Source organism: Cricetulus griseus, assembly GCF_003668045.3.
Source record: "Cricetulus griseus strain 17A/GY chromosome 1 unlocalized genomic scaffold, alternate assembly CriGri-PICRH-1.0 chr1_1, whole genome shotgun sequence".
NCBI lineage: Eukaryota > Metazoa > Chordata > Mammalia > Rodentia > Cricetidae > Cricetulus > Cricetulus griseus.
The window spans coordinates 48,378,653-48,522,831 of NW_023276807.1; the positions used below are offsets into that span (position 1 = coordinate 48,378,653).

General features: G+C 42.5%; 1 protein-coding gene across 1 annotated transcript; it reads left to right on the plus strand.

The window, feature by feature from the left end:
• Positions 1–55,947: 55,947 nt before the first annotated feature.
• On the plus strand, positions 55,948–98,525 carry Dlc1 (DLC1 Rho GTPase activating protein). The gene is made up of 14 exons (XM_027391231.2): positions 55,948–56,311; positions 70,091–70,162; positions 74,184–74,265; positions 81,108–81,171; positions 82,952–84,372; positions 85,008–85,184; positions 88,154–88,313; positions 88,438–88,636; positions 90,527–90,740; positions 92,396–92,510; positions 93,044–93,262; positions 93,927–94,144; positions 94,822–94,995; positions 95,869–98,525. Exons 1-14 carry the CDS (start codon positions 56,275–56,277, stop codon positions 95,987–95,989), a joined length of 3,273 nt encoding a protein of 1,090 aa, XP_027247032.1. The 5' UTR covers positions 55,948–56,274; the 3' UTR covers positions 95,990–98,525.
• Positions 98,526–144,179: the final 45,654 nt, after the last annotated feature.

The following is a 144,179-nucleotide window of genomic DNA, read 5'->3' on the forward strand; positions in this document are numbered from 1 at the left end:
GGCCACCAATATGCCTTCTAGTCAACTACGAAATAGTTAAAAATCAGTCCTATGTTTTCTTTTAAATCACCAGAATAAGGCTCTTGTGCTATTGCCAGAGGCACAGCCTCTGTCTGTGGCCGTGTTCCAGATCAGGTGTGTTGACTCAGTCTCAGAACAACATTTGCAGATACTGCTGGAGCACATCCAACTCCAAGGTACACAGCTCACCAGGGGCTGCTTCTGCTTTTACTCCCAGACAGTCTGATGCCACCGGGAAAAGCATTCCTTACCCAAAAAAAAAAAAAAAAAAATGCGAAGCATGATTTTCATATAATAGTCCAAGGAGATCAGTAACGATGTGCGCAGAGGGTGTGTAGTGACTCATAGCTACCCACTCAGCTCCCAAGGAAATTTCCAAAGCTGATGGTAAATCGTTCCACGCCATTATTGGCATCAGGGCCTTGGAAGCTGTTCTGATTGCAAAAGCAGCCTTGCTCTCCAGAGAAGGGTAGTGGATCTCCCTCATCCCGAAGAGCCTGGCTCTGTGGGACAGTGTAGCATTTGAAAAATAGCTTGAGTACAGGTAGTTTCTCAGTAGGACAATAAGTCTTCATTTCTCATGCAGACTTTTGTGTCATAAGTCTCTAATGAAATACTATCTTTAGTGCATATTTAAGCCTCCATTAAAAATGCTGATGAGGCTGGGATTAAAGGCATGCGCCACTGTGGTGCAAGCATTTAATACCAGCTCTCAGGAGGCAAAGGCAAAGCCAGCCTGGCCTATGTAGCAAGTTCCAGGACAGCCAGGACTACATAGAGAGACTCTGTTTCATTCATATATATATATATATATATATATTATATATATATATATATATATATTATATTATATATACATATACATATACATAATATATATATATATTATATACATAGTTTTATAAACCTTTATATCAGACACTCATTTGGATTTTTAAGGGTGTTAAATATTCCCTAAAAATGGCCAAAATAGACACTCATTTCCTTGGGTGACTCACTTGAAATGAATTGTTGGTTGAAATCCAGTGAGTACTGGCAGATCTCCACCTCCCAGGGAGCACCATGGTAATTACGGCTTGCTGGCATTCTTTTCAATGGTTTCAGAAGGGGTACCAAGACTTCAGCACTCAAAGAGATTGAATCATCCTCTACCCTTGAATGTACTCACTTCCTTTACTTCTGGCCAAAGGGTTTTGGAAGATATTCTTGTGAACTTCCGTTGCTGGCGTAAGCAGTAGAAAAACAGAAGGCAATAACCAGGATTGGGTTGCCACAACAGAAAAGCGATAAGTGAATTAGTGGGAAGTGGTGGGAGGGAGTGGGGGATTTCAGCTTTCACTCCAGTGTAGCCTTTATGTGTTCAGTGCCGACACTGTAATAAACTATCAGGAAGTATAGTGGATTCCATTATCTTTTGATTTCAAAAATAACACATAAAAGGCTTTTTTTAAAAAATTAAATGAGTCCCCAATCCCCCTTTCTCAAAAAGTATTGTTCAAGGTATTTTTCTAACATCTGAATTTGATCTAAGATTTTTGTCCCCGATGGTCTCCTAAATTCTTGCCCAATGAGGAAGAAATTGTAGGCTCTTTTGAAAAGTCAAAGTGGTACAGTAGGATAATAGTGTGAGTGGATACGAGAAAAGATGGCTGCCCTTTGCAAAATGAACAACAGCTGATGGATTGTTAGCATACTCTGAGGTCGGGAGATTTCTCCACAAGGAAAGCTAGGTTAGGTTGGATTAGAACTGCTGGGGAAGGAAGAAGACATGGTTCTGGGCAAAGGCATGAAAGAAGAAAGTCTCTCCCCTAACAGCCATATATCATCAATCACCACTTTACAGATTTTATCTCCAAATAAAGCTGTATTCTGACTATGCAGGCAGCTGGGTGGGACTGGAGGGTAGGACTTCAACACAGGAATTTGGACGTTTCACCCATAATGAATCTTAACACACTAAGACCCTAAAAAGAAATAGACTCTTGAGAGTACTGGGAAGTCTGGTGGGATCAAGAAACACTTCTGTATGGTCATTCCTGGGAGTTGTCAACAAAGATATCAGAAGAAAAAGATTGAAAGTTAATGTATCATTTCATAGGAGTCATTGTCTTGTATTTTGAGACAGTTTCTCACTGGTACCTGGAACTAGTTAATTAGGCAAGCTGCCTTGTCAGTGAGCCCAGGGTTCTGCCCATCTCCACCTCCCAGTGGGTGCTGAAGGTCAAACCCACATCCTTTGCAAGACAAGCATTTACCAGCTGAGCCATCTCCTCATCCCTGTGTAGACTTAAGGAAGGCATTTTCCAGAGTCTGCAGGGCATCTGATTTCCCAAACCTGCTTCTATCCCGATAGAAAGAATAATACAGCTTCCCAGAAGCACAGTGGTCCTCCATTATCTATAGTTTTACTCTCTAAGGTTTTAGTTATGCAGTAGCCAAATGCATTTAGAAAATATTAAATGGGGTTACCCAGAAGCAAACAATTAATCACTTTAAACGGCATGCCTCTCTGAATGGAGAGATAAAAATCTCACAGTGAGGCTCTGTGTCCTTCCTGGGATGTGAATTGACTCTTGTCTAGTATATTCACACTGTGTGTGCTAACCTCTTAGGAACCATCTGGATTTTCAGATTCACTGACAGGGTATTGAGCGCTTATGTTTTAATGATTCTTATTTAATAGTGCCACCCTTAATGTAAGAGTTGTGATTCTCATTTCATTATATTAGAGTGTTATAATTATTCTAGTTTGGCTACTGTTGTTAAACTCTTTCTGTGCATAAATTATAAGTTAAATTAAGTTAAATGTTATCTTAAGTATGCATTAAGGGGGAACTATATATATATATATATATATATATATATATATTTGAGATGTATATGAGCAGGTACTGTCTGTCTGAGATTCCAGCTCTCAGAGCCTAGTCTTCCGTGGATAAGAGAGGATAATTGTAATGAATTTTAGTAAGTCTGGGTAGATCTTATTCAAAATCATGAACATTTATTTTTTTCTTTTTTGATAGTTTTTAAGACATAGTCTCTCTACATACCCCTAGCTGTCCTGTAACTCATTATGTAGACTAGGCTGGGCTGGATCTAATGATTTGCCTGCCACCACCTCCCGAGTGCTGGGATTAAAAGTACAGGTCATACATGTTTAAAGGCAAAGATGACAGTAGGAGTTACTACTGCCAAACTCTTTATTTACACACAAAGAAAGGGATGCTCTGAGGCCATGATGTAACCAAGATCACACAGAGCCCAGACATGAACAAGGACTAGACCCGAGACGTTGAGCTCTCTGTCCTGTGGTTTTCTGAGAGAGTCTGGCTTTGGTGAGTTAAAGAACACAAAAGTGGACTCACCATTCTGACTCATCCTCTGGGCTTCCAGCTGGAAACCTCTGGTGACCAGATGCTTGTGGCATCCTAAAATAGTCTCTGTGGTCCACACCGCCTGGCTCATGCTTTCCTTTCTCCTCCCAGCCCTTCCAGTCTGTAAAAGGCTACGTAGCAATATGTGGTCCTCAATTCATCTCTGCCTTCCTGCAAATCATGTGACTCCAAAGGAGGCCCAGGGATTCCATGGCCTTTCTTCCTACCAAACTGCTAACCCACAGTTTGCTTAAGCAGAACCAATCACTCCTATTTTTTTCACTTTATTTTCGATTCCCATTTCTATATCCACTCCTCACAACCTTCCCCCAACCAGAGTCTGGCGTGGTGAGCGGTCTTAAGGGCTGTCCCACTCCTAAACATCGACCAAGCCAGGAACCGTGAGAAAATTATAGTGGAGAAGAGGCCTGATTCTGCACTGTCTGCATCTGCCCCTGCCATGCCTGGCCTTCAGTTCTTGGCGACTTCAGCATTATCCTGACCCTGCCTGCTTTTTCTCTCAAAGCAGCATTCCACTTACTTCCCATTGCTCACCTCCTCCTCTTCTTCACCAGAGATCTAGAGCTTTCTCTACTCCAATTTCTCACCCTAAACCTTCCCTTAATATAACCAAATCTCAAGACATATTGTTTGCTCTTTCAGAAGGTTTTGTTGTTTTTTTTAATGATTGGTTCTATAGATACAGATGTTACTGTATCTATGTTACTATGTTTACTATGTTACTTAGCCACTGCACAGCCATTCTGGATTCTAAACGGTGATGATGCTGTCCACTAGGACAGGATTTTTTCTGCTGAAGAAGTCCCTTCTGAGATACACAAAAGAGGCAAGAGCGAATTCCTCAGCAGCAATCCAGGCCAGCAGCTATTGATAGGAACAGAGGCCCAGGCCCTGTTTATACCAGTGTTCTCTGTGAACACCTTGTAATCCCAGAGACTGCAAAGTCCAACTTCTCAGGTAGACATCGGCACACATGGCCATGGAGCACTTGAAATGTGGTCAACCTGGATGGGTTAAAGTATACGCTCCATCCCAGGCATTTAATGCTCACTGTGAGGTAAAGCATGTCAAACGCATTGTGAATCAGATGTGGCTTACCTACTGAAATAATGTTTGAAATAGACTGGTCCTGAATCTAGTGCTAAACACTAGTGATAGAATTGATCTTACCTGTTTCTTCTTGTGTTTTGTAAAATGGCTCCTAGAAAATTAGGAAGTTATGAAGTCGGCTTTACAATGTTTGTATTGAGGGCGCTGTTACACCCCCTCCTAGCATGTCTGTTCCAGGCCAAGTGTCATGTCCCACCCAATGGACGCCTAGAGCTTTGTTATAGTAACACAGAAAATTTCATCTTCTACCCCTCTGCTAATCACATTCCTTATTTAGATATGAATTTGTCTTTACTGACTACTTGCTGGTTGGGACTGAATATCAGCACAGAGCATTTTTAGTTGAGCAGACACATCCTCCCTTTCACTGAATCCTAGTAGTGTTAGAAAAAGAACATTTTGAGTCTAAAACAAATGGTTATGAACAGACAAACAAAATGAATCTGTATTTAACTTTGACAGGAAGGAGTTGTTTTGACTTCTATTGTTGTGTGACCTTTACACAGAGCTTTCTACTGAAAGAGCTGAGAGGCTTATAATTATTTTATCATGGAAAACTATTTTTATGCTTATGAAGTGTCTTTGGTGAGTTTAAGTCTAGTGTATATTAAAGGTATCCCCTGTGAGCATCATTCACAGGGCCTGTCCCTGAAGTCTTAAATTCCTAGTCTAGACCTGAGTACTCACTTACTGTCCATACATTAGATTGGGTCATAACTAATGCAAATCCCAGCTACAGTGGGAACTCCAGGCTTCTTGGGGGTTTGAGTGAGAACATCTAAACACTGGTATCAGATCCCCTGGATGCAGATGCTGGGAACTGAACCAGGTCCTGTTATACTGAGTCATCTCCCAACCCCTAGAATCAACATTTAATCATAATGTTAAAAATTAATAATGTTTACATGGCAATTTTGGGTTGCCACATTATCTCTTTAAAGATAAAGTTTTGTTCTCTTGGCCAAAAAAAAAAAAGACTTTTATATGAGAAGAGGCCTACTCCACACATGTAGCTTAGTATAGACCATATTAAAACTAACAAACACTTTTATAATCACCAACTTATTTTTTAAAAAATAGTGTCCACAATATCTAAAAAGGCTCTATTAGTCCACAAGCAACCGGTTAGGCTCAATTTTATACTGACTGTTATTGTTATGTTATGTTTAGTTAAGATTTTGCTCTGGAAGAAATCTTGTAAAAGCTGGTTTAAGAACAAGTGAGATGGCGCAGCAAGCAAAAGTGCCTGCCACCAAGACTGAAGATGTGAGTTCAATCCCCAGGGCTCATAAGGGGTGTGTGTGTGTGTGTGTGTGTGTGTGTGTGTGTGTGTTATGTATTTTTTAAATATTTTTTTATTTTTATTTTTTTAGCATATATATATATATGTATGTATATATTTATATAAAAAGAGCAATAATGGCAATATGTTATGCATCAATAGCAGCAACAGCTTTTCCAGGTTCTGTAGTCCTTTAAACAAAATTGCAGAGACATTTTTAAAAACTTTTTAAAAAAACAAAAAACAAACAAAAACAAAAAAACAAATAAACAAACAACAACAAAAAAGTAAAAAACAAAATCCCAGAAGACAGCACAGTTCTGTTAGTCTTATGGTACTTGGCATCATTTTTTTTTAATTAGTTTCTCAGTCATCATCTGGGAGGAAACCATTCTGAGCAACATCATTAAAAACAGCTCTGATAAAGCATGGTCACTACTTGTGTATCATAAAGCAGGTCCACATATGAGTGAGTACATATCATGTTTGTCTTTTTGTGATTGGGTTACCTCGCTCAGAATGGTTTCTTCGAGTTCCATCCATTTTCCTGCAAATTTCAAGATTCCATTGTTTTTTTCTGCTGAGTAGTACTCCATTGTGTAAATGTACCACAATTTCTCTATCCATTCTTCAGTTGAGGGGCATCTAGGCTGCTTCCAGTTTCTGGCTATTACAAATAATGCTGCTATGAACATGGTTGAACATATGTCCTTGTTATATGAATGTGCTTCTTTTGGGTATATGCCTAGGAGTGGAATTGCTGGATCTTGTGGTAGACTCATTCCCATTTTTTTGAGGAGTCGCCATACTGATTTCCACAGTGGTTGTACAAGTTGGCACTCCCACCAGCAGTGGAGGAGTGTTCCTCTTTCTCTGCATCCTCTCCAGCATAAACTGTCATTGGTATTTTCAATTTTAGCCATTCTGACAGGAATAAGATGGTGTCTCAAAGTTGTTTTGATTTGCATTTCCCTATGACTAAGGATGTTGAAGACTTTCTCATGTGTCTTTCAGCCATTTTAGATTCCTCTATTGAGAATTGTCTATTTAGTTCTGTACCCCACTTTTTAATTGGGTTGTTTGGTGTTTGGGGGACTAGCTTCTTGAGTTCTTTGTATATTTTGGAGATCATCCCTCTGTCAGATTTAGGGTTGGTGAATATCTTTTCCCGGTCTGTGGGTTGCCGTTTTGTCTTGCTGACTGTCTCCTTTGCCTTACAGGAGCTTCTCAGTTTCAGGAGGTCCCATTTATCAATTGTTGACCTCAGTGTCTGTGCTACTGGTGTAATGTTCAGGAAGCAGTCTCCTGTACCAATTTATTCAAGTGTATTTCCCACTTTGTCTTCTAATAGGTTCAGTGTAGCTGGATTTATGTTGAGATCTTTGATCCATTTTGACTTAAGTTTTATGCAAGGAGATAGGCTTGGGTCTAACTGCAGTCTTCTACATGTCTGCACCCAGTTATGCCAACACCATTTGTTGAAGATGTTCTCTTTGTTCCATCATATAAATTTGGATTGTTTGTCAAAAATCAGGTATTCATAGGTGTGTGGGGTAATATCAGGGTTTTCAATTCTATTCCATTGGTCTACCAGTCTATTTTTGTGACAATACCAAGCTGTTTTCAGGACTATAGCTCTGTAATAGAGCTTGAAATCAGGGATGGTGATGCCTTCAGAAGTTCCTTTATTGTATAGGGATGATTTGGCTATCCTGGGTCTTTTGTTTCTCCATATAAAGTTGAGAATTGTTCTTTCAAGGTCTGTGAAGAATTGTGTTGGGATTTTGATGGGGATTGCATTGAATCTGTAGATTGCTTTTGGCAAGATTGCCATTTTTACTATGTTGATCCTACCTATCCAAGAGCATGGGAGATCTTTCCATTTTCTGGTATCTTCTTTAATTTCTTTCTTTAGAGACTCAAAATTCTTACGGTACAGGTCTTTCACTTTTTTGGTTAGTGTTACTCCAAGGTATTTTATGTTGTTTTGGCAATTGTAAAGGGTGATGCTTCTCTGATTTCTTTCTCCACCAATGTGTCATCTGTATATAGTAGGGCTACAGATTTTTTTTGAGTTAATCTTGTATCCTACCACTTTGCTGAAGGTGTTTATCAGCTGTAGGAGTTCCCTTGTTGAGTTTTTCAGGTCACTTATGTAGACTATCATATCATCTGCAAATAGTGAGAGTTTGACTTCTTCCTTTGCGATTTGTATTCCCTTGATCTCCTTTTGTTGTCTTATTGCTCTAGCTAGAACTTCAAGGACAATATTGAAGAGGTATGGAGAGAGTGGACAGCCTTGTCTTGCCCCTGATTTTAGAGGAATAGCATTGAGTTTCTCTCCATTTAATTTGATGCTGGCTGTTGGCTTGCTGTATATTGCTTTTATTATGTTGAGGTATGTTCCTGTTATCCCTGATTTCTCCAGGACCTTTATCATAAGGGATGTTGGATTTTGTCAAAGGCTTTTTTGGCATCTAGTGAGATGATCATGTGATTTTTTTCCTCAGTCTGTTTATATGGTGGATTACATTGATGGATTTTTCATATGTTGAACCATCCTTGCATCCCTGGGATGAAGCCTACTTGATAGGGATGGATGATTTCTCTGATATGTTCTTGGATTCCATTTGCCAATATTTTATTGAGAATTTTTGTGTCAATGTTCATGAGGGATATTGGTCTGTAGTTCTCTTTCTTAGTTGTGTCTTTGTGTAGCTTGGGTATCAAGGTTATTGTGGCCTCATTGAAAGAGTTTGATAATGGACCCTTCTGCTTCTATTGTGTGGAATACTTTGAGGAGAATTGGTATTAGCTGTACTTTGAATTTCTGATAGAATTCTGCGCTGAAGCCATCTGGTCCTGGGCTTTTTATGGTTGGGAGACTTCTAATGACTGCTTCAATTTCATTAGAGGTTATAGGTCTATTTAAGTTGCTTATCTGTTCTTGATTTAATTTTGGAAAGTGAAATCTATCCAGAAAATTGTCCATTTCCTTTAGATTTTCAAATTTTGAGGAATATAGGTTTTCAAAATATGACCTGATGATTCTCTGGATTTCCATTGTGTCTGTTGTTATAACCACCTTTTCATTCCTGATTTTATTAATTTGCATGTTCACTCTTTGTTGTTTGGTAAGTTTGGATAAAGGTTTGTCTATGTTGTTGATTTTCTCGAAGAACCAACATTTTTTATATTGATTCTTTGTATTGTTCTCCTAATTTCCATTTTATTGATTTCAGCCCTCAATTTGATTATTTCCTGGCATCTGCTCCTCCAGGGGTATATTGGCTTCTTTGTTTTCTAAAGCTTTCAGTTGTGCTGTTAATTCTCTAGTGTGATTATTCTCCTGTTTTTTCATATGGGCATTTAGCGCTATGAACTTTCCTCTTAGCACTGCTTTCAGAGTATCCCATAGGTTTGGATATGATGTGTCCTCATTCTCATTGAATTCTAGGAAATCTTTAATTTCTTTTTTTATTTCTTCCTGGACCCATGAATTGTGCAATTGGGTGTTACTAATTTCCATGAGATTGTAGGTTTTCTGTAGTTCTTGTTGCTGTTGAATTCTAATTTTAAAACATGGTGGTCTGATAAGACACAGGGGGTTATTTCAATTTTTTTGTACTTGTTGAGGTTTGCTATGTTGCCAAGTATGTGGTCGATTTTAGAGAATGTTCCATGTGGCGCTGAGAAGAAGGTAAATTGTTTTGTATTTGGGTGGAATTTTCTATAGATATCTGTTAAGTCCAATTGCGCCATAACTTCTATTAGTTCTTTTGTTTCTTTGTTAAGTTTCTGTCTGGTATTCCTGTCCAGTGGTGAGAGTGGGGTGTTGAAATCTCCCACTATAAGTGTGTATGGTTTTTTGTGTGATTTGAGTTTTAGTAATGTTTCTTTTACAAATGTGGATGCCTTTGTATTTGGGGCATAAATGTTCAGAATTGAGACTTCGTCCTGATGGATTTCTCCTGTGATGAGTAGGAAATGACCTTCTTCATCTCTTTTGACTGATTTTAGTTTGAAGTCCAATTTGTTGGATATTAGGTTTGCTACCCCTGCTTGTTTCTTGGGTCCATTTGATTGGAAGATCTTTCCCCAACCTTTAATTATTAGGTACCGTTTGTCTTTGAGGTTGAGGTGAGTTTCTTGTAAGCAGCAGAAGGAAGGATTCTGTCTTCTTATCCGTTCTGCTAATCTGTGTCTTTTTATAGAGGAGTTAAGACCATTAATGTTGATGGATATTAATGACCATTGATGAACATGAATGAACAATAGTTCATTCTTGTTTGTTTTTGATTTGGTGATGGTGGCAAGATTATGTGTGGGATTCTATCCCTTTTTTCTTTTGACTGTTGGAAAATTGGGATTATCTATTGCCTATGTTTTTCTGGTTGTAGTTAACTTCCCTGGGTTGCAGTTTACCTTCCAGTACTTTCTGTAGGGCTGGATTGGTGGATATAAATTGTTTGAATCTGGTTTTATCATGGAATATCTTGTTTTCTCCATCTATAATGATTGAAAGCTTTGCTGGGTATAGTAGTCTGGGCTGGCATCCATGGTCTCTTAGTGTAGGTAGAATATCGATCTAGGACCTTCTGGCTTTCAGAGTTTCCAGGGAAAAGTCAGGGTGATTCTGATAGGTTTGCCTTTATAATTACTTGACCTTTTTCCTTTGCTGCTCTTAATATTTTCTCTTTGCTGTGTATGCTTGGTGTTTTGATTATTATGTGGCGAGGTGACCTTTTTTTTTTTTGGTCCAGTCTATTTGGTGTTCTGTAGGCTTCTTGTATTTTCATTGGCATGTCTTTCTTTAGGTTGGGAAAATTTTCTTCTATGATTTTGTTGTTTTCTGCACCTTTGAGTTGGATTTCTTCACCTTCTTCTATACCTATTATTCTTAGGTTTGGTCTTTTCACAGTATCCCATATTTCCTGGATATTTTGTGTTAGGGATTTGTTGGATTTAAGGTCTTCTTTGGTTGATGAATCTATTTCCACTAGTGTGCCTTCAACTCCTGAGATTCTCTCTTCCATCTCTTGTATTCTGTTGGTTATGCTTACATCTGTAGTTCCTGATCGTTTACCCAGCTTTTCTATTTCCAGCATTGTCTCAGATTGTGCTTTCTTTATTGTCTCTATTTCAGTTTTTAGGTCTTGAACAGTTTCTTGTATTTTTTTTTGGTTTGTTTTGTCTTCAATTTCTTTAAGTGATTTTCTCATGTCCTCTTTGAGTTCCTCTATCATTTTCCTGAAGATGTTTTTAAGGTCATTCTCTTCTTGTTCATCTGCATTGTGATGTTGAGGTCTTACTGGTGTATGGTTCCTAGTCTCCGGTGGTGTCATATTGGGTTTTCTGTTGTTGGATGTGCTTTTACCTTGCCCTCTTCTCATCCTTTCTTCTGGTGGGTGTAGCAAGTGTTTCTTGTTCTCCTGATGGGTGTGGGACCACGTTTCCCTTCTGGTAGATGCAAACAGATCCAATACTCTGATGTCGGTTCTCTTCTCGTGGATGGAGGTGTCACTGTTACCAGGGTGTCGGCAATGTCCGGGTGTGCAGTTGGAGGCAGAGCTGTCACTGGCCTCTGGATGTCGGATCCCGCTGCCGAACTCTGTATGGACACTTGTGTCAGATGACTCTGGGCAGTGACGATGAACCGGAACTGGAAACAGTTCCTGGCCTACCTGGGCCGGCGGATGGAAGCCGGACTGCCTCTGTGTGATCAGAGTTCGGAGCCCACCGCTGCCGCCGAACTAGGTCCGGCAGGCAGGTCGCTTGCCTCAGATGACTCTGAACAGCGATGACGAACCGGAACTGGAAACAGTTCCTGGCCTACCTGGGCCGGCAGATGTAGGCCGGGCTGCTTCTGGGGGCTGCCTCTGGGTGTTCGGTGTTCGTAACCCGCCACCGCTGAACTGGGTCCGGCAGGCAGGTCGCTTGCATCAGATGACTCTCGTGTTATGTATTTTTAAAGAAATACAGCTGGATTGAGTGGGGCAGGATGGTATAACTCTATAATCCAAGTATGAGGGAGTCTGAAGCCGGCCTGGGTTACAAAGCAAAATTCTGTCTTAAAACAAAACAAAACAAAACAAAAAACCCACTGCAATAAATAAACAGCTAATTGAGCCATTTAAAATTGGTTTTAATACTCAGATGCTCTTAAAATAAGAACCCTAGAATCTGTGTAACAGTCAAAACTTAAAAAGCAGCTATTCAATTTGACAGGTATTTTTCCATTACACAGAAAGAAGAGGTGGGAAGGAGAGTAAGAGAAAAAATATGAACTTGAGTGGCTGGCTGCCTTCTTATATCAGAGAGTGATGCCACCCAGGGCAACCCAACTCTTTAGGCTGGAGCCAGAGGATTGAAGGCCAGGCAAGCACAAACGATCAGCCACTAGGAGTCACATTAAAACCAGCCACATAGTGAATACTCTGCCAATGTTAGAGGCTCCCTTGAAGAGGTTGCAGTGTTGAATGCTTCAAATATTCCCAGGTGATTTCTGATGCATTTCCAGATTCCTGCTTTCTTGATAGAAAGCACTCTAGAGTTCTCCGTGTTTCCAAATTCTACCTACATGTTTGTATCATGAAAAATTCAGTAGTTGTTTCCTTTGGGGCTGTTTTCCTCTGTCTTCCTGCTTGCTATGTCTTCTATTTAGCCCTCTGCCATGCTTCTGCCCATCTTGGAATGCACTCAAAGGATCATGGAGTGTTTTTCTTCAAGAGTTTATGTCAGCAAACATTCATAACCGCCTATACTTTGCCAGATACCACGCTGAATTCTGAAGATGAATGCAACAGATCTGTGCTCCAAAGGGACTCGCAGTGTAATAAGAGTATAAGAACAAGAAAAAGAGAGAGGTTTAAAAGACCCTTTCATTAAACAGATGTTTATTAAGCACCTATTGTGTCCCAGATATTCATATGCTCCAGGAAAGCATCAATCATGGAGCAGACAAATGTTTGCTAGTAATGGGAGTGTGCATTCTCCCAGAATGAGCAAACAACAATTGAAAATGAGTGAGTCAATTATACATTGCATATTGTTATTCAGTTGGAAGGTTAGAAATACTATGAGAGGAAAAGTAAAGAAGGAAAGGGACAGTACAGGGTGGGTAGACAGATGATAGGAGTGGTATCTGAAGTGAGGTGCTGAGAATGTACCAGTTGAGATGTGACAGTAAGATAGTATGATGGTTAATTTACTGGTCAGCTTGACACAACCTAGACTCACCTGGGTAGAGTCTCTAAAAGGAACTGTCTACTATGTGTTGACCTGTTGGCCATGGCTGTGAGGGATTGTCTTAGCTAAATTCATTGGTGAGGGAAGACCTAAACCACTGTGGGCAGAACCATTCCCTAGGCAGGGGGTCTTGAACTACTTAAAAGTGGGAAAACTAAGTTGAGCCCAAGAAAGCACCAAGCAAGGAAGCAAGCATTCATGCATCGTCTCTCTTTGCTCTTGACTTGTGGATCTAATGTTTAGCTGCTTCAAACTCCTGTCGTTGTGACCCCCTGCCACACTGTGGACAATAACCTAGAATCGAAAGGTGAAATAAACCCTTTTCCCCCATAAATTGCTTTTTGTCAGGGTATTTTGTCACAGTGAGAGAAATTAAACCAGGACAGGCAGTTTCTTTGAAGCTTTCTGGGCTACGAGTTTCCCAGGAATAGAAGCAGAAAGTGCAATGGCCTTGACATAGAAAGTCTCTAGTCTGTGCTTGTTTATTTGTTTGTTTTGAAACTGTGCCTCTTTTTTTAGCCCAGACTAGTGTCTCATTCATTTTGTAGCCTGCAGTCCTTGAACTCTAGGTCCACCTACTTCAGCCTCCCAAGTGTTGAGATTATGGGTGGCCTTCCAAGTTTCCCTTTTAGAAACATCAAAGGGGCCAATATGGACCTGAGAGACCAAGAAAAGGGTCTCAGGAGAAAAAGTGAGTGAGATACACAAGAAAGGAAATGGTAGGGTACTATTGGGACTTCGAATTTCACTCCCTAGTAAAACCAAAAGCCAGCCATGGGTTAGCAGAGAAGTGATGCTGTTGAAGTTCCAATAGCATCCCTCAGACTGTCAAATCAGTAACAGACTCAAGAGGAAAAAGAATGATCAGTGAAACCAGAAAGCTATTAGAGTAATCCAGGCAAGAGATAATCCCAGCCTGGACCAGGTTGATGTCCCTGGAGATGATGAGAAAGGATCCAGCTGTAGAACTGATCTGAAGGCCGAACCAACAAGCCTAGCTTATGAAGGGTATGTGAGCCATAAGAAAAGGCAAGAGTGATTAGAGGGAGAATAAGCAGAATGGTGCCAGTGTTGCCAGGAACCAAGACAATAAAAACTAAGGAAGAAGCAGGTTATGAGAGGGAGATCTGGAGTTTATTGTTGGTTCAGTAATTAAGTCTTAAATGCCTACTAGACATCTAAGTGTATGTGTAGTTGGGTAATCTGGTCTAGAATTCAGGGGAGAAGTTTAGGCTAGAGATATAAAAGTGGAATTCGTTACCGTATAGATGGTTGTAAAACCGTAACACTGGATGAGCTCATCAAAGGGAGGGTTTAATTAGAAGAGATGTCAAAGGTGTCTGAGCCCAAGGGCATCTGACTTGAAGTGGGGGATGGAAGAACAGAACAAGAGACTACAGTGAGGTAAGAGGAAAGCCAGGAAGGCGCTGGGGTGTGCAGGCCAAGAAAAAAAGAAAGAAAAAGATGATTCTAAGGAGGATGGAAAGTGAATCACTTACTGAAGAATGCTGAGCAGTCAAGAGGGCCTGCGCCCAGAACTGGTCTGCTAATGAGAGTCCGCAATTACTTCCAGGTGAGCAATTTCTGTTGGAGAAACAGAAGCTGCAACAGATTGAGGTGGTTCAAAGAAAGAAGGAGGAAATAAACTTGAAGGCAGTGAGTGTAGACTTTCAAGAATTTTTACAAAAAAAGAAAATGAAGCATGCAGGTAGATTGCAGTATCTGAGCAGAGACAGGAATTCCTGATAGGGATTTCATGCTGTGATGAGGATTTCAGAGAAAGAAACTTGGATGTCCCAAGAGATGGAGAGCAAAGTTGGTGGGTCTTAAACTGTGCAGCTGGGGTGGGAACTATTCCTTGTTTTTATCGTCATGGATATGTGAAGGAGGTTAAGAACAACCTGGGGACATGACTAAAGAGAGCTGGAGACAGGACAGCATCACCTTGTTGACCTGCTTTATCTGTGTCACCAAGAAAGTGAAGACTGGACATAAGTACTAGCTAAAACAGGTCTGCAATTACTGGTAAGTTTGAATATGAATTAATTCTTTCCCAACAACAACATCTATCAGGTGATAAATTGTAATCATAAAATAAGTAAAAAGTAGACATTCTAGACAATAAATATGAAATTTTAACATTTTTAAGTTTTATAGCAGAAGTTTTGGGTTCACACACTTTTGTGGAGCAGATATTTTCTGAACGAACTACTCATGCAATCGCTTTGGTTTTAATGAGATTCTTTTTGGCCATTTTGTTTATTTCATTTACATTCCAACCACATTTCTCCCTACCACACCTCCTCCCACCCCCTTCATTTCTTCCCCCATAGCCCACCCTCAATCTACTCCTCCTCACAGGTAAGGGCTCCCATGAGGAGTCAACATAGTCTGGCACAATAGATTGGGGCAGGGTTAGGCCCCTCTCCCATGCATTAAAGCTGAGCATGGCATCCCACCATAGGGAGTGGGCTCCAGCAAGCTAGCTATGTACCAGGTTCTTATTGAGAGGCTGGGTCATTATACTATAAGCCAATTGAGGACTGAGATGAGGTTTATGATGAATAAAGAAGACAGAGAGGAGCTTGGTCGAGTAGCCTGTTCTAAAGCATTTGTGTTAGGAAATTTGACATCTCTAAGTGAAAGCTGTTTCCAAAATTGAATCATTTCAGTTTGTACGGTAGCTCCTTGAAGTGGTTAGTTTGGGGATCAGAAGTATAATAGTTAACCATTGTTAGTCTTCTCTGTGCTACAGGCCCCTTAGCTGCAGAGTCCATTTTGAAAAGAAAAGATTGGCTTTAGGTAGCCAGCCTCGGCTTATAACTTTGTAGACAGTTCTGGGACCTGGGCCTATAAAACACATGATGTGGCTGTAAAACCAGAAAACTCGGAAATTAAAGTTGACTTCTTCACTTTTAATTCTGAAGGCCGCTTAAGACTCTTACATCTTAAACTGTATTCATTCAAAGGTTATTCATTCTAGAGAACAATTTAAAAAGCCAGCCTATGCTGTTGAAAAGTCTTTGATGGGCAGCAAAACATTTATCTGGTTAATCTTTTTTTCTTTTTTTTTTTTTTTTTTTTTTTGGTTTTTTTTCGAGACAGAGTTTCTCTGTGTTGCTTTGGAGCCTATCCTGGCACTCTCTCTGGAGACCAGGCTGGCCTCGAACTCACAGCGATCTGCCTGCCTCTGCCTCCCAAGTGCTAGGATTAAAGACGTGTGCCACCAACACCCGGCATATCTGGTTAACCTTTAGTCGTCATTCAAAAAAATTCTAGGGCTGGAGAGATGGCTCAGTGGTTAAGAGCAGTGGCTGCTCTTCAAGAAAACCCGGGTTCTATTCCCAGCACCCACATGGCAGCTCACACCTGTCTGTAACTCCAGCACCAAGGGATCTGGTATCCTTACACCAATGCACATAAAATAAAGTTAAATAAAGTATTTTAAAAATTCTAACTTTAGCATGCTAGAGTTAAAACCTTTCCTTTTTATTTAGATAAAAAGGGGAAAATAGGGGATATTGTGTGGCTGTGATTCTTGTAATAAAGAGCTGAATAGCCAGGCAAAGAAGATAGGCAGCATTTCTGGGGGGAGAGAAAAAGAATCTAGTTGCATGAATTACACCAGAGAGATGCCAAAAGGAGACACCAAATAAGGGAGTTGGACATACAGAATGAAAGAAAGGTAAGAAGCCCCAGGTTAAAATGTAGATTAATAGAAGCAGATTAATTTAAGCTATAAGAGCTAGTGGGACAAGCCTAAGCTAAGGCCAAGCTTTCATAATAAAAAAAAAATTCCTATTTCAGTTCAGTGATATTTCTCCTGTAAAATTAAGCAGGGTACATGGAAATAACTTTCCACCAGCTATTAAAGAAAAAAATCTTACATCTGACAATCATTTTAACTAAAGAATTCTATAGGGGACATTGTGTAAAGGAAGAGAGATGAGAATAAGGGCTCTCTTTCAAAATTAATAAACTGCTTCTTCTGGCTCTTTTTATCTGAAATAAATCAAGGATTTTCCTTTTAGCTAGGCCATGTTTGGGAAATAAATACCAGGTGAATAGATAGATGGATGGGTGTGTGTGTGGGTGGGTGGATGGATGGATGGATGGATGGATGGATGGATGGATGCATGGACAGATGGACAGATCTTTAAATAATAGGTAAATCTTTGTATGGATACTTCTTGATATCATTTGAAGAGTAAGCAGACAATTTCCAAAATGAATCAACTGAAGTGCATCCTGCCAAAATCTTCTTTGGGTCAGTCCTTGTCTTTGACTTTATTCCTTCCTTTCTTAGCTGTTCTGAGGCTGTCTCAACTCTGTACCCCTGCCATATGAAAAAGCATGACCTCTCATGCATGACTGAAGCGTGCTCAAAGAGGAAAATGAATCTTGTCCTATGTTCTGTATCTGTGGGTGTATTAAACTCTGCTTCCATCCCTGATTCAATAGACAATGGCATTCTTAAGTTAGTCATAACTTGTTGAGACAATTGGATCGATAAAATGAATCAGAGTGTCTGCCGATTTTTATCAGGAATGCATTACTGGAATCATCTACCAGCCTTTGGCATTGATTTCTGAGTTTCCTAAATGGGCCATCAAGAACACAACTGGAGTAAGTGGCACAAGGTCTGTTCATCTCCTACCCTCTGGCAGTTATTAAGAATCTATGTAAAAAAATATTTTAAAGGATCAGAGAGAGGCCTCTGCCGGTAAAAGCTGATCCCCACGACTCATGTAAAAGTAGGAGAGAATTAATTCCATAAAGTTATTCTCTGACTACAGCACTATGCCATTGCACACATGCCCCCTCCCCACCCATACATGAAAACAATAAATAAATTAAAAACAAAACAAAAAATCAAAAGACTCCATGGGAGCTATTTGTTTATTGGATACATCATTTGTTGAAATTTTATTATGAATATCTTGAATGTGATGTAACAGACTTGGTATTTGGGAATTTGAGTCTGAAGGTTAAAAACTTACAGTACTAAAGATATCAAATACATACTCATGGCTGGAATATCTATATAAACCACTGTGTTCTGGGACACACAACAGGTCCTTCCCATCATGGGCTAGGAATCTACTTAATAAAAAAAGATATTTAAAATAGATCAGCGGTTAAGAGTGTAAGCTGCTCTTGCAGAGGACCCCAGTTTGATTCCCAGCACCCACATCAGGAGCACACAAACTGCCTGTGATTCTAGGTCCAGGGGATCCAACATCCTCTGCTGGCTTCTGTGGGCACTAGTATGTATAAACACACACAGAAACACACAATTAAAAAAAATTAAAATGATGCACAGTAAAAGTTAATAAGTAATTGAGTTGACACCTGGACAGAAATATAAAGTATGAACAATAAAATTCAACAGTTTTGATGAATTAAAGACAATAGGCGGGACTGGAGAGATGGCTCAGAGGTTAAGAGTGCCGACTGCTCTTCCAGAGGTCTTGAGTTCAATTCCCAGCAACCACATGGTGGCTCACAACCATCCATTATGAGATCTGGTGCCCTCTTCTGGTGTGCAGATATACACAGAAGCAGAATGTTGTATACATAATAAATAAATAAAATCTTTTCAAAAAAAAAGACAATAGGTTATATGGTGGCTTGAGTAAGAATGACCCCTCTGAGTTCATATATTTGAATACTTGGTCACCAGCTGGTAGTACAACTTGGGAAGGATTAAGAAATGTCGCCTTGTTGGAGGAGATGTGTTATTGAGGTAGGCATTGAGATTTCAAAAACCCATGTTATTCCCAGTTAGTTCTCTCTGTGCCTTATGCTTGTATATCAAGATGTAAGCTCTCGGCTACTTCTCCAGCACCATGTCTGCCTGCATGATGCTCTGCTCCCCACTATAATGGCCATGGACTCTTGCCCTCTGAAGCTGTATGCCCCAAATAAGCTTTTTCTCCTCTAAGTTGCCTTGGTCATAGGGTCTTACAACAGCAATAGAAAAGTTACTAAGACAGTAGACTTCAGAATGGAAACAATCCATTGAGGGGGTGGGGTAAAACAGGGTTTCTCTGTGTATTCCTGGCTGTCTTAGAACTCTCTCTGTAGTTCAGGCTGGTCTCAAACTTGGAAATCCGCCTGCCTATGCCTCCTGAGTGCTGTGACTAAAGGCATGCACCACCACCCAGCTGATATAATAAAGCAAAATATACATTTGTTAATGACACAGATTGCCAATATTAATAAACACATGAATTCAACACAACTTTATAGAATTTGACATCTTGGTCTCGCTCTGATAATCAGTAGTCCACAGTATCACAAACCCTAGGTTGTGTTCATGTTTTGGGTGAATGATACCAAATTATGCATGAATGCCAAGTAGTTATCTTCTGGTTAACAAGTATAATATGTGTCTAGAAAAGCACATATGTGACTTGATTCATTTGCTAATAAAACTCAACATGTCTGTTCAATCAGAACCTATTTTGTGGAACAAATGTTAGCAGCTCTGTGCAAGACCCTCATGCTTCTGACCCCACTGGCTCACCTCCAAAGTTAGGTTCTTTGTTTAATAGTGGTGGTGAGAGCTGAACCAATGGCCTTCATGCATTCATTCTTCCACTAAATTAAACCTCCATTCCCATAATGTCTGATATCTATAGTAGTGGAGATTCATTTTGATTTTGCTTAAATATAATCACACCCCTGTGACCAAACTGTTTTACAAGCTATACAAATGAACATCTTACTAGTATGACAGTTATTTGCTCTCTACCCAGCCCATTTCTCACCTGCTCTATTTTAGCCACTATAGTAGGTGTGTAGAGGACTGTCTTTCTTTTTCTCACTCATTTGTAGGTGTTCTTTGTATCTTCTAGACATATGCATTGTCAAGGATCTCTCCCATCTTTTGATGCTGTCCTTTGGTGAACAGGAGTTAGCATAGAACACCTTTTATTTTTGTTTCCCCATCAGTTCTTCTGAGGATTACCTCTGAGTTGTGCACGAGTCTTTTCTCATTCCTAGGTGGAAAAGAAATTCTTCTTCTTCCCTAAGAGATGTGCTATTTACATTTTTTCTAATTTATAATGTAAGGTTGACATCAAGATTTTTTCTATGTGGATATTGAAGTGACCAAGAACTATTTTATTTAAAAAGATAATTATTTTAGTTCATTTAATGTTTATAAAGCAAAAAACTATATATATACTATCATCCTAGTAATTTTGCACTGTCTAAAATCTCAATTTATGTCAACTCCTTTTTTTTCTTTTGCAATTCAAATTTTCAGCATAAAAGGAAAGAGTTAGAGAAAGACTGGGTTCATTTTGTTACTGTAAATGACTCAGCAGAAAATAAAACCAAAATGGTTCCACTCTAATTCTCCACTCCATTGTGCCCAGAAATGAGTCTTAAACATCACGTGATTCCCAGTCCAAGAACCAGAAATGTTAGTGGTTACACTAGTGTCTAGAATAGTATGTGAAATGCAAAAGAGCAAAGTGAATCAAAATGCTGTCACTCTAGGGCTATAGGTTACAAATTAGTGGACAGTCCTTGACATCAGCTCTGTGTGTGCTTTGTTCCCTTCACATTCTCCTGCAAAGAATAACTGTTTTCTAGTGTGTACATCCACAAGCCTATACAAATCGAGTGTGTGAGTCTTTTGAGGCAAGAGAGTACCATATTCATAAAATTCTTCTCTTTCTGTTGTTAGTTTTTGTTATTGTTTTGTTGTTTTGTTTTTTGAGAAAAGGTTTGTGTATCCCCAGGCTGGCTTTGAACTCACTACCTAGCTGAGGATGGCATCGAAAGCCAAAGCCTACGAACTCTACACTTGGAAGACTGAGACAGGAGCTTTGGGAATTTGAGGTCATCTTAGGATAGACTCACTAAATTAATAAAAATTCATTACAACTCTTAATTCATTCCAAATCCATAGTCTCATATGTAAATACTTTAAATTCACTGAACTTCTTAATGGTATCTTAATCCAACATCTGAAGTGGGGAAAGGGTAAAAATAAAGGAAAAGAAGAATCATTTGGTTTTTGCAGAAGTTCAAAAGTTAAATCATGTCTCAGTAGATAAAGGCATCCACCACCAGCCCTGGAGATTTGAGTTCAATCCCAGGAAACCACGTGGTAGAAGAAGAAAACTGAGCCCAGCAAGTTGCCCTCTGATTTCCTCATGCACACATGGCTTTCATCTGCACACCCACATAATACAACACACAAAAAAGTAAATGAATGTTAAGTGTTAATAATAATAATAAATGCTTAGAATTAAAAGTTAAGTAATTGATTTGTTCTGCAAAGGGAAAAAAATGAAGAGTTTGAATCTCTACCCTATGTGGACACCCAGAGAGCTGAGGAAATCCAAAAGACAGTGTGTGCCAATCATTTGCAAAAAGACAAGTTTCATAAAAATAGAGCTCCAGTGTGTGCTCTAGGAAGATAGTCAATACAATTCCATAGGACATCTTTGAAAAATATGCTGATTTATGAAAAATGCATGTTCACTTTGAATTCGGGACTTTCTGTGCCTGGAAGAAATGTAGTCTCCCTTGTCATTAAGCATATATGGAAAATAACATCGTATACAGATTGATGACCAGTCAGTTATCCAGTGAGGTTCTGAAATAAAAAATGCAACACTTATTTTTGGAAAGTTAGAGGTGAGGCAGAAATTAATGAGATGTGAGAAGTTCAAAACAAGAGTAATCTAGAGTGGCAATGAATCTTACAGGCTCTGGAAGGTTCTGCAACTTGATCCCCATATTCCCTTCAGACTGGACACCTCAGTAAATTCCTATTTGAGCATCTATGCTATGGAGGAATGGAACTACTGTGTCTGTACTTGAAACAGAAACAACCATACAAAGCTACATCAGAAGTCCGTTTAGGCTGTAAGGCCAACACTTAGGGAGGCTGAGGTGAGTGAGAGGTGGAGGCCAGACTGGATACACAATGAAACCCTGTCGGGGTTGTTAAAAGGGAGCAGAGAGGCGGGAAGTTTGTTCAAAATACAGCACATATTCTTGAAGGACCGATTCTGTCAAGTTGAGCTCCATAGCCTGCCACTGATGATGAGAGCTCCGAGGTCCATAAGATGACCTGAGTCTACATGTGCCATCCGTGAGAAGGAATTATAGCCATGGGTAGTAATTATTGCAGAGTTCCTGTGTTCCAAGGCTGGTTCTAAATTCATTCTGTGCTTGGACTTGCTCTGTTCTACTGTCACAGCAGCCCCTAGAAACCCACTTTTTACCTACTCGGACAGAAGTAGAATGTGAGGGCTGCTGTGTACAGCTGAACCCCTGCTGCCTTGTGTCTGCAGCATGCCGGCCACTACAAGGACTGTTGTGTCCCCTTGATGGGTTCCTGTTACACTAAAGCAGTGGTTTTCAACCTTCCTTATTCTGTGACCCTTTAATGAAGCTCCTCATGTTGTAGTGACCCCCAACCATAAAATTGTTTGCATGGCTACTTCATAACTGTAATGTTGCTACTGTTATGAACCATAAGGTAAATATCTGTATTTTCCGATGGTCTTAGGCAACCCCGGTTGAGAACCACTGCTCTAACGCTTTCCTACCAGTGATTTGTGGTAATGAGGACAAAGCTGGCCACACCCCATAAAGGAGCTGTGAGGCAGGTTGCATGTCTATTACCGAACTGTTTGTGTAGGCACCCTTACAGGGCTGGAACTTAACTCCTAAAATAATTACCACTGTAACTCCTCAGGCTCTATAAATTAGTTATAAAAACGGCTACTCCCAAATGATGCCTATAAAATGCATTATTCCCCAAAGAATGGCGCCGTATAGATGAAGCACAATCCTTATTCAATGGGGGTTGTTGTGTTAAGGTCAGCTTAACAACATGGGCGTAACAGTGTGGAGACATAGTGATCTTCTTAGGCTGAGCTCTGGAACCAAACACTGTGCCTGAACTCTCTCCTTATGTAAGCCTGCTTGCTCCCAGAGATACTGCTACCTTTTCCTGTGGTATTCACTTCAGAAAGAAACATCCCCTCCCTTCCATACAAGTCTTCACCTAGGGGAGGATGGCAGGTTCCATTTCATCTTTAGCTATACCCTCGGCAAAGCCATGATTTGGTATCACTTGTTAGACACAGCTTTCTTCCCCCCCCCCCCAGACAGGGTTTCAAGTTTTGGAACTTGCTCTGTAGACCAGTCTGGCCTGGAACTCAGAGATCTGCCTGCCTCTGCCTCCCTAGTGCTGGGATTAAAGGCATGTGCCACAAATGCCCGGCATAGACATCTGCTTTCTTATGTAGGTAACCTACATTTGAAAGGAAGTAGGGGACTTTCTGGAGCTCAGACAACTTTTTCGATCCCTACTCACTTCCCATCTATTAGACATGTTTTGGAGCTGGAAAGATGGCTCAATGAAGAAAAGCATTGCCCTGCCAGCTTGAGGACCAGAATTCAAATCTCCAACATCCTTCTAAAAAGCTGAGCATGACTTTGCACATCTGTAACTCTAGCACTGGGCCATCATGGAGACAGGGAGATTAAGAGAACTCACTGGTCTACCACAAGATCCAGCAATTCCACTCCTAGGCATATACTCAAAAGAAGCACATTCATATAACAAGGACATATGTTCAACCATGTTCATAGCAGCATTATTTGTAATAGCCAGAAACTGGAAATAGCCTAGATGCCCCTCAACCGAAGAATGGATAGAGAAATTGTGGTACATTTACACAATGGAATACTACTCAGCAGAAAAAAAAATAATGGAATCTTGAAATCTGCAGGAAAATGGATGGAACTCGAAGAAACCATTCTGAGCGAGGTAACCCAATCACAAAAAGACAAACATGATATGTACTCACTCATATGTGGACCTGCTTTATGATACACAGTAGTGACCATGCTTTGTCAGAGCTATTTTTAATGATGTTGCTCAGAATGGTTTCCTCCCAGATGATGACTGAGAAACTAATTAAAAAAAAAAAAAGAGCTTCTGGATTTAGTGAGAGACCCCAAGTCAAAGCAATATGGAAAACACTCAAGTCTTTGGTCTCCACATGTGCTTACATGAGTGCATGCTCATGTGCGCTCGCGTACACACACACACACACACACACACACACACACACACACACACACACACACACACTTTAAAGTCCTGTGACTAAAAAATAAGTATCAGTGTAAGACATAGCATGTTGATGCACACCTTTAAATCCTAGCATTCTCGAGGGAGAGGCAGGCTGATCTCTGTGAATTCCAGGCCCACCAGTCAGGTCTACATAATGAGCAGGAAGACCTATTGCATGTTAAGACTGTACATAAAAACAAAACAAAATAGACAAATGAACAAAAAAATCAATGTAGATAAGTTGTACCTAAATATTATACATCAAACCATCCCTAAAAGTTTTATTGCATTCTAAATAAAAATTTCCTGGAAAAGTGGGTATGATGGCACACACCTTTAATCCCGGCATTCAGGAGGCAGAAGAAAGAGGATCTCTGTGAGTTCAAGGCTAGCCTGATTTACAAAGCAAGCTCCAGAAAAGACAGAACTGTTATATGGAGAAACCCTGTCTCAGAAAGAGAGAGAATATTTATTTAGCTGGGCAGTGATGGTGGCACACACCTTTAATCCAGCACTAGGGAAACAGAGGCAAGTAGATCTATGTGAGTTCAAGGCCACCTTAGTCTACAGACTATTGATATTGAGGGATATTAATGACCATTGAGTGTTAATTCTTGTTTGTTTTGGATTTGGTGGTGGTGGTGGTGGAATTGTGTGTGGTTCCCTCACCCCCCTTTTTTTTTCTTTTGGTGTTTGATAAAGTGGGATTATCTATTGCCTATGTTTTTGTGGATGTAGTTAACTTCCTTGGATTGGAGTTTTCCTTCCAGTACTTTCTGTAGGGCTGGGCTAGTGGATATGTATTGTTTAAATCTGGTTTTGCCATGGAATATTGTTTTCTCCATCTACAGTGAATGAAAGCTTTGCTTAGTATAGTAGTCTGGGTTGGCATCCTTGATGTTCCCTTAGCATTTGTAGGACATCTATCCAGGACCTTCTGGCTTTCAGAGTTTCCATTGACAAGTCAGGTATAATTCTGATAGGTTTGCCTTTATATGTCACTTGGCCTTTTTCCTTTGCTCCTCTTAATATTTTTTCCTTATTCTGTAAGTTTGGTGTTTTGATTACTATGTGGTGAGGGAACTTTTTTTGGTGGCCCAGTCTATTTGGTGTTCTGTAAGCTTCTTGAACTTTCATAGGCATATCCTTCTTTAGGTTGGGAAAGTTTTCTTCTGTGATTTTGTTGAATATGTTTTTTGTACCTTTGAGCTGTATTTCTTCACCTTTCTCTATTCCTATTATTCTTAGGTTTGGCCTTTTCATGGTGTCTTCCTGGATATTTTGTGTTAGGGATTTGTTGGACTTAATATTATCTTTGGCTGGTGACTATTTCTTCTTGTGAGTCTCTAACACCTGAGATTCTCTCTTTCATCTCTTGTATTCTATTGGTTATACTTACATCTGTAGTTCCTGATCATTTACCCCACTTTTCTAGCATTCCCTCATTCTGTGTTTTCTTTATTGTTTCTATTTCAGCTTTCAAGCCTTGAACTGTTTGAGTTGTTTCCTTCATTTGTTTGGTTGTTTTTTCATGACTTCTCTTGCTTTCTTTAAGAGAGTTGTTTGTTTCTTGAATTTTTTGGTTTGTCTTTTCCTCTATTTCCTGCATTTCTTTAAGGGATTTTCTATTTCCTCTTTGAGGGTCTCTAACATCTTCATAAAGTTGTTTTCAAGGTCCTTCTCTTCAGCTTCATCTGCATTGGGATGTCCGGGTCTTGGTGGTGTAGAGTCCATAGACTCTGATAGTGGAGAGGCCACCTTTGAGGCCTTCCCTGATAATGAAATTGATGTCTACCTTAATTGCCATCCTAGAGCCTTCATCTAGTAGCTGACAGAAGCAGAAGCTGGCACCTACAGCTAAGCACTGAGCCATACTCCTGGAATCCAGTTGTAGAGAGGGAGGGGGTATGAGCAAAGAAGTCAAGACCGTGCTGGAGAAACCTACAGAGCCAGCTGACCTGACCTAGTGAGAGCACTCAGACCCCAGTCGTAAAGCTGGGGAACCAGCATTGGACTGAACCAAGCTCTTTGAATGTGGGTGCAATTTAGGAGGCCTGGGAAGTCTATGGGACCTCTAAACAGTGAACCAGTATTTATCCCTAGTGCACAAATGAACATCAGGCGCCCATTCCCTATGGAGGGGTACTTTTTCAGCCCAGATACATGGAGGAGGGCCTAGGCCCTCCCCCAAATGATGTGACAGACTTTGATGATCCACCATAGAAGCTCCTTGGGGAGTGGGTGGGATGGGTTGGGGGGGTTGTTGCTAGGGAACATGGGAGGACAGAAGGGAGAGAGAATGAGGAGATTAATATGTAAAATGATTGTTTCTAAAGAAAAAACAACCTTCAATAAACCTAAAATTAGTTGTCTTTCTGATCTTAAAGATCACAGTACCCTTATTTATGAAGGGTTTCCTCTGAAATTTAATTATTTCAAGCAATATTTTAAGGGTAAGATCGTAAAGCTAAGCCACAGACTGAGACCCTCTCCAGCTAGTGATGTTGTTCCTTCAGCATCAGAACTGTATTAGCTCACTCACTCTGTCACCTCCACAACAAACACACTGTGGGGTGGGCTTGTGGAATGAGCAATGCATGTCCACTTCTAGCTCATTCTCAGATCACATAACTTCCTCACATCCCTAATTGCTACAGATAGCTATTGATAAATTCTCTTTTCAGTGACTGGGTCTGCTTTTCGCCTGCTCCCCTCATCAAACCTGAACCATAAAAATGTGTTTAATCCTCTCAAGAATGTGATGATAAGAGAACAGTAACAGGATGAAAAATAAGATCTCAATTTAGACCATCTTCATTTTTCAGACTGAGAAATTGATCTTTCAAAAATTTGGACTTGGACAAAGCTACAACCTAAGTTCTGGGGCCCTGGAATTGATCTGAACCCTAAATCTGCAGGCACATGGCACACACATTCTTTACTGAATTTCTCCTACAAGCCAGGCAATGTTCCAAGATATTTTATGCATATTAGCTGTTAGTACTTTTTTTAAAAGTAGAAATATAGAAATATGTAGTAGAAATGTACCACATAGGAATTATTTCCTTATTTTTTTTTACAAAATCTGTCTTTTAAAGGATTAATTTCCCCCAAGTTCCCATGGATAATTCAATGACAGAGCTAAGATTTAAATGTGTGTATAATCAAACTCCAAAGCAAAACATAACTACAATTCACCGCCTTTTTCTAGCTCTGAGATATAAGCATTAGGAAATTAGTGGTTCCATGAAGCATATTTGATTTATCTGTGAGAAACAAACAAACAAACCAGTCAAACCTTAAACTTGGGAAGTGTGGCTAGGTCCTAACCTTGAGCTCCAGAGCAGTAAAGCCCCTGGGTTTCCCAGTGCCATGCCTAAGCATCCCCCCAGCTCACAATACAATGACGATGAAGATATCCATATCTGTACTATTTGTAGATGAATAATAAACTTCACAGAAAATTCTAAACTCCATTTCCTATATCCATGACCTCTATGGTGCATACAGGAGTATGCATTGCCTTAACATTATGATAATAAATTAGACTCTCCTATCAACCACCATAACCACAGGGCCACTCTCAGGAAGAACAGAACTCGAAGTCTCTTGAGTTCATTTCCTGAGGACTGTGGGGATTTTGGGCTGCCATCGGAAGCAGATAGATGGCCAAGGAGAAGGTCAGCCATGTGCCTCTCTGACAGGAGAAATGCCCATTCAAGCTGGCTTTGGTGAGGACTTGAGTTAGAATTCTAAGAGCAAATGTGAAACATGCCATTGTTTGTCTGTGCCTCTCCACTGAGGAAGATCAAAAGGAGGCTATCTGGGCTAGAGATAGTTTATTTCCACTTCAGAACAAAAGACAAAAGAGACTGGGGTCTTTTCCTTGCTTTGCAATTCTTGTCCCTTCCCCTCCCTTTCCTGATTGGCAGCGATAGCCTGGCGATTAATCTGTGTATTTTTAAGCATGAAAACCAATTTCTGGAACTTATCTCTCTTATGTCACAACAGGAAAAATGGAAATAGCATCCACTTAGTGCTGAAGGTAAAAACTATTTAAAACAGCCTCTTGGGCTTCCTTTCCTGACCCCTGATGGTCCAGTGAACTGAAGGCATCAGGGTAGGTTCTAGATATGAGCCCAGAGCTCTGAGAACTTCATCTAGGGAAATACCATTGACCACTCCTGATATTAAAATTTAGAAGCCGTTAAGTGCCCTGGGTTGAAGCCATTCTAATCTAAGGCATACTTGTTGGTCCAAACTTGAACAAAGAGGGATTTTATGTCTTACATGTAACTTCATAGAAAAATAAGGGAGTACAGGTAGCATATTTGAAGCCCATAACTCACACTTCTAATCCCAGCCCTGGAGAGTGTGATGTCAAGCTGAGCTGCATACTACTTAGTGTGTCTCAAATAGCCAATGATAAAATTAAGGAAAGAAATAAAACATCCTCACACACACACACACACACACAGTGTGTGAGGTAACAATGTGGCAAGGTTATCAAAGGCAGCACTGTGGTTTGAAGAGACCAGATCTGACAGTCTCTAACCTGATTCTTTCCTTTCGAATATGTAATTTCCCTTAAAACATGAAGAAAAGAAACAGGAAGAATTGTATTTAAAAGAAAATAAAAGCACAAACTAAGTACACAATGTAAGTGGTACCTTACAAGCCTTGTTGGTCATAGGAGGCCTCGGTGTTTGGCTGGAGTAACCTAAAACTGGTTGATTTTTATTTTATATTTTAAAACACAGTTTGGTGAAAGCTATCCTTTACAGTTGGAATTACTTAAGTCTACAATAGTCCATACAGGACTATGAAGTTCACACTAACACTGTTTCTAGGGACTTTCCTAGAGGTAAGTAAGCCACCACCAGTCCAATGCCAACTGCTGTTAGAAATTCATGTTTAAAGCTGGAGAGATGGCTCAGCCATTAAAGACTAGGCTCACAACCAAGAAAGTCACATTTATGTCTGTCCTGGTGGTTCCCAGCTAGGTAAAATTTGGCCATTCTAAGGATCTCTTCTCTGACTCCAAGCATCCTCAGTCAGCCACAGGGAGACTGGAAGATAAAATACCCTGGGTTTCCCCACTGAGAAGCCATTCGGCTGTAATCCAGAGTCCTTGGGGAACTATGTAAAGGGCCTCAGCTAAATCCTTGGGGTCCGGGTCACACACAGAATGTATGGAACACTCCGTAATCAGAATCTCTTACTAAAGAGCCACCCAAAATCCCTCCTATGAGGATTAAATTCCTTTGCAACCTTTCAGGAAAGGTCTTGCCCAATTAGACTTAAGAACATAGGAAATGTTAAGACAAAGGGGGGGCTTTGGCAAAGTCCACTCCGCTGACCATTGTGGCGTTTTTGCCCACTTAGCCTCTTTTGTAACCGTTTTCTCGGCATTATCCTCCTATTGACTATTTGTCCTCAGATGGAGGAGGCTTTCCACTTGGCAAGATCTTTTGTTTGTTTCTTCTGGTTGGGGAATCCTGCTCCTTCCCAACCATCTTCTTATCCACTCAGAATTCATTTCATTTGTCAGAGCTGGGTTTCCCAGAGAGGAGATAACCAAATGTCTCCACCTTGTTCATTTTCATTATAGAAGTAGCTTCATTTCCCTCCATCTACCTGATTCTCTCCTCACTCACACTACAAGCCACCAGGTAGCCAATTCCCAGGAAACCTCTGAGTGCATCTGGCAGGCCTCACCTGGATCTTATTCCTCCCTGAGGGCTGGACATGGTATGAAGGATTTTAAATCACAAAACCTATGATCAATAATACGTTTGAGAGGGAAAAAAGTTCCAGTAGCTTAAGGAACAGAGAAGTATGGTCCAGGATCCCGATGACATGCAGCAAAGGCCTAGAGGGAAACAATGGTGGGGATGCTGAAAGATGCACTGCAAAGGGATGGGGGATATTCTAGGACTCATAACTCACCAGCATTAGGCAAAGATAGTCATCTAGAGGGGCAAAAAGATGCTGAGGTTCTGGGCTAGTGGCTGATTTTGGGATATAAAGGAAAAATGGGAAGGAAGGGTGGTGAGCTTAGTTAAGAGTTTGTTTCACTTTGTTTCATGTTACGTTGGGTGGCAGAAGTGATGGTAGTGGTGGTCGTTTCTTACCAGGTTGTCTGGGATACAAAGATTCGGGTTCCCCCAATCCTGATGGCTCCCTTTCTCACAGTCTTTAAGGAATGGCCCTGACCCGACCAATGGTGTGTGAGTGACACAATATTGGACTGAACCACTGAAGGGAAAGATATCAGTGTACCTAGATTATCCCCCATTTTGTGTTTGCAATTTTTTGGAATCCTCTACCCTGTAAGTGTCATGACCCAGAGAGGTGTTAAAAACACTAGTATGAAGCCGGGCAGTGGTGGTGCACGCCTTTAATCCCAGCACTCGGGAGGCAGAGGCAGGCGGATCTCTGTGAGTTCGAGACCAGCCTGGACTACAAGAACTAGTTCCAGGACAGCCTCCAAAGCCACAGAGAAACCCTGTCTCAAAAAACCAAAAAAAAAAAAAAAAAAAAAAAAAAAAAAAAAAAAAAAAAAAAAAAAACACTAGTATACTAGTATGCAAGGAAATGAACTGAAGAAAATCATGTACTTCCAGCAAGGCCACAAGACTGAGTCAGCCATTACCACTCCAGCTTGGTCAACCATTCTCGAGTAAGTAGTAGAATACAAACTTGTGAAGAAATTACTGTTGCATACAGAACTTTTATAATCATCAGGGACAGGTAGCTATTTAAGGTCTCTAGATGCTGACCAAATCTTTCTCTCAAAAAAGCCATGGTAAAAAGAATCCTGGTGGTGTCGCCACCTTCCCCAATAAGTTTCTCTTAGAAATGGCAATGGAGCATCCAGGTAGAGACCACTCACTGTTTGCTGAAAATTCAGGACTGGCACGTTCGGTAAGAAAGTCGGAATATATTTGGAAATTCAGAAAGATAGCTTCTCAGCCCATATACCACCTGTGCATACTTCCAGCTGCCCTCGTGCAAACCATTTCACATTCTCTCCTTTTCCCCATTATGAATTATAAGGCCTGTCTTTCTCTCATTTGCTTATTTTTATTTTGTTTTTGTTTTTCCACTTTAGCACTTAAACCTATGGTATAAAGTAGGATTGCTAGACTCAGTAATTAAAAATATGGAATACCCTGTTAATTTGAATTCCAGATACATAGTGAAGTGTTGTTTTTTACTCTGACTATATTCTTAGTCATACATAATTGATACTTAAAACTTATTTTCAGTGTATCTGTAACTTAAATGCCATTGTATTTGGCAGCTGTACTAAAAGAGAACTCAATCGGAGAAACACAGACCTGTAATACCAGCACTTGAGTGGCTAAAGTTCTTCCACCACGATAGTTGCAGGCTATTCTAGGGCATTATTAAAACATATAAACAATTTTGACCCTGGTCAATCCAACAGATTACTTTGGGAGCATAACACACACCAAAACTCTAAGGAGATGCCTTTGGGTTGGAAGATAATTATGAAAATAGCTAAGAGCTTTCTCCTGGCTGAGAAGTAAAAATGTCATCCCCTGTTATCCCTTGCCCTCTCTGTGAGGGTAAGTTTGTTTCAACTAAGTCACACACTGATGGATATCCATGAGCCTATATTGCTGTCTTCATCTGAATGAGATCTGATGGGAGTCTGTGCCACAGGAACTTAATTTCCAAAAGGAACGTCAGAAATACACCAGTAAGCCACAGGAAGAGATCCATCATATTACCCAATAGCAGCCCAACTGGCTTAAGTGATAGATGTGATCCGGATACACTGAGCTATACACACTGTCATGACCTTGCTGGCTCTCTCCCAAGACTGCTTCCTCAGAAACAACAGCCACCTTAATCTAAAATGGGTGCATATCTCCTCCTCTGCTTTCCACTAAATCACACACCATAATACATCACTGCTTGTCTCTCCTGCCCTACCGTACCTATCGGGCAGAGCCATCTTGGTAGTCCTCTCCAGGCTTGTGGTTGATCCAGCTGACTTAATGTTTGATCCTAGATTCTCATCCAGCTAAAGACTGGCATCCCTAGCATGCAGAGATTCTCATACATCTCCACAAGTGTCTTTTGGTTCTTGGTGCTTTCTGGAAGATCTCAGAAGCAGTGGCCAACACCATGACAGTTATGTTCTTTTTTTCACATGTTTGGTTGGCTAATTACATGATTCACCAGACAATTTGATGTTAGTTGAATACACGTATGTTGAATACATTATAAGTGTATGGATTAAAATTCTTGGTAATGTTTCAGTTTCAACTTTTGTTGCCAAGTGTGTGGCCATCTTATAGGAGCCTAAGTTCTTGGTGAGACTAAAATCACTAGCCATTCAGCTGTGTGTCAACTTTCTTGAATCTGTTCCTGTAAACTCATCAGAGTCAGACTGGGAGAAGGTACAGAGATCAAAGGTGCTAAGATATACCAGTTTGATAACAACCAGATGCCCCAAAGCCAGCTGTTTAAAACTATAGTCTCCACTACTCAGGGAGCAAGACAATGACTGCTTTTACTTAGATCTTCTTCAAGTTTCAAAATTGCTTCAGCTCCTCTGCCTGAACCATTGACTTGTTTATCTTCTCCTGAATTCCTTGACATTTCTGTTATGTATGAAGTTGTTCCATTACAAACATTGCAGTATTAGTTTGATCAAAGCTCTTCATGTCTATGTAGTCACTCTGGCAGTCATTTCTAGCCTCTTCGACATAAATTATTTAAGCCAGAAACATTTTTAAACTCCCACAGGACCATACCTATATTCTTATTATCCATATTTATTGAAGCATCATACTAAAAAGTTGTTGTAAATTTTATATGCCTTGGAAGTAATGTGTGCCTTCTTCATTGCAGAGCTCCTGCATGTGTCTTATTAACAATGCAAACATCTAAGTGAGATATTTGGTTCCTTCCACCTATAAATGTAATTGGCATTGATTTATGGATCTTTTATAAGAAGCATGAGGCTCCCAACATGGGACCCATTCCCTGAGTTAAGAAGCACGATGTTATTGTGGTGTTCTTGCACCTTAGTTGATAGCTGCCCACAGGAGCTTACTAAGGGATATATAATGTTTCCATATGAAGCATGGCCACATAATCTATTCAACTGCAAGCCAGAATTGCAAGGGTAGGAATGGTGGGGTACTATGAGAATCAAGAACAAGGTGTTGATTCTTTGGAGAAAACCTCACAGGTGCTACAAGTTCTTCCTGACCCTACTCCATTCAGAACAGCTCTTAGAATTCTTGGCTTTACTGTCCTAACAGTCTCTGTGCCAACATTTCAGTAATCATCTAGCTTATCACAGATAGTCAGACAGAGGTTAGGCTAGATAAGGATGCATATAGAATTACCTTTTGTGTAGGACCCATTTCCCCCACCCAACACCCCAGATCCACCACTCTTCTTTCAGATAGTGGTTTCACAAAACATTAAAGATGCTGATGCCAATTACCTACAATTGCTCTTTTTTCCCCAGACGAAAAATCCTCTATTCTAACAGACTTAAGCTTTCTCTGGTTTCAAGTCATTCATTCTGAATGTCTAACTGATGAGAGAGGTGAGGGTAGAGAATGCAGGGAGGAGTCTACAAGGCGTCACTCACCCTCTAAGGTGAGACGAGCTGGAGACAGGTCTGCCCAGCATTCCAGGGTGGCAGCACCCAGAACACCACATGGAGATGATGAGAAACATTTCAAGGCTTTAAATCAAGCTGGGACAGGTACTGGAACACTCTCTGAGTCAAAAGGCATTCGGTCCATGCATCAGAGTGATTCTTTATGACTCAAAGGTTTATGGCTTAAAGTTAGCATTATGGTGTTATGATCGCCTATCTGCCTTTGGGGGGGGTTCCATTCCTTCTTCCTTCCTTTCGTCTTTCATGCCATTTGTCCTTCAGATTCACACACCAGATGGAAGAACTTTGCAAGCCCTGTGTATCAATGAACCCCCCTCGGGGTACCATGGGTGGTATGCCTTGCCCTGGATGTCACTGAGAAAATAGTGGATGTGTGCGTGTGTGGGGTCTGTTGCACAGGATGGGTGCCAGCTCACCCAAGAAAGTTATTATATGATAGAGAGTCGGGGTGTAGGAAGGAAAGCCCCTGTCTGGGTTTATAATTGAGGCACTACACCCTTAGGTTGCATAATAAGTAAACAAAAGAGGGGGGTGTTGAATGAGGTGGTGCCTCAAGCAAGGGAGTTCTTAAACTTCATGTTGAGACACAGAGCACCGTCAGCCAACTAAGTCCCTTTTCCACCCACTGAAAGACCTGAAAGCAAGAACATGTGGCAGTCTGGCCATCTTATAGGAAGACCCACACCATAGCATAGGAAATGTGACCAGTTCTTGAGTCTCTTAAGTAACTAGCCAGTATCACTGCCTCTCAAGTGGACTGCCTGGAATGCCCAGTGGCTCCCACGGCAGAGTTCACTCTGGAGTTTCTGTGGCTTGGTAAGAACTGTAGCACCAAAGTCTGAGGAGATGCACAAGTGAGAAGTTTCTGCTCTGTCCCTTACAGTCTTCTGGGCTCATGCCATGGTACTGGTATTTGATTAAGGGGCCCGGGAGGGAAATCAACCCCACATGGGTAGATCACAAAACACTCTGCACCTTGGAGTCATGGAGTGGAATTCGAATCTGAAGCCAAAAATCCTATCTGTGCCTGCTTTGCTAATTACACAAATTTCCTCGCTACATTCTGCAGCTGTCTACATGAACAGAGCTCTGGCTTTCAGAGAGGTACTTCACAACACAGGTCCAGGCATTTGTGATCTGGGACTCTGACACTTCAGTGTTGGTACCAGTTGTGTAGGCTGGGTACCCTGATTTATTACGCTTTTTCAGAATACGAAGTTAAACAGCTGCTCCATGATCTGAAGTGTCAGAGAAATGAGGGTGACAGAAACACTGAAGGGAGGAATGTGGGTTGGGGGTGGGCACATGCCACATGTTCCCTGTGAGGACTAACACTGGTAGCAAAGGGAACAAGAAACATTAAGAGGATATCAGAAGAAAAGTCATGGTAAAGTTGAAGGCAAAGGCGTACATGTCAAATGCTCCAGCTTTCTCTATAAGAAATATTACTGAATTTCAGATATTTTACCAAAGTATTGTTTGATCTAAAAAAGAACAATTAGATATTATGGGATGCATTTCTCCTTCACTTTTCTCTCCCTCAACTGCCTAATTCCTGCCTGGCCATAACATTAATGGTTTTTAGAGAGAATAAAGGAGGAAGAGATGTGGTTGAATATCTAGCATCCCTCTCCCTACTAAGTGCACAAATTGTTGTAATTGTTCCTCTGCTAAACTGTATGCTGGCTATTCCTGGGAAGGAAATGAATTGGGAACGCAGTGCTTTGTTACTGTCATTACTTTCCTTTTAATAGAAAGATGAATAAGTTTGGCTAAATGTGTCACCCATAAATGCTGAACTTAACAAAAATTAAAACCCCTCTTGATGCTATGGAGAAATTAGAGAACTGTGGAGACCTACTGTAGTTAAAAACATGAAGGATTTTTCACAGGACACATAGATGAACCGATACAAATATGACTTCTTGGCATGTATTGTTTTAAAAAAGATATCTTGGGTTTCTTTCAGTGAAATATTTGAAGGCTCTAAATTTTAAACAAAGCCCAGCTGGTTAGTATGCACAAGTTCTAAGCTCTGACATATTCCCATGATATCTAGTTTCAAAAAATTCTCTGACTGTAAATGGGTAAGTGAACTCTTAGGCCAAGAGGAGATTTCTCTTTTACTATTTATTTTTGTAATAAGGTATATTTTTGGTTTTTAAAAAATGAGAGTAAATAGAAATTTGTCTGGTGGAAAAGGGATATGATTATAACTCCAAATGAAATAAAAAATTATAAAATCTAAATTCCTGTTCAGAGAATTTAAAAAATGCCAGAGAATCTCTAAAATAGAACTTGAACATAGTCATATTTTGGCAGTTATATTTTGGAGCTCAGAATAAGATTACTGAAGAATCCCCTTTTTGTCAAACCTGTAGGTGTATTTATTGTTTTTGTAGGACATAGATGGACAGTTGGACTTTTCTGGGCTCAGTCTTCTTAGATTAGGCTCACTATGATTTGCAAACCAATAAATAGCTGTGCGGTGATTACCCATGCTGTTATCCCTGCTCATCGCTCCTCTCTTCTTAATTAATTGTATTGCCAATTCCTATTGTTCCCTCCAGAGCTATTAGCAGATTCTGTCTTTCAGAAACACATGCTATATGCTCTTCCCTGAGATGAATTTTCTTCTTCTCAAAGACCCCCTGAAAGCTCCACTTCAGTTTCTGTTCTTGCACTTTCCCTAATCCAACCTTTTAAAATTGCATTTAAGGATATTTGTTGCCCCCCCCATGACATTAAAGAGTCTTCTGAGTTCTTAATGTATTAGAGAGTATTTTGTATTTGATAGTTTGTACCAAAAGGGGGAATTATTTCACTGGATAAGTAGTTTTGATCTATATACCACGGTTCAAAGAAGTAAGCATTCAGTCTCCTGTGATATGGATAATTAAGTTTGCAAGATCAATGTGATTCGCATAATTAGTTCCAAGAAGACCCTACTCAAGCATCTTGGGGTTCTGAGTGAAGAAAATCCACATAGTTTATATTTCTTGTCTAGGGATCAGATTCTAAGTTCTGCAGTTAATTTTGGTGTTACACTTATACCAACATACACACACACACTCACGCATACACCTTCCCAAGGACAATAGAAGGCAGCTACCCTTTCTGTCCTTTATGTATTCTCTGAAAACAGACATTGACCTCAATGACCATTGCACTTTCAAAGGAGTGGAATGTAAGATTTCTCCCAGGTAGATTTTAGAGTTACTAAACGCCATCTAAGTACTCCCTAAGGGTGTAGTAAGCAAGCCTGTGGCCTCCAAGTCCCAGACTTCTTAGCTGCAAACATTCTCATGGGCCAAATCAGATACAAAGGACACTTGGACTTTCCATAACCTTTCGTTCTAGAGTTTATAAAAGTGAGAACCCACCCTTTCCTTCTTCTAACCAACAACTCTGAATAAACCCTGGAAGGAAGGGATGGGAAGCGGGTCGATAAAGGGCCACCAATGAATGAAGAGTCGGTATTCCCAAGAGAAAATATTTGGTGGATCTGTGTAGGGCTTGGTGGGAAGGAAGACAGTTCTCTTCACATGGTGGAACAATGTGAGTAAAGTCAGGACGGGTGTATGAAGAGCGCCTGCTTGTCTGGTGCACTCCAACCTTGTAACCTTGTCATTTGGCACAGCAAGAAGAAAGGCAGAGCCTTTCTGTCCTTATATGTCTATAACTCATATCGTTTAGGAGGTCTCTTCAGCATCAGATGGATGGGAGGAAGTTACTGTAAAACACAACTCAGGGTAAGGTTTGGGAGGCATTAAATTTAATGATGTTATTAATCAAAACTAGCTTTCCAATGAAGCTGCACTGTGCTTGGGAGACTATTAATCTTGAATAACATGACACTGTTGCTAGGATGCCATATGCTACTCCTTCCTGGTTGAACAGCAAGAAGATAGACTGCCATGTTTTCCCCAAACTTTGTAGGTTGGAAAAGGAGGATGGTAGCTTCAGAATAAATCTAGAGAGTGTGCTACTTTTTAAGACATGCAAAAATTCGGAACTCAGAATGAAAAGTGAAATAGGACTAGCCTCATGTTGCTTTGTAGGTTGGAGGTTTATAATGAGCAATTTATAATGAACAGGTTTATAATGTAACAGAAAGTTACAAATAACTGCAGCTCTGTGGACTGTTAAGGGATGTCTTCACTACACTTTCATTAGTAATTGATGCCTATAGGGAGACTATAGACCTGGTGGTAATTCAACCTTAGCAAGATTTTAAGCATAATCTGGAGATCTCAAGTAATAAATAATAAAGAAAACTATGATTTCTAAACATACATATGTGTAGAGAACAAACCCTAATTGCTTAAGCTTTATTTAGCTATGAGCAGTTACCTTAAATTTTTATTACTGAACTTCCTAAGATATTGAAAATAATCTATTTTGGTGAACATACTTTTCCTGTAAAAGATAAATAAATTTACATATGTTTTTACCCTAAAAGATTATAAAATGGTATAATCATTAAAACTATAGTGATTAATGTTCAAGACTAAAAATGTTGATGCCTGACTGTAATAGACTCTTTTCCTTTGGGTATTTTGTTTATTTGTTTGTTCGTTTTGGTGGATAGAATTTGATATGCGCTCACTCGTTAAAGCCTGTAGGCACCAGGATATTCATTGCAGTAGGAATATAGTAATAACAAAAACCAAAAGCTGTGACACATAGATGTCCATCAAAAGAATAGTTAAATAAGTATGGTGGAGCCATGTTAACAGAATTCTATACAAACAAAAGAAATTTGGTATATCTCTATGCAGTGACATGAAAACATATAATCATGGTTTTTTTTTAAAAAAAAAAGTTTGTAGAACAGTTTTCTTGGAAATTAGTGAAGAAAAAGTAATGTATATTCATGTGTACATATATATACCTATATATATATTTAGAGAGAGAGAGAGAGAGAGAAACAAAAAATATACATGTACAATTATTTGCAAGGCTGTCATTTCAAAATCTCTTAAGTTACCCCCACAGAATGCTTATGTTTTACCTTTTATTCTTTCAATTCTATATTGATTTTTTTTAAATATATACATTGCATTTATATGATTTTTTGTTTTCAAAAAAGTGATTGATATAGCAGGGTTCCTTCATCTACATGTCGAAGTATTTCTATGTAAAATATTAGAGTGTTTGTCTCCTTGTCTTCCTAAGTCATGTCTACTAGCTGGCAATACCAAATGTGTGTGAGTTTGCAGTAAATAATGCATTTCAAAGTTTTACGGTGAAGAATAGAGCCCTCTCGGGAGAGGGAAAGTGCTAGGAAAGCAAGCATGCCTCTTGGGGTGTGCTGGTGAAAGCAGTTACCAAGCTTGAGTGAGTCATAAACTCAGGGCGAATAGCTTACTTTAGCAACTGATTCCCCACAACTAAAGAAAAAAGAAAAAGAAAAAAAGAAAAAAAGAAAAATGGACACCAATTTTCAGGTCATTAATAAGACAATAAAACATTCTGGGTGGCTAGATGGTAGGTAATAATGATAAAGCAGTGGTTCATATTAATGCTTACAATCAGATTTTAAAGGACAAGTTCTATTTTCAGCTGTCCCCTCAGTATCCTCTGTAAATTAGAACTACAACATAATTTACTGAGAATAATAACTTCATTAAAGATGCTCTATTAACTTTGTATCAGATACTCTTGAAACTGAGGCAGTGTTTTAAAATACTTCTAGTTATACATTTTAAGCTCAGAACTGAATTGTATCTGAAAACTCTGCAAATGAACCCTTCCCCCAAAATTCTTTGCAGCTATTACAGAAAATATCTTGCCTTGACATCTCCATAATGCTGACCAGCACTGCCGTCCTACACCATTTCAGAACACTTTGAGAGGCCAGGGGATGCAAACTTCAGGAAATGTGGCCCTGTTGTCACTTTCTGAAGACCAGGACTTCTCTATGGGTTTAGCTCCTGGCTCACAAGGCATACTTTAGATTCTAGACAATCCCTTATTCAGAGCAGTTCTGAGACTATATTTAGTAAACATGGAGATAAAGCTCATACTGTTCAACTAATAGGAAACCATAAAAAGTAAGCAATGCTTTTCTGCTCCTACTTGTTGCTCATGGCAACCACTGGTAGAACACTTTGCCTGGCTATGCAAGGCAATGGGCACATAGGCACACGTACACACAGGATAATATGAAAAGTCTTACATTCTTGGCCATAATTCAAAAAGGAAAAACAAAAAGCATCTGCAGCAATGTCACATCAACCTTCTTCATAATAGTCCCAACTAGGAACAACTTCAATTTCAGAATAGATTTTAAATTAAGTGCTAGTAAGCAAAAGCAAGGAATATATATCAGTATATATCAACATTATAAATAAATGAATGGTTCTCAACCTGTGTGGATGTTTAGGGGTTGAATGACCCTTTCATGGGAGTCACCTAAGACAATCGGAATACACAGATATTTATACTACAATTTATAGCAGTAGCAAAACTGCAATTATGAAGTAGCAGCAAAAATAGCTTTATGGTTGAGGATCACCACAACACTGAGGAATTGTATTAAAAGGTCGCAGCATTAAGAAGGTTGAAAACCACTGTCATAGGTGAGTATAAAGAAAGAAGGCTATTGTGATGTCTGCAAAATATCTGTTCTTTGCTTTTATTTTAAAATTCGTTTTACTTAACATTGACTTATGGGAAATTGTTCATTGTTCTGAATATGAGTTCTTTGTGAAATGTGCTTACTAAGTGTATTCTTTTTTTAAAAGAAGTCAAGGAATAATATCACACACAAACTAAAACTCAGAGAGACAAGCTTATTAGGGTCAGTTATGAATGCGCATAGCACACATCCATCACTCACAGACTTCTGCATGTGCAAGGAGAGAGAGAAGCTTTACCACGCTCTTGTAAATCAATTTAAACAGACGGTATATCTGAATTGTACACTTTGACATTTACGATACCATATAGAATGAAAAGTGAGTCTCCTCAACCGGTTCCTCACTTGCCCATGTTTTCATAAAGTCACTTTTGTTTTATGTTTTCAATCTTGAAACATTTCAAAAATCATGTGGTCTAAAGAGTAGGCAAGGTCTGTTTGTTTTCAGATGACAGCCTCAGATATTGATTAATCATGTTGCCTTCTCGATTTTACTTTATAATCTAAATTCCTTTATCGGTGTTCATTTCTAGACTCACTCTCCAGTTCCCTGGAATCGAAACAACACTTCTTAAGTTCCACATAGACACTATAGTGGGAAGCCATGGGGTTGAATCTAGTGCTGCAGTTTCCTTGAGTGAGCTGTTGAGTTTTCTGAAATTGTTTATACAATGAAGATGTTTAATAAACCCAGGGGTGTTTAGGGAATTAATCCACATAATAGATAGAAGCACTTGGAAACACGATATCGATAGCACTCAACACATATCTGAAAACAGACTGCTGGTGTTTTTATTGGCTTTCTGTTGGGTTGACAGACTCACTGGGGAGGAGCCAACATCTTTAAGCATGAGGGTTACCATGCCAATACGGTGTGCTCTTCTGTATTTCTCAGCTTTCTCAGTGGTTTTCCTAGTCCAAAGTTTTGGAGCCCGCTTTTCTTCGTGTACTTATCCTAGATGGTTGTTCATGTGTCAAAAGGATTCACAGTCTCTCGCCATACTTTATCTTCCTCATATATTTCACTATCATCTTATCCCAGCTCCCATAATTCTTAGCTGTTAGATCCCAGCTTCCTCAATCAAACTTTGTATGTCTTTTACCTAAAACACTAAGTGGAGAGTCTCAACTGTAGTCATCTCCTAAAAGAATGGGTTAAGTTGTTGCTTTCTATTTTTTCCTTGAAAAGAGTTGAGAGTCAATAGTACTTATGAAGGCCCCTTCATCTTTAAGGCCATTGTTCTCCAGGGAAGTAGTTTCCTGTTGAAATACTGTTCTGGGGGGTGAAGTCTGTTTGTAGTAAAACATCCTAAGAAATCAGACCCTTCAATGGGATTTTATGCTGAAACCCTTCATTGGAGTTTTTGTTTCATGCACATTAAAGTGTTACTGGAAAGTATAGGTCCTTTAAAGTTCAGGGGGAAAGAGTTCATAAGATCTAAGGCACAGTTAAGACAAAGCTATAGCCAGAGGCCTGGTTTCCTGAGAAGGAAGAAGTCCCCCCCACCAATCTGTCATGCTTCTGTCTAAGAGGATATTAAAGCCGTCCCTGGGCTCCTGTGTTTACAGCCAGTCATGTGTCTTTCTCACAATCCCCATCTGTGCCTGTGAGTCACATGATCAGGGTGACACCCCCCCCATGCTCCTCCTGAGCTCCTGTTCACTGCAATAGAGTGATCAATTAGAGTATTGGTGACAAAGAAAAAAAGACACAATGAAACCCTTATATGAGATACCATCTCTCAGTCTCTGCCTTCTTTTCCTCTGTGTGTTATCTTTGGTTAAGTTTCTTTAATGACAGTAAATGAATTTTAAATGAAACATCCATTAACCTTTTTTCTAATAAAAGAAATTCTAAATAAAAATACAGATGTAGCTTGATACAGTAGTGCATATCTGAAGTCAAAGCTCTATAGGAAGGTGAAGCAGTAGGACCATTTGAGCCCATGAGGTCAGGACCAGTCAGGGCAAGGGAGGAGGACCCTGCCTCTATAATGATTATTTTTTAGATGCATAGATGTAGTTTGAGGATTCATAGAGCTCCCCTTAACCCAACATGTAGCTGTTTATTTTCTACCATTTCTTTTTCAGCTGTCTGAGAAAGCTGAGGAAATGTATATTCACACAAACACACACGCATGCATGCATACCACACAATAGACATTCAGGCAGTGTTGATTTTATGGGCAATACAACACCCTACAGAGACAAATGGCTAATTTAATACTGGCTGGCCATGAGCTGACAGATCTTGAGAGGTGCCTATTATAGCCTTGGGAAATGCTATTTAAATAAGGGGTGTGGTTATCAGCAGAACTGAAGGCTCCATTCTAGACCTTGAGAGTAATTTACTTAGGCAAGTCTTTCCAAAACCAAGTGCAAACAAGAGGCCTGTTGATCCCAAGGACTATTAGCAAATGAAGTCTTTTATCTCCAAATTACCTGCGTTATGCCAGCCATAGTTTGAGATAGGGAGGGCACTAGAGTTTATTTTCCATTTCTTCTTAGTACAAATAGTCAGACCAGTTGTCAGACCATTCAGGCAGACATGACTTCTGTCATTCTGAAGATGAGGAAAACAGTAACCAGCCATATCAGAGAGCTTTAAAAATATTCATCAGGCCCATTCTTGGCCAGGAGTGAGTATAGAGTGGTTGAGCCTGTGTAGAGCCAAGAGGAAGGACCTAGGCAGGTGGGGGTGGGGTGGAAGGGTGCACAGATAAAGGGAGTGAAAGTATTGTCTGTTCTTAATGTCCATAGTGCTGTCTTTGTAAAGAGCTGGAGAACAAGAAATTGAGTCAGGTCATCGTCTGTTCCAAAGAAAGAACACCAGTTTCTGAAGGAATCTTGGAAGGAGGGACTAAGGGGATGGTTAACACTCTGAACATAGTGGGACAGCAGTCACTGGAATCTTGGGGGCTTGAAAGGGAAAGCATATGATTCACCTGCAGTGTGAGCCAGCAGGTAGAAGAAGAGCTTGGCTCTCAGGTAGGACCGGAAGTCAGAAGCACAATGGAGAAACTTTGAAAGAAGACTGAGTTACACCCCACTTCTCTGTTGGGATTCTGCTGATACATTTTCAGTTAATATCACAAAATCAGCATCACGTCATTCCTCCCCAGCTAGGGGATGGGGATGGTTGTCATGGAAACACCTAGAGGATTGACTATGGAGAGTGCTTCAGTTGGGATCTTAAGAGAAAAAGCTTAAGTCTTCAAATGTAAGCATGAACACACACAAACACACACACACACACACACACACACACACACACAAAACACAACACGTGCACACAATTTGTTTGGTGATGTTCTCCCTACAGGCCCTACTTAGCTGTCTCTTCTCAGTGTGTAAGTGTGTACAGCCTGATTCAAACCAAAAACCTGTTTGCAATAGACAAGCTTCGCCATGCACTAAATCTCCAGATAAAGGCCCCTGCCCCTCCATAACTACAGAATACTCAAATTAGCATGATTAGCATCAGTCATAGGCCTGGAAATAAGTATGAAAGAACTTCTCTTTTGTGACTGTTTGCAAATGTCGCCTCATGTCTCCAGGTGATCTGGTTTGTTCCAGACCTAGTTTGGGGACTGGGGGAACACTGGAGTTTATGCCCCATTCTTCCTTAGTAAAGACGTTTCTTCACCCAGTCCTAGGGCCAGCCAAGCATGAATGATCTCTGTCTATCTGAAGATCTGAGATTGCCATAGAAGCAATGAAAGTGCCTGGTATAGTATAATTCAGGTCCTAAAGCTGATAGTGGAGAATAAAATTCATTTTGAAAGGGGTGAAATGAAATCCACACATAATTAATCCCAGCACTCGGAAAGCAGAGACAGGCAGATCTCTGTAAGTCACAGGCCAGCCTGGTCTACAGAGTGAGTTCCAGAACAGGCTCCAAAGCTACAGAGAAACCCTGTCTCGAAACCACCACCCCAAAAACCACATATACTCATTTAGGGGAACTATCAGGGATCTACCTGTCATTCTTCAGTTTTCTGCTGGAGATCCATTTAGGGAGTTTTGGATTAGATCCCTCCCTTTCCAGGAGACCAATGATGCCATTTGGTGAAGAATCTAGGCAATGCAACTGGTGCATTCAACTCCTGTGCTACCCAAGTAGGGAAAAGAAGGGTTGTTTTGTATTGCTTTGAAATGAGGTATGGTGGCTGTGTACTGAGATGTAAGCCATGATGCCACACAAGTGAAGAGAAGAATAAAAACTAGGTCTGCCTTTCTTTTTTTTTTTTTTCTTTTTTTTTCGAGACAGGGTTTCTCTGAGTAGCTTTGGAGCCTATCCTGGCACTCACTCTGGAGACCAGGCTGGCCTCAAACTCACAGAGATCTGCCTGCCTCTGCTCCCCAGTGCTGGGATTAAAGGTGTGCACCACCAACACCCGCCTGCTTGGTTTGTTTTTAAACACTCTTTAGAGGACACTGATGGGAGCTCTTTTTATTATCTTGCCCATTTGTGAACCAGTCCCCCTTAAGAGAACTACATTTTCCCTACATTGATAGCATCTCTCCATCTGTTTGAAATTCCTTGCAGGTTCTGTACCACCGTTCAGAAGCAGCCCTGTCTCAGTATCAGGTCAATAGTAGCCTGTAATGTCCTAAGGCCTCTAGGGGAAAGTTCCTGCTTGCTCTCCCGTCTTGCTCGCTGTGCTGAGGAGCACAGTAAAATTTCCAGAAAGGGCCTAGAGAGTTGACTCAGTGGTTAAGAGCTCTTCCAGAGATCCTGAGTTCAATCCCCAGCAACCACATGGTGGCTCACAACCATCTCTAATGGGATCTGATGGCCTCTTCTGTCTGACCTTCTCTTCTGTCATGCAGGCATGCAAATAGAGCACTCATATACATAAATAAATAATTTTTAAAAATTTCCAGAATCTGTTTTGGTCTTCTCTTTCCCAACTTTCAACATGCTTATAGCACAAGCAATAATATGAACAGCAATTTTAAAAATAGAACCGAATTAAACACAGAATTCCCATGTGTCAAGTGGGAGATGAGACTACAGCCAGCACCAGCATTGGAGAGTATGTACTTCTTTATGAAACAAGTTCCTGTGATTATTACTACTGTCGTCATTAATAATATTAGATTAACAATATAAAAAGGTGAAAAAATGAAAAATTAAGGGATATTTTAAGTAACCAATTTACATATTAACCGTCATTACTTTTAATACTTCTAGTCTGCTAGTTCTGAGACCTTTTTTTTCTTAAATCTTTTTTCTTTTCATTTGTTTGTTTTGAAACAAGGTTTCTCTGTGTAGCTTTGAAGCCTGTCCTGGAGCTAGCACTTGTAGACTAGGCTGGTCTCAAACTCACGGAGATCCACCTGCCTCTGCCTCCGAATTGCTGGTATTAAAGACCTGCTCTGCCACCACCACCAGGCAAGACTTTTTTTTTAATGTGTATGGATGTTTTGCCTACATGTAAGTATGTGTACAGGGTGTGTGTAATGCCTGCAGAGGACAGAAGAGGGTGTCAGATTATGGAACTGGAGGTACAGACAGTTGTGAGCTGCCATGTCAGTGCTGGGTATTGAACCTGGGTTCTCTACAAGCATAGACTTTTAATTGCTGAGTCATCTTTTGAGCACTACAACAGAAGAACTAGAAATTGTTTTCAAAATTATGGAAAAGTCTTTTAAAGATGTTAAAGTAGGGGGTAAGGAGTTTTCTAAAATTACTTTATATTATTTATTATATTTTCTACTGATTGTCTAGTTTTGGTTCTTCAAGTTTATTCTCTTGTTGTTTTTCCAAACTCTGGCTTACTTATTTTCTAAACCATATACTTTTGGCTAGTAGAAACAATCCCAGTCACCTATTTCACCAAATATCATTTTCATCATGTTTGATATTTACTACCCTTTGATACTTAAGTTTTCAGGATAATAGCTTCTCCAATCATATATTTAATAGTGATTCAAATGATAAAGCATTGATTTCTAATTTTTCTAGATAATATGGCTATTCTGAGTTATTTATCTTTACATAGCTACCTTAACACAGTGACTTAAAACAATATCAGTTATTACTCATTTTACTTATGGGGTGTTGACAGGACACAGCTGACCATTTTTTCCTTAAGGTCTGGTAATTCACGTTTCTTCAGAGAAACAAAACCAATAGAATGTGTGGTTGGAGAGATGAATAAATATTTGGTGATAGGTAGGTAGGTAAGTAGGTAGGTAGTAATTTAACACATGGAGGCTGATTCCCTACAGGGCTGGGAAATCCCATAATACATCAGCAACAAGGAGGAGAATCAGGGAAGCTGGCAGTATTGCTTGATCCAAAATCAAAGGCCTCAGAACTAAAGGAGCAAATGGTGTAATTCTCACTCCAAAACTAAAGTGTAAAGAACCCAAGGGCTGCAGGCACAAATCCCAGAGTCCCCAAGCCAGGGACCCTAGAGTTCTGTTGTAAAAAGGCAAAGATGGTTTTTCTGCTCCAGGATAGGGCAAAACTGCCCTCATTCTGCCTTTTTGTTTTGTCAGGGCACTCAACTGGTTGGATGGTAAAATTAGTCGGCTGTTCCAAATATTATCTTTTACAGAAGTCATTTCGCAAACATACCAAGAAATAATGTTCTGCCAGCCATCTGGGCAACCCCTGACTCAGTCAAGTAAACCAAGAAAACCACTCAACTTATACATGCCAGGGCTCTCAGGCATCTGAGTGCAATGGTAGCTGGGGTCTTTCAAGCTTCCCCACTCACATGTGCCTAAGCCCAGAACACTATACCCCAACAGCTGTGGGCTGAAGCAGCTAGAGCTTTCTGGAATTTCTGCGACCTTCCCATTAGATCTCTCCAGAGCAGGTCCACGGGGCTACCATACTTATTATATAGTAGCAGAAACATCCAGAGTAATTAAGTCAATACATTTGCTAAGCTACCTTGGAAGTAAGAGCAGAACCACTTCTACTCACTGAAGGTCACAAACAATCTTCCAGGGTCAGGAGAAACAGACAATTGGCATTTTATCTATTGATGAGAGAATTGCCAAAGAGTTTGTGGACATGTTTGTTGTTGTGATATTGTGTCTTTGAACTTTGCCAAAAGTTTTAGATTTATGGCACCCACACTTTTTGGTTTTTCAAGACAGGGTTTCGCTGTGTAGCTTTGGAGCCTATCCTGGCACTCGCTCTGGAGACCAGGCTGGCCTCAAACTCACAGAGATCCGCCTGCCTCTGCCTCCCGAGTGCTGGGATTAAAGGCGTGCGCCACCACACCCAGCAGCACCCACACTTTTTATTTTATTTTATTTCCTTTTATTTGTTCCTAATATCACAGCACCAAGAATTTGTTATAATTGATTGAGAGTATGTGCCTAATTGATATGTGTTGTGACTGATGGATACAAATACCTGCATGTGATCATTAAAACTTTTGTTTTGTCTGTTAAAGCTACCTGGAACTGTGAGAAATCCATTGAAATTTCCCCACCACTGTGATATTTACCCATTTCTCCTAGCTCTGCTAAATTTTGCTTTGGGAAATTTGAGACTCTGAGCACAGAGGTTATTATCTGGTGTATCAATGTTAGGAGTAGTTTTCAGTAACTTCTTACTGCTTACAGTTCTTAAAGCTTTTTACTCCTGGCATGTATATAGTTATCCTAAATATTTTCTTTAGCTCACACCCTTTATGTATCTTCCTCTGCATATCTTTTGCTGTAACTCAAGTAAGTAATATATAGCTAGGTTTTTATTTTTGTTGTTATTGGGAATTCAAATATCTGAAGAAATCAGTTATGAAATACAGTTGACTCTTGCAATTGGTTGCATTCATTTACGTATTATTGCCTTCCCTCTATTCACTTTGTTAACCCATCAAAATGATGGCAATAGCAAGGGAGTAGCTGTTTGTTCAGCAACAGACTACAGGCACAAATGAGGCACAATCTAGCCCTTTCTCTACCGACCAATTCTTAAACGTCAATCTTTCACAGTTCTTGGGTCCTGTTACCAGATCTCCTCTTAAAAATGGATAAGTTGCTGCCTTGCAGTTTCCCAAAATGCAACTTAATCCGGCTTAATTCAACAGAATCGTAAGAGATAATTAAGGGAGTTAGTTTCGCATGAAGAGGCAAGATGTGGGCCTGCTATAGTTCCACTCTCCTGTTGACTATTAAAGTAAGTTAATGACCCAGAGCTGTGGAGGAGTTTCCAGCAGCAACCTTGTAAGGGCCAGCGTGCTACAGTGACCAGCTCAGACAGTACCGTTCATTATCTTTCATGGAACTGCCCCATCTATCTCACAGCATCTTTATTGTAGGACCAATCTGTCATGGAGAATGGCCCCGTATTATAAATCAAGTGAATATAAAACACCTCCACAACAGAAACAAACTCAAGAAAGTTCCCTGTAGCATAAATAATAAAAACCCAGAGACAGATATTGGGGTTCAAGCTGAAAGATCGAGAAGCAAAACAGCCAAATCACTTAAGAGTTCTTACCTCTACCAAGGATAAGACCAAAGGGGGGGGGTGATCCTGTCCTCAGGTATCCTCAGACTCCTAGACTGCAATGCTCTCCACCAAAAAACTCAGACGGCTCTCTCCTGTCTTCTCCTACCTTATATTCCTCTCTAATGCTGGGATTAAAGGTATGGGATCCCAAGTGCTAAGAGCTCACCTTTGTGTGAGCTCTGTTTCCCTTTCAGTCTGATTCACTCTTGTGTAGTCCATGGTGGCCTTGAACTCACAGAGATCATCTGCCTCTGTCTCCTGAGTCCTGGAATTAAAGGCATGCGCCACCACTGCCTGGCCTCTATGGCTGTGGCTAGCTTTACACTCTGATCTTCAGGCAAGCTTTATTTGCTAGATCATAAACAAAATATCACCACAGTTCCCCCTTTAGATTTTTAGAATTTTGGTAGTGGTTGGAAGGACATCTGAATATTGATTTTAACAGCGGAAGTTTAGGGGCACTAATATAAATAGTTCTTTAAATGAGGTGAAAGAGAATAAACATGAAATTATTAGCATGATACTTGGCTACTGGAAAAACCCATATGTGTTCTAGGACTTCTTTATTATGAATTTGCAGACTATCCTAGCACTCATGGAAATTTTGAAAATCACAAAGTTTTTCAAAAATATAATGCCCCTAGGTCTTGGACTTATTCTCCTGTCATAGCTATTTAGTATAGAAGTTTCAATTTATGCAAACCACCTGTATTAGTTACTCCAGTGACAAAACACCAACACTAAAGGTGGCTTAGAGAAGAAAAGTTTGTTTGGACTTAGGGTTCCCAAGAGAAGTCCTTAAGAGCAGGGGAGGAGTGGCAGTAGCTAGCCAGATCAAGGAGCTGAGAGATCACATCTCCAGCCACAAACCAGAAGCAGAAAGAGCAGCTAGAACTGGGGTGAGATACCAACTTTCAAAGCTAATTCACTTCCCACATTGAGGCTGTCCCATCTCCCCAAATGCTATTGATTGAGAACAGAGAGTTCACATAATTTTGTCTGTTCGGGAGCCTGAGTGTGCAGATGGAATAGACCTACAGCATCTCAGTAACCTTAGGTAGTTTAGTTGTCAAGCTTCATTTTCTTCTTTACATTTTTTCCATATTTTCTTAGCTCTTCACAATGAACATTTTAATCTGTATTAAATGACAAAGATAAAGTGCCATTTACTTCTAAAATAACATAGCCCATCCCCAGCTGTCAGACAGTTGCGTGCTACAAGCTCAAAGAGAATTAAAATCAGAGGATACTAACAGAATAGACAACCAAAGCCTGCTGTTAACTTGGTTAATTCAGTGGGAAAGCAGCCTCATGGCTCACATGGAGAAAAAAAAAGAAAGAGAGAGAGAGAGAAAGAAAGGAAGAAAGAAAGAAAGAAAGAAAGAGAAAGAAAGAAATGAAATGAAATGATTGTGCCACTTGCTTAACTTTTGTATTTCCAGAGGCCACATGAAAGAGCCAGATTCATCTTGGCAAAGATCAAATGAAATTAGGGTGTGGCAGAGGCGTGAGATGGTGTGTCACTGTTTGGTTCTCATCTCTACCATTGTTACTAGTGAGGCCTTAGGCTAAGCCACAGCTGAGCCTTTGGATAAACCAGGTTTTGAAATAAATTCTACTGTAAATATGCTAAGTATCCCGGGAAAGCCTGCTCACTGAAGTATTAGATCCACGTCAAGAATTCAGTGTGTCCAGACCTTCCACTGAGTGAGCATCCGTAATTCCACTCCAGAGGGTGGAGCCCAAGTTCAAGGGCCAGCTTCCTCAATGTAGCAAGACCAATTTGTTGGTTTTGTTTTGTTTGTTTTGTTTTTCCTTTGTTTCACATGAAAAGAAGGCTAAAGATATAGCTCAATAGTGGAGTGTTTGCCTGGCTTGTCTAGGTTCACTTTCTAGTTGCTCATTGAGAAGGGGGTGGGGGAGAATTCCACTATTCTAGGCACCTTTGTCTGTCCCTATGTTTTGCCCTAGAAACTTCCCCTCCAGATCCCCTGTTAGTCTTCACTTTGTATCACATTGTCTTTCTCTGGCTTAATAAATACTTTGTTGAAAAATAAATGCACCATCCTAGGCTGGTTCATTGTATGATTTAAATGACTATCAAAAAAACAGTAGATTTACATCATTTGAACAAGAATAGAGTCTCTCTGTACCCCTCATTGCTAATCTAAAGATGTTTGCAAAAAAAAGATGTTACCCTTCCCCCATCTCAAATGTGAATTGTCCAAAAGTTACAACAACAGATCCAACTGAACAAGGCAGCTATGGTAAAGCTTAAAGCACACAAACTTTTTCATGACCCAGGTCCTTTCTTCTTCTCCCCTTTCTGTGACAGCTTCAGCATGTGGTGAGTGTGAAAACTTCCGAGTAAGTCAAATATCAGTTCCGGAAGGAGTCAGGAAGATCCCAAACTGGGGTCACTGAAGCTAAAAAATAAATGACTGTTTCAGGACAGCCACTGGCTTTCAAATTGAATTATGCCCCTTAATTGAAAACCACTAACATTATTTTCCAGATTTTGTTTCTTTGTCATATTTCTTTTGAGCATTACAAATCAAAATTATTTTTCCCCAGTCATTTCACAATGTTCCATTGAGCACAAATTACATTACAACATTTTCCAAGCACAGAGGAGTCTTCTAGTCCTAAGGGAGGCAAAGAAATTTCCAGAGATTATTTGGCTCCTATCTCTAGACCAGAGGTTTAAACTAATTGCCTCAGGAATAAATGAAGCCCAAAGTTGAAATTGCTCAGGATGGATTCAGGTTTTTTTGTTTTTTCTTTTTTTTAATTAGTTGCCAGCATTTAACAGCATCATAACAGTGGAAGCTTTGACAGAAATACACATAAATGGCCTGGCAGTGTTGCTTGGTGGTGGAGCTTTGTCTGGCATGCAGAAGCTGTGGTTTGACTATCAACATAGCAAAGAAAGCAAAGGAAAGGGGGCAGGGTGAAGAGAACAGAGCTTTTGACATTTTACCCAGTATATTGGGGCTGTTCTGTTAGCACATGCCAAACAGCAAGTACTGGGCCGGCAGCTCTCCTGTCTCTCCGTGGCCCCTCCCTCTCTTTTCTTAAGATTCATTTTTGCAATAATTGAATGATGTGTATGTGGCAAGGGAGTTATGTTCAAGTGTCCTCTGAGGCCAGAGACATTGAATCTCCCGGAACTAGATTTACAGGTGATCATGAGCTGCCGGATGTGGGTTTTGGGATCCCAATTCCGATCTTCCACAAGAGTAAGTAGTGTATGCTCTTCACAGCTGAGATACCTGTCTAGCTTCTGGCAACTCTCCTCTTAGAAGGTCTCTAGGCAACTCAGTTTTCCCTGTCCAAGTGGGGCTTGTCTTACTCATTAACATCCCATGCTTAAGCCTTTTCAAGTTGCATTTTGTTTTTAACAAGTGGTGGTGGAATGAAACATAAGAAGGTGTCCTTGGACAACATCAGTTATATCTAATTTCAACCATGAAAATAGAGTATGAACCCATAATCATAAAGAATAGCTCTCTTCGCCTGCTATGCAATTTAGGAGTTAGTTGTGAGATTATTCTTTTCTTGGGAATCCCAGTCTTTAGTAAATAAATCTAAATCTGGCTTCCACGGTGAATAGCTTCCAAACAGCTAATGCTTGCCCCAGAGGTGAACAGAACAGGCCGTTATACCATCTTAATATTCTCCAAATTCTGCCACTGGCAATCAATAATTCAATGGCAACAATCTACCTCCACAAAACCTAATTTAGTTTGTGATGGATTTTTCTTTTTTTCTTTGTGTGTATGATGTATGTGTATATGTGTTGATGTGCACACACACTTGTATACCTGTCCAGAGGTTAGAGGCCAGTGGCAAGTGTCTTCCTCAATTAGAATCTCCCTTACTGGAGGTGAGACTCTCCAGTTTGGCTGGACTCATTATAGCCAGCAAGCACCAGGGGATTCTCCAGTCTCCCAACACTGTGCTTGGTAGGCTCCCTTTGTCTGGCTTTTTACCTGGATGCTGTGATCCCAACCAGGTCCTCATGCTTGCACTGTGTGACCTTGCCCACTGAGCTATCTCCCCAGCTCTTGAAGTGGATATATCCATTCTTATGCATGAGAAAGCTTTCAGTGACCATGACTGCTGGCTCAGGGAAAACGAGCTGTACTGCATGGTACACCTACCTCTCAGAGTCAATGCCTTAAGACCCAAATCTCAGTTCATGCAGTTTAAGGCCAGCTGCCTGGGAGATACAAGTGAAGCCTATGGTGATGAGTCCAGAACAGGAAGGACTCTGAGCTGGCTTGGGGATCCTCTCTCAATTGGTCAACAGTGTTGTCTGTCCACACTCTGGATGGTTTTGCCAGTCTTCCCTTCACCCAGCTTGCAAGAGCTCCTCTTGTTCACAAAGGTTAAAGTCAAGGCTTTGTTCTGCATTGTTTTCATTTTCTTCTGGACATTTTAAGTATTTAATTCCTATGAGTTTCTTGTTCAAAGTTGATGTGCCATCTAGTAAGCCAGTGGTCTACCAAACCCACAGCTTCCTGGTCCACGGATTCAAACTGTCACTGGTAGAAAACATTCAGTGAAGGTGGCTCAGGCCCATGATCCCAATTACCTGAGAGGACCATCCAGGCAAGAGAATCAGAAGCTCAAAGTCTGCCTGGGCTATAGAGTGAGTTCTAGGCCAGTCTGGGTAACTTAGTAAGAATATTAGCTAGAAGTTATAAAGTTCTGGGGGGTGGGGTGGGGCTCATGAAATAGCTCGGTAGGTGAAGGCACTTGTCATGCATACAAGTTTTTTTTTTTGTCAACTCAACACAAGCTAGAGTCATATGAGAAGAAACCTCTTCTCAGAAGGTGAGAAAATGCCTCTGTCAGATTGCCCTATATGCTAGCCTGAGGGGCATTTTCTTGAGTTGTGACTGGTGCAGGTGCCCCCCTCCCCCCACTGAGGGTGGTGCTACTACTGGGCAGGGATTCTTGGATTATATAGTAAAGTAAGCTGAGCAAGCCACACACAGACCAATAAACCATACTCATCCATGGCCTCTACTTTAATTCCTGCTTCTATGTTCCTGCCTTCATTTCCTTCCTTGATGGACTGGAAGCTGCAAGATGAAATAAACCCTTTCTTCCCATAAGTTGGTTTTCCATCACTGTTTTATCACAGCAACAGAGAAGCAAATTAAGACACCACGAAAGCCTGATGACTTGAATTTGAGCCTCCAAACTCATGTAAAAGTGGAAGGAGAGAAAAAACACAAAGTTGTTCTCTGACCTCCTCATAACACCTCAGCCAAAAGAAAGTATTTGGAGGGAGGGGAAAACCCTGCATCTGTACTGAACATATGTAATTCTAGACAGTGTTTACATTGTATTACATATTGTAAATAATCTAATAATAATTTTAAAAGTATTTAGGGAGGATTCCGTTAGGTATATGTAAATTATACGTGATTTAGTATGAGAGGCTTATACATTCTGAAATGTGAGTACCAGAAGGACATGCTAATTATGGGTATGTTCACAGTTCTCCCAGCTGACACACTTTGGAGGACAACTTTATTTTCTTGGGCTATTCAGGGCTTCACTTTCTGGGCCCTCAACAGTCCCTTATTTCCATTCACGCCCATTTCTTCCCATCATTCTATAAACTCTTAGCAAGCAGGCACATGAACCCTGCACTGCCTTTGGATCTCCAACATTTGCCATCAGGTAAATGTCCTGGCAACATCGATCTGCTGAGTGGAGGTTGAATGTGCCTTCCCTCCCAAGTGAGGAATTCTGCTAGGGAAAATTAGGGTGCCATTGATATAAGTGGGGAGAGTCTGCTTTGTAACCTAGCATATGGCTATGAAATAAATCCATTTTGAAGTACAAGGGAATACAGTTTTCTGTTGGTGGTTAGCCCAACTTACCAATACATTCTGCCCCAATTCTATTGCCTGGTCTGCCTAACACCTCTCATCTAAGATACTACATATTTTCCACTTGCTTGGCTTATTGTATAGCTTCTCTAGGAACAAGCAACTCCGACAGGACAGGGATATGGTCCCCCTTTGCTGGCTGCTGTATAATCCTTCGGAGAAACCATTTGGCCCATAATAAATGCTGTCTTGGGACTGAATGAATCAGTTTCCATCAGTTAAGATAACACACATAACTTACTCCAAAGTAATTTTCATGAAAATTATTAACTTACTCCAAAGTAAATTTTCATGAAAATTGCTGTGGATATTTAAAGACCTTATATTCTGTCTGGAGCTTCAAAATGGGGCTTCTTATGATATAAGGAACCTCCAACTAAGCTGCTTGAGAATCATCTGAACCTTTGAAAAAGAAAAGAAAAAAAAAACAGATTATCACCATCAGATCATAAAAGGCAGGCTGGGGGCCAGTCCATGAGCAGTTTTAGCAGCTGTGATCTTAGTCCAAATGTAAATACACTGGCTATGACTGCGCACACGGTATACTGACTCTCCCCACGTGTTGGGGAAAACTTCCATAACAATGTTAGTACCCACATTCCCTCTGTGCTCTTGTGGGCTTTAGGGAGGAATGGGTGTCCCAAAGACCAGTTATTGTATTTCCCCATTTTCTGATCAAGAGACACTGCTCCATCCTGACCTCCTCACTGTCCCTACCATCATGGCAAGTTTTTGTGATGACCAGCATGAGAGGCTGCGGGTGCACAGAACCACCAAGGGAAAGATAGAGGTTAAATGATGAGCATTAGGCCCGGACCTCTACACCCAGCAAATGCCTCCAGGCTTTTTGCCTTTACCCTAGAGGCCAGTAGTTGGCGACTTTTAGGCGCTTCCCGCCGCCGCCGCCGCCGCAGAAGTGCAGACCCTGGGAAAACATTCCAGGAAAGGGCGGAGGAGGAGAAGGGCGGGATCTCGTGCGCGGTGGGCGGAGCCCGAGCACAGCCCGAGGCCGCAGCGTGGGTCCCGCCCGTGGGGGCGGGCTCAGAGGGAGGGCGAGGCCGGGAGGGCGCGCGGCGAGCAGAGCGCTACAGCGGGCTAGTGGAGGGCGGTGCGCTCCAAGCTGGACCATGGCTGAGCGTCCTCGCAGCAGGAGCTGAGGCTCCCCAGCTGCGTGCCCCGCTCCCTTAGAGCGCTCCCTTCCCGGTCGCAGTCAAAATCCACGATTTTGGCAGAGCTAGGGCGAAGGGCAGGGAAGCTGCGAAACAGGATGTGTTGACGACCGCGAGGGCTCGCGTCCCGGGTGCCACCGTGGGTCCCGGCGTGGGATCCCGATTACTCCGGGCTGCCTCGACGTTCCCGGTGCGCTCCCGCCGCCCTGCGCCGACCTTGATGTGTAGAGACGAGCCGGACACCATGATCCTAACACGTAAGATGGACTTGTGCCTTGTTATCGGACTAGTCTGCTTGGGGTCAGCCGCTGAGGGGACCAGCCGAAGAGGACTTGTCACTCCGCCCTGCCAAGTCCGTGTTGTGGTTGTGTGTTTTGACACGCTTGCAGAGGAGTCGCCCCAGGCTCTGGATTGTAGAACGCGTGTGTTTAAGCAGCTTGGGTCAAGAGTTTGGAGAGGGAGGTTTTAACTTCGGGTCATGTTCCTTGGCCACGTATTGCCTGGCGTCCGGGTGACTTGGACCCATTCTATTCCTAGAAGCTGGCCTCCTGGCCCCGAGGGGCGAGCGACCCCTTTTGGGGGACGGTTCCAGCTCTACTTGCTGCCCTACACCCTGCAAGTCCCAAATCAGCATTGTCCCCCTAAGAATGCATTATTTAAGGGACACTTTAGACTTTAGCTGTACTTGGGGAAATGTTTCTTTAGGACTGTTTGAGAGTACGTTTACAGAAGTGTTCGCTTCTTTTGTTGTCGTTCGCCAGTTTTAAACGCTGGGAATCTCTGAGCCTGGGCAGGCTGAGTCTGTGTTGCTCCTTGGCTACCCCCAACCCCTGTCGCACGTGGGGTTCGGATGGGAAGTCAGCGCTTTCCCGCTGTGTGGGGTGGTTGGACGCGGTTCCTGAAAAGCCCCACCAGATGCCCACGCCCTTGGTCTGAGAGCAAGAGTTCGTCAAGCTGTGGAAAGGAAGGAAACACGTCTCCAGGCCTGAGGCTTTTTTTCTTTTTTAAGTCAAGGAGACGGCCTCTTGGACTAGTGCCCCTCTCTGCGCCCCTGTCCCCTCCTCCAATGTCAGGAGCTGAGAGCCTTTGATCCTTCTTAAGAGTTGCTCCTAGAACAGCAGCCCACCCTGCTGGTGTAATTTTCTGTCTCTGCTAGTCATTTCGGCAGGGCCTTTGGTACGAGGAGTGATGTTGGGGAAGTGAATTGGGGATCAACATCGCGCATGATGCTCGACCCCAGAAAGTGGCATAACCTCACTGTGCCGTCCCCAATCCCGGGTAATAATTGTTGACACAAGGGAAGTTGTGAGGATCAAATAGCTAGTACACGTAAAAATGCCCAGTGGAGTGACGGATACTGACGTTCACTCTGTTCCCAAATGATGCTAATAACTAGAAGGGAAACCCTGCCCAAAGTCATTAATCTGCTCAGTAGAAGAGGAAAAAAATATTGCCCTATCCGGTTTTTGCTTTCAATGAGGCTTTTTACACTCAACGTGGTCACAAATGGGTTCATTCTCTAGAGTCAGAGGTTGTTTCAAGCTGTGGCTGGTGATTCGGAGGAATGCAGCCTTGGCACAGCCATCCATTACCAAAAGATTCGTAGGGGTGGCATATGTGACGCATTTGAGTAGGAAAAAAAATCAGGCTCTGGAGAAGGCAGAATGCCCAGTCTCAAATTACATTTTTTTAACCCCGCAAAATGCTGTTTGCTGAAGGGATGAGGGAAAATAATAGCCCAGCGGACTGCTGCGCAGAACCTATCAGCCTCTCCAAGAGGTTGACTAATTTTGCTTCCATCTGGACAGCAGGCTAGTCCTCTGCGGGATAATTTGCTGACCATAAGGGTGGAATTAACGGAGGCACCCAGTGCCATCTTGGCAAGCAGATTGCAGCAGATGGTGAGAGGGGTGCCCTTCGAGGCAGCAGCCCCCCTGACAGAAGAACCAAAGTCCTGAGGAACGAGTGTCAAATGGTTAACAGATGTGCCTTCAGAAGTTATTTCAAGACATTTCCTGAGAAAATGTTGGAGATTGCCCGTATTCACTTTTATTGAGGCATGCCAGATTTGCAGCCTGGCCCTAGCCTGGGTGCATAATTTTTTCATTAGTCCTACTGTTCAGAGAGTTTAAAATGAAGCCCAGCAGACAGACTTTCTCTCAAGTTCTCTCAAGCTGTTTTTTTTTTTTTTTTCAAAGTTTGCTTTTGACAAATTGACTTTACTCTCCTGCAAGCTGAGTGATACCTTACCCTAAACAAGATAGAAGGTCAGGGGCGGGAGCTGACTTCGTTTTTTTTTTCTCCCAAGCCACAGACTCTGGAATCTGAATATGTGGTCTCCAGCTTAGATCTTTGCCCTACAGTGGATGAGAAAAGTGGTTTCAGTGACTTGTATTCTAATTCCCCTGCTTTTGTAGATTGAATGCAGACCACTCTCTAAGGAGTGAAAAGATGAAGCTGTTTCAGACTTTAATACACTGAGCCGGTCCAAGACATTGCTTTAATTGTGGAACACACACAAGACAGTTTGCCCTCAGCCTTTGTTCTGCATAGTAGTTAAAAGAACAAAGGCCAACAGAACAGGCTAACCGTGATGTTATGACCACAGCAAGGTATTACTAAATAAAGTGAGATTAAACTGTCTAGTCCTCCAAGGGCTGTAGGACTTAAAGGGGCCATGGCAGATTCCTGCAAGAAGCTTCCAGTCTGAGGCTTGGTGAGGCTCCAAGAGGTGGCTTCAAATGCAAAAAAAAAAAAAAAAATTAGTACTTGGGTTCCCTGGGTGTCCCTGTGGAGATTCTAAATCATGGTGCAATGTTTAAATGAGAGTGGTATTTTTATGAGTTAGCCGAGTAAATACTCAATTTGAAAATATTCAAGGAAGAGGTGATTCGGTCCAGTAGAATTGGGGGCATCCAGAGTACAGTGAGCGAAATAAATGGGACTGAAGAGAGCCTTGTTCTGGACAGGATGGGCCAGTATTGTAAACACAAGTTTCTCATGCTTAACTCCCTTTCCTAGCAACAGGAAGACGGAAATGAGGCCATGCGCAAAAAAAAAAAAAAAAAGAAAAAAGAGTCCTAAAGGGCTCCAGACAATACTTGATCCACCCTGCTATTCACCCTGTCCAGCCAGAAGACCTGCAAAAGTAAAAATAACTTCAGGTGTTTCCGCTTCCTCCCTGGATATTACCAAACCAGTGCACACTGATGTCTCAGTTCTGTGCAGAGTGTCAGAACAACCTGGCCCAGGTACCCAGACTCCTGACAAGCCAAACAAAGCAGGGGAAAGGTGGCTGTCATTTTTAATGTTTGAACAGGCCAGGGATACAGTGACATGCGTTAGAGTCAGTGGCAGAGTGATTATAATAGCTAAACATAGCTGTTTCTCGGAATGTGCTCATTTTTTTCATGACCTATCTATATAATGTCTCCTCCTGTGTGGCCAAGGCCAAGTTAAAACTAGCCCCGTTAATAAAGAGTTAATGTCTACTCTGGCCTGAAAAGCACAAGCCCACGTTCATCTATAGAGCTGTGAAATGAGAAGAAAAATTGATTTTGGAACAGACTTTTCACAGCTGTCTCTATTTCTGAGTCTGGCCGTTGTGAATAGAGAAATGCAGAGTGAAGTATTAGTGTCTGTGAAGGGAGACCACGCAAGAGGGCTACAGTTTGTTTTATAGGAACAGGTTACTGCTGTGAATGTGTGCAATCAGTGGTGTTTTCTTTCAGTCTTAAGTTACAGTAGTCCTCTTTTATCCTTGGAGAATATGTTTCCAGATGCCAGGGAGTTCCTGAAACCATAGACATGCCCATCCTCATATATACCATGTGTACCCGTCCCTGCCCCACCCCAACCCCAACCCCGCATACATACATTCCTATGATCAAATTCATAAATTAGAGGCAGTAAAAGATTCACAATAGAAACAACAAAATAGGACCATTGTAACAATAAGCCATAATAGAAGTTATTGAGGACTTACAAACTGTTTATTTCTGGAATTTTTGCATCATGTTCAGTTGGCCATGGGTAGCTGAGATTGAGGCTAAGGGGGCCATGCTGTAGTAGATTAATATGAAAAGGGTAGGTTTCCAGCTGGGGAGGGCTGTCTGTCAGCCTACCCTGTCTGTCAACACATCTCCCTTAGGTGGGCCCCTATGTTATTGTTGGGGATTAGGGTGATCAATGATAAGGGGAGAACAGTCTCCCCGGGGGCAGTTAATTGCATGACTCTGCCTTGACCTTTTCTGCACTAACTATTTCTTCCTTGCTATCAAGGAAGCTTATTTAGCTTATATACTATTGTAGACCCTCATAGTGAAGAGTTGGGCTTTTCTAGAATGTTCCAGTAGAGCCTTGCTGCTTTTTCCTGGGGGCTCTGTGCTCATGGGGAATGGTAATGTGATTGTAGCCCAGCAGATAGAGACAAGCTTCTGTCTTTAGCATCATCTGGGGGAGTCCTAGGGTACCACTTTCAGAAAGTCTACCCTCCACTAGATCGAGCAATGCTTTTTCCAGGGAAGGAACTTTGAAATCAATTTCTAAGAGAAATGTTTGTGCTAGATCTAGATTTGGGATTTTAGGATACCAGGGACTTTTTCCTCTCATGCCTACTTGGACTTGGTGGCTTTTGCAGGTCAGCCTCTCCCCTAGTAGGGTAAAAATCAAAAGGTATTGGAACAGTGACCTCTGTGACACTGGGTCCTCTGATGCCTCTGACACCTCCCATCCACATTTTGATCTCTCGCCTGCCCCGCCTTTCAGTGTCCTGCAGAGAGAACTGGAAGTCACTTCCTGATTCTTGTCACAAAGGCGCCTTCCTTCTCCTGTAGAAGTCTCCAAAGGATGTCTGAGGGACAAAAGTTTTCCACACCCTGAGGTTGTAGCATTCCCAGACTCACCACACTCAGGGAGCCAGTGAGGAAAATGCTTTGGAGTGAAATGGCCTGTGACCCAGGTATGGGTCTATCCTCCAGCCACGCTGTCCTGCCTGTGTGCCCTGTTACACTCAGGCAACAAATCCAATCTGGATAAAATGGAGGCCTTGTCAGAGAGCCAGTGTCTACCAAATTCCCTGTTTCAAACCAAACTGTATGATTCGGAAGGGGGATTTTGTGTGATGCTTGTGCATCTGTGAAAGTCACTGCAAGGGAAATTCCAGAACTTTGCAAATGCATCCTCAGAAAGCCTGTCCCCTGCTGAGGAACAGCTGAGCTAGAGGTTCAGGCAGTGTCCAAGGTCACAGTCATCCCAATAGCACTGCAGACCCCTTCCTGCTGGCCTGTGTAAACAGACGGGGACCCTCACAAAATAGGGATCTTAATGTGTTTAAAGGAAATTAAGTAGATGGACATGAGTTAAAATTTAACTTTTAAATTGTGTGTGCTTGGGGTGCAGAGATTCCCAAGCAATTTTAAAGAAAAACGATTACTTAATTCATCTGGAAGATCGGGATATGTTTCTTTTTTTTTTCTTATATTATTTTGGTATTGATCTGATCAAGTAGGGGTGGGGATATGCCACTCTTCCCTAACCTGTATAAGTTTGATCATATCACCAAAAACCCAACCCAGACCAAAAAAAAAAAAAAAAAAAATTGAGCGTGTCAAATTGAAAAGCATTCTTGTCTAGACCAAAAGAGACTGTAGCTTGTACATTTAACCAGTATTTGCCACATTCTGTTTTCATTAGTTTTTGATAAACTGTAGCATTGTACTTCATTCCTTTCTTAATTTTCTTCTCTCTGTGTCTCTGTCTCTGTCTTTCTCTCTCTCTCTCTCTCTCTCTCTCTCTCTCTCTCTCTCTCTCTCTGTCTGTAAGAGCTAAAATAGAGGTGAGGCAGTATTGGCTTTCTTCGTAGCTGCTGTTTTGTTTAGGTTGGAATTCCTTGCTATCCTCCTTATCTTTAACTTTGGGTTCTGGTCCCATCATGATTTTTAAGTGTTTTATTTTCACTTTCTCTATTCCTCCTGGAGGACCCTGTGATAAAAGCCCTCGTGGGGCAAACATACAGAGAGAAGCAATTGATGTGTACACCAGACTCTCAGTACAGAGATGGGGCTGACTCTAGGATTCCAACCAGGTATTTGGCGTTCAGAAACTGATTGGCTAACCTCAAGATGCGTGCCACATTTAACAGGCTTGAGGCTTTGTAAAATAAGAGCACATTAAAGCCATATCACTCCCTTTCTTGAAACTGTGTTAATGTAAATAGTAAGCACACTAAGACGTAATCCAAACCATTTTCATTAATATATAATTTGAAGTCTTTAAGTATTTGATACAGAACCCTTGAAATACATAAACGTGTATATATTGATTGACAGATGGTGGGCTCCTAATGGTTTTTTTTTTTTTTTCTTAAATGGCATTCAAAGTAATGGGCTTTTTGGTGATTATTTTCATCACATAACATAAAAGCAGAATGGGGACTGGGGGTAGGGCCTGAAGGGGGGTGCCAAAGTTCTATTTTTATCTCACTCTATACTGACATGAAGTAGAAAGAGGTGATGTTGCTGCATCCATTTCCTTAATGGCTCAGTTCCCTCTCAGTGTGACCTCTTTGTCCTGGAGCGCAGGTGTCAATTTTTGATTAGCTGGGAGATATTTTCTATTCCTGGAAATGAAGTGCATTGCTGTGGAGGCTAGCAGTTCCTGACAGCCCGTCACTTGGGAGCTCCCTTCAGCACAGACTGGCAGTGATGGGAGCCACTCGCCCTTGCCTGGCATGAGTGGTAAAAGCAGTGCTTTGCAAATGCTTGTGTGAAAGGGTTCCCAAAGGAAATTTCACTTGATGTCCTTTACTGTGTTGCTGAAGTGTCACCTCAAGTGCTCAATCAAGGTGTAGGCTTTCAGGGTGTCCATAGAGGTTTCCTTCTTTTAAAGTAAAACCCTTTATTATGATGTCATCACATCACGGGGGAAAGTGGCTTCTTTATTCCCCTCCTTAAATTATGTCTAGGAATTCTTTGCTAGAAAGGAGCATATCTGTCTCCAAATCTTCAGCAGATGGAGGAGGCAATTAAAAAGAAACCACCCGGGGCTTCCATGTTTTTACTAGTACTGAGAACTCTCTCCATAACTTAAATGAGAGAGCCATGGAATGAGCAAGAAGCTCTCTAGCCTGGGGACACCATCTGGTGCCTCTGAGTTGGAGCAGATTGTCCAATCTCTGGACCAGCTCCCTTGTAAGGAACAAGGTCCCACGTGCATGTCATCACCTAGCTGTCTGCCTCCCCAGGAGTCAGAATGTCTCTTGAGAAGTAAAACATTAAGGCCCAACAAAAATCTAATTCCATAATTTTCTCTAGGCCAAAGGTTTTTCTGGGAAAATTAGCTTAAGTGTGGGGTCAGTGGATCCACATATAAGCAAGTATTTGGGGTATTATGCTGTCTATACTATGAACTTGGCCTTCATGAAACAAAGCATTGCTTCATTAAAAAGCAGTGTATTCGTTTGAGCGATACAAGCATCAACCAATGTACACAACACTGGCAAATGTTTCTAAAAATACTTTCTAACACCAATACTTTTCGAGGGATTAGAATTCTAGAAATGAACAGAAAGAGAATGCATCCTGAAGAAGAACAGTAGGCAGAAAAGAAGTGCTAGAAGCAAAAGGTTGGAGAGTAGGTATTGTAATTGTGAACCGACAGGTTTACATGTGCATGCATGCACGCATACATACATAGGCACAGTTGTATACGTACATGTGCACTAGAAGTTCTCTATGTAGTTATTAATCAGAAAATTAAGCTTACTATGTTAAAAATTAAATCGTGTTTCATTTACACAGTTACTTATTTGTTGAGGGACCCTCCACACTGCCACAAAATAGTGTGGTTTTGGGAGGATATCGGTGAAGGAAAAGGACAGTATATTCTTGGAGCTTACAAAACGGGCGGACAGAATGTAAACGGTGCATGGCATGGAAAAAGTAAGAGGAGAGTGGGAAGGAGTGGGTAGGCAGAAGCCAGGGGGGCTGGATCAGTTGGGTTGGCATGAGAGTGGGCTTAGGTAGGCGTGTGGTCAGCAACCTGAGTTTCTTTGCCCCTTTTAAGGCTTTCCATGGTGTTCGGGGAGGAGCTCACTGGTGCTGACTAACCAAATCACTTGGAACTTAACAAACACAGGTGCCCCAGACTAGCACTTGAAAAACTTAACTGATTTTCTAGAAGAAGGCAGAGGGTCATTGTACCCCCTGTTCTGGGGCTGAGGCAGCCCTTTCCATCTGACTTCCTGCTTGGCTGGAACTCTGGGTTTTGATTATCCCTGCAGATAGCTGGCAACTCACCTAGTTCAAAAAGTAAAAAAACTCTTGAAGGAGAAAATGCAGGCTGGCTTGCTTCACTTAATGCCCCAAGCCCCAGTTGAGGGATTGCGCTGTCTCCCAGAAACTTCCAGAATATGTGCCTTACTTAGATGCCTGGAATTTTCTTTTAGGCACCTGAGGGTAGGAATGCAACTTAGATGCCCTCAGAATCTTTCCAGTGATTAGATAACATTGGAGTTTAATAAATATTAAATGTGTAGTCTATGTGAGTTTACCCTAGTAGGAATTTATTTTACATAGATAACTCCTGATAACCAGCCTTTGGCAGTTGTGTATGTTTAACATTTATTTTTATAGTTGTCAGGTGAAAGTTCTTAGTCTGCCTTTGAGTAAATGAAAATGATAATGAACTTTCTTTTCTTTACATTTTAAAGACAAATATATGTCTGGTTCTAGTATACAAAGGGAGTATTTGGGGTGTACCTGAATTTAAAGAGTGAAGTTTGTGAGGTGATAGGGGGGAATTTCTTGGAGTCTGGAGAGAGAACACAGACCCTTGAGAGCTAGGGTACCCTGGGACCTCAGAGAGCTTGCTTTTGGAGGCCTTTGATGATCTGAGGAGACAGGCAGCGGCCAAGTTAGGAAGGCCCAAGGACCTTGCAGAGGGGTTTGAACTGTAACTCAAAGGTGATGATAGAAAGTCATTGAACAATTATGAGAAGAAATTTGTGGTTAGTGAAAACCAGTCTAGGTCGTGCATGGAACTTGTTGGGGGGTGGGGTTCACCAAGAGTTGTTGGATTCAGAGGCAGAATCCAGGACAAAAGCATATACACTAGGGCAGTGGTTCTCAACCTTCCTAGTGCTGTGACCCTTTATTTAATACAGTTCCTCATGTGTGATGACCCCCAAACAAAAAAATTATGTTCATTACTCCTTCATAACTGTAATTTTGCTACTGCTGTGAATTGTAATGTAAATATCTGTGTTTTCCAATGTTCTTAGGTAACCCCTAAGAAAGGTTCACAACCCACAGGGCATGTGGGCAGTTGTTGTGTGACTCCTGGGGGAGTCATTCCTGCCTACACTTGTATTGCTTAGAAAGCTTTTATAAAATAAGATGTTTGCCGGGCGGTGGTGGTGCATGCCTTTAACCCCAGCACTCGGGAGGCAGAGGCAGGCCTCTGTGGCTTTGAACTCTGTGAGTTCTACAAGAGCTAGTTCCTGGACAGCCTCCAAAGCCACAAAGAAACCCTGTCTAGAAAAAAAAAAAAAAAAAAAATTGAAAAATAAAATAATAAAATATTCATGCTGCGATGAGACCAATCTGAAAATATGGGACTGAATGGTCTTTGGCATTTGTAGGAAGTCCCCAAGGCTGTGCTTCCACCAAGGAGGACTGAGAATCACTGTGGTTCCTGATGGCTTACTACCGTAATGTACTGTTTGTGGACCTGGATGCTTCTCCAGATGACCCACCCCATGAGCCCCACCCACAAAGTGAAGGTGGGCTGTTACTAAAGCCATTGTGTGCATTGCTGACCTTCTTGACCTGGTGGCCAGAGCCTGATAAGCTGGCCCTTTCTTTCCTTTGAAGGAATTCATGTCACCCAGGGGCAGGAATGAGTCTTGGTTTGGATTTGATAGCCCTGCTTGCCTGCCCATCACTAGAACAGCTCCCTGTACACATGAACCTTTGCCCACACATCTGTCTTATCTCAGGACTTGCACGGAATTAAGGAAAGGGCTTGCATTTTTGTAACATTCCTAATTCCTTAGCATTTCTTGGAAGAAACAGATTTACTGTAGCCTATGGTAGGCATATAGGGAAAGAAGGAAAGAAATCCACAAGTTCCCACTGTGAAAGTATTACAGCCCACTTAGACCTGCTTGACCTGCGTAGGTCAGCGGACCTCAGTGGCAGGATGACTGCTGGCTCAGGGAAAGTTGGCAGGTTTACAGTTAAGGTGTAGTGGGTAGAAGATAGGGGGCATCCCAGCCAGCCAGGAAATGTGTAAATATGGGCTAAGGGTTCCCAGACATGCACAAAGGGTCTCAACACCCATTCATCTCATGGGCAGACTGCTCTGTGAATGACCAACAACTAAGCTGCCTCCAAGACAAATTTCCTGTTTCCTCCTTGACATATTTGTCTGTTGCTTGCTTAGCAGAACCCCTCGTATACTAGTTTCATTGTGTTGCCATTGTACTTCAAGTCTCTGGTGGCCTTTCTGTTTAAAAAACACCATCCTCATTGAGCTCACAACACCAGGCACCTGCACTCAAGGAAAAGCTCTACCTTTAGAGCCAGTTGGGACTGTTGACAGTGAGCAAGGGGAGATGCTAATGACTGGCTACAGGCATATGGTGTTCTCTGGTGTGTGTGTGTGTGTGTGTGTGTGTGTGTGTGTGTTTGTGTTCATGCATGCCCATGTGAACACACACACCACCGTGTGTATGCAGAGGTCAAAGTACAGCTCTCAGGCATTGTTTCTCTCCACCATGGGCTTCAGGATCCATCTCAGGTAATCAGACCTGTGCAAGACCATTGTATACCCAACATCCATCTCTGTGATTCTTCTTCAGTACCTTAAACTTTTTCCCTTGCTACATCCCCTCACACAAAGAAAAGCCTACTCTACACAAAGGAGCATTCTGGGAGTCCAGTATTCCTCCCTCCCCTGGGACATCAAGCCTGTTTTTAAGGAGAGTTGGTTGATATTTCTGCCTGTGTTTAGGATCTTTTATCTTGAGGGTGATGTAAGCATGTATGAGGATCAGTGTGAGGAAATGGGCTGCTGTGTGGAAGGCTCAGGCTTGTCTTGAGTTCCTCAGATCCACCTGTCTGTGCTGTTTTTACACGGGTGCTGGGATTTGAACCGCAGTCCTCATGCTTGCAGAGCAAATGCTCTTACCCACAGAACCATCTCCCTAGCTCACATCCTTTTTTTTCTAACCAGGTGGCCCTAAAAGTGACTGGGTGACGTCAATTTGGGGTTATATGGAGAACATACCGTTTTCTTGATTATAGGAAATAACAGACACAAGCCAGCTGTAGACATCTGGATGTTTCTGAAAACACATGGGACCCTAAGTGATTAATGTATGTGAAAAGTTCTTGTAATGTGTCAGTGATTACATTAACAGATGTAAGGATGGTTTGGAAAAATACATTGCCACTTTCACACCTTTCAACATGAAGTCACTTGCATGAGAAAATCAAGAACACACTGCAAATAGGTGTCAAAATTTTTGCCTTTCTTTTTAGGTTTTTTGTTGTTTGGCTTTTTTTTTTTTTTTTTTTTTTTTAGGTTTTCAAGACAGAGTTACTCTGTGTAGCAGTCCAGGCTGGTCTTAAACTCACAGAGGTCCTTGTTCCTCTGCCTCTGCCTCGGGAGCCACCACCTCCTGGCCTAGATGTCAGAATCCTGTGAACTGGTGCCTGATGAAGGTTTTGCATGTGCGCCCACCTGGTGCCCTGTCTGCCTGTGCCCAAAAATGGACAGATCCTCAGAATTTCTATTTACTTGACACTTTTTAAGCAAAATAATAAGAAAACAAACATTAGTTTTTAACTATTATCTAATGTCCAACCATCTTTTTTGGAAATATTCTCTAATGACATGGAAACAGTTATTTAAAGTACATTTTTAAGAGGCCATGAGTTTGTGGGTCTGGAGAGATGCCTCAGTGGTTTAGAGCACTTGTTGCTCTTTCAGAGGACCCGGGTTCCATTCCCAGCACTCACATGGTGGCTCACAGCCATCTCTAACTCTAGATCCAGGGAATCTGACACCTTCTGAACTCTCTGTGCACCAAGCACACATTCTCAGATCTACACATGCAGGCAAAACACCCATACATGTAAAATATTTTTTTTAAAGCCATGAATTTGTAAGAGAACAAGGAGGGGTATTTGAGAGGTACTAGAGGGAAGGAAGTGAGGGGGGAATGGTGGAATATAATTTCCAGAAATAAAAGAAATAATTTTAAAAAACGAAATACTGCCAGGCGTTGGTGGCGCACGCCTTTAGTCCCAGCACTCAGGAGGCAAAGACAGTTGGATCTCTGTGAGTTCGAGGCCAGCCTGGTCTCCAGAGCGAGTGCCAGGATAGACTCCAAAGCTATACAGAGAAATCCTGCCTCAAAAAAAAAAAGAAAAGAAATACTTTTTTGAAAACAATCATCCTTTTTTCTTTCTTTGAAAATCAGGAGGGCTACACAGAGGGAAAATGTGATTTTCATAGTCTTTAAAATAAAATGTTAAGCATTCATGTTTCTTCTAGAAGCTGTTTTGCAATCTTATCTAAAACTGTCCTAATCTCTTATGAAGACAAGACATGGATTAAAAAAAAATATGTTAGCTCTGGCCACCACCAAGCCTGATATCTGAGATCTGTCTCAGGTCTCTATGGTGGAAGGAGAGAACCGACTTCCACAAACTGTCCTCCGACCTCCACATACTACCTCCTAGGACACATGCCCACCTGCATACACACAAAACAAATAAATGCAATAATTTTAATTTAAGAGTTAGTCCATGAAAAAGTCTGTTTGGGCTTAGATAATTCACATCTGTATATCTTACCTAAGCCCTTCTGCATCCGTACCCCTCTAGCCTCTCCCCCACCAAGCCTTGAATCTTGTGCTTAGTCATTGCTGCTTTCATCAGTACACTAAAATGACTCAAGAAAACAACCTTTCAGATGCTCTTTCAGTTGGGTATCAAGTTGGAAATGCACAGTTTGTTTGCTCCTTGGTGTGCCCGGTCACGGTATTCCTACCTACCTTGATGAATTAAAGTTTTTAATTGAAAGGACAAAGAAAATAATAAGTTAAAATTAAAAACAAAAACCAAAAAGGAAAAAAAAAAAACATTGGAAACCTTCACGTTTCTGTAGACAAAAGCAATATGATGTGTGTATTTGTAATAGTGGCCACCAGACTGACATCTGGCTTAATGAAGATGGGAATCTGGGGTTGATTAGGCAATGTTGAGACTTCTATAAAGTGAATAGCCTTAAGTAACCAAGCACTCTAATGGCCTGAAGAAGGTGGGAAGAGGAGTTGAAAGGAATATTCTTTGTGCAAACACAGAAACTAATTAATGTGTCCAGGACCACCGCTGTGAGTCAGTTTTAACAGGATTGTAAATATGTGCTTGAGTGAGTTTTAACACAGTGTGTCAGCTGCTCTTGGCCTCTCCGTTTATCAATACTATCTACAAGATGTTTAACCACAGGGAAGTGGAGTCTTTATTAGGCAGTTAGCCTGCCAAGATGCTGGGATTTGGTGACATCATACCCTCAGTTTCCTGAGGCAGCCCGTGACTCTCTCCTACTGATGGATGAATACCTCTCGGCTCCTAAAGGCATTTGTCCTAGTCTTTGGCTATTAAAATTCCCAGTCCCCAGGCGTCACAAGGGCTGTGACTATGCCAGGTCAATCAAGTTCTACTCTAGGTATAAGGGTGTTTCTGGTGGGTTGTTGTTGAAGCAGAAGATAATAGACCTTGTTAGACCAACCGAACTTCAAATTAGTTACTCATACACTCATACTGCTTTGTGTTTTGGAAGCGTGTCTGGAAGCAGCGCTGAGTAACTGCTGGGAGCCCATCTTGGATTTTGTTTGTTGGTTTTGATTTCTGCAGCACTGGGGATCAATCCCAGTGATACAGAAGTTGTATTTTACTTGTCTGATAGAATCAGTTTATTAATGCAGGAAAGCATGGCTAACAAACTCGTCTTCTCTTTGTTTCTAGAAATTGAAGCCAAGGAAGCTTGTGATTGGCTGCGGGTAACTGGATTCCCCCAGTACGCACAGCTTTATGAAGGTAAGGCAGGATGCCATCTTATTTTAAGTCAGCATAGTCATAACACGGACTTCATGGACCTAGGAGCTATTTAGAGACGTTTTGTTACTTTGTTAAATATTTCATTTTTAAAAATAATGGGAAAGGTACCCAAGACTCCCACCATTCAAAACAAAAGAAACCAGGACCTTGGTAATAAGAGTCGTCTTGTCCCCCTGCAAAGAGTAGCCCATGTCCCAAAAACACTTAGTGGTTTTTGTGTTCTCATTTTCTGTAATTTTGTTGAAGTTCTTGAAAGGTATATTTTATGTAAAGTCTAGTTTTGCAAAAAATAAAAAAATGGTATTGTGTATATTTAATCTGTTCGGATAATACTGTATAATACTATATTAAGGTTCCTCTAACCTGTGTTTTCCTGTGGCTCATTTTCTTTGACTGCTATATAATACTCCATCAAATGGACTGAAGATCATTCAATCTCTATTCTGGTTGTTGGACATTTCAGTAGTTTTATTTTTGGAAACTGTTATTTTTGAACATTCATGTGCCTATCTTTTGTAACACATGCAGAATCATTTAACTCGCACGAGCCCAGAAATAAGATTTCTGAGTAATAACAGGAGATGCCCATACTCTATTTTGTAGTGCACATTTTCCCCACAGTGTGTGCTCTAGCTTTCCCAGTACAAACCATAACAGAAAAAGAAAAGTAAAGTAAAAAGAAAAAGGTCACTGGACTAGTTTGCATCCTTTGTCTCTGTGATAAACAATATGACCAAAAGCAACTTGCAGAGAAAAGGGTTTATTTCATCTTGACAACTTACACCTGGAAGGAGGAACTAAAGCAGAGTCCATGGAGGAGTGCTGCTTACTGGCTAGCTTCCTTACAGTACTCAGAATCACCTGCCTAAGGGCGCCCCTGCCCACAGTGGGCTGAACTCTACCAAATCAATCATTAATCAAGAAAATACAACCCAGACTTGCCTACAGGCCATCTGATAGAGGCATTTTCTCAGTTGTGGCACTCTCTTCCTACATGACCCTGGCTTGTGTCAAGTTGACAGGGTGCTAGCTAGGGACAGAGGAAAGAGCAGTCATGTCTAACTGATTCTTGTAGTTTTGTGTTCTGAGATGAATTAGCTGTTCATATGAGAGACTTATCTGTATATGAAATTAGTTTATAATAATCACAGGTTTGAAATAGTGAACTCCATTTTATAGATAATTTTCATTTTTTAAATTTAAATTTTTTACTTCAATTTTTTTTATACAATATATTTTGATCCTGTTTTTTTCCCTCTGGCAACTCCTCCCAGATCTGCCCCACCTCCCTATCCACCCAACTTCATGCATTTGCCGGTGCTCTCTCCCCCCCTCCCCCCAGGCTCCTCTACTGAGGGGAGGGATTTGATGTCAGAGCAGGAAGTCAAGGCAGGAACCTGGAGAGAGAAACACTCATGTGTTTAGGGCTGAGTTTTCCAAGGTCTCTCACTCTCTGGCTGTGGGTCTCTGTATTTGTTCCCATTTGCTGTAAGAGGAAGCTTCTCTGATGATGGCTAAGCAAGCCACTGATCTATGAGTATAGCAAAGTGTCATTAGAAGTCCTTTTATTGCTACAGTTTTTTTTTTTTTAAGAATTTTTGTTTAGATCAATAGTATTTGATTTTACCCAAGGTCCCTGAGCTCTCTACCCTCAGATTCTTGGTCACCCAAGCCGTGTTGGGAATGGGTTCCATTTCATGGAGTGGGTCTTAAGTCAAATCAGATCTTGGTTGGTTGGTTACCCCCATTTAGCAAGGATTGGCATTTACATTTTTCTTTTGGTAGTATACAAATACCAAAAACACTAAAACGTGGGGGTGAAGGCTCTCATTTTATAGATAATTTTATTTTCAAATCAAATCAAAGTGTGGAATGATTCCTAACATTAATACATAGTCTTCTGTAACACTCAGTGATAATTTATATTTATGTTCTGAAATAGTTTACTATCCCTGAATTTCACAGCATATATACAATTTTGCATTGTTCTTTTATTTTGATTTTTGACTCTATGCTTAACGTGGGGGGAGTTGCTTACCTTCAGACAGAACTTCTGACCTATTAAAGCGCTTTGGAGGTAGAAGCAGGAGCAGCTCTTGTTGCTTTTCTAATTTACAGCTCTCCTGATGCTTGGGAAAGGTAATTGGATTTGCGGTGGCCAGGCTTTTGTTTTCCACTTTAAGATTAAATTTCCCTCAATTATGTCCTTTTGGGGTGTGGATTCGATGCTGGGTGGCACCTTCTTGTGCCTGTTGGTTTTGGTAAATCCAATTTCCAGCCCCTGTCTTACTCTCACAGTCCTAAAATGCATGCTCCATCCTCTTGGTTGGTAGCTCCCCTACCCCACCTCCTGCACCTGTCCATGTCATTTGAAGCATAGATGTGTAAGATCCCCCGGAAAGCTCAGGCCCTTAGTGACTAAGATAAGGTCAGACAAGCTATGTGTTCGGCTGTTATGGCTGCAGAAATGGGGAGCTGGTCCCTTCAGATGGACTCTGGGATATGCTGTGCCATCTTCTGGACAATCTTTCCCACTTCATCCTGCCTCTATGCCAGGTGAACAAGCCACACATATTTGATAGTGTGGCTGCCCACATACCCCACATCTTCCCAATAAACTCCATTTGGTGCCTGCCTATTTTCACTTCCTCCCGCTAAACTCAAGCTGGAAGTTCAGATGACTTCTACCCATCAGATCCTTCAGTGAACAATCTAGGCAAATAAGAGCTGCCTTTACCCAGTGGAATTTCGGAACTGTTGTCATGTTTCTATCATTCCTGGTAGTCTTTCTCCTCTCTACTCTGTTGGATGCGTTTGTCCACAGGCTTTCACTTTAATTATGGATAGTCTGAAACCTCTATGTATACCATGCTGTCCTTAAATTCACAGAAACCTGCCTGCTTCTGCTGTGATTAAAGGCTTGTGCCATCATGTCTGGTAATTGAAGGGATTTTTATTTCAAAATCCTGGACCCAAGAAGCATATTAATTTTTTTCAATTTTCAGTTGACACGTAGTATTCGTATATATGTGAGGCATGGTGTACCATTATATTACATGTTTATATTATGTAGTAATCAGAACAGGGTAATCCACATAGCTGTCATCCCAAATATTTATTACTGCTTTGTCTGGAGGAAACAGTCATAATCCTCTGTCTACTAGCCATTTTGAAAAATACAATCATGGTCATTCGTAGATGTCTTAGTAACACCATAGCTTTAGTCGTTATCCCTCCGAGCACCTGGTAAACAACCTTTCTCCATCCCTCACCTTCCCCTCCCCCTTGCAGACTCCCTTGTTCCCAGGCTTGTAACCACTATTTCACTGTCTACTGGCAGGACTCTCTTCAAGCAATACAGAGAAATTCTTCCTGCTTTCAGTGGCTCATTGTTCTGAGAGCACTGGACTCTCACAGATTGAGGGGCTTGGTTGTCATTGTTTTACAGTATCTGTATAGTCCTTTGTTTTACCGGGAGTTAACCCATTGGCCATCATATGCAAGGGCTAAGATTTGTTTTAAAATAGCATATCTTGAATTCTCTGCATTGTATCCTATCATGTAAATGGACCAGTCCCTCCAGCTGCCCTTTGCCATTGTTCCCTGAATCTTTCCTGGCCCTGGTCCTGTTTTGTTTTGGGGTTTGCTTTTGTTTTTCTTGTGGCCCCTTCCCAGATGACACATGAGCAAAGACATTTTTTTTAAGTCTCATTACAAAGGAGACTCCTTACTGGATTCATTCTGGCTTAAATTATAACTTACAGCAGGCATTCACTGCCTGGTAATTAGCTTAAAGGTGGAGAGTGTTTTGAACCACTAAACAACTTGGAGTTCCTAAACTACTTTAGAACTGGTTTCAATCACAAGTGGAATTGTTGCCTGCACCTGCATAGCTTGCCAGGGAATGAGGACAATAGCTACATAATCTAACACATTGCCAAAAGAGGCTAATTTGGCAAGATCCTAGGCGCTCAACTGTACTTACTTTTTCTCCCTACAGATCTCCTGTTCCCTATTGATATTTCTCTGGTCAAGAGAGAACATGATTTCTTGGACAGAGATGCCATCGAGGCCCTGTGCAGGTAAACTGACATTTTCCTTTCTTTTAAAAACACAGTACTTGAATCTCAGCACTCAGCAAGCAAGGGCAGTCCAAACTGAGTTTAAGGCCAGCCTGGTGTAGAGAATAAGTTCCTGGATATCCAGAGCTACCCGGAGAGACCCTGTCTCAGGAAAAGAAAACGTAAAAAAAAAAAAAAAAAAAGATAGTCATCTCTCACACTTGGTTTGCTTTCAGTTTGATCCACATGAAGTCTTTGATGATCAAATGATACAATGATTTATGTTGCTGTGTTATGGAGTGGTGGATGAAAGCTAAAGTAAAATGCTTTTGTGTGATATATCATCGTTGAAATAGCATCCACGCTGTTGTCGTAGGCCCTCACATAGCACCGTCCCATATTTTGTTACCATCTGACGCAGAAACAATAAACTTTCTGGAGGTTGGCAAATGCAGACTTTCTAAGGAGTCAATGTCACTGACCGTGAACACCATGGAGTCAAAGCTGCCCCTGTACTGAGTGGAAGGAGACATTCAGTGGGGCGGGGCTTAGTAAAGCCAGCCAGGGATTTCATCTGAATTCCAAGGAGGCTCCTCAGAAGCCCCAGCCACCCCAGGTAGAGTGATGATAGGATTAAATAGGCCGTAAACTCACCAAGCACAGGCACTTTAATGTATGGAAGACAGGCAGTAAAGGGGGCATTGGTGTGAACTGTGAATAAAGCTGTCAGAGGTCCTGTTCAGTGAGCTGGTAGCTCTCCAGGCTGAGAAGCAGCTTGTGGGATTTAGAGAAGTAAAAGTAATAAAACCTGAGGCTACAAGGGCCGCAGATAATCCTTTCAAACCCCAGATGACATTTTTATTCATCTCGCATTATTCATCCCTTGTAATTTTTCTCGAAACCGTTGAAAAGCCTTCATAGCCCAGGAACACATATACACAGACAGAACTCACATGTTGGTTGGATCCTAACGTTAAAATCAATTCTCTTTTCATTTCTAAAAGACCTTAATTGTGTGTGTGTGTGTGTGTATGCTTGGGGAGGCCAGAGGTCACTTGTCCAATACTCCTCAATTGTTCTTTGCCTTATCTTTTTGAGGCTAGGTCTCTCACTGAACCTGGAGCTCCAGTTCATCTAGACTGTTGAGCCAGTGGGCTCCAGTGCTGTGATGCCTGGCTTTTACCCGGATGCAGGGGATCCAAACCCAGGCCCTCATGCTTGCTGTGCCTGGCGTCCCCCTAATTTTAGTGTCTGTTTTAACTGGGGAAAACATCTTAAGTTGAAATGATATCTGGTGTTTCTTTTCCTGTGTAGATGATGAGCACAGTAACAGCTGTCACATACATACACATGCACGTACCATCCTTTTTTGTATAATGTTGTTTGAAGGGTAGTGTGGTTTTGGGAAAAGATAAGTTATATGTTTAGAGTATGGAAAAGACTGGATTTCGTCGATTATGAAAGAAAGAAAAAAAAAGCCATGTGTACACACCCCCCCCCCAAGAAACAGTGTGCAGCTGTAGTGAGAAGTGTCCAGGGCATGCACACACTTTTCTGGGAAAAGTGAGTTTGTGTCCTGGAGTATGTAATATCATCACTATGTCGTCTGGAATGAGAAAATGTCACCAGTGCAGTTTGGAGAGGGAGAGAAGTCAGCATCTGGAATCTGAACTGCCCCGGACATTGTAAAGATGTTTTCTCGCTTAGCTGGGTGGCAGAATTAATTTATTCTCAAGCCATCACTGATGCTAATGCATATGAATGAGGTCACTCAGAAAAGGCATCTTAGGAAATACTGGAGCTTTGTGTCAGATCACCCATTTCACACATGTTAAGCCACTTAGGGAGTTGGCCTTCTGAACTACATCAACCACTTAGGAATGTCTGGGTCAGAAAAATACCATTGCAGTAAGTATTTCAGCCCAAAGAGTTATGATTAAATTCTTGAAGAATTTTTTTTTTTTTTTTTTTTTTTTTTTTTTTTTTTTTTTTTTTTTTTACGAATTGTTCTTGAATGTCAGTTCAAAATCAACTTTTTCCTTTTTCGAAGGAAAAAGGCATGCTGCACAGTTTGGTTTCGCCAGCTGTGAATACCACCTAGGAGGAGACGCCACCTCCCAGAGAAGAGACTAGATCTGAACAAAGAAAGGCCTAAAGGAAACTGCTCCTTTACCTGTGTTCGAACTTGACAATGTATACTGGGTCAGCTTCAGTTTTCCCTTGTATAGACAAATATATCCCTTATAGATTAGGTGTGATAGTAAAAACAAGAGAAAAAAAAAATCATCAAACCCAGTTTGGAGGATGTGTTTTTTTTTTTTTGTTTTTTTTTTTTTTCCTTTTTTAATGAAATTTTTATTCATTGTGTAATAAGGGCTCACTGTCATCTCAGCTCTGGGGAGGCAGAGGAAAACATGGGAATTCAAAGCCAGACTGGGCTAAACAGCAAGATCCCTCCTCAAACAACTACTTTCTAATTAAAAGGGAGAGATTATTCAGGACCCATAATGATAGTCATCAAAATTTGGGGAGATGGAAAGCCTCAGGGCCTGTGTCCACGCAGTCACATAATGGCGGTGACTTTGGCCTTCAGAGAAGGAAATAGATGGGAGCTGTAGGCAGATTTCAAGACCCCCCCCCCAATAGGTTTTCTGACATTCACTTTATTTTCTACATATGCGTACTGCAGAGACATCCTCTGCCTATGGAATTCCAGGCCCCTCAGATAACAGAGCTGTGGTGTGATTACAAACATCTCCTTTTGGCTTGTGATGTTGTCGGTGGGCAGACTTTTTGTGCACATCCGTCTTCCCCCACCCCCATTTAAACATTTAAGCAGATGAGTTGGAGAAGCTCAGTTGGAAGCATCACGTGCTCGCTCACATCACGTGCTCTCCCGTGAAGTAGGCCACATTCAATGTGTAGTCGCACTAGCTTTCTACTTGGACAGAAAATATCCACATTCCTGTATTTGCAAGTCACACAACAGTTGTGATAAAAAGCTAAAAGGAGCTGATTTCTTGTAGTATTGGTTTTTTTGGTTTTTTTTGTGTGTGTGTGTTTTTTTTTTTTTTTTTTTTTTTTTTTTTTTTTTTTTTTTTACTCAGGGCAGAAGACTCTTAGACATAAAAGCAGGGATAGAATGAGGTTGAACACTGGTACCATCAAAATATAAACTTTAATAATGACCAAAAATTAAAATTATGAGACCGGTAGGCTACCCAACTTTTTTTTTTTTCAGAGACAGGGTTTCTTTGTGTAGTTCTGGCTGTCCTAGAACTTACTCTGTAAAGCAGGCTGGCCTTGAACTCACTGAGATCTGCCTGCCTCTGCCTCCCAAGTGCTGGGAATAAAGGCAAGCACCACCGCCTGACTTACCCTTCAGGTGTTAGTCTAAGGTAGCAACGTACTAGTTCCCTTAAAGAGATTGGCTTTTCTGTCAGTCCTGCTGGCTTCACTAATATTCTAAACCCATTAAGAAAGCTATGACTATGATTATGGAAGAGTGCAGCTTTTCTCAAACCACATACTGACCATGCTGTAAAACTGTGAGCCATGCTGGGTACCCTTTGTCTTCCTGTGGCTTTAGAACATTCCACATTGCTGTTTTCCTTCAGAATTAAAACTGACTCCTTCTACCAACACATGAAAGAAATGTGACATTAGCTAGTAGTTGTCAAATGAAAAAAAAAAAAAAAAAAAACTATGTAGTCTGTCACTGTCATCTTCAGTATGTACTTTGTCCCCAAGCCACCCATGACCTGTCAAAGCTGTCAAACAGCCTTCCAGAGGCATTCTGACCATGTTCCTCTTTCCATTCAGTTTAAAATGAAGCAAGTAATTGGGAGGAGGATCTTTATTGTGTAGCCCAAACTGGGCTGGAACTCAGCAATCCTCCTGCCTCCTCCTCCCAAATGCTAGGATGACACCCAGCAACAAATAATTTAATTTAAACATATTATGTATAATTCCAAGAAAATCTCTTAAGAATTGGGAGAATTTTTGTCAGGTCCTTTGTTTCCGTAGCATTTCTTCTGCTTTTTGTTTTAAATGCAAGGAGGCCCAGATCTCCATCTCTATCCTTTTATCTACATGCCTACAGCTCTGTGCAGCCAAACTCGTGAACCTTTGATAGTCCGCCCTTGGCTCCCTCTGTCTTTAGAGCAGACCCAAGTTACCCAGGAGATAAGACCCACACATTCCTTTGGTGTTGGGCCCTGGGCGGTGGCGGGTAGAATGCCCAAGGCTACAGATGGTTATTGATAACAGTATTTCAGCTGCTTACTTGAAGGATGCTACTTCAGCTCTACTTGGCTTTCATTTGTTACCATCATTAATCTTGTTTCAGAACCACGTGTAGAAGATGCTGTGTTTGGGCACCAGAGCCACTGTCTTTTAATCTTGGGTCCTGGGTCAAAATTCCTGAGTTCTCTGCACTCCCTTTCTTCCCTTATAAAGATAAGTCGCAGTGTCATTTCTAGGAAGATTGTCAGAGAGCTAACTATGAGCCACTGCATTAGAAGTGTGCAGCACAGTCCCTCACCCAGAGAGAGACAGTGGCAGTTCACCTAGCTAGAACCATTTTTTTTTAAATTCTTGATTAACATAACATGACTGTGTGGTAGCGTGTGATGTTTCCATACTTGTATGTAAAGTATGACCAAATCATGGGATTCACCTATCTACCACCTTGCACTTTTACCATTTCTTGTCTTGGGAATATTCAAGTTAGCCACTTTAAAATAAAGTAATGCTAACTGTAGTCACCCCATTATATCGAGTCCTTCTGTCTCTGTGCTGCATTCACTCCCTGCCCATTTGGAGCTCACTGTCCCTTGCCAACTTCTAGTGACCACTTTGTGTTCTCTTCTTTGAAATGAGTTTCTTCTCTGGTTAGAGCTACTGTCTTATGTCCCTATTGCCCTTCTAGAGGTATATAGGCCCTCCTCGCAAGCCTTTGGAGATCCTGGGGAATGCAGGCCAGTTAAGGGAAAATAAATGAAAACCACAGAAACCCTGAAAGTAACTTTTGCCTTCAGGAATGCAATGCCATTAGTTTGCTGCTACCAACCTAAAAAGATAAACTTGACCTATATAAAACTAACCTCCTGGGTCTTTTTTTGTTTGGCCCCAGTCTGGAGTTTGTGAAGTCGCTCCGCCTCCCCCACCCCCATAGGCTTCCATGCCTAGTAAATTTGGTTATAAACATCATTCAACCATTAAAGCCCAAATGGAGTCAAGTGGAGATTTGATTACAGGTTTGATTAATGAAACCCAGACCTAAGACTAACTGTAACCATTCCTCATTCTTGAAGCCTTGAAAAGATTGGGGGAGGGGGGCTGAAAATAGTGGGCGTGTCAATTAACTGATGTTCTTTAGAGAGGGGCCCCACACCCCTCTACAAGCCCACAGTGTTTCTCAGCTATTTTCATTCCCTCCCCATCCATGGAGAGTTTTCTGAACATTAGTGCCCTGCTTTATCTCTGTTTATTCTATAAACAGGCTTCCACATCATCTGTGGAACCAAAGGCAGGCTTATCGGGCTGCAGAAATACTGCCTGTCCCAGTACATCCAGGTTGTCAGATGAGTTACCAGAGCAGGATGGGGGAGATAAAGCCTAAGGAGTACACAGGATCAGTTTGAAATGGAAGGAATTAAGTGCTCTTTCTCCATGAAAATGGAAGGTTGCAGCTTGAGAAAGAAATACAGGACCGATTGGGGGGGGGGGTTCACAAGGCTTAGGAGGTAGCAAACAGTTTCAAAGGGTCATTTAAAGAATCGGTGATGGTCATCTGGAAGGTATTAGGAAGAACCAAGGCCTGGAGAGCTGTCAGTCACACACACTGTGCATGCTAGTTAGGAAGTATGTAGAGTGTGCCTCTTTTTTTTTTTTTTCCTATTTCCTGTGACTTTTCTTTAAGTATTCTATTTTTTTAATGAAAGTGGTTGATTGATGGTTGATTGGTTGAGTGATTTCCATTGTGCTAAGGATTGAACCTGGAACCTCGTGTGTACTAGGCAAGTCCTCTATCACTGAGCTACACTGCCATCCCTGTTTCTGTAATGTTACATGGATGTTACTTTTGGGTGGCGGGGCAGAATGTTCAGAGCTGCAGCAGATTGGCCCCCTGTTCCAAAGAAGGTGATATTAATGCCTGCTTGAACCCAGTGAGATTCTGGTACCCAGGTTTGCAGTGTACAGATTTTAGAATAATCATTTGTGCTATTGCTGTTGGTATGTATGGCATACATACTCTGCTGACAGAAAACCATGTAAAGCATTGAGCCTGACAGAAGACTGACACTTCCTCTCTGTAGAATAAACTAAAACCTCTGTAAAATTACCTTCTGAGATGGTCATTTGTTGGAGCTTACTGAGGCCTGTTGTCCTTTTTAATCCTAACTTGATGGAATTGGGATACACTGAACATTTTGCCAGCAGCCCTTCCTCAGTTCCTTGCCATGGCCTGTATCTCCCCTGAAGCAGACGGCACACTAACACTACAACTATAGTATGCCATCTACTCAAGAAAAGGTAAAAATGTAAGCAAAAAGCACATGAAAGAGAAAGGCACCTTTTAAAAGTCATTCACATTTGGGGAGACTAGAACTCACTAGCTAGACCAGGCTGGCCTCACACTCAGAGACCTGCATGCCTCTGCCTCCCAGGTCCTGAGGTTAAAGGCGTGCACAACCTTGCCAGGACTAAATTACTCATTTTATAACAGAAGTTTACGATACTTGGCTAAATGAGAAATGAGTTCAGGGAAGCCTGCCGTAGGTGTCAGTTGTTTAGAAGAAATACTTGCCTGCCCATGAGTGGTTTCCTTTCTTTGATGATGTCCTTTCTCTGCTCTGTAGGCGACTGAATACGTTAAACAAGTGTGCGGTGATGAAGCTGGAGGTCAGCCCTCACCGGAAACGAGTGAGTACCCGAATTACACAACAGGGTGGGGGCAACAAGCATGCAAACCCAAACAGGACTAGGTGCGCTGTAGAAGGTTCTGCTTGTCTGGTCGAAATGTTAAAACCCATATTTGCAGTCAGCTGAAGGAAATCATCTGTTACTTCCCCCCCCCCCAATGAACTCGGTGGGTGCCGTATGATTAAGAACACGAAGTGGGTTGAATTGCAGAGGAATTTCGCATTGCTCCCTGGAGGACATAAAGCTAACATTTTTTAGGAACTCTTCCCGATTCCCGGATGGAACAGTAACTCCATCTCAGAGCTGTCAAGATGAAAGCAAAGGCTGGCTTGAGGGATACTGGAATAGTAGGAGATTTGGTGTGGGGCAGGGAGGAAGGGGCCATGGCAGGAAGTCGCACGCACACACCCACTCTGTTAGTGGTGATGTGAACTGTTTTGTTTTGTTTTTTTTCTGGAAAAGAGCTGTGGGACCTTGGGAAAGGGTGAGTCAATGCTAGGAGTTAGTGTCACAGATTCGGTAAACAGCAATCAATTTGCCCACAGAGCATAGTCCTGACTGTGGAAACTATACATTTTAATTATTCGACAGTCTCTGACATGCACAAAGCTGCCTTCTTCGGTAGTTGAACTTTATAAATGAGTGATGGGAACCTCAGTACCCACTGAGCTGGGCAGAGAGTCTCTATTTGGGTGTAGGTGACTGTCTACTCAGTGTCTTAGCAAATTGGGTCTTGATACTGTCACATCAGTGGTAAGGGTAGCTGGCATACGGAGTTGGGTCTTTTCATTACAGTTTTAAGACAGTATTCTGGTGGGACATTCCAGATTGCTGAACATAAGCCAAACATAATCATTTGCCATGCTCCCTAGTGTCTACAAATGCCCTATGCTGGTGACACTCACTGGGCATTCTTGAAGCCCTGTTAAATTTCCTGGAGCATATCTGACATTGAAACTGCCCAGGTCCCTTGTGACAGTAACTGTGAGGGAAAGTACCAGTAAGTGATGACGCAGGGTTGGGCTGCCATGTGATGGCTCACCATGTGAGGGATGTCCTGCCTTTTTTATTTATTTATTTATTTATTTATTTATTTATTTATTTATTTATTTTTTAGGCTACCTAGAGCCTTCAGCTGCCATTCTGATGTTTAAAAGAGACTTTTTAAAAATTGCACAAGAGAATATAAACACACTTATCAACAGACAGCTACACTGGAGACAGTCCAGAGGGAGTCCCACTGCCACTGAGTTCCAGTTCACAATATTTTGCATGCTTGGAATTTTCACCAATCTCAGAGGTCCCCTTTGTGAGCAATTAATGAACAGTCTAAAGACTCAGATTTTCAGTAAAATAACTCATTTAGCTGGCAACACTTGGTTGAACTTTCTGTTAAAGTCTTTATATCTGGGCCGGTGAAATGACAATAGGCTAAAGGTGTCTGCTGCCAGGCATGACAACCAAGTTCTGTACCCAGGGCCTACATGGTCGAAGGAGCAAACTCACACTGATCCATAGTCTTCTGAACATGGCACACACCCATAGACATCCTATACACATCCAAATACACCATACACCATACATATCCCTACACATATGTGCAAACACATTCTCTAGATAAAATACAGTTCTAATCAAGTCTTCAAGCCCATCTTTGTTTCTTAAAACCAGTGTGAAGGAAGTGAGTAATAGACACTGGCAGGCAGCATCCTTTGATTAGTGTCCTGTCCCCTGCCATCTGTTTGGCCTGGCACATACCTGGCTTCATTTTGTCTTGCAGAGTGAGGATTCGGATGAAGATGAACCTTGTGCAATAAGTGGCAAGTGGACATTCCAGAGGGACAGCAAGAGGTGGTCCCGGCTTGAAGAGTTTGATGTCTTTTCTCCAAAGCACGATCCAATCCCTGGGTCCCCAGACGACCCTCACTTGCAGAGCGCCACAAGCCACGAGAGCATGCTGACAGACCTCAGCGAGCGCCAGGAGGTGTCTTCTGTCCGAAGCCTCAGCAGCACCAGCAGTGTCCCCACACACGTGCCCCACAGTGGGGATGCTGTGACACCCCGAACGAATTCTGTCATCAGCGTCTGCTCCTCCAGCCACTTTGTAGGCAACGATGACTCTTTCTCCAGCCTCCCTTCCCCCAAGGAACTTTCCAGCTTCAGCTTCAGTATGAAAGGCCACGAGAAAAACACCAAGTCTAAGACACGGAGCCTGCTGAAACGGATGGAGAGCTTGAAACTCAAGGGTTCCCACCACAGCAAGCACAAGGCGCCTTCGAAGCTGGGGTTGATCATCAGTGCTCCCATTCTGCAGGAGGGAATGGATGAGGAGAAGCTGAAGCAACTGAACTGCGTGGAGATCTCAGCCCTCAATGGCAACCACATCAACGTGCCCATGGTACGAAAAAGGAGTGTGTCCAACTCCACCCAGACCAGCAGTAGCAGCAGCCAGTCAGAGACCAGCAGTGCTGTCAGCACACCGAGCCCAGTCACCAGGACACGGAGCCTCAGCACCTGTAACAAGCGGGTGGGCATGTATCTAGAGGGCTTCGACCCTTTCAGTCAGTCCACCTTGAATAGCGTGACGGAACAGAACTATAAGAACCGTGAGAGCTACCCAGAGGACACAGTGTTCTACATTCCGGAAGATCACAAGCCTGGAACATTCCCCAAGGCCCTCTCCAATGGCAGTTTCTGTTCTTCGGGAAGCAGTTCTGTGAACTGGAGGACTGGAAGCTTCCATGGCCCTGGCCACCTCAGCCTACGGAGAGAAAACAGCAGTGACAGTCCTAAGGAACTAAAGAGGCGCAATTCCTCCAGCTCTGTGAGCAGCCGCCTAAGCATCTATGACAATGTGCCGGGCTCCATCCTATATTCCAGCTCAGGGGACCTGGCAGACCTAGAGAATGAGGACATCTTCCCTGAGCTGGATGACATTCTCTACCACGTGAAGGGAATGCAGCGGATAGTCAACCAGTGGTCTGAAAAGTTTTCAGATGAGGGGGACTCAGACTCAGCCCTGGACTCCGTGTCTCCTTGCCCATCATCTCCAAAACAGATACACCTGGATGTGGAACATGACCGAAGGACACCCAGTGACCTGGACAGCACGGGCAACTCCCTCAATGAGCCTGAAGAGCCCACTGACATCCCAGAAAGAAGGGACTCCGGGGTGGGGGCATCCCTGACCAGATGCAAGAGGTAAGGGCCTTACTTCTCTAGACCAAGGTGGGGAATCCAGCATCGTCTGCTTGGTGGGATAAAGTCACAGCCATGTAACCAACCAGGAGACCCCACAATCCAAAAGAAAGGGGATATTGTGTACTAGGTGTAGATCTTTAGTCAAGAAGGATGAAAACTATGGAACTTTGGGGTGGGGGTGTTTGCAGTGTGGTCAGACTTGATGCTACCAAGGGGTATCCATAGAAATGGTTAAAATGGCAAATTGCTTGTTTAGTCAGCCCTCCTACAGTTCCAAATCTTCAGGCTTAGCCAGTTTAGTTGAGAAGTATTTTATCTTCTTGTCATTATTCCCTAAACAACGCAGTATAACAGTGAACTCCCTAACAGAGATCATTTACACTAAATGGGAGGGTGACCCCAATGTGCATAGATGGTGCACATCTTCTGTAAGAGACCTGAGCATGCTGAACCTGAGAGTCTGAGAATGTTCTGGAACGAGCCTTCTGTGGCTATGTAGGAAGGACTGACCGTATTCCTGTGTGGAAACACTAGAAAGTAGCGTAAGTCCTCTTGGTTCCTGAGAAGCCAGCGAGCAGCCTGTTTTATCCCCTACCAAGAAGTGTCCATCTCACTTCTGCCCTGTTCTCTTGCAGGCACAGACTGAGATGGCACAGCTTCCAGAGCTCTCACCGGCCGAGCCTAAACTCTGTATCTCTGCAGATTAACTGTCAGTCTGTGGTCCAGATGAACCTACTACAGAAATACTCACTCCTGAAACTGACAGCCCTGCTGGAAAAATACACGCCTTCCAACAAGCATGGTTTTAGCTGGTAAGAGAATAGAGTATGCAATAAACTGTAACTGTAGGTGATGCCATGCACTCCCAGAGGCTGTCCCAACACTGAGCACCAGGCCACTCTTCTGTCCTTTATCAGTATCTCCAATCTGTCCTCTTTAGGCAGTCTGTCTCCACATCCTTGAGTCTGTATTTTCAATACTTAATGAAGCTCGTGGAGTTCCAGGGAATTAACTGCAGGACTGGTTGGTTGGGTTTTCAGCCCTTTGCATGAAAGATTGCATCCCTGTCATGTCATAGAACACAGGCACCTTCTTTCCAGATATAGGAATAACCCACACCAGGCAAATACATAGGCATTGTCAGGTCATGTTCATGGGAGGAAGGAAGGAAGGAAAACTGGTGAGATGATGGGAGATATTTGTGTGTGCTTTTAGAAGCTTTTTCTTTTAGCAGTTTTGGGAATTGAACTGGGGCCTTCATTCATGCTGAGCATGCACTCCATCAGTCTCATCAGTCTGCTGGTCATGTTTGAATGAACGTTTGCAACATGGCTCAAAGATCTACCTGTGCAGGGCAGGAGAGATGGCTTGGTGGTTAAAAGATCTACCAGTGCTAAAGAGTTTGGTTTTGTTGTTTATTTGAGGGAACGAGGGGGGCTGCCTGGAGAAAATGTTCAGGGAGTAATAAACTTAAATAACTATGAAAATCTTACATATATACTATTTTTATTTGTTTGGGTCTCTCTCTCTCTCCTCTCTCTCTCTCTGTGATATTTTGAGACAGAATCTGTCTTACTTTGTAGCTCTGGCTGTCTTGGAACTCACTACGTAGACAACCCTGGCCTCAAACTCACAGAGATTCAATCTGCCTCTACCTCCCAAGTACTAGGATTAAAGCCATGTGCCACTATGCCCCCACACACACACCAACAAATATCTTTTAAAGGTTGATTTATTAGACAAACGCTTCATGATTTTGAAAATCCAGCCTTGAGTGTACATTCTAAGATATGGACTGTCAGCGATGGCTGTAGCCTAATATGTGTACATACTGATTTTGTACTCCAGCACAAAGACAAGAACTGTGTCTGAATCCAGGTCTCTGTGTTTTGCAGCGTCACAGGCACCTCAGAATCTCTTCACTCATTGTCCAGTTGTTACGGGAACAGAGATGCAGTCTATTTCATCGGGCACTCTGTGGCCATCCAAAGTGGCTTGAGATAGTCTGAGGCAAAGTCCACTGTCCTTTCTTCTCTGGCTCCTCTCTCCCAGAGATGCAAAGAGGATGTAGCTGTGGCATCAAAGCCACCCCCACCCCTAGCTAAGGCGGTTACATAAGCCTTGCTAAATACCGAACTTGTTTGTTCTGAATGACAGAAATACGTATTGACCAGTTTATCCCAGAATGCTTCAGATTCTCAGTAGGGGGTGTAATGTGTTCTTCCCACATTCCTCAGCCAGGCTCTTCACCCCCAACAAAGCAAGTATTATGCACACTTCTACCATAGTACCACATGCTTAACTGTATGAAAATATAAATTTAGCTCTACTCTCTGCTCTGGCTTTTCCTTTCCTAGAGCTATCAAGAGTGGCATGTCATGGCTGTGGGCAAACACCCAGAAGTCAAGGCAGTTGGCTTTCTGTGGTGTCCCTCTGTGCTTAGAGTAATATTTTCCTCACTGCTATTTAAAACTGCATATTTCAGATTCTCCATTCAGAGGTGCCCACCCCCTTTCTCACCAAACCCTCAAAAAAAAAAAAAAAAAATCTGAAAGTCCACCCTACTACTTCAATTCTGGTCAGTTTTTCCAGTCAGTCAAAACCAAATGTAAAAGCCTGGCATTGTGGAATTGGGACAGCACGGAGCACTTCTGCCCAAAGTCCCTTTCCTGTTCAGCTTTGCCCTTTCTGGCCTCACTCAGAGGGGTCATTTGTGAGCTCAGATGTCCGCCTGATGGCCTTAAATGCCTGACATGGGTTTCCTGCTGTTGCATATATGGCTGGGGGCGGGCCTGCTTTCAGGGAGCCTGGCAGCCTTGGGGAGCCTCACAAAACTCCCATTGTTCCTTTTCCACGTTCCCATAGAAGCCTGAAGATGCTGCCTTCTCTGGGGTCATCAGCCGGGGAATTTATTTTGACTTCAGGTCGTGCCCCATTTGGGCTCCTGTCTTGGTGTGACAAGCCAGTCAGCATTGTGTGTTTGTTGATTTTTATGCCACGTTACCCAGATCTCTTTAACCGAATCAGTTCAGATCTCTTGAAGAACCCAGAAAGGATTCATACCCATTTAGGGAAAATGGGAACTCGTTTCTCAAGTTTAGTTTTTTTTTTTTTGTTTGTTTTTGTTTTTGTTTTGTTTTGTTTTGTTTTTAATCAGAACTACCTAGTAAGATGTTATGTATTTTTGCCTCTTCCTTTCTGCACCATGTAATAGGCTACTAACCCTGAATACACTCAGGAGCAGGCTGGGAAAGTTCATCAGCCCCTCCTAGGACCACAGACTCCTGATCTCAAGATTAACAGGAGTTAACCGGTGCCCCAGATGAGGAAGTTTTGCCAGGTCTTACAACTCCAGCTCTTCAAGTATCTATAACATAACAGTCATGGTGTTGCATGCCTGAAGAAGTTGACACAGGAGGATTGCAATTTCAAGACCATCCTGGGCTATATAGTGAGAAAATGCCTTACAAAGGAATAGGGGAGATGTTAGGGGTATAGCTCAGTAGTAAAATACTTGCTCAGTAGTCATAGGGCTCTGGATTCCTGCATCAAAAGCACTATTCCTCTGTGCACACACCCCAAAAATTCCTAGGACATTTTCCAATAGTGTGGGAGGGGGCATTTTACACTCGAATCATTCATGGTAGCAGCTACTGGATACAAATGACCAGCATGGCCTTTAATGTGGCTAGTCCAACTGAGACACTGTTTGCAAAAAAGGGTGAGTGAAATCAAGCAAATGAATATAGCCCTCACCACCACCACCGTGTTCTTTCAACAGGGCTGTGCCCAAGTTCATGAAAAGGATCAAGGTTCCAGACTACAAGGACCGGAGCGTGTTTGGGGTCCCACTGACGGTGAATGTGCAGCGCTCGGGGCAGCCCCTGCCTCAGAGTATCCAGCAGGCCATGCGTTACCTCCGTAACCATTGTCTGGACCAGGTGAGCATAGCTGCCTGCAGGTTGATCCTGCTCATGGGAACTGAGCTTCGTGCTGCTTTTCTCTAGCTTTGAAGGGAAGGTGTCAGTTGCTTCTGCCCTCATCCCTAATGTTTTTCTTCCAAAGGTTGGGCTCTTCCGAAAATCAGGTGTCAAATCCAGGATTCAGGCGCTACGACAGATGAATGAAGGTGCTGAAGATTATGTCAACTACGAAGGCCAGTCTGCTTACGATGTGGCAGACATGCTAAAGCAATATTTTCGAGATCTTCCTGAGCCCCTCATGACGAACAAACTCTCAGAAACCTTCCTACAGATCTACCAATGTAAGCATTTTTGGATCTCCTTAAGACTGTTCATGCTGGGTTTAGCATCACTGAAACACTCAGCCTCTTTTCATGTCATTCTTTCACCAAGAAAAACCTGCATGGGGGACCCTCTAAATACATAAGTTACCAGTTTCTTTCTTCCTTGCCTGTGGCATAGGTTTGTGTATACTTACTGAATAATTTGAAAAGTAATTTTTGTGGCCTGGGAATGTGTTGGCAGAGTGATTGCCTAGCACTCGTGGAACACTGGGTTTGCTCCCTGGCACCACAGAAACCAGGAATGGTGGTGCACACCTGTAATCCTAGTACTTGGGAGGTGAAGATGAGAGGGTCAGAAGTTCAAGGCCATCCTTGCTACATGCTGAATTTGAAGGCTACCTGGGTTCCATGAGACCTTGTCTTAAAAAAAAAGGAAATAAATGTTGCTGATTAGTCTGTAAGTGCTGAAGCAGTTGTACATCTTCACAGTCAAGTCCTGTATCCTCTCTCATTTGTCTAGAGCAGTGTGATGTAGATGCTGAAAAGTAGGGTACCGAAACTGTATGCCTGCCCTCTGATGCCCCTTCTCCCTCCCTCTCCCTCCCCCCACTTTTCCACTCCCCCCTCTCTTTTTCTCTCTCTCTCCCCTTTCTCCCCCCCATTCCTCCCTTCCACCCACCTCTCATTCTCTTCCTTCCTCCCTTGTCTATAGACTTATCATTTACTTTACACCTCTCACAGGGCTGTTGAGTTTAAAATTTCTCTAGTGTCTATGTGTTTTATCTCACTAGAAAATGAATAAATAGTTTTTTTCCGTTATTCATCACAGTCCCTTCCAGACATACCTGTGAAAACAATATGCATGTCCTCCTCACTTTCAAGCACAGCTTAAAGCAAACAGTTGTGGAAATAAATGATCAAGATCAGAATCGTGGCTTTCACAGCTTTGTATTTTTCTTGGCTCAGGTGGCCTTAGTGCAGTGTGATTTAAAAGCAGCTCTGCACAGCTGAAATGGTCTTTAGCACTGACGTATTGAGCTTCATTTTATGAGAAACGGAGCTGGTCTGGTCTGGACTGTTTCATTATTTGTTTCGTCCTTTCATATTTTATGAAAACACAGGTCACATTTTCCCCCCTCGAGGTATTTGTTATGCATTGTAACCATGGAGCTGTTTAATCAGTTTGTCTTATGGCCCTACATTTAAGTGACTTGATTTTTCCACCACATGCTTTTAAAAAATTTAAGTTTGCCTGGCGAATAAGACTGGAAGGCTGGGCACAGACTCACTGCAGTGTCAACTCTTCTATAGGCTTATGTGCATTTTTATACATTTTGCCTCTTGGTGTTCTTTCTCAACCTTAAGTTATTGTTTGAAATTTGTCTACTTAAATTGACATCATATTTTAACAGCCTTTCCTATTTTAAGGATGAGCAAATGGGTCAAAACTGGTCCTCAAAGATTCTGAACCTTTTATAGCCAGCTGAGCGATCTCTGTTCTTAACTTCTTACATGAGTCTCACATAAACTTTTTATTGAAACTACACAAAATCTTAAACATAGAGCGATTTCAATAATTATGATGGCAAATTAGAATTTTTTTAAAGTGCTTAGAAGAAACATTTCTGTACACTACAAGAACATATCATCTGGGGCCAAACTCTGAGGTAGATTTTTAGAGTATGTTAGCACTGTGGGTGTTTAAAATGTTTCAACGCCCCCACAAGGCAGGAAATACTTGAGGGTAGTGACGCCCGTGGCAGCCCATAATTTCTTCCTTATTAATCTTTAGTATGCTTTCTGCAAGTGCTTGTTCAGTGTTTGATGCCGATGTTTGCTTTGGGATTCGGACTTGCCATGTATGTGGAAAATCACTGAGCTGATGGCGAGAATGCTTGTGCCTTGCAGATGTGCCCAAGGACCAGCGCCTCCAAGCTATCAAGGCAGCCATTATGCTCCTGCCTGACGAGAACCGGGAAGTTCTCCAGACGCTTCTCTACTTCCTGAGCGACGTCACAGCGGCCGTGAAGGAAAACCAGATGACTCCCACCAACCTGGCTGTGTGCTTAGCCCCTTCTCTCTTCCACCTCAACACCCTGAAGAGAGAGAATTCTTCCCCAAGGTACAGATCAGACACAAGGAGCATGGCCAGGCCCTGTTCTTGAAAGGCATCTCTCACTTCCCGGCAGGGCTGTGTCCCTGTGTTCTTGTTGGATTCTTACCTGAACCGAGCAAAGGTGGTTAGTCCTGGGATTAGGCCCTCGTGTGTTACTGTGACAGATTGCCTGACACAACTTATGGGAGTGAAGGTTGACTTTGCTCATGGTTTCAGAGGATTCTGCCTGTGGTTGGTTGGCCCCATGTCTTAGGTAGGACTTCACAGGGCAGCAGGACCTTTGTTTCATGGCAGCCTGATCACAGAGAGAAAGAGGGGGACAGAGACAAAATACCCAGGGACCTGCCTGCAGTGACCTATTTTCTCCAGCTGCATCCTATCTTGGGCATCAGTTTTCCGGAATGTGAACTGCTTGGGAGCATTTCCTGCCCAGGCTCCTTTCATTCTCAGCTCACAGAGCAGCCCTGTGCCTCTCTGTCTTCTTTGGTAGCATTCCTTTCTAAAAGCAGTCTTTTAAGAGGAGGGGCCCTGAGCACTATGGGTATGTGCTTTGGCGTGTCCAGTGTTTAAGGCAAATCAAACAGTGTCATTTCCATTCTCCCAGCCAACAGTCTTGCAGACCTACTGGCCTAAATGGCCTGGAGTGGGAGCTGCTTGGAGTAGGGACAGATGGTATCCCCAGTACCTTATCCTCTGTGGGACCAGGAAAGACATATTTCTGGTCTGTGCCTGAGAGGCTACAAAGGACAAAGGTTATTATTAAACCTCAGAGTGGCTCCTACTTAACATATGGCCTAATCCGATTATTGGCAAACATTTCTGCCTAGAATACAAGTACACAAGGTGAGAGTAGCTGTGGAAAAATTGGAGGAATCTCGGTGCTTAGTAAGGCTGATGCTTGCCTGGGACTTACTCCATACCAGGCACAAGGCCTTTTCTTCGCATTGATCTTCTTTTGTCATAACAATCACAGGAGATAGACAAAGGGACAAGGGTCATTTTTTTCCCCAAGAATAAATTGAAGTTTTGGAAGGAAGAAAGAACAGATCTGGTTTGCACTTCTTACATGAATAGTAAGAAGTGCATGGTAAGATCACCCCTCCAGCACAGGAAGATAGGGTGACTGGCTGGATGGACTCAACACATCTGCTTTTATCCAGCCCTAGGAAGCTGAAAAACGTTTCTCAGCTTGATGCATTTAAGTCATTGGGCCTGGAAGCCATGCAATACTTAAGTAGCCTTTTAACTAGTGTTAAAAGTTGTTGGGACATTCCAACTTTAATGGGATAGAAAACTACAGGAGATGAGCAGAAGAGGGGCCAGATAAGATTAAGACCAAACATCTAGAAAACAATAGTTATCCCCCACCTGTGTAGGGGATCCTGTTTACTTAGCCTGTAAGGATAGCAATACCATCTACCCCTGCTCCAAGTGGCTCCCACCTTGTTTCCTATAGAAGCTGCCTCAGTCCCCAGCAAATACAAGTTCTTGTGAATTACTTTAGTAAAACATCTTTAAATGGCCTGGATAGCTAACCAAAACATGTCTTTGTGTTTTGTATTGGGTTTTTAATAAAACAACGAGAAACTGTGCTAAACAAAACAGAAGCTGTTTTGAACCACTTAACCCACTTATCCAAACCCTTTATTTCTTTTCCCTAGGGTCATGCAAAGAAAACAGAGTTTGGGGAAACCAGACCAGAGAGATCTGAATGAAAACCTAGCTGCCACGCAAGGGCTGGCCCACATGATTGCTGAATGCAAGAAGCTCTTCCAGGTATCAGTCCGGAAGCTTGGCTGCTATGCTAAGGATAATGTGGATGGGCTTGGGGCTTGTTGTCATCTGAGTAAAGGTCTTCCCCATAATAGGAGATTATGTACATAGGCTGAGAATGTCACACACACACAGACACTCACTCACTCACTCATGTGTGCTCTCTCTCACTTACACACAGGAGCTATTTATAAGTATTTAGGTAGATATGTGTATATACACTCATTGCAGTTAATGTTTTGTGAAATTGTTGACCTTTTACTTGAAAGTAAAAACAGAGTTCAAGGCCAGCCTGGTCTACGGAGCTAGCTCCAAAATAGCGAGGGCCACACAAGAGAAACCCTGTCTTGTGGGATCTGGAATTAAACTTCTGTCTGAGAAACCTGCTTTGATCCATGTTGTAATTACCCTGTTGTAATTACCCTCCATTGTCTCACAGGAGCAGGAGTGGGCTGCCAGCTTGAGTCTGACCATTGCTTCTGCCCTTTACTGAGGCTGTGGCAGACCCATAACCTTGTCTTGCATGTTTCTCCCAGGTTCCCGAGGAAATGAGCCGATGTCGCAACTCTTACACTGAACAAGAGCTTAAGCCTCTCACACTGGAGGCCTTGGGACACTTGAGTAGTGATCAGCCTGCTGACTACAGACACTTTCTCCAGGACTGTGTGGATGGCCTGTTTAAGGAGGTCAAAGAAAAGTTCAAAGGCTGGGTCAGCTACCCTACTTCTGAACAGGCCGAGCTGTCCTATAAGAAGGTCCGTTTTCTCCCTGTTCATTCCCGTGGTCATGATATGAGACTGCCCAGTTGTGTTCTCTGTAGGGATTCCTACCCCAGACCTGTCATTGAGAACTGGCCCTGTGATTGAGATTCCCTGGGTAACGGACATCTGTCTCAGAGGGATGAACACGAGCATGCCTGTGAAGCAGCTCCTACCTGCCACAGAATCATCGTAGACTAACCTGACTCACTAGTGTTGCTGGGCTTTCACGGGGCCTCTCAGGACATGCTTACATTTTTTTTTCTATACTCTAAAGAAAATAGTTTTTCACTCCCATGTGTTCCTAGTCACTGTCTGGGGCATCCTTTGTATCTCATCTTAATGTCCATCAACATGTTTGTCAACACTGCCTCCACCACCTTAAAAATAAAGTGGTCAAATAAATGAAATAAATGAATCTATCCCAACCATTCTGATATGAGCCCCAGGAGACAGAAGTTATGGCTCTGACCACAGTTGGCACTATTTTGTTTGCACTCCAAGCCTGCTCTTGAGTGTATTCAGGGCTAGTAGCCTATTAACTTCATAAATGTATCAATCAGCCTCAGAACAGGGGGCCACATTCCCCGCTCAGAATTTGCTTTCAGAATCAAAGTGTATGTTTTTGCTGGGCACCAAAAACCACACATCTGCTTTGCAGGTCAGTGAAGGACCCCCGCTAAGGCTTTGGAGGTCAACCATTGAAGTCCCTGCGGCACCTGAGGAGATCTTAAAACGCCTTCTGAAAGAGCAGCACCTTTGGGACATGGACCTGCTGGACTCTAAGGTGATAGAAACCCTGGACAGCCAGACTGAAGTCTACCAGTACGTTCAAAACAGCATGGCACCTCACCCTGCTCGGGACTACGTTGTGTTGAGGTGAGAGCCTCCAAATTGATGTGACCATGGCATAGACAGCTACACATTAAGACTGAGCCCGTGTGTCACTCAAACTTACAGTATGGTTATGTTATTTAAAAGGGGTTATAGATGTCAGGGAAAGTACTGAGTGATTTCAAAGCACATTTATGTTTATTCCAACAGGCTGCTTCACTGAGTCGAGCTTTACCTCTTGGAACTGAGCTCCAATGGGGAAGAGCCTTTCAAATGCATGTGCGCCATGGGGCTAGATTTCTTCCCCATTGCCTGTAGATACTCTGGTTAGAAACAGATGGACCAGGAGGTAGCATTTAGTCCCAAGTGAGATGTGATTAAGGCTGACTTATATGTAATTCCCAAGTCTTCTGAGGCTATTGAGGGAGCAGTTTCAAAAAGCTTTGAGGGACTGTCACATTATTCTTCCAGAGTTGGTCACTGCTTGTTTGATGTCCACATCCTGAGACATTCATGAAATGTGGAAGGGGTTAAAAAGAAAACACTTCAAACTGGCTCTTTTCCAAAAAGGGACTGGGTGACTGAGCATTTACACCCCAAGTAGAGGTGGCCCTGTACCAGCTGAGTCCATGTGCAGTGACTGGGAGGGTCCCAGGAGGGAGGTGCCATTTTCAACCTGGCTTCTGAGAAGTTCCATTCCCCCTCTGGTTTTGTCTCCACAGGACCTGGAGAACTAACTTACCCCGGGGAGCCTGTGCCCTCTTACTCACCTCTGTGGATCACGACCGGGCACCCGTGGTGGGGGTGAGGGTTAACGTGCTCCTGTCCAGATATTTGATGGAACCCTGCGGGTCAGGAAAATCCAAACTCACCTACATGTGCCGAGCTGATTTAAGGTACATTTTGATTCTGACCTTCCGACGTGGGGGGGTGGGGGTACAGAAGATGCAGATTTGCCATATGATGGCCAGTGTGGCAAAATGAATCTATTACTGTGTTTTGGAAACTTTCTGAAGAGTGGTGCTAATAAAGCAATACCACGATGATGCTTGTGTCCTTTTGGATACTGCTTTCAATCCATATTCCTTTGGAGATGGGCTACGAAAGCAGTGTGCATTTTGTAGTTTTATCACAAATTTAAAACCATGGGAACGTGTATATTTTATATTGAGCCAACAAGTAGATTTTTCCTGTTTCATATTGGAAGGTGTTTTAACAGTGCAGGTCTGTAGTTGATTATGCCTCTCTCTGCTTGTGCAGTAAATGAATGTGATTCATCAGCAACAAGCACACCCAAAGTCAACTAGCGAATGCTCTTTTCTGAAATAATTCTCCTTTGTAGGAGTCAGTTACCGATGCGAGGCATTTCTGTGGTACACGCCAAGGCTTCCTCTAAGCAACGCTATGCTATCAATGTTGTCTCTTGGAAACTTTCTGGTCCTAGGTGTGTAACAGACATGCCTGGGGGTTGTCTGCAGACAAAAGGTCATCTTTACTTCCACGTGTCGTTCACCAAGGAGTGGAAGTAGGCATAGCAGCCCTTGGGAGGCTGAGGCAGGATCATCACTGTGTTTAAGGCTCTATGGAGATACTGTGTCAAAGAAAGAAATGGAAGTCGGAACCTTTGGAGCTCAGTAGTGAAGCATTTCCCTGAGCACAGTCCTCATAGTTCAGATTTTTAAAGAGAGAGAGAGTATTCCAGACTGCCTTTATCACTTCTCAGCTCTTTCTGATTGAAATAACTTACCAGTTTTTCTTTCGTGTGACAGGGGCCACATGCCGGAGTGGTACACAAAATCTTTTGGACATTTGTGTGCAGCTGAAGTGGTAAAGATCCGGGACTCCTTCAGTAATCAGAACACTGAAACCAAGGATAACAAATCTAGGTGATCACTGAGGCGAAGCACCTGCGTCTACTGCCTGGGTGATTGTTTCTAGAGCCTTGCCAGTCCACGGAGGAGTCCATCTGGGTCTCATTGACTATAGCAATTTGAGGAGAATTTTTTTTAAAGCTGCTTCCTGTTTGTCTTAGGTCTATGTCATAGACCTTGACTGGATTATATAAGACTTGGGGCATGGGGCCGGGGTGTACTTGTATTATTCAGATTGCTTCTGAGAAGCAAGAACTCTTTCAGTGCATAACAGAAGATGGTGGAGAGGACGTCATTCTCTCGTGACGTCAGCGCATGTGTACCTATGTCGTTTGTTTGCAGTGTGTTGAGGGACTGACGTATCCACTGGAATAGTTGGTACTCGTTGGCAGGTTTTGTCCCTGGAATGAGCAGAGAACGGTTTGCACAGAGAAGTGTGAATGTGTGTGTTGCTGGCTGAGTGGCACAGATGGAGAGATGGGATGCAGTGTCTGGCACACTGAGATGCTCCACAGAAGATGCTGATTCATACACCAGGTTTAGCTCCGCCTGGAATAGCCGACTACCCAGGGATCTACCCAGAAGGGGAACGCAGCTAGCTCCCTTCTCCCTTTCCCTCCAGGTTATTGTGGCGTTGTTTGGGAGGGGTTGGTTTTTTTCGGTGTTTTGTTTTGTTACTTTCCTTTTCTTCAAACCTTTGCTTTCCCATAAACTGTAGTTTCCTATGATTGTAGTAATGTAACCATCAAGACTAAGAAGCTCTCTCTCCACTCCCTTGACTGGCTCCAAAGGAAGGTTTTATTTACGTGAGATGTAAAGGCCTAATGCTAACATCCAAAAGCAAAGTACCAAAACTTTTTTTTTTTTTATTTCTGGGACTGGGAGTTGAACCCAGGGCCTTTTATATGCCAGGCAAGCACTCTACAGTGGACTTTATCCCCAGCTCTGTTTTGACCTTTTATTTTGAGACAGGATCTCACCACGTTGCCCAGGCTGGTCTTGAACAACTAACTCACCATGTAGCTGAGGCGCCTATCTCAGTCTGTGTAATAACTGGGATAAGAGGTGTTCATTGACACTTTTTACCTGTTATAATTCATAATATTTTCATGCTTGTGATGTAAACTCTAAGATAAACCAGGGAACACAGGGATATATGTCCCCAGTAGAGTTAACCCAAGTACTAGAGGCTTTTGATTATTGGTGTTCCCAGTGTTCCAGACAGCTATGTGTGTGTATTTTCATTGGGTTTGTCCTCGTGCACAAATAGGTTTTCTGACTATTTGTTATTTTTCCTCCATTTCTTTTTTTCTTTTCTCTCATAACGATGCCCTTGAACTGTATTTTCATAATAATGGGGGGTAGAAATCTCAGTGAAAAACAGATAGTGCAGGTGTTTGGAAGGGTGATCTTTATACAGGTTTTACTGTAATGGTAAAGATTGACTCAAGACAGTATTAGTAAATTTATTTTGTATGGATCAAAAAGTGAGTCATATGAATGAGAGTCGAAGAAGGATTTTTATTTTGTTATAACTTAGTTACCTTGTCAGTATTATTTCAGAAATTCTTTGAAGAATGGGGGGTGGGGTCAGAGTAGAGTTTTAAAATTTGAGTATTTGAATTATCAGTGTTGCTTGTGAAGATGTGCGTGTATATTCAATTTCATTGGCTTCTGGATCTGTAAGATTGTATGCTGTATATACCATTCTATTGAGAAACGTGTACACATGTCTGTCCACTGTGCTTTCAGACATAGATAAAGCATGATAAAGATTATTATTTAAAATATACTTGTATTTATACCTCAGATATTCTTTTGGGTTTTGTACCTCAAGGTTCCCCTCTACGCATTGTAAATACACTTTACGTGAATACAGTTTTAGTGAAAAAAAAAAGAGTAAATAAAGGAAGAGGTTTATAATTTGCCCTATATCTGTACAGAGTATATTCAGTAAATGCACTATTAAATGTTTAAGGGGAAGAGTCTGGTCTGCTTTCTGCATTGCATCTTCCTCCGTCCTTAGAAGCAGGGATTGCAAAGCAGAGCCGCCCAGTGCCAACTGAAATCCAAAGATACATCGGCTGAAAGAAAAATCGGATGACGAATTATTCCAAGGCCAAGCTGCGACTGAGCCACTCACCCACAAACAGGAAACCCTGGTGAAGGTTCAGGAAGCCTGGAGATTTTCTCCACACCAAGGTCTGACACGATGCTGAGAATTTACGAGAACGGAGCAACAGCAATGGAACAATTCTTAGAAGCAAAGTCAAGGTCACTGATTAATCCACAAAAGGTCTCTTTCCCATGTTGAACTTTCCTGTTGAAGGGATTCCTTACGTCTGGCCAGAGAAGAATTCAGAGTGCCTCGGGACTGTGTAAGAACTAGGCTTACATTATGTAACATCCCACAACTTGTCCATTTGAGTCTTGGGCTAGATTGTGAGTTCTTCAAGGGCAGGCGCATCTCCTGCACACCTTTATAACCCTCTGCAACAGCTTTCAGTGTTTTGTACTTGTAGACACCTAATAAATTTATCATTTGCTAAATAACACTGATAGAATTTGCTTCTGTTATTTTTAAGAAAAGAAAATCTAACATTGTCAACCTTAAACTCTTCCCTTCCTCGTTTTCATTGCTTTTTTTATTATTATTTTTAACATTTTGGTTCACATGGGGGTCTTTCTACAAAGTCTGGGCTAGCCTCAAACTCAGTATGTATTCTAGACTGGCCTTGAACTCACAGCCTTCTTGCCTCAGTCTCTTGATGCCTAAAATTACAAGCCTGTGCCACCATGCCCAGATGCTTCCCACTTGGAAAGTGCAGTGAGCAGTGATAAGGAAAGATGGTAAATTCTCTGCATGTTGATTTTAAAAGTTCTTTGTCAATCCTGGTGTGATGGGACAGGCCTTTAATCCTAGCACTAGGGAGGCAGGGGCAGGTAGGTCTCTGAATTTGATGCCAGCCTGGTTTATGTAGTGATTTGTAGGAGAGCCAAAGCTAAATAATAGACACTGTGTCACACACACACACATACACACACACACACACACACACACACGTTTCTTTGTCAGGAATCTTTTCTTTGTTCTGGGCATTAAAGTCAGGGCCTCACACATACTGGACAGGCATGTTCTACCACTAAACTACACTTGCAACCCTTCTGGTGGACTTTTTACCAGTTTCCTATCTTTACATGAAGTCCATCTACAAGAGGTTTGATTTTTGTCAGTGTTTCTTGAGCCATAGAAAACAGGAAACCTCTAAATTTTCTAAAAGGCCAAATTAACACTATTTTCTTGTCTGTCTGCAGACAGCGATACAAAATAATCGTCTTGAACCAGAATCTCTGTATCTATATTGTCTGAAGAGTCTAGAATCCCCAAGTTTCCAGCAGGTTCTATACACAGTGCCACCAACATTAGTTCACATGCCTCAGCTGTGGATTTAGATTGCTTTTGTTACATCATGCATCTGTAGCAAAAATGAAATGTGATTCTCACTGCTCAGACTGAAGACAGCCTTAAGCAAAGCTAGCTCACCCTGCCCCATGCTCTTAAAACTGACTTTGCATCCTGTCTTTCTTTTTAAGATAAAACTACATATCCCAGCTGACCTCAAACTTGATTCGTTTAGACTGACCTTGAATTTCCATTCCTCCTGCTTCCTCCAAACGCAGGGATCACAGGCATACACCACCATGCCCAAGGGTCACAGGCATACACCACTGTGTTAAAAGGTGAACCCAGAGCCCTATGCATGCTAGGCAAGTGCTCTACTAACTGACTTATTCCCTCAGACATTTAAAGTAGAAACAATGCCATTAGTGAGTAGTAAGAGCTCTGTATTCACTCAGGAAGAGTTAGTTGAGGTGGTCACCAAATAAAGCTCTTAATCCCCAGGCTTGCTACCTACCAGTTTTTTGTTTTGGGGAGGTGTATTACTATTATTAGATTTATTTTACATGTGTGAATGTTTTTCGTGCATGTGTGTGTATGTACTTTGTGTGTGCCTGATGCCCATGGAGTTCAGAACACAGATGTCAGATTTCCTGAAACTGGAATTAGGGATGTTTGTGAGTCAACATGTGGGGTCTAGGAATGGAACCCTGGTCCTCTGCAAGAGCAACAGATGTTCTTAACTGCTGAGCCATCTCCATAACTCACTACCTACCAATTTTAGATGAGAATGATGGAAATGCCTTCTTAAAAACTGAATGAAACTTTTAATGTTCTTTTCTATATTTTGAAGTATTTATTTTATGAGTGTGTGTATTTATTTTAGGTGTACCGCATAAATACAGATACTAATGGAGGCCAGAAGAGAGCATTAGAGTCTTTAGAAATGGAGTTCCAGGCAGTTCTCAGCTGCCCACTGTGAGTGCTGGGAACTAAACCTGGGGCCCCTCTAAGAGCAACAAATACTCTTCACCTCTAAGCTATCTCTCCAGCCCCCTTTTGACATTTGTTCAGGGCAGTGGAGATACCTGAAACTTTTCACATATATATATATAACAGAAAAATTGAGAAACCAATAGCTCTAAGACAATGTTTTCTAACAAGGTGTGTATGATTTTTAATGCCATACACGTGTGTTTGCACTGCCTTTGTCCATTTTTCCAGCACTTACCTAAGCCTCACACATATCTTTCGAGGCATAGCCATTTGACTAGGTTGGATGTGGCTAAAAGAGGGTTAGTGATAAAGTTCCCAGACCTGGGTGGTCAAAATGTGATCACAGCTCAGGCCCCATCCCCCAGCATACCTGCTGTTGGCTCATCTTTCTTTAACTCTCAGAGCCAATCTACAATTATTTCTGCCCTGGAAACAGAATGAACCAAGATAAACTGTAAGTGAAACAGCTGTTAGCTTCCCAAGGAAACTGCTCCCTTGTCATTCCACCCCCAAAAGATCAAAGGGGCTAAATAGGTCAGGAGAGATAGAAGGCAGCATTTATTTTGATGACTGGTGAAATAACTATCCAGCAAACCAAATAAATGATTTCAAATGTACTAAGATTTTACTTATCCTCCTTGTGTAACATAGAAGGGCATGACTCCCAGTTTGCACACAAACATCTTCCAATTGCAACTCAGCAGTTGCATTGTTTGATGGTACAAGGGAACATCTATTTTCTTAGCCTGTATCCAAGAACCACGGTTTTGTTTTTTTAATTCTTTCTGCAATACCCTATTTCTCCCTTATCATCGTGCAAGAGCTCTGTGTGCTGTTGTGGAGATGGCTGTACAGGTGCTTTCAAAACCAAGGGCTAGTTGTGAGAGTGGAATAGCATTGCGTCCCAGCAGTTTATCTGGCCTGCCTGTGGAAGCACACAGGAGTACTTACAAACTAGAAATCCTGAGGAATGAGATCACAGCATGCGTGTCAGTTTGGTGTTCCATCAGGATGAAATTTACCTAAGGAATTTAAATTCCATTTCTTTGAGGAATGCAAATTACAAAAGCCCTCAAAGAGCCGGGTGGCAGGAGTAACTCAGGTAGGTAGGTCTGTCTGCCCTGCACAATTATAGTTAGTCCAGGCCCATTCTTTAGAGTGGGAGGGGAGGATTTGTAAAATCATGTTAGCAGCTGCAGCCCAGAGTAATTAGTGTCCTTGTGTGCACAGGTCCCCGGAGAGCAGCCAGTCTGCCTGTATGGGCCCAAAACTGTATTGACACCCACAAGGGACCTCTCTGCAGAGATTTCTCATGTCATTGGACTTTAAAAGGGGAGGGGGCGGAGCTACTCTCACAGGGGCTCCTGGTCTCCTTCCCAGTTAAGATATGAATGATCTTGGAAAGGTGTTCTATACTATTCTTTGACTCTAAGAAAGCTTTATCAGTTACTAAGAGTGACTTGGAGCTGGAGAGGTGGCTCAGCACTTAAGAGCTCTGGTTGTTCTTCCAGAGGACCCAGGTTCAATTCCCAGCACTCACATGGCCGTTCACAACTCTCTGTAACTCCAGTTCCAGGGGATATGGTGCCCTCACAGAGGCATACATGCAGGTAAAACACCAGTGCACATAAAATTTAAAAAGAAAAGAAAGATAAAGAAAAATCATTTTAAAAAGAGTGACTTGTTCACATAAACTGCTTGATTCCCAAAGAGATTGGTTCAGAAAGATTTAAACCACGACTTCCGGCCCCCAAGCTGGGCTCCTCAAGTCGCAAACATGCTGGGTAAGTGTACTATCATTAAATTAAACCTCTAGCTCTTTTATGAGTTCTTTTAAAATACAGATGTTTTGAACCCAAATCTGAATGAACGGGGGGGGGGGGGACACTCAGGTCATGTGTCTAAGTTAAGCAATAAGACAAATATATTATGTCAAGATAATATGTCACTTCAGTCACAGAGAAGTCCTTTGGAAGAGAATTTGTAGCCTCATTTTACAGATTCAAAAGTCTGAAGTAATGACTGGTGAGACAGCTCAGTGGTTAAAAGCATTTTCTGTACACGCAAAAGACCCGGGTTTGGTTCCCAGCAGCCTAGTAGTGCCACCCAGAACCTCTTCTCTTGTACACTCTAGGTCTAGGTGACGTGACACCATATTCTGGCCTCTAAAGATACCTGCACACACATACACACATGGCATACACACACACACACACACACACACACACACACACACACACACACACACACACGCGCGCGCATGAATATAAAAATTTTAAACTAAATTTAGTTTTTTGTTCAGTTTTTTTGTTTGTTTGTTTCATCTCATCACTTCTCCCCATAATAATCCTCCTGGTCAAACAAAGAGAATAAAGAAAAGATAATGTAGCAAATATCCATAAAATTCTAATTGGCCACAGTTTATGCCAGATGACACCCACTCAACACTGTGCAAACCACAGGGCCATGTCATCCAGCCTGGGGCTCTGGGGTTCTAAAGGCTTGGGTTAGTTGACCTCTTTGCTATTAGTGTATCAGCATAACTTCAGACCAGAGATAAAGATGTAGTTGATCTGAAGGAATGCCCAATAATCCAGATCATTCTTCTTGGCTTGGAGCAAGCAAAACGGCCCTCAGATGTACCATGCAATCCATACCCCACAATAGTCCTTCAAGGACTGTGCCTGTGTGCTCAGTTATTTGTGTTGAGCACCAGTGCTTGCTCTGGTGTTGAGACTGGCCAACAGCAGCAACAGATCTCACGGATGTCTTCAGTGACATGAGGTGCTTTGTTTGTTTGTACTTTATGTGTATGTGCGGCTGTCTGGTGGGGGGGATGGTATGCACACATGAGTGCATGTGCAGGCAGAGGCCAGAAGGGGGCATCAGATCTTCTGGGGCTGGAATTACAGGAGGATGCAAGCCATCCAGCATAGGTGCTGAAAACTAGTTCTCTGGAAGAGTGGCACATCTCTTAACCTCTAAACCATCTCTCTAACCCAAGACGAGTTCCTAATTGCACTGCTAATGTCCTGTGAAAAGCCATAAAGACTTACTTCCAGGGGTAGAGCACTACTAACAGGAAGGAGTGGAAATTTTCAAAGGTGGAGCCTAGTAGGAGATTTTAGGTTTTAGAGAACAGAAAAGTATGGGGCACCAGATCCCACTTATTTATCTTTTTCATGTCCCAGTCATGACGTAAACTTCTTTGCTTTCCCATACACACCAACCACCAAGTTCTGCTGCTAATGCCACAGGGCCAATCAGTCATGCAATGAATCCTCCAGCCCTATGAGGCAAAATAAACTTTTCATAAGCTGTTACCTTAGTATTTTGTTATAGTGCTAGAATGTGATTAACATACCAGGTTTGGCAACAAACATCTATACCCAAATGTCAGTGGCAAAGATCCTAAGACAAAGTTGTATCTTCCTTCTGTAGACTTCTAGTCCCAACCTTAGCTATCCAAAAAGACTCTTCAATATATGCCTTAACATACTCCATTTTTTCATTATTTCCAAAAGTTTATCATATTAAATAATCTAACATACTAAGATGAAATGCCTCTATTTTTCTTCTTTTTATATCATTTCCCAGTGCTTGTCAAAGTAGAAAGCCTCTTAGAAGTGTAAACCAGCCACTTTCTCAGGTTTTTGGAACAATGGCCACTGGAGGTCTGCAGCCATTAGAGTTGTATGCTCTCTGAAGCACTTGGCATTGACATGAACACTCAAGTAAATGAGGAATTTAGATCTAGCCCAGAGCAGCAAGTTTTCCTTACTTCCAGAACTTGAGACAGGGTAAACTTTTTCCAACAATGAGGACAAACTAAGCTCCTTTTTTTTGTTTCTGTTGCTGCATTTCAAAATGTAAACAGACAAGCAGGTCACTAATAACATTCCAAGGAAACAGGAAATTCAAAGTTCACACACTGTAAAAATGACTAAAGCAAGAATAAAATGAACCCATAGGGGACCATGGGAATGTTGGGATATCTCAAAGATCAGGAGAAGATTTCATCCCAAGACCCCAGAATGCTAAAAATAGAACATCTTACTTATCTTAGAGCTTGTGCACAGAAAAGAAAAAATAAACAACAACAACAACAAAAATTCAACCAAATTTCCAGAGGAAACTGACCAGCTGGTAAAGCAGAATTTGAGGAGAATGGTTGCTTTGGGGGGGGGGGCTTGTTATTCATGGTTGTCATTTGTTTTGTTTTATCCAACCTAGTGTACAAATATTGTGGGATTTAGATCAGTGTCTGCCAGGGCCACACTGGCATCTGGACAGCTTTCTACAAGCATGGGTTGACCAGTACTATCTACAAACTCTCATTTTGAATGAATGGCACCACAGTTTAGCCCTAATGTCCAGCTGTCTTTCACAGGACCTTTGCTCATTCAAACATCAGAAATTCACTAAGGGTGATTTTTTTTAGATGATTCTATGTCCTGACCAGAGCAACCCCAAGAGAGTAAGAAACTGATTTCATCGACCTGCTCCACTTTGCTTGCTTTTGTGTACTTTCTACTTTTATCAATCCTAAACACATTTACTGTCAAGAAAAGCACAAATGGAGATCAAATCCAAAACAGTGACTTCGTGTAAACCAAAACCTCACATAATTGACGAAAGCAGGGAGAAACAGTTCAGGAAGGAAACAAAAGAGAGGAAGACGAGGACCTTGGCCGCAGTCAGCTGACCATGGGCTTCATTCCATGCCCCTTCTACAATGGAGAGCCATGTAAAGTTAGGGTGGGAATGTTACAAGGGAGTGATAAGGCAAAGGACAGAGAGCTAAGGACCACTCAGAAAGTGAGACATCAGAAAGACCACCATAAGTGGTAGGTGATGACTAAGCGATTTGGGGGCATATAGATTGGGAGAAAATTTGCCAGTGAAGAGAGATCCGTCTACTCAGGTTAGGGACATTTCTTCCTTGAGGACACCAGGAAAAACAGTTCAGGAAGGGTCTACTAAGTCAGAGGTCACTGGCATACATAGGACATTTAAGATGCTGTATTCCAACATCTAATTTCCAAAAAGAAAAGCAAGCTTAGAGAGACTGTGACTGCCTCGAGATATCTTTCAAACAAGAGCAATTAACAGGCCAGAGGCTCTAACAAAGAAGATAAGGACATTGACTTCAGCCATCCCTGAGTGTCCTTCCATAAAGGCGCCCAGGATGGGTGTTGCTCAAGTCTCTGACTGCCAAGAGGACCCCAGTCAGTAGGAACCAATCCTATGATTTCCACTTGCTCCCATGACTCCCCAAAAGTGAGAGCTCCCACCCAGCTGCATGCAGAATCTCTCCAGCCAGCTGAGTCTGCCAGAATCTAATTTGCCATGCACAGTTGGCTCCCATGTTGGCAATGCCCCGTCTGCCCATTTAACGAATCATGAATCAAATATATTTTAATTGAATCTGGACTGAACAGATACAGTCTATTTTCCTACCACTTTTCACTAAATGATATAGTCTAACATCTGTTTACATGTCATGTACAGTGCATTAGGTGTTAGACAAAACCCCTGGATGATTTAAATGTAAGGGTAGATGGCTTTAGATTCCATACAACATGACACCATTCCATTGAAGGACATGAACTCCTGTGTCTGTTGATATTTAGAGAAGTCCTGAAACTCATTCCCCACAGATACCCAGGAAGAGTACATAAACTGGGGTTCATGGACAATTGTTTGCTGAAGCAGGTTGGTTGACACGATTCAAATTTCTCCATATATGATTCTATTTAATCCATGCCACAAAACCCTAAAAGACTGGAAACATTATCTGATTTCTCAAACAAGAGAAACAAAGTATTGCTGGATTAGGTTGCCCAATGTTTGCTGGAAGGTTAATCATACAGGACTTTAGGAGTAGAGCCACGCATATGGGAAGCATTCCATGACTGTTAGCTGTTATTCTTTGGATTATCATACGAGGGGTCATGACTTGTATCAGGTAACTACACAGACTTCAATGCCACAGGCTCTCCATATCAAAAGATCATTTGTATCAGCAATGTGTTTTCAAGGAATTCATTACTTCATGTCTGCTTCCATATAAAATAGCAATGGTGGTGGAGAATCAGACAGTAAACATGATGTAGTGTTGTCATTTCTAAATATCTTCCTTTTCTCCTAGTTTAAACATGAGTCTAATGTAAACTGTACATACCTATACAATAATTGTTAATCAAACTGAATCTATCCCAAGCTTAACTATCAGGACCCCATAAGCAAGATAGTCAAAGCCTACCAGCTTTTTTTCCCCTATAGTTTCTAGAATTTAGCAATATTGACCCCCAGGACCACCACCACAGTACTTAGAGGATCACTCAACAACCACTTATTTGTACAGACCTTCTCGGAGGAAAGCCACAAAAATGTAAATGTCTCCTTTTTACCTTACTTGTGCTTACAGTATCTCCAAGGAGATAGACAGAAATCATTTCAGTGAGATGTGCTGCAATGGAGATTCCACTGAGCCCAGGCAAAGAGGTGACACCTGAGCTGAGTGTTGAAGGATGATGGGGGAGGGTGGAAATATTTCTGGCAGGGCAGCCTTGGGGAGATGGGTAGCCTGGAAGAGCTGGGAGGGTGGGTATGGGCAGGAAGTAGTCCATGGCTGGAGGGAAGGCTGAAGCAGGGCCTGAGAAGGCACTAAGCAGCCTGAAAAGAACTTGCTTTATCAGTAAGGAATCTGAATGTCACCTAAGGCAGTGGGAAGTTTCCAGATGCTCTGAAGAGAGGAGCTATTCCGTTAGATGTGAATCCTTAAGAGAAAAATGACACAGAGGCTGGACATGGCCAGCAGGATGGAGGCAGACCCAACAGTGTGACATCCCTTGCTAGGATGTTCCAAAAGACCGTGGGTGGGCTGAAATAGAACTACGTGTAGAACACTTGCCCAGCATGTGTTCAGGAGACCTGAGTTCAATCCCAAATGACACTGAATACTTGCTGTACACACACACACACACACACACACACACACACACACACACACACACACACGGACATCATGGGTGGCTAACATATGAGAACACCTTGGGAGAAATGAGAAGAGGCTAAAATAGAGGTAACTGAGGGGCAATAGCAGCTGCCCTTAGTGACAGTCCTTAGGGAACAAGACCTTGCTCTCCATGGCTTCTTAACCTGGCTGGAGGGTAATGGGGGTGCAGGCACTGGCAGGGACAGGCAGGGCAGGTTAAGGAGCAGGTTTGAGAAGAAGGGAAGTACAGACAATTAGACTGTAGATCCATATAAGAAACCTGTCCCATGGGTGTCACTGTCCTGTGAGCCATGGAAAGAAGGCTAAGAGTTCCTGAGGGAAGCCTGGTGTGAGTCATGACTTTGTAAAGGTAAATGTAATCATGGCCATGGATGACAAGGAACCATCCTGGCCTGAGGGAGAAGACAGTCCTGTCCTGTGCTGTGCCAGCCTAGGATACTGGCATGTGACCGGAAACCACCTTTTAAAAAGATCCCAGAACCACAAGATAGGGAAAGTGATCTTCTGATAACCACGGAGACCCTAAGTATTTGGCTTTTCCTTAATTAATATTTTAGATTCACGAACTCTATACCCTACTGGAGATGATGAACTTTATGTACGGATTCCCTCTAAAGTGACTAAGGGCACAGGGTAAAATAGAAAGGAAATGAAGAATGGTTGGGCGGGGGATGGGGTGGTCAACAAGATGGAATAAGTGTGTGCATCTGTGAACCAACACACTGACGTAAGCCTTGACTGGGTGGTATGTACACACAGCCTGTGATTCAGACAGGGAGTGTGGCTCCCAGTGAAGTGGCTGTTTACCTCAGTGTCTTCCAGACACAAAGGAGAAGCCAAGGGAAGATGAGAGGAGGCAAATTCAAGATCACATCCTAGCATAGCACAGCTTTCAACTGACTGAAAGTCTCTGCTGATTTTATAAGGAGCAGTGAGCAATGTTCCTTCACTGGCTTCTCTATGGTAACCAGCAGCTTCCACTGGAATTATATAATTTTTTGTTTTTGTTTTTTGTTTGTTTGTTTTTTGAGACAGGGTTTCTCTATGTAGCTCTGGCTGTCCTGGAACTTGCTCTGTAGACTTGGCTGGCCTCAAACTCAAAGAGATCCACCTGCCTCTACCTCACAAGTGCTGGGATTAAAGGCATGTGCCACCACCGGGTGCCTAATAATTTCTTAAAGACTTATTTTAGTTTTGATTATATGTATTTATCTGTATGTGAGTATGTACCGGTGGGTATGAGCATACATATAGTTTTGTTATAGTATGAACATGCATAATTGGAATCGCTTAATCAATGCATTCTAAAAGGCAGACATTAGTTTTCAAAAGGTGAGGTTGGTCTCCGGGGAATGAAGCAAAAAAAAAGTTGGAGCTTACTGCAAGCTCTCAGACCTTACTCACTGTCCTTGTGAGGGAGTTGGGCACCACCCAGCAATGCCACAGGCATCCCCTGTGGTGAGCCAGAGAGTCTAACATATCCCAAACTTGCCGTGAGAAAGGTGAGTGGAAAAATTTTAAATTCTACCTATCTCACTCCAGGTAATTCTCCCAGAGGAAAGTCTTTCTAAGGAGTTCTTCTGAGCAAGCTGTCTCTCTTTTGTCATGTTGTTCAGTCATTGTCTGAGTTCAACTCTTGTTTTGTTTTGGTTCAGGTCTGGCTCCACTATTAGACAGCAACCTTTCTAAAGGCAAATATTGAATCATTCCCTTCTCTGTCCCCGGTACCCGACCTGGGGTCTGGCATATTTTCAGAGATTTGTAAATGTGAGGGACCAGGATCAGAAAACCTGCTTCAGTATGAACCTTGTCTGAAGGACGAAGGAAGAAAAGTATATTATTAGCTGCCATGAAATTTTTCAGCTCCAGGCTCAGGGAAATAGTGGGTAGGAGGATCACTCATGGTCTAGGGATACTTGGAAGGAAGGAAGGAAGGAAGGAAGGAAGGAAGGAAGGAAGGAAGGAAGGAAGAAAAAAGACAGCCCTTTTCGTTTGTGAGTCAGTGTCTTAGCCCATGTTCTGATGCTGAATCAGCATGCCTGAAGCTATGTGATTTATAAAAAAACACAGGTGTCAGGTGTGATGCTAAGGCTTGTCAACAGATTGAATTCAGACTCATCCAGGTTGTAGGGGGTGTCTGGAAGGGAGTTTCCAGACAAGATTCACTACACAGGATGAAATGAAACTCCCTGACCATGGAGAGCCATCACAGGCTGGGGACTAATGGAACCAAAGCTGAAGAAAAGGCTAGCACAGCCATACTGGTTTCTGCTCCTTAGTGGCCAAGATGAGAGCTCTTGTTCTTCCCTGCTGTGATGGACAGAAGCCTCTGAAACCATGAAGGAAAACACTTCCTCCTCCCTTTAGTCACTACTGTGTCTTGGCAATGAGAATCCCACCACGGAAATCACACAACAAACAGGCTTGTTTTGATTCCTGGTCCTGGCTGAGGCTGGGAGGTCCAATTGCATGCTGGACTGAGTGAGTGTTTGCCTGGTTGATAGGGCTCTCTGCTTCTTCAGCTCATGGCTGCAGATGGGAGGTGAACAGCTGTGAGTGAGAGAGAAGAAGGCTTTTACTCCCATATGACTGAGCCAATCCTGTGCAAAAGGCAAAAATCCCTGATGATGGTGGGGGGGGGGGGTCCCACACCATGACCCGTACACCTCCCAACACTGCCAAAGTGAGAAGCTGAAGTCTTAACATCTGAACTTTTCTTCACACAATACTACCAGTGAGGCTGTTAAACATGTTCATTGGGTAAAGAGCTGCTCCATGACCATGAGGACACAAGTCCAGATCTCCACCATCCACGGGGGAAAAAACCTTGTCTTGCAACACAGGCCTGTGATTTCAGTGCTAGGGAGGTGAAGGCGTGAGCGTCCCTGGAGCTCTTAGACTCACCAATCTAACTAAACAGGCAAGCTCCAGGCTCAGTGAAGACCTTGTCTCAAAAACTAAGGTGGAGGCTGGAGAGATGGCTAATTGTTAAGCGCTCGCTATGCAATTGTTGAAGACTGGAATCCAGATCTCTGGAAGCAATGCAAACTTGCATAGGCAAGGAGGTTCCCCTGTACTTCCAGCTTCAGAAGATCACAGAGCAAGAGATAGATAGCTGCACCAGCTTATCTACCAGCGAGCTCTGAGTTTAATTGAGAGTCAGGTCAGCATCGTTGAATGAGGTGAAACAGTGATGGCAGATCATCCTGGGCCTTCACAGCAGGAGCACCTGTACACACACACACACACACACACACACACACACAACACACACACACACACACACACACACAGAGGAGGGAGGGGCAGCACGTACTGGTGAGATGGCTCAGCAGGTAGAGGCATTTGCTGCCAAGCTTGACCTGAGTTGTACTCCCAGAGTTCATATGTTGGAAAGTGAAAAGTGACTCTTGCAACTTTGTCCACTAACCTCCACACATGTGTTGTGGCATGTGTGAGCCCAAACATATATGCATACACACAAAGTAAACACATAAATGTAATAAAATTTGGTTTTCGATAAAAATAAGGTGGCAAATAAAGAAGAAACCTGACATGGACCTTCAGCTTCCACATACAACCCCCAACCAACACACATATATGAACACACATGTCTTAGGGTTTCTATTGCTGTGAAGTGACACCATGACCATGGCAAGTCTTAAAAATTGGGGCTGGCTTATAGTTTCAGAGGTTTCGTCCATTATCATGATGGCAGGAAGCATGGCGGCATGCAGACAGACACGGTACTGGAGAAGGAGCTGAGAGTTCTTCAACTTGATCTGCAGGCAGCAGGACGTGAATGCCCCAAGAGACCTCAAAACCCACCTCCACAGTGACACACTTCTTCCAACAAGTCCACACCTCCTAATAGTGCCACTCTCTATGGCCACCATTTTTATTCAAACCACCACAACACATAAGCAGAAAAAGTTTTATTATTGCTAATTGTATACAATAATGGTTTTCATATTTTCTACATGTGCAGAATCATCATATTAACCCCTATTACCTTCCCATGTCATCTCCTTCCTCTCCCATTGGCCCTCTTCCTTTCAATAGCACTTTTCTGTTTCCATGTCTTAATTTTTTTTTTTTTCTGAAACAGGATTTCTCTGTGTAACAGCTCAGCTGTCTTGGAACTTGCTTTGTAGACCAGGCTGGCCTTGAACTCACAGAGATCTTCTTGCCTCTGCCTCCGGAGTGCTGGGATTAAAGGCTTGTACCACCATCACCAGCCCCTTGTAAAGTCCAGATCTGCATATGAAATAAAACACACAACATTTACCTTTCTGAATCTGGCTTTATTTTACTTAATGTGATGTATCCCAGCTTCCTTCATTTTCTTGCAGATGACATGATTTTCCTTTACAGCTAAGAAATCATCTGTTGTGTGGATGTATGCACCACATTTCTTTTTGTCTGTGATGGGCACTTCGGTTCTGTATAACTTGGCAGTTGTGAACAGTTCTGCAGTAAACACGGGCACAGACATCTCTGTGCAATGTTGACTTCTTTGCAGGCAACAATAGAGCTGGATCACACAGTTATCTCTGATTTGAGGACTTTGAGGAGCCTCCACACTGGTCTCTACAAAGGCTGTGCTAACTTACACACATTTGTAAAGTTGTGTTAGTTCTTTGAGAATTTCATATGAATTATTGTGGTCATATTCACTGCCTCCCTCTTTCCAGATCATCCCCTGTTTCCCTTCTCACCTAAGGTTGTGTCCCTTTTTATTTTTAACCTCCCTAAGCCCAGTTACTGTGCTTCTTAAATATTGGACGTGAGTTCTTCCATGGGAGTGTGGTCGACTTACAAGGAAGGAGTTGCACTCTATGAAAACTGACTCTCCCTCTCACAAGAGCTAACAATTGCTGATAACTTCTTGGCTAAGAGTTGGACTTTATGCCCACATCCCTTCCCTGTGTTGGAATTTGGTCTGGCTTGGGCTTGCACAGATCTTGTGCATGCTGTTTCAATAGCTGTCAGTTTCTACATACAGCTGCCTTGCTGTGTCCAAAAGATACTTTTTATGTCCATATCCACCATGTTGGAAGGAGGAGGTGTGGTGGGTATGTTTCATTTAGGGCTAGCATTCTGCAGTTTCTCATCCTCTGCACCGTGACTAGCTGTGAGTCTCTGTGTTAATCAGGGTCACTGCAAACAGAAACTTCTCTGATGAGGGTTGAGAGATGCACTGATATATGGATATATCAAGAAGTTATTAGAGTCAATTTGATACCATATCCATTTGTCAGCTAGTTCTCCCATAGGGCCTCCGGCCTGACTACCCATAGGTTCTGGGCCCCAGAATGGTACCAGGTATGGGTTTCATCTTGTGGAATGAGACTTAAATCCAGTCAGAGAGTAGTTGTGTCTTAGTGTGGGTTTCTATTGCTGCAATGAAACACCTCAATCAAAAAGCAAGTTGGGGAGAAAGGAAGGACAGGAGCTCAAACAGGGCAGGAACCTGGAGGCAGGAACAGATGCAGGGGCCAAAGAGGTGTGTTGCTTACTGGCTTGTTGCCCATGGCTTGTTCAGCCTGTTTGCTTATGGAACCCAGGACCAACAGCTCAGGGATGGCACCACTTACAATGGGCTGGGCTCTTCCCCACCAATCACTAATTAAGAAATGGCCTGTGGATATATCCAGCGGCTTGGTCTATCTGTGAAGTTACTCACTTCTTAGATCAGACATTTGGGAGGAGGCCTAATCCTTCTGAGTCTCAGAACTTCCCAGATGATAAATCCTGCAAGGATTTTCAAGGCCACACTACAGGGCTGGAGAGACAACTTGATCTATGTCCAGGCTGACCTGAGATGAATGTATGGGGCAGAATGCCTTCATGGCGCTAATATCCCGCACACCACTGTTAATGCTAATACACAGCCGTGACTTCCATAAACGTGAAGCTGTCACAGTGGTGGCTAAGAGGGCATGATTCTTGGAAAAATCACATAGGATCATGGTTATGGGGCCATATGCAGTCCTTCATCTGTCTGACCTTACTCCTTGTCAAGAAACAAGGAAAAATAGATATGTCCTCCAGGACTGAAATTGGGGTGATCCTGAATGGACTTCAGGTACACTGCTCTACTGAAGGGCCTAAGAGAACCATGAGTTTTTGTTCGTATAAATGTGGGAATTGCTGGAATAGTTTTGTGGGGTGGTGGACAGGAGCTTTGACGGCCTTCCAGGATGAAATCACCTCTGGCCTTCTCTGTAGAATAAAGCCCTCACTTGTTCCTGGCTAGGGTGGACCCCGCCGCTTCCTGAAAAAAAAAAAAATTCCTGGCCATGCCTTCACATCCCTCCTCCTCCACACAGCCTAACATTGCTGAGGTCTAGAGTCGCCCCTCTGGGAACGGCACAAAACCCGGTCTGTCTTGAGTGGAGGGCTGGGAGAGGAGGAATCCCCCCAGAAACCTCCTTTTGAAAGTCTCTTCTTGCTATGACAGCTTCTTTCTTTGGAAATTGCCAGATGTCAGAAAACACACCCCCAGATGCTTAATGACTTAGGCTCTAAATGAAGACTCAACATCACAGTTTCATCAGAGAAGCTGGGAGAGACAGGGCAGGAAGCAGCGGCTTGGGCATTTGGTCTGTAACTGCAGAGATCAATCCCCAGTCTCCACACTGTGCCAGGCCAGAGACAGCACAGACCACAGTAGGTTCACTGTGTAGGGGGCCACAGTAGATTCACTACTAAACATGATTCCTCCTAGAAGCCTGTACTCTTTTTTTGTTTGTTTGTTTTTTTGTTTTTCGAGACAGGGTTTCTCTGTGACTTTGGAGCCTGTCCTGGAACTCGATCCGTAGACCAGACTGGCTTTGAACTCAGAGATCTGCCTGCCTCTGCCTCCCAAGTGCTGGGATTAAAGGCATGTGCCACCAACGTCCGGCTGAAGCCTGTACTCTTAGAGGATTAGAAAACGCTGCTCTCCCTGAGTTTCTGAGTCAGTTCTCATATGGACACACACACAAATACACACAAACATGCACACACACATACACTTTTTTTTGGTCCCCATGGTCTGCTGTTTGTGTCACATTGCTTCTTTTACTTTGCTCCCCTACCTTAATAGTCTCTGTTTTCCTGATTTAAAAAAAATTATTTACTTATTTATTAGATCGATGTATTAAACGTTTTAAATACTTTGCTCAAGTCTTTTTTCATTTCTAGAAAGGACTTAAGACAATGTATAACAAAGCAGACCCCAAAATCAGAAGGGGGCTGGAGAGGGGGCTCAGTAGTTCAGAGTGCTGGTTGCCCCTTCAGAGGACCTGAGATGAGTTCCCAGAATTCACCTGGAGGCTCATAACTGTGAGTAACTCTAGCCCCAGAGGGCCTGTCAACCTCTTTGGGCCTCCTTAGGCATGACCCAATGTGGTACACAGACATACATGTAGGTAAAACACTCATACACATCGACCTAAATAAATAAATAAATAAATCCAGCACTCTGCCTAGTGTTCCCATGAGCAAGACTGTGATGTACCTCATGGACAAAACACCTGTTCTGGCGAAGCTGCAACCTGAGCTTTAGGAGCTACTGGGAAGGAAACAAATGTACTCTCATTTGTTCTTGGTTTTGACACACAGGCTCATGTAGCCCAGGTGGGCCTTGAACTTGGTATACAACTGAAGATGGCCTTGAACTACAGATCTTTCTGCCTCCACTTCACCAATCCAGGGAATAATGGGACACGACTCCAACCCTATCTAAACTACATTTGATGAGTTAACAATTTATGTTAAGGGAAAAGTCTTCAAATAGAAACACATGCAGAAGAAAGGTATTTATTGATAACTGACAAAAATATGAACTAGGAAACTACCATGTGTATTTTTCCTAACATAGTGTTCAGTTTTTGCTGATTCCATGTTATGGTAACTTTACAAGCACAAAAGTACCTGGAATAACAAGAGCTCTTTGAAGGTCACTCTACAATGTGGAGAAAAAGTAGCTTATATATTATGAAATGTTTGACATGCCTTGGTTTAGACCGTGACTCCCTGCTTGCCGGTTCCTCTTGAACCACCTCTTTTCAAGACACCAGGTGATGGCTGATTAGAGAGCCCTACAATCTCGTTTGAGTTCAGGTAGCTGGACTTGGGGGCTGAGCTCACTAATCCTTGGCTGCCTTGCTTGAGGCAGTTTTTCTGAGTCTGTTACATGGTTCTCTGCCACTTAATGATCAGTCTGAGAAAGGCATCCTTAGGCAAATCCATCATCGTGCTGACACAAACCTGGATGGCATGGACAAGTCACCCTAGGCCAATCCTTCTTGTAGTCAAGAGACATGACTAGCCAGAGATTTGTGAGGCCAGTATTGATACAGCTTGGTGTGCCATCTGACACCAATCTTTGTATTCTGTATGTAGAATTCAGAATACACTGTAAAATAAGAACAAAAAAGCATAAAACAGAAAACTGGCAAAACAGTTTTTTGCTTACATCAGCATTGCTGTAATTTATTGTGCTATAATGTCATGACTATAGTTGTGATGTCACTAGACTATAGGCTTCATTATACTATCTTTTGGGACCACTGACTTACAGGTGACCCTTTGCTGACCAAAACTTCGTTATGAGACATATGACAATAAAATGGAAAGAACAAGCAAACTAACCAAGGTTACAGTGCAGGTTAAAATGACAGCAAGATGGAGTTCTGTGTATGAGGTTTCTACACACAGCCTCCTCCAGTCCCATCACACCCAGGTCAGCAGGGGAACCTTCACTACTGGGGTTCATTCTTTTGGCATCGTTCAAACGTCACACAGAAAGTAGATACTGACAAATCTCACTCCTTCAGAGCTGTCTCACCATTTTCAGGGGTCACAGACTCCAAACAATTTAACTGGAAAGGAAAACAACAACAACAACAACAACAAAACTCAGGAAGGTTTCCCAAAACCTGTAGCCTTAGGGGTTGTAGGCCAAGGGTGAAGAACTTGCCTAATGCACACAAGGCCTGAGATTCTTATCTCCATCAGGGAAAGATGAACAAATCAGTAGCCCAGTTCTGCTGGCTGGCTCACAACACGGTCCTAGAGTATAGCCCACCCCCACCCCAGTGCCCCCAGCCTTATTTAGGTTCATGTCAGTCAGACAATTTTCAGGCAGGGGACAGAAACCGCTGGTGAGAAACTTCTCAAGTGTCAGTGCTTGCAAAAGACCGAAGGAAAACAGAAAGCCCAGTTTATTATCCTGACGGAAAAGATAACATCGCTTTGCCCTTTTGGTTTGTTTAAGGTTAGGTCCAGAGCATTCCTTGAAAGTTGCCTAAGAAGAGAAATGTTTCTCAAACATTTCTTTCCTAACTGTGTTCTCATTCAAAAGTGAATCTCAATAATAAAAATAAAAATCATGTCCAATATTTTAAGAAATGATGTGCCTCTCCTCACTTTTAAGAGAGGAGTAATGACTGCTTCCAGGCTGGTGATAGTTCAAAGTTATTTGTCAACTAAGCGGGGATATTCTGTTGCCCCTACATCTCAGTAGTCTTGGCTTTAAACACTGACTGGACTTGAGAGTACGTAAAAAAAAAAAAAGGCGACAAAATTGAATAGGCACTTTAACCCCAATAATACGAGAAATGCAACATTCATAAATCCATATCCTCGGACATTAGTTCTGCAGGCTGTCTGTGTTCTCCTAAATCATTATAGTCTAAGAACGAATTACAGAGGCTCAGGAAGAGAGCCGAACTGGCACGTTCTGCACGCAGGAAGGACTCTGCACGTGGAAGGGCGTCCTGGCGGGTCTAGCGAAGAGGAGGCCTGGGGACAGGGGCGGGACCGAGCAGCAGGTCCCAAGCAGCTGAGCCAGCCCAGCTGGGGACTCAACCTAGGGTGGCCAGGGGCGTGGCGAGCCCTTAGTCACGTAGCCCTGAGCCTCGCAAGGTGGTTCTGAGCTACCAAGGACTGTGGAGGTCAGCATTTGATGATGTAGGGATCATCTGGCTTTCCTAACCACATCTTATTTGCACACTTGCTAAAAATTGACAGAAAACAGGAACCAGGCACATTTATACAAGTTGCACATTTCAAAGACAGAGGGAGTGTCATGGTGACTGCAGGGTGCTCTGGGACCAGGATTTTAGTAGCGTTTGGCAGATAAGGAAAAGCACTGAGATGTTGCACCACCCCACCCCCACCCGCAGGCACTAAGTTCTTGCCTCACAACATCCTACCCTTAGCCTAGTTTTTGTTTGGTAATTTAAGACTATTAAGCAAAGTCCTGGAAGAGCTAATTCATCTCTGCAGCTGTGCATATGCTGCCGTGCCCTTGTGTCAATCACTTGCTCAATGGCTTAGAAGTCCCCACACCCCTGCGGAGCTGGCTACAAAAATGTAGTCTGAAGAAGGGTGACTTGCCCTGGTCCTTTAAGACAGCATTGTTCACTATGGCTGACCTTAAAAGTGTGTGAGCTTCAGAGAGCACCCAAGGTTCATTTCTGTCTACCCCTGCCTCCCAGACAGGTCAGGGAACTGCCTTACCATATGGTGAGTGGTAATGATTCTACTTGGACTTTGGTCATGCTTTAAGGCCACGCAACTTTTCAAATTTCTGGCCACATATACAGCCTTCCAAGAGCAGAGTGTGTTAAAACACCCATGCTGCGCTACTCACCAGGACCTGTGCTGTTCCACACAGAGTTAGGGGGATGCCCTGGCTCCTCCCTTTCCTTGAAAGCATGTACCCAGGTTGGCTTTACCGTTCCCCCAGGCACAATATGAATGACAAGAGGTATCTGCCAGGTTAAAGTGAAGGTTACCAAGTAAATGGTGCAGCCACAGTAGGACAGAAAGTTCAAGGCTCGCCTGGGGTACCAAGGGAGTTCAAGGCCAATCTGGGTGAATTAGTCAAGACTTTGTCTCAAATAGAAAATGGTAGGAGGCCTGTGTGGCATCCTTCAGGACTTAGTCAGCAACCGAAGTTAAAAAAAAAAAAAAAAAAAAAAAAAAAAAAAAGCATTGTGAGTCCTTTCGGGGGAGAAATAGCTAAGACTGGTTATAATATTTTGCAACTCCTTTCACAATCTGGCCCGGCCATCCCCCACTGTGTCCCCATCGCCAACCCCAAGGCCCACACATTTCAGCAGGGGGCCCATCCCTTGTCTGTCCTTTGCTTCCACTGGTTGATTCCTCTTCCCTGTTTCTGGCTTGTCCTTCACCTCTGCTCCATGTCACTTCCCCTGCTTTCCCTCCTTGCTGCTCTCCCTACATACTTGACTGTGTGGCTAACACAGCACGGTGGTCAAAACAATTTATTGTTAGAGGTCAGCTTCCCTTTTGGATCTGCAGCCCTTGAAAACAGGAACCGAGCCTGACAGTCACGGTTTTGCTGACATTTCAAGTTCTGCCTGCCTGTTGGAGGTTGGAGACAGATTTGAGATAGGAAGCTCTACCCTCTGGAACCTATGAGGGGAAGACAGACAATAAACAAGAGAAAGTAAAAGATGCCCAAGGCTTCCATGTGGGCTCTGGGGAACAATGGGGGATGGAAGGTGAGGGTCACAGAAGGCCACACAGGGAGGGTGACATGCTGTCATCCTGAGCGCAGTGACTGAGAGAACAGTATTTGGAGGCCTACCAAGGTAAGTGGTGAGTCCTGGGTAGGTTCTGGACCTTCTTTTAAGGGGAAGCTGCTAGATATCAATAGACCAAGGAGAAGAGAGGGGAAATGAGAGTCAAGGGTCACACCAAGGTCTTGTCCTCAGGGAGATGGCTGCAGGGGTTGCACATGTTAAACTGTTAAGGTGACTGTGGCTATGGGTGCAGCCATCCTGGCATTCTGGGTAGCCACCCAGGGCTTGGAATGAAGGTCAGGCACACAGGTTATATCATAGGTACACAAGAAAAGGGCTAGCTGACTAGGTGGTCAATAGAGCCTAGATTACATGGATTTATGAAGGAGACACAGGGTAGGGATTTCCAAGCTCCCTTTCTTGAGTGTACACAATGTATTCTTTTAATGGAAGTGGCCAGCTGGCCAGGACACCTGCTCTTATAGCCTGTAATCTCAGCCACTTGAAATGCTGAGGCAGGGGGATTATGAGTTTAAAGGCCTGCCTGGGCCACAGAGTGAGCTCAAGGCCAGTCCGAGTAACTTAGTGAGACAGCATTTCCCACCAAGTTTAATAAGGGGCTGAGGATGTCCCAGCCATGAGTTTGACACCCAGGACCCCAGGAGTAGAGTGCTTCTCCTTTTCATTTGTGACATCTTCCTCATCTTTGTCTTCCTCCTCCTAGATGTGGCAGCTTGTTGTCAGTGGCATGTCAGTGTTCCTGTTTCCTGAAATGACAGGCTACCAAAGACTCTCCCCAGCTATGGAGGTTTTCCTTGATTTGGGAACAACAGAGGACCGTTTAGTCTAATTATGTGAGAACTCTTTTCACCCAGTTATGTCTTTAAACACAACCTACAGGTGAAATGTATTTCCGAATTGCTAAATCATGTGATGTCCTTTTTTAAAAATCCGATGATTGGTCATCATGCCTTTCTAGGAATATCTTTGTTTTAATCTGGGGTAGTAATATGGTTTTGTAATCCCATTATTTGGGAAGTTGAAGCAAGAAGATCCAGAGTTTGGGGCCAAATGGAGAACATAGTAAGACTTTGTGGAGGAAAAAAAGGAAAGAAAAGAAAAAGAAGCAAATAGGCCTGTGTGTGTGTGTGTGTGTGTGTGTGTGTGTGTGTGTGTGTGTGTGTGTGTGTGTATGCGTGTGTGTGTGTGTGTGTTGTGTGTGGTGTGCGTGTGTGTGTGTGTGTGTGTGTTGTGTGTGTGTGTGTGTGTGTGTGTGTGTGCGCGCGCGCGCGCACATGTGTGTATGTATGTATATGAGGCTGTGTGTGTGTGTGTTAGTATATGAGAGTATGTGGTGTTTGTGTATGTGTGAGGGTATGTGTGTGTAGCTGTGGCTGTGACTGTGTGTGTGTGTGTGTGTGTGTGTGTGTGTGTGTGTGTGTGACTGTGGCTGTGGCTGTGGCTGTGTGTGTGCCCTCTCATGCTTGAGCATACAGCAAGCAGTCAGAGATCAGAGATGTATATCAGCTAGCTCCCTCTATAACTCTCCACTTTGTAGGTTTCTGTGGTGGTTGTTATGTTTTGTTTTGTTTGTTTTATGACCGGCTCTCACTGAACCGGAAGCTCACTGATTGTCAAGACCAGCTAGCCAGGAAACTCCAGGGATCCCTAATCTTGGTCTCTCCAGTACTAGGAATTCAGGTGCACACCATAGTGCCTGGCTTTTTCTGTGGGTACTGTGGATCTGGGCTGAAGTCCTTATGCTTGTATGGCAGGCACCTAACCATTGAACCATAACCACAGCTCCTATTTTAGCACATGTTCTCCTTGATTTCTTAGTTCTTGCCCATTGTTTCCAGGGCTTCTGTGTGTTTCTTTGTCTTCTTATTTCTAAGTGGGGGGAGTTCCCCTGCCCAAGCTTTCTTTACAACCCACTGTTCCCTAATGCTCACCTTCTCATCCAAATCTCCTCATTATGAATACAGTTAATTCTGTGGACAGGGAGGTAAGCATTGCCTAGCCTGAGTCTTCTCTTCAGAACCAGTTTTTACTAGCTCTCACACAGAAACTTCTCTGGGATCATCCCAGACATTTCTCTATTTTGGGGGCTGTTCAGACATTCCCATATATTTAGGATGTAGGGTGTTAAATTAGCAATTTCAGAGGATCATGTTACTCTCAAACATTTCAGTGGTGAAAAACCAAACAGGAACAAAACACAGTGATTATTTATTACACCCAAGATTCCCTCATGAATCTACAGTTAAGGTGTGATCCCTCACTGCAGCTGCAGGATCCAATTCTAAGGTGACTTACTCATATGGCTGGTAGGTTAGTGAAGGCTGTGCTTGGGAGACCTCAGGGCTGCCAGAATATCTTTATGATGTGGTAACTTGCTAAGCCCCCTGGAAAGCAAGATGGCTGCTGCTTTGCTCTCTATCATTTAGCTTTAGAATTTACACACCATTATCTCTGCCATTTTTCTGTTGTTTACTAAGTGCATTTCTTGTTTCCAGCAGGAGAAGACTCCATGAGGTCTCAGGAGACAGTGGGCTTTGGATACCATCCACTGCCACGGTCTAAATTACTCTGATTAATCCAAAATCCAACTCCCTGACATCTCCTGGCCATACTATTGAGAATCCTCCTTCTTGCTCCCCAGTACCCCTTGGTCATATCCCCACTGTGTTTGCAAACACTACACTGAAGTTGTTGAATTATCATTCTCTCTTCTTGAGCTGCCTTGAGGAATATGAGAATATCTTATTGTGGTAGTTTGAATGTAATTCATAATCCCACAAGGAGTGGCACTATTAGGAGCTTGGCCTTGATGGAGTAGATATGGCCTTGTTGGAGAAAATGAGTCACTGTGGAAGTCTTTTGCTTCAGTGTCTCTGTCTCCTTCCTGTTGCCTGCAAGATGTAGGACTCCTAGCTGCTACTCCAGAACCATGTCTGCCTGCCCAAGACCATGCTCCCAGTAATGATGATAATGTACTGAACCTCTGAAACTATAAACGAGCCCCATCAATTAAATGTTTTCCTTATAAGAGTTGCTCTGGTCATGGTGTCTCTTTGTAGCAGTAGAAATCCTAAAACACTTATTAACTGGATATCCTAATATCTAGGGTGTAAATAAGCATGCACATAGAATGGGCAATTTTATTTCTCTGCATAGTAGGCTCTCAATGACATTAAAACAACAAATGTGTGAACAAATTAAATGCCATTTCCTTTTACCAGCCAGAAACATTTTATGAAGCACTTGATATATATCAGCTCAGGTTTTCAAATATCTGCTGCTTAATGTTCAGATTTGAGTTTTGCAATTTCATTTCTCATTCCACCTCACCCTAATGCAAGCTACACTCTCCATTGACCCAGAAATTCCAGTGATTTATTCCAAAGATATAATTGCACATTTGGCAATGATGTAGCTGATGGCAATGGTTATTTCAATTGTTCATATTGGTAGGTCTGTGAAAAGCATAAAATTTTCCCCCAAAATAGCTATTGGGTAAAATAAGTTAAGCAATAATGAAACACAACATTATATAGCCACCAAAATATTAATACAGAAATATATTCATCAATATAAAACAATGTCATTTGTTGTTGTTATAAGAATTAAGACATAACTTTTATATTTAATTGTGGTAAAGTACTTCACATAAAATTTACCTTTCTTAACAAAAAGATTTATTTATTTTTATGTGCTTTGGTGTTATGTACATGTTTATTTGTGTGAGGGTATCAGAAGCCCTGAAAGTGGAGTTACAAACAGTTGTGAGCTGCCATGTGGGTGCTGGGAACTGAACCCGGGTCCTCCAGAAGAACAAACAGCCAGTGTTCTTAACCCTGAGCCATCTCTCCAGTCCCTAAAATGTACCTCTTTATTTAGTTATTATTGTCTTCTGTTTTGCACTGCTGAGACAGGCTCTTGCTGTGAAGCTCAGGATGGCCTGGAACTCACAAAACACCTGTGCCAGCTCTGCATCCCCACACTTGGTAAGACTGACTGACTCTCATAACCTGTCCTTAGTGTGGTGGCTTGGATGAGAATGGTTCCCATAGGCTCAGACATTTGAGTGCTTAGTTCTCAGTTGGTGGAACAGTTTTGGAAGGATTAGGAGGTGTAACCTTGTTGGAATAGGTGTGGCCTAATTGGAAGAAATGTGTCACGTTGGAGAGGGGTATTTGAGGTTTCAACAATCCACACCAGGTCCAGTCTCCTCCTCTCTGCCTAACTAGCAGATCTAATGTATGCTCTCAGCTACTGCTTCAGCATCATACCTGCATGCTTGTTGCCATGCACTCCAGTATGATGGTCATAGACTCATCCTCCGAAATGGTAAACAAGCCCCCCAATTAAATGCCCTCTTCTTTAAGTTGCCATGGTCATGGTGTCTCTTCACAGCCACAGAAAAATGAGTAAGACACTTGGTGTATTATTGTTCAGTGATGCTGAATGTAGCCACCATCTCATTCAGCCAGACCCAGGTTTTTTTTTTTTTTTTTTTGTAGCACAGAATTTCTCTACCCAACCAAATTCCTCTTCACTCTTCCTCCAGTCCCTGACTATCATCCTTTTGTACATTGGTTTACATACAGGTTATCATCTTAGGTATCTCAAACGGGTGAAATCATGCAGTTCTTTTGTCTGGCTTATTTCACTTAATCCATCTCAAGTTTCACTGAGGGTATAGTGTGTGTGTGTGTGTGTGTGTGTGTGTGTGTGTGTGTGTGTGTGTGTGAATGAGATTATGTGTATATTAAATTTTATGAACTTATTGTATTTAGCCAGCATCCGCCAGTGAACTTTAAGTGGTTGCTTCTTCATTTTTGCTGTCATGAATAATGCCTATGTGGACATGAGTATACTCACGTCTCTTGAAGAACTTGTCTTCAGTTCCTTCCTATCTGTATAGTAATTCTATTTTTAAATAGGTTTATTTTTTCCAAGACAGAGTTTCTCTGTGTATCTTTGGCTATCCTGGAACTTGCTGTGTAGATCAGGCTGGCCTTGAACTCAGAGATCTGCCTACCTCTGCCTTCCCAGTGCTGGGATTTTTTTTTAAAAGTGTGTGCCGCCACCACCCGGCTTATATTTTTGGGCAACCACCACGCTATATAGCTATCTACTTCTTGCTTGGAAATGGTCTCCTGGTTCTACCCAATGACCCCATAATTTCATGTTTCTCTCAGGCCTTTGCTTTCACCTTTCAGTCTCCTTTGTGACGTGATAATCTCTTCCCCAGCTACCTTACTCTACTATCAGTGTTCTTTGTAGCTCAGTGACTTTTCTTGAATTTTTTCTCCTGTGACTTCATCCTTTTCTACAGGCTTACCTCTCACCTGCATGCTAATTATTCCCACCTTGCACGCACGCGCGCACACACACACACACACACACACACACACACACACACACACACACAGCTGTTTGGAAAGCCTGTCTCATGCTGTATGTTCCCTGTTGGTTCCTCTCTATCCAATTTCCCCTTTCTGACCTGTCTCTCTGTCTTGGTGCATCAACTATTCCCAAGTTTCATCAATAGTCTCTCTGGTTTCCAAGAAGGTTTGTCCTGTGAGGGTTTCAAACAAGGTTTTGAAGGCTGGAGGTGTGTAAGGTTGGCAAACTTATAACTTCCATTTAGTGGGTCCCCTCAGGTTGGCTTATCAGTCTTCTGAAAGCCACAGATTCCAAGAGGTTGCCATCCTTTTGCATCCCCTTTCCCCCCCCCTCCCCCCCCCCCCCCGCTTCTTCCTCCTTCCTCTGATCTTTAATGTTACCTGTAGAAATGGCTCTACACTGCTACTGCCATCAAAGAACCACAGTGTCCCTGAGTTTTTCTCACACTCTGCTCACACTATTGTAAATAACCCATTGATTAAGCTTTCCCAGCACGACTCTGACCTGATTTCTCTTCTTGCAATACTCAGTCATCACAAACATTACAGGCCAGCCCAGGACTTCTGGTCTTCCTAGCACCCTCCTCTTGCTTTCTCCTATCTTTGCAAATACACCGTGTGACCAGACCAGGTGTGCCCGGGGTCAAGATGACTCCTCTGTCTTAATTGTCCTCACGCTCCTTGTTATCTGACACTAAGTCTATAAATGGAGTTCTGCAGAGATAAACACTTCTTATCCTTGAGCTCTTAGATTACACATTGCCGGCTCAAAACACCTTCCTCTCCCCAGCTCCATTCTACCCATTTTCCCAGTTTTGTTTGCCTCTTAGGGAAGGAGAACATTGACTGATCTCAGGAAGTGTGTATTTTTACTTAGACTTTTTTTTGTTCCTTTGGTAGAAAGAGTGACTCTGAAGCTATTAGAGATAACGAGGGTACCTTCTCAAGGTCCTCCAGTTTGGATAGCAGCTTTTACCAGCTAATCCAACACAGCCGACTTAAGCTTCCACCTCTCAGATCTTCATCCATACTTCCTTTAAAACCTTCTAGGAAATAAGCCATAGAGACTTAACCCACCCTCTGCGTTGGTAGAAATGTCCTGCTTGACCTCACAGGTTTCACACAGACCATTTATTTTTCAACAAAGCAATCTCACTGCATTCATCATCACATGGTAGTAAGTATACAGTAGCAAAGGGACACAAAGTAATACTTCAGAACTCTACTCCCAACAGATGACACCAATGGAAGGGAGGGAAACCTCGTCACCTTCTCCACTCCTGATTTTCTTGAGCATTTCTAAACGGGAACACTTCATAACACAGTGTTATCATCTCATTTTAGCCGGACCTACCTAACCCAGTGTTTTCCCGACTTTGTTTTAGACTGACTCTCTTCTGCATCAGTACCAGAAGATTTGCGTGCTCATCACAACCAGCAATGCAACACTCTATCCTCCTACTGCTCTTTGAGCCACAACTGGAGTGTGACATCTGTTCTGCAGTTCCTCAAGATGAGGTTATGAGCTACACCATCACATTCTGCACCTTGTGGCTCTGGTCATGCCGCATCATGGTGGAATCTCACCATGAGCCCCATCCCATTGTCAGTAAGTTGAAAGCTGTAATACTAAACTATGCATTCATTTCAAATCTCCAGCTATGGAAGCAGGTCTAAGAAGGTAGAATATAGATACTTAAATAGCCAGATTCATACCTCAGTTATTTGGTGCAGTCAGTTGCAAGTTTAGGAAAGAAAAGAAGTGGACAAAAACTGACACGAAAGAAAACAGCTCAAAACTGTGGCTTCCTTTTGTATGAAGTCTTCAGGTTGAATGGAAGAAAAAGTAGAGATGGACATGTCTGTAAGAACTGAACAATGTGTTTACCTGCTTTCTGCTTATGGAGCTATTTGATAAAACACCCATCATTGGTGATGATGGACTCCAAGCTGAGGAATCATCACTAGGTTATAGATCTCTAAATTGGTAATATCTGCTTGAAAACTTCGATGGGACCACACAAAGGCAATCAATGTCTTCCACTCTGACTTCGTAAGGATTCAGGAGAAAATGTGGAAATGAGGGACGGATATAAAGAACATGGAGAATCCACTGCAGGAACATTTAGCGATGGCATGGCTAATCTATGAGGTTGGGTGTCCCAGAAGGTCCTCAGTCTACATCCCCCAAGAAATAGTCTCTAATGCCAGTGAAGAAATACATTTGCTATCAAGAGTGAGGGCAAACAGGCAAAGAGCAAAAGCTTCCTTCTTCTGGGTCCTGCTACCAGAAGGTGTGGCCCAGATTAAAATAATGTAGAGATATTTCTGAATATAAAAATTCTGGCTGAGTTGGTGGTCACATAACAGATTATAGTTCAAACCAGTGTTCTTCACACAGCCATGGAATTCAGAACATTCCAGGGTAAATGGTTTACCTGACACAGTAAGTTTTTGGAGGAGCAATTTTAAAATGTTTTTATTGTTTTTGTTTTTGTTTTTACTTTGTTTTTTTTTTTCTTTATGTATTTGATATTTTTGAGGCAGGGTCTTTCTGTGTAGTCCTGGCTATTCTGAACTGGCTACATAGATCAGACTGGTCTCGAACTCTCAGAGATCCTCTGTCTTTGCCTCCCAAATGGTGGGATTAAAGGCATATATCACCATGCCTGACTTCTTCACATTTATCTATGGTGTGTGTCTGTGTCTTTGTGTGCATGTGTCTGTGTGCCTGGGTCTGCGTACATGTGTCTGCATGCATGTGTCTGTGCGAGTGCATGCATGTACATGCATACAGCCTCCATGTGAAGGTCAGATGACAACTTGTAGAAGTTGGTTCTCTCCTTCCACAATATGGGTTCTAGGGAATGTACTCAGTTGTTGGGATTGGTGGCAGGAACTTTTCCCTACAAAGCCACCTCATAGGTCCCTGGAGTGACAATTTTAAAGCTCTGGAACCTAAAATTAAATCAAATTCTTAGATATGATGCACACACCTATACATAAAACTAGCAGTTGAACAAAGAGGCAGAAGGATTATAAGTTCAAGGGCAGCCTGGGCTGTTTCAAAAAACAAAACAAATCCAAAACAATGAGATTCTTCTTATTTGCTGTTCCCCATCCTCCTTACTGCTCCCTTTAACTAGGGATTGACCTAGGCATGTGTTCCTCAAGTGACCCACGGTTCTGTCTCTACCATGTCATCAGAGTTTGTGAAATCGGCTTGAGCATCCCATGAGGGCCTGCTTTCTATTCTGTTTAGCTGCAGAGCACTTCCGCTTCTGCTGGAGCAGCTGCTTAGATAAGCAGGGCAAGTGCATGCTGGGAGTTCCTGAGCAAGCTTGCTGGATGCTTCCTTCTTTGGTTGTCCAGAGTCAAAGGAAACTGACCACAATACACCCTACCTAACATTATCAGTGCTTGTTATCCTCTCCTGAGGTCCCGGATGGACAGTGACAAAACAAGGGATTTTAATCTAAAAATAATTGGGCTGATATTACATAATAAAAGTTCTACAAGGGCTAATATCTCACCCCCTTTATTTCTCTTCTCTGTGAGTGTTATGATGGGAAAATATTTGAACAGTGAGGCTTTGAGCCACCAGGTTTTCCCCGCCCTCATTCATGCCTGTGATTTTTAACCAGATGGTGTTAAATGGGCCTTTCTGAGACAGGTCTGTTTCCTTCTCCTACACCTACCACTGTAGGTCCATTAGGGACAATGAGTCCATGTTTAACAGGGAAAATGTCCAAGAAGCTGAGCAGACCAGAGAGACAGAAGGCAAGTTCCAAGTCAGACCTTTGCAGAAAGCCAAGGTGGACTGGAGGCTGGCATTGAAGTGGGAACACAGCAAAGAAATGGGTAGAAAGACCAGTGTGGCCTCTTAGAATATACCCTGGTCTCTCAGCTTTGCTTTTCAGAGCACAAATTATTTCAAAGTCGAGGCATTTGTAAAGAATGAACTAAAGAACCTGGACATCTTTCCTGCTGCTTTCTGATCTTCTCTGTGGTGTCCTGGTAATTTTGCAGCCCCTAGCTACCTGCCTCCCCCATCTCCAGAATATGCCAATCAGGATGAATGTTCTTGCTTTGCCTATACCACATACTTGTAATGCAGAGCTTCCATGGGAGGTTAGAAATACTACAAGCCTCCCTTGTCTTTCTAGCTCTCCTCTTCCTTAATAAAGCATATTGTTTTCTTGCTTTGTTCCCTGATGGGGGAAGTACTTCTGTGAATGTTTATCTTATTGATTGTTGAATAAAGCTCTGTTTGGCCAATGAAACAGCAAGTTAGACAGGAGTAGGAGTCAAAGAGGATTCTGAGAAATGTAGTAGAGAAATGATGTTCCAGGCAGCGAGTGACATAGCAAGGAGACTCATATTTAAGAAAGGAGAAACAGGAAGTGTCCCATTTTCCCCTTCGTCTCCTCCAGCAGCAGGATGTGAGCCACCAGCAAGAGAGGGTGGCACCAGAAGGCATCCTCTATAAGTCTTATAAAATATATAGATTTATGATAATTAAGACTGACCTAGCAGATGAGAATCCTAATCATTGGACAAGCAGCTTTGTACCTAATATGTCTCTGTATTATTTTGCCCATCCACATGGTGGGCAGAACTTGGGTGGCTGGCGGAGACCGCCCACGTGGCAGTAGGGCTCGGGAAGCTTTTGGAGGGAAGATTTATCGTAATAGTTCCCCAGACTCACAGACACAATTCAAAATATATAAAATGTAAAAATAAATTAAAAAGCAAGACCAATTTATTAACATTTATGTGGCCTCCAATTTTAGGAGATAAAACAAAACCCAGATAGATGCTAACATTCAGAAGCCTTGATCCCGAGGGCTAAAGGGCTCTGAAGCTAGAAAACCTGCATTGATTGCAGCCAGATGTGATGGCACACACCTTTAATCCCAGCACTCAGGAGGTAGAGGCAGGTGGATCTCTGTGAGTTCGAGACCAGACTGGCATATGGAATGAGTTCCAGAACAGCCAAGGTTACACAGAAGAGCCCTGTCTTGAAAAAGAAGAAGAAGAAGAAGAAGAAGAAGAAGAAGAAGAAGAAGAAGAAGAAGAAGAAGAAGAGGAGGAAGAAGAAGGAGGAGGAGGAGGAGGAGGAGGAGGAGGAGGAAGAAGAAAGAAGGAGAAGGAGGAGGAGGAAGGAAGAAGGAGAGAAGGAGGAAGGAGAAGAAGAGAAGAAGGAGGAGGAGGAGGAAGAAGAAGAAGAAGAAGAAGAAGAAGAAGAAGAAGAAGAAGAAGAAGAAGAAGAAGAAGAAGAAGAAGAAAGAAGAAGAAGAAGGAAAGCCAGCCCTCTGTGCACGCTTTGGCAGCATTATAATGGTGTCGAGTTGCTAAGGGTGGAGTATAATTTGAGTTTAAACATTTTGAAAAGCCAATCTAAAAGAGAATCTTATAGTAAGTTCAGTGATTGGCAATAAGGTGGTCATAGGGGAAGCACTGTCCCCCACCCCCATGGAGACGGAAAAGAAGCTCATCTTTCTCCCACGTTCTTTGTTCTTCACCAGCAGTGGCTCATGATGGGGACACTATAAAAAACTAGCACAGTAGTTTCAATTTTACTTTTAATTTTTAGAGTTTTTAATTGAAAATTTCATACACCAGTATAAAATACTATTTTTACATCGTTTCCACCCCTCCCTTTCCTCCCACTGACTCCCCCTGCTCCCTCTCAAATTTGTGATTATTATTATTACAATACACACATATAAATATGGATGTGTATATATACACATAACATCCTGCTCAGTCCATTAGTGTGTGTTTAAAGATGACTGCTTAGGGACTTGTCCTTGGAGAGGCCTAATTCTCTCAGCAGCAATTAATTGCCTAGTGGTGGGCCCTTGGGAGATGTCCCCCATCCATGATGGCATGTCAACTGGTGGTGTCATGCTGGTCTTGTTTAGGCAGCCATGCTATTGGGATTTTGTGGGTGCTGCTCGATGCCACACATAGAAGATACTGCAGACTTTAAAAGATTTTCTAGCAACCTGCTGTAGATATTGTCCTCCCAGACAAAGCCTTACCATCCTCAGGAGATCAGTGGTGCCTACTTGAGCAGGTCCATTGTGATCAGGCAAACTGTTGACATTCCCTCAGATAATGAGAGGGTGGGAAGGATCACTGGACCCTCAAAAGATATTATGCCACTCCCCCCTGCCCTTTGTATGCAATTTTCCCTTAACTGGACTTGGCTTCATACTCTGGGGAAGGTGCTAGAGTACATGAGCTAGGGATAATGAGAGGAGAAGGCTTCATCTATGCAGTTATTGTGGGTCAGCCATCATCCATTTTCTATTGGGGTGCAGACCTTCCAGTGTCCCTGCTTCAGGACCATTCACTGTCTTAGGGTTTTTATTGCTGTGAAGAGACACCATAATCAAGGCAACTCTTATAGAGGAAAGCATTTAACTGGGAGCCTGCTTATCATTTCAGAGTTCAGTCCATTATCATCATGCCGGGGAGCAAGGTGGCAAGAGAAATAAATAGCTGAGAGACCTACATCTTGCAAGCTATAGGGAGTTGACTGAGACACTGGGTGATATGCTAAGCATAGGAAACCTCAAAGCCTGCCTCTACAGTGAGGCACTTTCCTCAACAAGGCCACAGCCACTCCAACACAACCACACCTCCTAATAGTGACATCCCTATGAGACTATGGGGGTCAATTGCATTCAAATTACCACACCCACATATCTTCTTAAGGATCATGCAAGACTTTTAAGTAAGTCTAATAAACCCCAGGGGGATGGAAACAAACATCTCATTGGGAATCTTTAAGATTTATTTATTTGTTCATTTATTATGTACACAATGTTCTGTCTGCATGCCAGAAGAGGGCGCCAGTTCTCATTATAAATGGTTGTGAACCACCGTGTGTTGCTGGGAATTGAACTCAGGACCTCTGGAAGAGCAGCCAGTGCTCTTAACCTCTGAGCCATCTTTCCAGCCTGAGGTAAACTTCTCTTCCCAGGGAGAAAACTCTCACCACACATCCTTGTAACTAAAACCCACCAAGCCCAAGAGCTCGTGTGCAGATTCCATGATGATGGGGAGCCTCACTCTTGGGGAATAACTGTGTTAACCTAAAGGAACATATTTTAAGAGTTGACTCAGCAGGGCGGTGGTGGTGCACACCTTTGATCCCAACTTACTCAGGAGGCAAAGGCAGCAAAATCTCTGTGAGTTTGAGGCCAGTCTGGTCTACACAGCGAGTTCCAGAACAGGCTTCAAAGCTACACAGAGAAACCCTGTCTCGAAAAACAAAAAACAAACCAACCAACCAAACAAAAAACCCAAGAACAACAACAAAAAAAGAACTGATCACTGAGAAGAGAGGCCTGAGGGATGGCTGTGTGGGAGCATCAGTGTAGCAGGGGATAGTTCACACAGGAAGCTGGAAACACTTGATCTGTCTGAAGCACATTTTGCAGAGAGCTGTAAGCTCTGCAGCACGCACCTTCCAAATACCCTTGAGTGACTATAGGAGAGATGACTCATGGGAAAGACCTAGAGAAAGACTTTAGGGTTGGAATTAGCTCCGGAGGAAGTATGTGAAGCCCACAAAATCACCTTCGATCTTCAGTGAGGCACAGAAGAAGGAGCCAGAGGGAAGATACCACAGCAAAGGTAAGTGAAGGCTGAATGCAAGGACCACTCATCATGAAGAAAGAGACCAGCCTCAAAAGCAAACCAGGGCTGTGTGAGGAGAGCATTTCCCTAGCATGGGCAAGACCCTAGGTTTAATCCCTGGTGCTGGAGGGGAAAAACAAAACACCTGGCATAGTGGCATATGGCTATAATAATCCTTGCATTCAAGATGCTGAAGCAGGTGGATGCTGTGCTTGAGGCCAACTGGGTTGCATAGAAAGACCAAAAAGCAAACGAAATATAACAACCAGATTGTAAAGAAAAACAAAAACAAAAAAATTAGCCTAGAAGATGGCATTTTACTGCAAAAGATACACCCTCTGCCACGATGATCATCTTGGTGAGGTGAAGAAGGGATAAAAACAAGCCATAAATTAATTCTAAAGAATCTTCCTTTTCTTTTTGAGACACAGTCTCTATGTAGCTTTGGTTGCCCTGGAACTCCCTGTGTAGACCCAGCTGGCCTCAAACTCACAAAGACCCACTTAACCTCTGCTTCCGGAATGGTATTAAAGGCATGCACCACTACATCCAGCTAGAGAGTTTTTTGAGTAAGTGGCCGTGTGTGTGTGTGTGTGTGTGTGTGTGTGTGTGTGTGTGTGTGTGTGTGTGTGGTGTAGGGGGGGACAGGAAGGAGGATAATGAGGCAATACATGAGGAGTATATGACATGAGCAGCTCATAGGTCTGAGGTGACACAAGGCGCAGGGGAGTCACACCTCCTGGAGGGTGTATAGACAATTAACAGTTGCTGAGAGAAAAAGACCATTCTTCAGTGTGTAGTCACCTATTCGGAAGGACAGTGGTTCTCAACCTTGCCAATGCTGGGACACTTTAATACAGTTCCTCATGTTGTGGTGACCCCCCCCCCCACCATAACATTATTTTCCTTGCTACTTCATAACCGTAATTTTGCTGTTAGGAATTGTAATGTGAATATCCAACAGGCAACCCCAAATGGGTTGTGACCCATAGGTTGAGAACCACTGCTGTAGGCACGCCTCTCCTATAATCCTATAAATAACCCTATTAAGCTCATTGGTTCACCAAGCTAGACTTGGATGGAATTGTTTATTTGTTCAGTCCTGGGGACCCTATCTATGGTGAATAACGTTTATTCATATCTCCCTAGGAAAAGTTAATGGGACATTTAGTAAAATATATTAAAATCTGGAAAGTGCATGTAGCTTGACGAACCGATATTTTCCAAAGGCTATGAAGTCATGCGTAGCTAGGCTCCCTTCTAAGCCAAGAGAGATCAGTGGATTTCCGGTAGGTAGCAGGGTTTCAGAATTCTACCAGTAAGTTTGCAGACTCTGTGCTGAAATTAACATCTTAAAAAAACAAAACAAAACTGCTACGTGTTGAGCCTGGGTGTAGTATTTTTAAAAAGCACACTTATTTTAAGAAACTATTTATTCACAGAGGAGCTGGATTTTCTTCATATGCTTCTACTGAAACAAGACATTACGACAGACGGAGTACACGGGGTAGCCTTGAGAACCCAGCTACTTCCTGTTAAGCTGTACAGTTAAAAGATGTGTCAACTGCAAATAATAGCACTCCTCATGCTGCATTTTTGTTTGAGAATGCCATTTTTCATGAAGTTATTGATGAGAACATGCAGTGTGTTGTTTTTCAGAAAAATATTTTTAATTTATGTGTCTGTGTGAACGCCTGCTATGTGTGTGAATGCCCATGGTGACCAAAAGAGGGTGCCAGATCCCATGGACCGGGAGATACAGGAAGTTGTGAGCTGTTCCTTATGGGTGCTGGGAACTGAACTCTGGTCCCCTGGAAGAGCAGCAATGGCGCTTAACCACAGAGCCATCTCTCCAGCTCCTGTATTATTTTTAAATGTATAAATATTTGGGGTTTTCTCAGCGTTGATTTCCAGTCTGGTAAATTCAGTATCTCCTTTGCCAACCTTTAGCTTTCCTTGTTTGCAGCACTTGCTGTCAATCATGATTCCAAAACATGAAGTGGAAAAATCCTAGGAGATAATTCAGGAAGAAGTGTTCATAGTATATGGTGAAGAAATACTTTGTATGTGTAATTTATGATTTAGGCAAAAATCTTGTCAATTTCTAACACTGAGGTGATAGAAGACTAAATTGGGCCTGAGGACTAATTTGCCAAAGTTGGCCTTCTGCCTTAATCAGCTTGACAGAATCATCTTTTTATATTTATAAATAAATTTATATATAAATTTGACTAGTAAAAACCAAAAGTATTTTCACAATTGGTTTTATGCATATTCTTTATACTATTAATTATGATGACTTGTCATGCATATTACAATTTGGGAGTTTTTGTTTGTTTTAAACTTACATCATCTGAAATAAGAAACTAACTTTTAGCCTTTAATTCATCCTGAAATGATAAGATGCTGGACATGCCTGTATGCTTATAAAAAAAAAATGCCAGCCAGGCAGTGGTGGCGCACACCTTTAATCCCAGCACTCTGGAGGTAGAGGCAGGTGGATCTCTGTGAGTTCCAGGACAGCCAGGGCTGTTATACTAAGAAAACCTGTCTCAAAGAACACACACACACACACACACACACACACACACACACACACACACACCCAAACCAAACAGCACCCCCCCAAAAAAAAAGAGAAAGAAAGGAACAATCCCCCCAAAAAAGAGAGTGTTATTATTTTGCTTAAATTAGAAATTTGAGAGATGAACACGAAACATGAACTATAGAGAGCACATTAACCAGTTTATTATAGGGTAGAAGAGCGAGAGGGGGAAGAGAGAGAAATGGAAGAACAGGGCAGAGAGAGAGATAGAGATAGACAGAGAGAGAGAGAGAGGGAGAGAGAGAGAGAGAGAGAGAGAGAGAGAGAGAGAGAGAGAGAGAGAGGTGGAGGTAGTTTGGAACTTTTAAAGAGAAGACAGAGCTTGCGCACTGAGGTTCCACACATGCGCAGAGTCCTCACACAGGTTGTAACACCTGATGAGTGATGGCGTAGTCCCTTGCTTGCCCCACCTATCATGAGGTGGGGGGGAGGGTCAGCCTGGTGTCGGTCCTAACAGAGAGGAAGAAAGAAAACCCAAAGCTGCAGTATGTATGGGGTTTGTTCTTTCCTGGGCTGCAGGCCCCCTCTGGGGTCTTGCAGTGGAATGTGTCTCCTATGGGTAAAAAGCTATGTGAAATCTTTACAAGTTCTTGTTGTCTTTGTTGATGCACCGACTTTGAACTTTCCCTTGAGCTCCTGATCCTCCTGCCCCTACCCCTCCAGGTTATCAGGCCTGGCTTGGTCATTTTCATTTTTTAAGACTCTGGAGAGTTCTGAGATGGATGTGTGCATCTCTGTTAGTCTTAAGAGACCTCCAAATTGTCCAAGGCAAATGAGACACCTTCTTTTTCCTTCTTTTCTTGAGTAGGTACCTTTGAGACAAAAGAGAAAATTAAACTGGGGGAAATAGCCAATGGCTTATGGTCCCTTAGTGTTGTAGGCCATCAACTCTTCCCCTTTTCTGTGAGGACATAGCTAATGCATCTCATTTTGATGTAAGAGGCACCTTGTCCTATCCCAAGGCTAATATTATATGTAGGGTTGGCTACTAGGACAGCTTCCTTCATCCCTTCTCATCAGACCAAAATGTTTCAGATGATAATTAGAAATATTAAGAGCAACTGAGATTAAATGTGGTTTTGATTGGAGTTCTCTGAATAACTGCTTCAAAAGGCTGTTTCCCTGGGCTGGACAATGACATCACAGTTACCAAGTTTTCTTGCACAATCAAAGCAGGCCTCCCTTTAAACTTCTCGGCATCAGTCCTCTTCCTTAGGAAAAGATCATTGGCTTCCGTCTTTTTACCCCCTTGTGGTTTTGTCCTGACACTCTTTGAGGAATATGGGGCAGGTTGTTAAATAGGGGCCAACAGCTGGAGTCAGACTTCCTGTGTGAATGCCAGCGGGGCTTGTTTCCAGCTTACCGTTTGATATGTTATCTGGGGCAGCAGCGGCTGGGCACCGCCAAGGTTTCGGACGGCTTCCTTCAGTTTCCTGTATTGTTTTAAGGGTGGCTGTGTGTGCACATGTGCACGCGTGTGGAGAGCAAAGGGAAGCTTCTGCATGCATCCTTAGGCACTGCTAAGGGTTTTTAGTTACATAAACACATGATGCAAAAAGCAAAAAGCCAAAGTTAGCTACAATGAGGGTTCCTCACGAGGCTGCCCCTAACTACCCAAAAGTGAATTTCGTATTTCGTCGAGTTATTTCATCTTCAGGCCCAGTTCTATTCCTGTCTAAAGCTCCTTCCGGCTCACAATCCCTGGCTTCTGTTCAAAGGTTCATTTTCTGCTCCTCACGGTTTGCTGTTCTGAAACACTTGGTTCCCCTTTATGATTTGACGCCGTGCATTCGTGTGTTCTTAGCCCTCGTATTTCCTTTGGTTAAGTCTATATTATCCTCTTGCATTTCCGCGCTAGGAAACCGGCTCCTCAGTGAGCCTTTATTATCCAGGCCCCATTGTCTCTACACAAATATTACAAATGGCAGGCTTTATCTGCAAAGAAAGTGCACAATATGTTTGCTTCCTGTTTTGTTCCTGGAGCTTCTAGAGTTTGGAGATTGGGTTTCATCTTGACAAAGGTCCACCCAGCGTCGCTGGGGTGGCAGTCACTTCTTCACCTCTGTTTTGTCCTTATCAAATTCAGTTAGTTTTTAACATGCACAATGGCATATTTAATTCATCCGTGTCTGTATCTAAGTATGAACATTTAAAATAGAACCGGGATAGGAAACTTGTTTTACAGTCTTGGATCGTCCCACGCTGATGGCTTCCTCGGGTCCTGCACAAGCGGGTTTAGCGCCATCTAGCGATGCGTCAGTTAAAGCTTTGCTGACTGGCGGGACTTAAAATTTTCCTAGGTGAAACTGGTAAAAACACCGGAAGCCTTGCACCTAACCCACATAGTCTCTAGGAAGGTGGAATTTGTTACTGAACACAACAATTTTTGTAAGACACAAAATCCCTGGACCACGCACAGGGATGGCTTCTGACTGTTGTGTTTTAGGTAGGACTCATGGTTGACTTCTAATTTCTCATTGTGATTTTTGTGTTCTTAGTATACTGTGTCCGTTGGTAATTTATGTCCCTGTGTAAGAACATGATGCAGTTGTTTACTTAATAATCAGCCTCTATTTTTCTTTTTTTAGGTGTAAATGTTTCCAAGAAACTTTCAAAACCTTCTGCCAGCTCCAGCTATGGCTTATGATCTTAATTGTACACCTTTTAGGTATTGTGGCTTTCTGTTCCCCCAGAGGTCAGTGTCACAGGTATAGAAATGCTGAGATATTGCCACTTACTGGGTGTTGTGATGCTTTTGATAGGGTTTTCGGTTTGGTGATATCTAAGTTTTTATTTAATATTTTTAAAACTTCTGGCTCACAACACTCTACATGATAATTTACCCAATGGTTACAAACTGGAAAAGAAGGTAATAGAGAAAGCAAATGAGATTTAGGCTAATGGCATTAGATTAATTAGAGCACCATTGGCAGTGTGGAGCGCCCTTACAGTTGGCCACATTTCACAAATCAAAGTGGAAGGGATTCAAGCTACAGGGGAGGACATACCTGCCTATCTGTCATGCACTCAGAAGGCTGCTGGCAAATGATAAGATTTATCATCATCATTATCATCACCATCATCATCATCATTATTACGTTTTTGGTCTGGAGTGATAGCTCTGTCAGTAAATTGCCTGCCACCCAAAGATAAGGATCTGAGTTCAATTCTCCAGAACCCACAACATTAAAAGCCATGTGTGTCAGCCCATGCATTAAAAGCCATGTGTGGCACCCATGCATTGAAAGCCATGTGTGTCAGCCATGCACTCACTAAAAGCCAAGGGTTCATAATAGAGGAAGACTGTAGCAGGGACCCAAGGCAGGAGCTTGAAGCAGGAGCCATGGAGAAACATTGCTTACAGGAAGCCATCCGGTAGTTCAATAATGGCTGTCTCACAGCAGAGAAGGTGAGAGCCCTGTAGTTGTTCATTTCAGTCCACAAGGTTGGATTTCTCAGCAGTTCCAATCTTGCACTGAGGGCCTGAATGATTCCTGGAGAGCTGCTGGTCTTCAGTCTGTGTTGGAACACTGAAAAAGTAGGTCCTAATAGCCATAAAGGAATGCCATAGCAGCAGGACAGATAGACTTGCCAGAGTTTGGGCAAGGAGGTACAAAGCAAAGGTTCATTCTTCCATGTGGGCTGACACCAAAAGGTACTGTCCATATTTAGGGTGGGTGTTCCTGCTTCAAAGAGAAAGAAAATCCCCCGGGAGTGCCCAGTAGCTTGCATTTTAGTTGATTCTAGAAGCAGTGAATCTGACAACCAAGATTATTCACCACACCCACATTGCAGAGAGTCGGAATTATGCTTGCCAAGCTCATGTGACTTCAAAATGACCTCTCATACAAAACAGCATTGCCTGGATTTCAGTGGCTTACTTATGCAATTTGTCAGTTAGTCATTATCACCAAATTATGGTTAATCTGATGAAATCAATTGCTGTTGTTTCCCTTCTGAGGATGTGCAGGAATACTGTTGATAGATCAAGACCACAGAGGGTAAGGTACAGTAGCAGCATCTACAGCTGCTCATGGTTCTCTTCCATTCAACAGCTAATCCTAGGTCACTACTGTACTCTTCCGGCTCCAAGATGGCCCCTGTTAGTCCAGACACCGAGATTCACATCAGTGTTTTTCTGTGAGACAAATAGAACACAGCTGTGTTGACAATACATGTCCTTTAAGACTAGGTCATAAAAGACACCACAGTTCCTACCTTGATGGCTCTTGGCTGCCTTACCATAGAAGCAACCAACTGTAATGTTATGAAAACACATGGGCCATCTATGCAGAGATCTCTTTGGTGAGGCCCGAGTTCTCCAGTCATGCCAGTGAATGATCTTTGGAGCAGATATTCCAGCCCCAATCAGGTCTTGTGAGGACAATAATCCCAGTGGCACTTTGCGCTTCATAAGTCAGACACACCCAGCAAAGCCCAGAATTCCCGACCCACTGAAACCTAGATAATAAAAGGTGCATTTCCTTAAATCACTGTTTTATGGACAGCTGTATGGTGATAGATAATCAGGCTGGAGAGGTGGCTCAGTGGGTAGAGCACTTGCTGTGCAAGTGTGAGGATCCATCTGCATCTCCAGAACCTATGGAAAGCGGGGCACCGTATGCCTTATCTGGCATGCCAGTGCACCTGTGGTAAGATGAGAGGTGGACACAGAGCTGGAAGCTCGAAGGCCAGCTAAACTAGCCTGTGGAGCGATGAACAGCAAAGAGGCTATCTGAAAGCAAGATGGAGGATGAAGACAGACAGCTGGGGTAATAGATAAGTGATAGATAACCAATGAACATTTCAGATAGTGGTGAACACAGAACTTTGCAGACAAAATCTGTGGAACGACACCCAAGGAAATTCATTTGCATAGGGCCTGTCTTAGCATGACAACAGGGCTTTAGTCTTAGGTCTACACACTTGAGGGAAGTATTGGGAAGGGTAGGAGAATTGTGTATGTGGGAGGATCAGAAAGGCTTTGTGCCCAGAGGGTGGGGACTTTGATGGTTTAAAGCAGTGCTACTTAACCTTCCTAATGCTGTGCCCCTTTAATACAGTTCCTCATGTTTCATTGACCCCCAACCATAACATTAATTTCATTGCTACTTCACAATTGTAATTTTGCTGCGGTTATAAATCATAATGTAAATATCTGATATGCAGGATTTCCCACATGTGACACCAGTGAAAGGGTCATTTGACACACAAAGGGGTCATGACCCACAGGTTGAGAACCACTGGTTTAAATCATGGCCAAGGGTTATATGTTGGTGGTTTCAAAAGACAGAACCCATTCCTTTCCACCTGTGTGGGGCTGGTCTTCATAACTCACAAATAAAGGACAGAATGGAAGAGCTGTGATAGTGTGTGGCTTTAGAGACAAAGTCAGAAAATGTTTGTGTCTCCATCATACTCGTCCTCTGGGATTGCTGTTTTGTGTGGGTTGTGAGCCATCTCCCCCACCCTGCTCTTGGCGTGTGTGTGTGTGTGTGTGTGTGTGTGTGTGTGTGTGTGTGTGTGTGTGTGTGTGTGTGTGTGTGTGTGTGTGTCACATGGGATCAAACTGAGGCTGCAGGCAGTGCTCTCCCATACTTAGTCAAGCCTTCAGGGGCTTCAGCTGCAGCTTACCTCTTGACCTCACCCTGGAGAGAAGGCCCAAAATAGAATCCCCAAGCTAAGTCATTTCTAGAATCCTAATCCTCAGAAACTGCTGAGAAAATAAATGGTTATGGTCTTATATTGCTATGTTTGGGGATAATTTTTCAGATAGCAACTCATGATTAATGTTTCATCACTAAAAATCTGCTTTCAATATTGTCACACGTGGGTTTGCCTTTCTTAGTTCTTGCTTGTTAGTGTCCCACAGCCACCTAGAGAGTCCTTTTGCCTTTTAATTATTAATTTTTCACCGTATACATTTTTAATTCAATAAATTTATATATCAAAGAGAACTTGTTATAAACAGAACATTCAAGTATTATTTATGCATTTATTTTTGGTTTTTCAAGAAAGGGTTTATCTGTGTAGTCCTGGTTGTCCTGGAACTCACTTTGCAGACCAGGCTGTCCTCAAACTCAGAGAAGCACCTGCCTCTGCCTCCTGAGTGCTGGGATCAAAGGTGTGTGCCACCACTACCTGGCTTCAAATATTTTGTATTTATTTCCTGAACAGCCGCTATGTGATTCCTCTGGATATTCAGAGTACACAAACGTGACTGATGTATGTCCTACCCTTTTCCTCATGGGGTTTAACTTATTTAGGGGAATGAAATAGTTAGAAAACACTAATGTCTTATACAAATGGTTTATATCCACATATTCTATCTCTACAGTTTTTCTCTCCCCTTTTAAACTTATCATCTGGAGTCTTTCTTAAGTTTTAAGAGAATTTCATAAATGTCTTATATGTTATATGCACATATATGTATATATAGTTGTATACACACATACAAGAGCATGCCTTCACATATACAAAATATACCCCTGAATTCACAAGAGGCACACCTATATATGCACAATCAAACTGGGAAACAGGACTCCACCTAACCCATTGCCTGAGGAGCTATTTCTCGTAATCTTTCTCCTTATAGTCATTCTGCCTGTGTTTGGCTATGGTTTTTTTCCACTTAAACCATGCTTATGAGATTAACTCTTAGTAGTAAATGTGGCAGGGAATTGTCACCGCTCCGTTACATTAAACTATCTGAATACACTTCAGTTTACTTTTCTGTCTGACTTGTGGTGAATATTTAGATTATTTCCACATATGGGCTATAATGAAAAGTGCTAAGCACATGGGTGTGTGTACCTTCTGGTACTAAGACTGTTTCTTGCTTTATCTTAGGAGTTTGACTGTGTCCTGTCTGAAGAATGCTACAGCCTCAGCTTTGTCCTTTTTTGTCACTGTTGTCCTCTTACTTTGAAAGGCACCTTATGGTGGAATTGTACATCCCCACATCCTGTTCTTCATCTGCAGCCAGCAGTGTTTAACGCTGTAATTCTTCTTGCTTGAGACATTCTTGGCTAGTACCTAATCTTTATAGTGGATGGAGGGAAACAGTATCACACTAAGATAGCCAAGCCAGTCTTACGTATATTGCACACTTAAATATTTATATATCGTAAACACTGGTTGACCAAGGACAAACAATGGCTATCTAAGCATACACAGGATGTATGAGATAGCCCTTTGCTTTCGGCTTAAGCCTCACATTCCACCCTCGAATGCTGCAGAGCCATCTGCTCAGGAAACTGGCTTCTCCGGGGAATCAGTGGCTTTAGGGAGTGGAGGGCACTGCTGGGGCAGGCAGGAGGCAGGCAGGAAGTAGATTCTTTTCTCCAGGCTGATGGGAAATGCCTTCCCTGGGGATCACTCTCTCTCTCAACACTTCCCAGTTCTTAGTTCTCTTCTGTGCCTTTCCTCTTGCCTCATGCCTCTGGCTTCCCTCGTTGATCTCTGGGGTTTGCTGGCTCTGTGTATGCCACTGTGGAGAGTACTTGGGGTTGAGCTGTGGATGTGCAGAAACAGTGATGAGCATTTCAGAGGAGGAAAGAAATAAGAAAAAGCTTTCTCTTGGCTTAGGCTCAGAGTGGAGCGACCCCTAAGGCACGTGTTCTCTCTTCCCATCAATATTTATGGCTCTTCTGATACAGGCTGCAAGGGAGCATCTTTCTGCATTTAAATTGCTTTCAGGAATGCATTTCTTCATGGTCTTATTGGAGTTTAGTCAAGGCCTCTTGAACCGAGTGCAGAATGTGTCTGTGTGTCTGTGCCTGTGTGCGCAGGATGGAACAGTGAGTGGGGAAGCCTCCACCACACACATAAATAATTGCAGTATTGTGTGTTGGATATGCTTACACTTCCTGGAAGGAATAAAGACATTTTAAACACAAACTTGCACCCCCTCCCTTTGGCTAACAGGCTATCGAAACAATGGGCCCCAAGAAATTGGAATTTCCCCAGGAATCTCTCGCTGGGAGAAGGAAAAAGCTGTAGCCTGGTGCCAGCCAGAGGAGGAAATTGTCCACTGGAAAGAGATTGCACACAGTGCTGACAACTTAAAGGAGAAACTGGAGCCCAGATATTGATGGGTGAATGATGGCCAGGACCATACCAAACAGGGGCTGCTTAGTTTTATACACCTCTTGCCAGTTGTTTAAACTTAAATATCATGTTATCAACCCCCAAAGATGTCTCAGCCTCTTTGTTCCTCTTCCAATATGACCATATTGACCCTTTCCTTGCTTTTCATCACTGCTTTGGCTCTTTAACTGGCCCATTGAAGATGAATGGCCCAACCCCACTTGTTGACTGCTCACTGTCTACAAAATGTAGTAATCGAACAAAACTGAGTTTATTAGATTTGCTACAGGAAGGGCAAACATTACTTCCCAATAATGTCTCAAAACAGAAAACAAAACCCCCAGAAAGAAAGAAAAAGAACTTCTAACAGGGCCAGGACAAGTGGTTTTAAGGTGCTTGTTGCAAGGTGGCTTTGGGGCCATACAGAATTTCGCCCTGATAGCTTTTGGTGTGTTAGATGTAGTGAAGTTAGGATCCTGCAGCTGCTTTCCATGGACAAAGTCTGAGTCTTGACGTCTAAGCTCTTTGGTTCACAGTTGCTTTTGCCCTAGGGAGGCCAGATATCCTGGAGCAATCAGCTAGGCTATCTTTGCTCAGCCGGAACTTTGTTTAATGAAAACACAGGGGATGATGTTTTGCGGTAGGCTAGACAGGGGACAGAAGGAACCACACTGCAATGGGTCCTAGAGCAAGACAGCTGTGTAAAACCCTCCACACATGAAATGATCAGGAGACACTCAGGTGATTGTATGGATGCAGTGCCAGGTGTCTCCTGGGAAGTGTGTGCTGTGAGGCCCAGGCAGGGAGAGTAGCCTAATTGGGGAGGGCTTTGTAGGCGAGGGAGCTAGTGTTACAGGTGGATCCTGTTCATTGCTATGCATTGAAAGCTCTCAGAGTTATTTTGTTGTTGTTGCTGCTGCTGTTATTTGTTTCTTTTCTTCTCTTGTTTTTTATTTTCTTGACTCAATAATCGTGCACATTTACGAGTATACTATTATATGCATTATGTAAAGATTAAAGCCAGACATATCCATCACCTTAAATTGTAAAATATCTGGTGGCTTGCATGAACTTGACATTGCATGTCATTGTAACTGCACCAAGGTCCATTTTCCACAAGGAAAGGAGAGTCGGGGAAAAGTTTCTACAGCTGGTTTGCTTTCTCAGTGACTGACAGCCAAGCAGAAGTGCAATGGATTATGCTATACAGGAGGCCAGAGTCAACAGAGGGCAGAGCTGTGGGGATTTCCTTATTGTGGCGTGGACACGGGGAGAAAACTTGGCCCTGGGTCTCTGGTGGGAGTGCCAGGTTATCTCACTGAACTTGAAGTGTTTCCAAGCAGTATATAGCCTTCAGGGTCCTTCAGTCTGCAAGCTTCTGGGAGTAGCCTAACTCTGGGAGTAGTCAGGACCCACAGGAACAGCATTGGTGTGGTATTGAGGATACAGACAAGCAATCTCTGGCCTTGACTTGCTCTAGTCTATTCCTGAC

Excerpts from the sequence above, each read along its gene's own strand:
- Dlc1 (XM_027391231.2), top strand. The coding sequence starts at position 56,275 with ATGTGTAGAGACGAGCCGGACACCATGATCCTAACAC. Across the intron at positions 88,637-90,526 it reads CTTCCTACAGATCTACCAAT|ATGTGCCCAAGGACCAGCGC; the intron begins GTAAGCATTTTT and ends TGTGCCTTGCAG. Across the intron at positions 93,263-93,926 it reads CCGAGCTGTCCTATAAGAAG|GTCAGTGAAGGACCCCCGCT; the intron begins GTCCGTTTTCTC and ends TCTGCTTTGCAG.